General features: G+C 38.4%; 3 protein-coding genes across 3 annotated transcripts; 2 read left to right on the forward strand and 1 right to left on the reverse strand.

Moving 5' to 3' along the window:
• Nucleotides 1-9991: 9991 nt before the first annotated feature.
• Nucleotides 9992-10966, reverse strand: LOC117303981 (octopamine receptor 1-like). Its single transcript, XM_033788451.1, has one exon. It carries the CDS (start codon nt 10964-10966, stop codon nt 9992-9994), a length of 975 nt encoding a protein of 324 aa, XP_033644342.1.
• Nucleotides 10967-18357: 7391 nt separating this feature from the next.
• On the forward strand, nt 18358-28295 carry LOC117303826 (beta-1,3-galactosyltransferase 1-like). The gene is made up of 2 exons (XM_033788208.1): nt 18358-18434; nt 26558-28295. The coding sequence occupies exon 2, from the start codon at nt 26672-26674 to the stop codon at nt 27974-27976; it is 1305 nt and encodes a 434-aa protein (XP_033644099.1). The 5' UTR covers nt 18358-18434; nt 26558-26671; the 3' UTR covers nt 27977-28295.
• A 14271-nt stretch (nt 28296-42566) lies between these two features.
• On the forward strand, nt 42567-120036 carry LOC117303982 (proto-oncogene tyrosine-protein kinase receptor Ret-like). The gene is made up of 19 exons (XM_033788452.1): nt 42567-42633; nt 96256-96513; nt 97425-97670; nt 98213-98439; nt 99184-99340; nt 100639-100853; nt 102630-102873; nt 103541-103564; nt 104063-104281; nt 105240-105407; nt 107072-107445; nt 107557-107704; nt 110829-110936; nt 111973-112181; nt 113163-113356; nt 114787-114924; nt 116326-116425; nt 118247-118439; nt 118997-120036. The coding sequence occupies exons 1-19, from the start codon at nt 42567-42569 to the stop codon at nt 119143-119145; spliced, it is 3438 nt and encodes a 1145-aa protein (XP_033644343.1). The 3' UTR covers nt 119146-120036.
• The last annotated feature ends 24143 nt before the right edge of the window (nt 120037-144179 follow it).

Raw genomic sequence — 144179 nt, forward strand, 5'->3', positions numbered from 1 at the left:
TTTGGTGGAACAAATAAAAAGGTTACGCTCCGGAAGTGTCAGGTTCAGTTAATGGCACACACTGGCCCCTCCCTATTGCCATATAGAACCCTTCAGGACTTGCATCCGACCCAGAGCACACCCCCCCCTCCCTCCCCTGTCTCGAACCCAAGCCGCTGCGCGGGCCCTGTCCGTTTAGGGGAGAAAACAAGGCAGATCCCAATCACACTATCCCATCAGGGGCATCAAAAAGCGTTTAATCTATATTAGAGACAGACGGTATTCGAACCCGGACCGGATGATCCGAGTTGCTGAGACAGTCCCAGCACCTACGCACTGCGCTATTGTGTTGGTGCTCGAAAGCTGGTGTTTTCATGGTCATAATCAATAGACCGATTGCGCTCCGTGCCTCACGTGACATAAATAGTGGGTAAAGTGTAAACAAACACGGCGTACTGCATATAAACGTGCTATAAGAAGACACGATTACTGTTGCAATTTTTGACTCAATAAAGACTAAATTCTTGAATTGTTCAAATTTTGCACTTCTGAGTGCTTAGTGGTCAATGTGGAAAAACACCCTGTTTGGATTTGTGTGCTTTTAAATAGGAATAAAGAACTTCTAGCTAGAAGTCTTTTAAAGGGTCTATGTAACTTTTGTAGGACAAAAAACACAATGTCCACAGATTTACACTATACTTACACAGTTTGAAGATAATGATAGTAGAAAGCTTCCCTAAAAATATTACGTGCTGAGGTGCTAGTTTTGGGGGAAATTAGTAAAACAATGTCATGAAATTAATTTTCGTCTAATGAGACGAAAATTATTTTAATCATTTACAAACGTGTTTTCATGACATTGTTTTACTAATTTCTCAAAAAGTACAGCATCTCGGTAAGTACTATTTGAAGGTGAGCTTTGCACTATCATTATCTTCAAACCCTGTAAGTTTAATGTACATCTATGGACATTTTGAAAAGGTACCCAAGTCCTTTAATAGTTTAGTGAGAAATTACCTCTTGCTAAAAAACTACCTTACTTCAGAGGGATTCGTTTCCCACAATGTTTTATACTAACAACAGCTCTCCAAAGCTCGTTACCAAGTTAACATTTTGTGTTGAGTAATTACCAAACGTGTACCTTCCCTTTAATGACCTTTTGTCTGCGCCTTCTCCTATCCTTTCCCCAAAAGGTATCCCCCCTTTTTGAGAAACATTTCACTTCGAAGTAATGTAAACTGTAAAATAACAGTTGTTATTCCCAAAATATGAATCTGAGTAACACTTCTCTGATTGAGTATTCAGGGATTATTCTTCCTGGATGTGCGGACACAAAATATTTTCTCCGGATTTTTGGCGACATCTGAAAAACGCGATCAAATTTTTATATGAAATTTTCAGATGTTAGTTTGATTGTATACAAATCGACATTAAAGGCAGTGGACACTATAATAATTATGTAATTACTCAAAATAATTATTAGCATAAAACCTTTCTTGGTGACGAGTAATGGGGAGAGGTTGATGGTATAAAACATTGTGAGAAACGGCTCCCTCTGAAGTGACGTAGTTTTTGAGAAAGAATTTCTACGAATTTGACTTCGAGACCCTAGATTTAGAACTCGAGGTCTCGAAATCAACCATCCAAACGCACACAACTTCGTTTGACAAAGGCGTTTTTTGTTTCGTTCAATATTATCTCGCAACTTCGATGACAGATTGAGCTCAAATTTTCACAGTTTAGTTATTTAAAATAACTAACCTGTGAAAATTTGATAACTTATTTTATGCATATGTTCAGATACACCAACTGTAAAGGCTAGTCTTTGACAATTACCAATATTGTCCACTGCCTTTAATTTGTATAAACAATCAGCAAAAAGCTATACTTTGCCTTTCATAATTGAACCGTGTATAGAGACCATAGCAACGCCACAATGTTCGGTTCATGTGCCTCCTTATACGGAACCCACCATTTGCTAACACTCGAAACACCTTAGCAACACTATTGGAACTTAATGATGTAACTTCGTGTTTGTACGGGTTAGACATGGCATTCTACGAAACTTCTCAATCAATCTACACAGGTCAACAATCTCCCCTTAAGATCATCGCTCGAGTCCTTTTTATAAGCTTAAAGGCATAGATTGTTAGCATGAAAACAAAGTATTCAGTATTGAGCAAAGGAGAGCTGTCGATAGTATAAAACATTGTGAGAAACGGCTCCCTGAAGTCGCGTAGTTTTTGAGTAAGAGGTAATTTCTCACTCAAATAATCAAAGGCTATAGCTGAAAGCTATAGCTGGCAACTTCGATGACCAATTGAGCCCCCCCCCCAATAAAAAAATAAAATAAAAAAAATGTCAGGATACCAAGTGAAAACATTGGTCTTTGATAATTCCCAAAGGTGTCCAGTGCCTTTAAAACTAATGATATGAAAACCTTTTGAATGACAACTACGAAGCCGTTGATCAAGTCAACATTGTGTGGACAAATGAATTCTCGACGTGTATTTGGCGACTTCGTTAATGCACCCAATCGATCTTCCTTGTTATTATTTTCAAGACAACAGAGTCAACATCAGATGTTTGCTTGTGGACAGAGATCTTTTACGCTTCAGAAAAAAAAAAACCCCAAAACCCCAGCAGCATCACCACTACCAGTTTTTCGTCAGACACTGAAGTGGGAAACTTACTCTGCAAAGACATGGAGCCGATTTCACGAAACTTTACGCAACTGCGTAAAGTCCATTTTGCGCAACGTTTATGGCGTAAGTTGCGCCATAAACGTTGCGCAAGTGGACTTACGCAGTTGCGTAAAGTTTCGTGAAATCGGCTGCAGGGTTTTAAAATTTACACCAGGGTGTTGTGACATAATAGGCAGTCCTGAAAGAAGTACAATGCATAGGGCGTTATAATAACATTAATATAATTGTGTTAAAACTGTGTTAAAATAACATCAATTTAATTTTGTTGGTAGAATATATAGTGTTATTTCTAACTAACACTATTCTGACGAACAATTTGATTAGGCCATGTAGGCTATACTATAACAACAGGTATAACACAAACTAATGGGTCATATTATACACCATACATCAGCTGAAACCTTTTATTATACACAACGAGTAAAAGGAAAACAACGAAATTTCGAGTTATATTTGTGTGGATCATTGTATTCTACTTTTAAAACATCTTTCCAACCATATGCATTTAACAAACAAAAGACCAACTCGACCGGTCCAAGGCAACGTGTCCTTTAAGTGGGTCACTTTGATCTTCGTGCGTGCCGTGCATTGGCAACCAGTGTCAGCTAAACGAATAATTGTCTTTCGTGCAAAGGATTCCATAAAATTATCGTAAATTAAAAAGGTGCATCTCTTCATCATCATCATGCTCTATATCCGTCATGGGGGATCGTAGACTTGACTCAAGTCCCAATCCCGTGCCATCGCTAGAAAACTGCTCTGCACCCCCCCCCCCAACCTGTTTCTGGACCACTAAAAGCTATACATTGACTGCGGGTATGCTTAGGGACCTCTCGCACGGAAACGGGACTTGAATCAAGTCTAGTGGGATCGGGACCAGGCTGTGAGTAGACTTGATTCGAGTCCCGTTATCGTGCAGAAGGTCCCCCGAGCATATCCACCGCCGTCAATGTAGCTATTGTGCGGAACAGGTTGGGGGAATGCAGGGCACTCACAAAACAATCGTTTTCTGAGATTGGCACGGGATTGGGACTCGAGTCAAGTCCATGAGGCAGTGAAAATAGAGCCGCCCAAACCAACGCAATGTGATGGAGAGTGACATCGCTGCCGTGGCTGAGACTCGAGGTCTGCTCTCGAGTTAGGACGAGTTACTCATCCTAACTTAGGGCTAGCCTTAAGTTTGGAATATCTCCTACGGCTAGTCCTAACTCTTTGTGAAATCGACCACAGGGCAAATTTCATAGAGCCGCTTATAAAAGCACAAAAATTAGCAAAGCAAAACAAATTTATGCTAACCAGAATAAGGTTACCAGCCAAAATACCAAGTCACATAAAAAAATATACAAGTTGTGACTGCATGGACTGGTATCCTCATTTTTGCTAAGTGGGTAATTTTTGAGCTGTAATGTCTGCTTAAAGGCAGTGGACACTTTGTAATTACTCAAAATAACTATCAGCATAAAACCTCACTTGGTAACGAGTAATGGGGAGAGGTTGATAGTAATATATAAACATTGTGAGAAACGGCTCCCTCTGAAGTAACGTAGTTTTCAAGAAAGAAGTAATTTTCCACGATTTTGATTTCGAGACCACATAATTAGATTTTGAGGTATCGAAATCAAGCATCTGAAAGCACACACTTTCGTGTGACAACTGACAAGGGTGATTTTTCTTTTATTATTTTCTCGCAACTTCGAAAACCAATTGAGCTCAAATTCCCAAACCAAATAATATTGACGATAAACATGTACAAAACAATTTTGTGAAAGTGCCACTACCTGGAGTCATGGGTTGTTTACAGAACGACTCTGTACAGTTCACAGTTCAAATCTTGAATGAAGAAGAAATTATTTTAAATTCATTTCCGAAATTGTTTGAGCGATTCAACTTTTGATTGAACTTAAACACAGCATGGCTTATCAAATTACTTTTGCAACGTTTATTGCGCTTGTACTTTTATTCTTGACAATAATGAACTGCTTTCTGAGTTGTTTTTCTAAGAAGACAATTAAAAAAAATAATTACAAAGAGAGTTTCAAATTATTCAGAGTGCGCTCAACCGAACCGTCAGTACACAATTATTAAAATGTCATCATCCTATACAGGATATTACTTCGCCTGATTATTATAATATTTGTGTACTGTTCGATTGAGCGCATTCTGATAATTTGACAATCTCTTTGATTTTATTTTCTTTTTAGAAAAATTGAAAGAAGTCAATTATTGGACATGACCTCAAAGTTGGAAAAAAAAGAAAAAACTAAAAAAAGAGGTCTATATATACTTGTATATTATTCTTTAAAGACACTGGACACTAATTGGTAATTGTGAAAGACAGTCTTCTCTCTTGGTGTATTTCCACATAAGCACAAAATAACAAACCCTGTGAAAATTCGAACTCAATTGGTCGTCTAAGTTGCGAGATAACTATGAAAGAAAAAAACACCCTTGTCATACGAAGATGCTTGATTTCGCGACCTCTAAAATTTTGACGTCTCGAAAACGATGGGGAAAATTACCTTTTTCTCGAAAACTTCGTTAATTCAGAGGTAGAGCTGTTTCTCATGATGTTTTATACTTATCAACAGCTCTCTATCGTTAGCAAGTAAGTTTTCTTCCTAACAATTATTTTAAGAAATTACTAATAGTGTCCCAGTGCCTTTAAACAAAAAGAGTTCTTGAGGACTTTTCGTTGACAAGAATTTATCTAGAAATATTTTGTTCCAAGGAAAAGAGACAGCATTTCCTGATTCATAATCCGAAAAATATTAAAATAACTGCTAATCCATTTAATTCAAGTGACATTTTGTTCGTGAAAATGAAAGAAAACCAACATTCGAATTCCATTAACAATGTGTTCAACTTAGCATAACATTCAATTTAACAATCTGGTTGGACTGGAAAAGCTCCAGCAAATCTAAATACTGTTTTGTTGAATGTTTTAACATTCAAAAAAACTTTAAAAAGTTGGCTGTTAAATCGATTGACGCAACATTACATTTGCCTAGGCTTAAAACGAAATTGAATGACCACTTTAAGCAGCATTGAATTTCGCGCGAATTAGAATGGTTTGATGGTTTAATTGGCTTCCCATTAAATTGCCGAAATTGACTGAGAAAACCTATATATTATTCCTGCGCTAAATATTTTGTTTCACAATGCATCTTGAGAATTAAAAATTAGTTGCGTGTCGTAGTCGCCCTGGCCTACAATATATTAAATCAAAGTGGTTCTAAAACTGATTAAAACCCCCCAAACCGCACATGGTAACACTTAAATGAATTAGGAGCAAACCAATATGGGGCAATTTCAGAAGCTAATGTAAAAGGCGTGCACAAATCGTTAGAACCCCTGAAATAATTTTATATATCCTTTCTTTTATAGGTTGAACAAGAAACACATCTTGAAGAATTTTTGGGGGTTATAGGTTTGTTTTGTTCAGCATTGTTTAATTCCGTTTGAAGAGTAGTTTTCCCGAGAACTGATGGTGGATTTTTCTTTTGGGTGGTGAATGGCACGAACAGGTTGCCGAGTATTGTACAAAATACAGATCTTTATTGGATTTCACAAGCCATTCCTTTTCGTTTTGTTACATTTTATTTGTTCTGGTTCTTGAAGCCATGGACTCTCCGAGTCTACTAAGCCAAGAAACCAGAGGAGAGCAGACAATGAAATACAAGTTTTAGTTATAGGTGCGTGACTGTATCCAGCTTATTCTTGCTTAGCAGAAAGATGCTAAGCATAACATTCTGCTTAAAGGTACATTGACAGAACTTGTAAGAAGAAACCGTCCAAGATCACTGATTTACATAAAACTTATACACTGTCTAATGAAATGATAGTAGAAAACATTACTTTAAACCTGCTTGAACGAAAATGTCAAGTCGTGAACTTTGCTAAATTTCATTTAAATTGTTTTCAATCAATAAGAAAATCGATTCATATGACTACAAATAGATTTTAATAAACAAAACCCAGTCGTTTCGAATATCCTTACCAGCGCTTTTTCTGAAAGATTCGCGAGAAGCTGTGTTACGTCATCACTCATATTACGTCATAGTTGGGAGCTCCAATTTGCATAGCCACTTTGTTGCAGCGTGGAGGTATAACAAAGAAAACTCCCAACAATTACCTCCAAGCATTATCGTTTTGACGCGCGCCGTCAACGGCAGAAGTGTTTTTAGTTTTTTTCAAAACCTTGAGGTTGGGGCCTGATTTTTTAATCGATAATTACGAAAACAAATTCAGAAGTTTACACATATCAACACATATGTATTAAATTACATTTAATTGGTGAACAAACGCATTATAAATAAGTTAAAATAGCATTTTCGTTAAAAACATTCCGCTCGTCAAGTAGCTGTTTTAATATTTCTATCTGAAATGTCATATTTTGATGAGAAAACTTAAATTCCCGTTAGGCGTTTAGTAAGCGTTTATTCATTTCCTCCGTGAAATAGGCCAAACTGCACTACCAATGTGTGCAATGTTTTTTTTTAAATTTTATTAAATAAAATAATACAGTGCGTAATTGATAGTATAAAACTAAACAGTTTTAGTGCTTTATTGATAGTTTAATAATAAATAATTATTGTGCGTATAGTTAAAGTGCGTACTTGATAGTAGTGTTACATAATAAAATTAAGACCCTGTAGCAGAGTCTTTCTCCGAGAAAGCCTCTGGTGGGGTCGAGTAAAGGGCATTCTACGAGGAAAGTGTAAATTTCTACTGTGAGCATTTCTGTTCGGTGGCAACAAGGCAATAAGCCATTTTGAGGTATGGCGGACACTGTTAGTGTTATGTTTGGGTAAATGTAATCATATCCTCCAAACCCCATAGTGTCCACCATTTTTCCAAAAGGCTATTGACCAGGGGGCATGGAGGTCAGCGCCTTCATTGCCTCCATGAAGTGTCATGCCTGTCAGGCCACCAACTAATTTTCGAATCTTTGTCAGGGCACCAACTAATTTTTGAATCTACCATTTTCAGGGCACAGAACTAATTTTTGAATCTACCATTTTCAGGGCACCAACTAATTTTTGAATCTACCATTTTCAGGGCACCAACTAATTTTTGAATCTACCATTTTCAGCGCACCAACTAATTTTTGAATCTACCATTTTCAGGGCACCAACTAATTTTTGAATCTACCATTTTCAGGGCACCAACTAATTTTTGAATCGACCATTTTCAGGGCACCAACCAATTTTTGAATCTACCATTTTCAGGGCACCAACTAATATTTGAATCTACCATTTTCAGGGCACCAACTAATTTCTGCATTTGTATCATGAGTATTTTTTTTATGGTAAGCAGTTGTAACAGCTGCTTATTAGGCCTGGGCGAATTATTCGAATATCCGGTTAATGGCGAATAGGTTTTCCTATCCGTAACCGCGAATGCCCTTTTTTTTTCTTAACCGGATATCCGCATAGGGCGCGAATACCTATTTATAAACCGGATAGTTCTGTAATTACAACCAAGTAACCGGATATTCTTTTAATATCCGAATATCCGCGGACGTCGGGCGACAACTGATAGGAATGTTTTGTCTGAATCCTTATGAAACTTCTTTTAAGACAGCATAAAACAGCATAAATTATGTATTTAACTATGCTCACCTCCGTGAAGAGTTAAAACAATGACATTTCTGACATAATTTGTTCAAAGATTACGAAAGTTTTCCTTCACGTAGAGTCAATCACGATCAAAAGAAAAAGCAAATCGCCATCTTTAAATTAGATCCGGTTATTTTTATGAATGAACCGAGTGACACTGTCTAAAACTACTATCAATCCGCCCATACGATCTCATTCACGGCATCCGAATATCAAAATTTCACTATTCGCCCAGCACTACTGCTTATATATTTGCATAATAAATAAAATCTTGTAAAATACAGTTTTTTCTTTTTTTACAACAATGATTGCTCTCACAAATTTACCAAAAATGAGACAGAATAAAAACGTACCTTTGCCTTTCTTCACTGACAAAAAACTAGTTTCTGCCATGACTCAGATAGAAAACAAAGTCTTTTACACTTATCTAGAGGTAATGATTTACGGTTCGCCGTTAGTTACAATAATTATTAACTGAATTAACATTGTAGTGTCATGAAATTTTGAATGTATTGAAAAACACTATGGTAACTACTCAAAAAAATTGTTTGCATAAAAAGTGCTTGGCAACCACGAGCAATGGAGAGCTGTTGGTAGTATAAAACATTAAAGACTTTAGGCCTGATGCCTTTTATTAGGCATCTGAATAATATACACAAATTGTGCAATAAGAGTGTTTTTCGCTTGCAACGGCGATGACAAATTTTGTCAAAAATTTCACAGATTTCTTATTGTATGCATACATTGGGATATACCAAGTGCGAGTATAGGTTTTTTGACAATATTACCAAAGGTGTTCAATGCCTTTAATATTACATTACTATTGATCACTTAATTAACATCTAAGTGTTGTATGGAATTGAAATAAAGAAAAACATGTGTTCAAGTCATCATCAAAATGTTTGTCTCTTTATCTTATTAATTCATAACAAACAATTTAGCTTCCCCATTTTTTAAAATTGATTTTTGATTCCCATGAGTGAATTTTTCAACATATTATAGGCAATATAGATGAGAAATAAAACACACCATAATATACTGATCAGACTTGTTCTATTTAACTACATTTCGAATAAACAAAGACAATATAATATTCGTAGATTAAAAGAACAATTTCAAGTTCCGTGATTTTGTTTTGTACAATACTCTGTATACTTTCCTGAGTTCTGTGAAAACCAAACCCACAGGCAAATCACTCGGCCGGTATTCGAACCCCAGACATGTCCCACTAAACAAAAATCGAGCATGCCTGGTAGCTAAAGGCAGTTTGAATGAAAAGGTCGTGGGTTCAAATCGCAACCGTGTGGTTTGCCTAAGGTTTTTTTTCGGAACTCGGGAAAGTACGGATTGCTTGCTCTCTTAATGTAAAAGAGTGAAACTTTCCCTCTCCTGTCTGAGTGGCGTTAGTTTCGCTCTGTCGAGATTGAAAGTTAAAATAATTGTGTCAATCTTTTTAAGTGAAATTGGAACGAACTTCTCTAAGTTGAGTTGAAAGTAGATGTCTTTCACTCCAAAACATGTTGTCCGCCATAAAATGGGTCTTTGACAAGAGTGGTATGGCGGACAAAACGAGTGGTTTTTCACTCAAATTACTCCAAGAAAGTGATATACATGTCGGGTATAAAGGTTAAAAGAAAACTACATTACAGTCTTTATCCCCGATGCAAAAAATAAACATCTATTACATTTTCAAGTTCGTTCTCTTTGCCCGGTACGGCCAGACACAGTAGTGATGTCACCGTCAATGTCAACCCGGTTGTTTCGGCCCAACAGTTTATTCAAACCCTTCCTGAACTGTCTATATTTCAACGCATATATAATAGGATTCGCACACGAATTACAAACAACCAGAAATACTGAGATGATGTATAGAGCCCCATCAAGATCTATCTCGACCCCGAGTAGAAACAGGCTGAATATGATAGTGTTTGGGGCCCAGCAAATCATGTACACCACGAAGACAATGAAGAGCGTCTTGAAGGTGTTGCGTCTCGCGCGCAGGAGAGACCCATCTATCGTCGTTGCGTCCGTTGAGCTCGACGAAGCCCCTGTGGTGGGTGCTGCGCGTTTGGCCGTGCGTTTCAGGGTGATGGAGATATGGCTGTACGCGATGAACATGACAGTTGCGGGGACCATGAAGTTCAGTTGCAAGAGTAAGAAAGCGCTGACCACCGGTGGCTCGGGTAAGACATACGCCTTGCAGCTGCCGTCCTTCTCGACGTATTCCACCCACACCAGGTTGAACCCGGACGAGAGAAACCCGTACACCCATGTCAAAGTGATGAGACCCGCAGCAACACGGCGACCGAAGAAAACTTGATACTTGAACGGGAACACAATCGCAACGTACCTCTCGATGGTCAGCGACACCAAGCTCGTCGTGGACGTAAAGAACGACGACCATAAGAAGACACGAGTCACCCAGAGGTAGCACAGCAAGAGGCCGGCAACACCTTCAGGTACCTTCTCAGGGACCGGCACATTAATGCTGAGTATCAACATGAGAGACGAGAAGAAGTCGACCACAGCTTGGTTGAAGATGAAGACATTAGTCAGGGTGTGCATGATCCGAACGCGCCATATCACAACGCAGACGAGGCTGTTACCGAAGATACCAAGCAAGCCAACGATCGTCTGGAAAGCACGAACGTACGCCTCGGCCATGATGCTCAGCAGTCACAGACTAAACTCTATTCTGAAACGGCTCGGTCCTATATTTGTGTAACGTCTCCCCGACAATCGTCCAGTAAAAGAAACTCCTATCTCACCAGATTAGAAAAATACTAAAAGTTCATAAAGAAACTTCAATCTCACCAGATTATAAAATAATGTAATTCCCAATGGAGCAGTTTACATCCAGTTATGATATTTTGGTAGAACGCTTCTTATCGGCCTGAGGACCATGCAGCATTGTGATCTTTAATTTAATTGAGCGCGCTGTTGTATGCGTTTTTAAATCATCCAGGGGGGCGTTTCAACTCAGCCCCCTCCCCCACACACAAACAAAGACGCCGACAATAGTCAAGGAGAAACCAGAAATTAATGTTAGCTGTAGGGAGGATAGCCGTAACTCACGATACCTTCTGTAACTCATGAAATAATCTTCTACTCTTCTTTTGTTATTTTGCGAGTTGAGAAACGAGTGAAGATTAAAGTTTATGGACACAAAATTACTGTGTACATCGCGGAAACGTTGACTTATTTCTCATTCAAGATTGAGAGATAATTTTTTTAACAAAGGATACCTTTTAGTGCTACCTTTATGACTTGTATGTGCAAGTTCATGCTTATTGTTCGTTGTTGGATAATTCTATATAGGTTACTTTTGAGAGTGGTTTCAATTTGGCGCCAATTATAGTCCATCAAAATGTTTCCCACACGTCCTGATGACCAGGAATGACAATCTAAACCTTAATTATTGTAATACAAGAACTGTTAATCAGTTGTCTGCTTTATTTTTGGACGATGTTGTTCTTTTGGGTGTAATACTAAGAAGCACATTTCCATTCAATTGCTATGGCGTTATAATTTACATTGACGATACCAAATTTTGACGTGTGATTATGATACACTCTTTATATCTGATGTGTTCCAAATCACCGTGTGCCGTCTCTCTACTAAGTGAAGTTGTGTCCATGCATATCTTTTTATATCCAACCTTTACAAGTGATGATTATTTTTAAAAGTTAATGTTAGAAAGCTGGTGTTGACAAAGGTCACTTCGTGGCGCGAATCATCAATTAAAACTTCAAGTTCGTGCAGAACCGCCCGAGCTCGTGAAGAAGTTAAAAAACACAAACAAATGGAAGTTCTCAATTCGAATCGGAGAATGGTTGTAAGGTTTTCACTCAGGTCGCACTTCTTGAAGTCGTGTACATTGCCAGAGCCAGACTGTCTTTGACCGTGGTTGTATTATTGATGGCTGTCTTTGACCGTGGTTGTATCAGTTATGACCGTCTTTTACCGTAGTTAAATCATGCCTCTTTGTGATTTCTTTCCTTAAAAATGTGAAGGCAGATGTCAGTAATCATTAATTTTTCTTCAAGCAGTGATAACAACTATTTACCGTCTTATACAGTCACCCCTGGCGTCTTGACACCATGCAGAAATTCAGAAGTCGGTTCCTCGAAAGTCATCGAAAAAAATCAAGCAGAGATGATAACTTTTAATCACAGTATTTTTCAGTGGCTCTTTGTGTCTTGAATGTTGATCCCGTATATTTACTTTAAAGCTTGCAAGCTTTCCAACACCATGCAGAAATTCAGAAGTCGATTTCTTGAAAGTCATCAAAGAAGTTCATCAATGCATCGTTCAAAGCTGCCTTCTCCAGAAGACGATCAGAGCATACTGATCGAAACGTCGAGTTAAAACCTACGGTTCTTTTCAGAACCACTCAAACTCATTTTATAGAGATTATCATTACATGGTAGTCTGGCAGTCTGTATACCAACACGCAAAGTTTCAAATCCTACTCAACCAATTTTGGTATTGGTGCATGCAATGGTGATATCACAACATGCCGAGCTCCCCCGCAGAGAATGTCTGTCTCTAAGATCGACACTTCTTTCGAAATCGTTGATTTCCTAAAAATTAAATCCACTCGATTTCCACCAGCATATTCTTTATATCTTTTATAGCAAACAGTCTTCAGCAGAGACACGATTGATGATGACTGTTATTCCTTTCCTTGTGACAAGGATATTGAATAAAAACTCGCAGACCAAACATTGCCCATCAGCAGTGCTTCTACGATTGATGGTCCATGCTCTATGCGTGCATTGTCGCTTAGTGACAAATGAATTGAGAGAAGAAAAGCATAAAAAAAAGGAAAAAAAAAAAGAAAAAAAAAAAAAAAGCCAGCGGAGGACTTTTCTGTTCTTCATTAACTAAAGATCAAAATCCACTTGACGTTCATTCAAGCCTATTATTCGTGCGTGATTTGTGTTTGTGTTGTGTATTCTCGGATGGATGTCACTTTGATGTATAAACGGTAAAAAAATGCATTATTTGCATTGTAGTTATGCATTTAAGATGATTATTACGCATAAACCCCGCTTGCGACCATAAGAAGACGAAGTTAAACATTAAGCTTAGGTATGGTCCAACGAAGTCCTCAGAGAGACATGGATGAAACATAAGTAGTGAACTTAAAGAGGTAAGAGAACGAAAATCCGTTCAGGAGTACGGCTTCGAGCCTCAGGGAAATTAGAAGGAAAAAAATGGAAAGGTAAAGCAAACAATACAATAAGATGAAAGTACAAACCGGTGTGGCAGGAGGTTCAGTCCCCATGTGGGACACTATACAGGGAGCTTTCGATTCGGGACGGTAGGGCGGACAGTACGGAAAGTAACCGAACCATAGATATAGAATATAATTAGGCTGTGTCCGAAACGACGACTTCGGCTACAGCTACGTCTAGATCAGCGCGTCTACCAGTGTTGAAGAATAGGCAGACGCGCGCGATCTAGCCGTAGCTGTAGCCGAAGTCGCCGTTTCGGACACGGCCTAATACCGTTATTTATTAAAAGGAACACGTTGCCTTGGATCGGTCGAGTTGGTCTTGGAAAAGCGTTTTGTAACCGTTTGTTATAAATAATTGTATATGGTGAGAAAGATGTTGTAAAATTAGAATACAATGATCTACACATTAATACGCCTCGAAATTGCACGGTTGTCCTTTTACATCGTCGACAAACACGGCTGGCCATTTATGGGAGTCGATTTTTTTCACTCCCATAAATGGCTGTTTAAAACATCTTTCTAACCACATGCATTTTATAACAAACGGTTACAAATGCTTTTAATAGACCAACTCGTCCGATCCAAGGCAACGTGTTCATTTAAAAGAGGTAAGAAAAAAAATCCGTTCAGGAGTACGGCTTCGAGCCTCAAGGGAAATGAGACGAACAAAATGGAGAGGTAAAACTAAATAATACGGCGAGTGAACAAAAATAAAATAAGATGAAAGTACAACCGGTGTGGCAGGAGATTCTGATCCCATGTGGGAAACTAATACATGTACATTGAGCTTTCGATTCGGGACGGCAGAGCGCAAATTATGGAGACATGTTCAGATTCACGCATGGGCAGAACGCTCCCTTTCTTTTTCGCTCGGCCCCAGCGGCCAGTCTATCCAGGACCGCTGGGATATGCTAATCGCTCGCACAGATTCTTGTTCAGGAAGTACGTCACGTATGCAGTGCATAGAAATATGGCGCAGTGTGAGTGTGATGCATGATGGGACTGCGCATTATTAAACCAATGTGCATGATACGTTTGCCCATCCCAGCGCCTTTGGTTAAAGCAAGGCGCTGGGGACGAGCGAACCTTACTTTCCCCTTCCTGGATCAGGATGATTCAAAAGAGGGCGCTATCAGACGAATTTTGTACACAGTTCGCCATGTGTGTGTGTGTGGGGGTGGGGGGGGGGGGGGGGGGTTGGACACCTTCAGGGGCCCAGTCTACTGCCAAACTGGCTCCAATTGGAGAAAGTGGAATGGCAGGTGGCAGCAGACTTATACCAGGTAGATTTACAATGGGTGCGTTCGATTAGCTTCCATGGGTCGACCCCGTTGTGCTCATCCGGTGACGTATTTAAGTTTGACGACCAGGACGAACGTGGGCAGATAATTTGCACACGTTCTTCCTCGGGCCAGCGCCAAGTGCCCCGCTTGTGGATCGGGTCACTTGGGGCTGGCCCGAGGTGCACTGACGTCACCACGGGAAGGGTCACGTGATGATAACAATAATAACAATAATAATAATAGCCAGTTTTTATATGCGCTTTTCACAACCGGAGGGCGTCCCAAAGCGCTACACATTATTCCCCCTGGTCACTGGGCCTTAATTCACTCCTTAAACCATCTCAGCTCCCTGGTGGGGAGTATGCAGCCTGTGCACCATCAACAATGCGCTACTCGGCTAAATCAATCACAAGAACCATCTCTGCCCTCACAGGTACCCATTTACCCCTGGGTGGAGAGAAGCAATTACAGTTAAGTGTTTTACTCAGGGACACAAGTGTCACGACCGGGATTCAAACCCACACTCTGCTGAACAGAAGCACCAAAGCTTCGGTGTTCTTATCGACTCGGCCACGACACCCTATTGCGTATTCCTTTCCCAGGTGGAACGTGGGTACAAATCTGCACACGTTCGTCCTGGAAAAAAAACCGCCACTCGGATGAGCACACCGGGGTCGACCCGGGGAAGCTAATCGAACGCACCCATTGTTTATACTATTCTGAACATGTGTAAAATACTGAGAAGAATGGATTTACCTGGTAAGTCTGCTGCCACCTATTGTCCCCAAAAGTCTCACATTGGATCTCGACCAAGCGTACTGGTTTGATTGCAACAATCTTTTGACCGCCACATCAAGTTGTCTCCAGTTCGTTGTGGTTACTAATTTTCATGTTTATAATCATCGCATGTTGTGTGCAGTTAAAACAGCTGATTGGGGTAGTTGTTATTGTCACTGATGAACAACTATTTTAATGTTAGCGCCTAAGTTAATGGTATAATTCGGGTTTTATAACAAAACAAAATTGTTGTATTTTAATGTGATTGACCCCATTGTGAAAAAACTGAGCGCCGGGCTCGATAGTCATATGAATATGAACATGCACACTACAAAAGCTTGCAGCGCGTCTTTTTTTATTTTTTTTAACACAATAATTAGACGTATCAGTAAATATCTGTCAAGGAGTTGCACCGAAAAATCAATTCATGTCTTTATATTGAGTCGTTTGGACTATTATTGTAACAGCCTCCTGTTTTGCCAGACAGTCTCATCAATAACCTTCAACGGGTCCAAAACTCATGTGATAGGCTAATTGTCATGTCTCGTCTTTGTAAGTTGATTTACATTGGCTATCTGTCAGATTTAGGACCAATTTGAACATTTTGATGATTGTGTATAAAGCCCTATGGGCAAGCGCCTTCATGTTATTTTGTGTAATCTTTTGACTAAAAGGTGTTTTGTTTAAAGGCAGTGGATACTATGGTAATCACTCAAAAAAATTATTAACATATGAGTAATGGGGAGAGGTTGATAATATACAAAATTGTGAGAAACGGCTCCCTATATGAAGTAACATGTGAGAAAGAAGTAATTTTCCACGAATTTGATTTTGAGACCTCAGTTTAGTATTTGAGGTCTCGAAATCAAGTATCTGAAAGCACACAACTTCGTGTGACAAAGGTGTTTTTTTCTTTCATTATTATCTCGCAACTTCGATGACCGATTGAGCTCAAATTTCCACAGCTTTGTTTTTTTATGCATTATGTTGAGATACACTAACTGTGAAGAGTAGTCTTTGACAATTACCGATAGTGTCCAGTACTGTCATTCAAACTTCCAGTCTCAGTTACCAACTTTGTAAAACTGCAGGTAGGCCTGCTCTGGGAGATGCGCTTTTGAGTGTGTTGACCCTAAACTTTGGAATTCATCACCACACATGCCATCAACCAGATGTCCCTTCTACGACCTCCACTCTCTCACAATCTCATTTCAGATACACTTCATTTTCACTATTCATTATTCTCGAGAGACTATTGCTCCGCGCGAGACTATTTATACTGCTTACGACTTCCCAACGTAGTCGTCGGAGCAGCCCTCTCGCGAGATGGTTGCGAGAGAGACGTGTCACTATCACCTCAGACAGACGTTTTGCAGGACTTGTCGGCAAGTCTACCTCCATCTTCTCTGTGCAACGAAGCGTAGTGTCGACGCGTGTCGTTCCCCCCCCCCCCATGCATAAACCATGGAGTTAGGAATTAAACTACCCCATGCAAAAACTGCTACCACCCGTTCCGAATTAATTATTCATGACTATTGTTAATGAGCCTACCATTGTAAAGCTTTGGCTACGGTTTTTGCGGGCTGTTTATATTTTGGTCAAAAGAAATGTTGTTTCTTTGTGTTGGTGTGCAGTGCATTATTATAATTAATGCATTATTATAATGTATGCACAACATCGGATGTATGATTGCAGTCTTTGTTCCTTGTGTAGGCCTACGTGTATTTTGGAGTCCACGTAAATAATAATGTTTGAACTTGTGGAGTTGCTCTGTGTGGTTATAGCACTGCAGACTTGTCTGTAAATCCACTATTCTTGGACGTGTCCTCGCTAAGATTTTTTTTTTAAATTATCAATAACACAATAATATGGGAGAATGTGGCGTTCAAGAATAAATTAGAATATTGATGTGATCGTAGGATTTGAAGCGGGGGGGGGGGGGGGGCGTTCGTTTAGCTTCCCTGGGTCTACCCCGCAGTGCTCACTCGGGTGAGCCCCTGACAAGAGGTAATCGAACGATCACACTCGCCCCTTGTGGTGACGGCATGCACGCAAATCACCCCAAGTGTCCCTCTCCACACAGGGCACTGGGGGCTCTGACCTAGGTGAGCCCCGTCAAAGCTATTCGAACTTTACCGGGGCAGACCGGGGTCGACCCAGGGAAGCTAAACGAACGCACCCATTGCATCATGGTAGGCCTAAGTATAATTAGGTGAGGGTTTTGGTAACATAATTATCCCCGCAAACTTCACCTATTATAAATTCAGATTGTGTTGTTAATTCTAGCTAATTCTGAGGTCTCGAAATCAAATTCATGGACAATTTCTTCTTTCTCGAAAACTACTTTACTTCAGAGGGAGCCGTTTTTCACAATGTTTTATACTATATGTTTGAATGTTAAAGCCTTTATATACACTTTCGGTACAGTATTTACAAATAATTTGCAGGGCTTACAGAAGGTTCTGGTGAAAGATTTTCTCTTGAAATATATTGTTCCATGAAATGGTTAAGTTCGAGTCTATTGCCAGTTAGATTCCACTGGCCACGCTCAAATGGTAGTCTGAGTTTTTCATTCACACACCTGTATAGGCAGCAAGGTGCGGAAGGCCTTTAAGAAATATTTAACATGTCTCCTCGCAGCCACCATCTTTCTTGGTACTGCCCCAAGTATGCTCGCTGGTAATCGCACGATGACTTCTACACGAAGCGCATAGATAAGACACTGTGTATGTTACACGCATGTACAATGTATGGTGTATGGATGTACATTACACCGTACACAACCACGCATAATGCATTTTTTAGTCAACATCCGCCGAACGATGAGGAGGTGAGTTAAATACCGAATTTTTACCTAAAGTTTTTACAGATTTGCAAAGGATTGGTGTCAATATCAATAATACATTGTGTTCACTGAAAGGTTAAGACATATTTGTTGCTTGTGTGAGGTAGGGATGTACTTAAATAATGATTGACACACGATTTCATTTCTGTTTTTATAAACAGTGTACGGTCCATTGCGTAAACCCAATTGCTCTATTATTATATACACAGCCTACACTACAGTCATTTGACCAGTTCGGGATCATTGACCGGTTCGGGATCACTTCAACTTTGCAACAACCAAATAATTATATCACTTCTCATTATACCCATCATCAGCAAATGAATTATGGCCGTTTTCCTGAAGGTTGTCTGCGAAATTGAAAAATTGTGTGTTTAAAAATGTTGGTTGAAAAACACTGGTAAAACTTCTTACCTTTAGAATTGGAGTGCCGGGGCAAAAAATATTTATGTAAAATGATAAGAATGTGTAAAAATTAATTCCTGTAAATACTGTGCAGTCATCTTGTTTTTTTGAGGAGACGCAGGCCTGATACTTCACGGAGGCAACGGAGGCGATTGCCTCCGTTGCCCCTTGTCATTGCCTTGGTGCCCTTGAAATGCTCCAGTAGAAATTTCCTCATAGGGTGCCCTTTGCCAAAGAGAAAATGCCTTGGTGCCCTTGCCCTTTCAAAAACGAAGCATACAGCCCTGGAGACAAAGTTACAAAAATCTTCTTTGGGGTGGGCAACTTACCCTTGACCAGTTCTGGATCACTCAACATCTCATTGCGTCAAATGGTGCCGCACTAACTTACTAAATAAGGTAAAATCATACTACTGCAGTAGACGGTTTTTTTAGTCGATTTTGAGAAACATTACTTCAGCAAACTTTTGTGTGAGAAAATTAAACTTGGAGGGGTCAATAATGCTTTTTAGGTTCGCTTCACTTCTTTATTTGCCTTTGCTGTTGTTTTGTGGTTTTGTCGCTGGGTTTTTGCGCTGCTATTGAAGACACTTGCATGACATTCACTAAAGAAAGGAAGTCCAAGTCCATGCCAACACACCTCTGAAGTTTCGTGTCCTTGAGAGACAGTTTTATGAATGGGAGTATGGGTTTGCAATAAAGGGCACTCTACTGATTCAGAATAGATTCAACTGATCCTGAACTGGTCAAACAGGTGACGATACTTTTCTCAAAGCCCCTTCGAAAGGACTAATCTTTTTTTGTCAGTGAATACTTGGTGAGTTTTATGTCATGTTTAGGTAAACTGATAAACTTTTTTGTTTGAGATATCAAAGAGATTGCAACAAAAAACAATGTGAATTCAAAAAGTGATCCAGAACTGGTCAAACGACTACTACAGCTACAGGCATTGTGTTTGTGTAGAGCGGCATTTCTTCATCTGTCGGTTCTTCGGTTTTAGTGTTAAAATGGGGGTGGTTAGTGCCATATATAGCACACTGACATTTGACAGGGTTTATCCCAAATACCGCCTGGTTGATTTTACACAATGGTCGCCTAGCGCAGTATTGCTGTGGTCCCTGGCTTTTTCTTTGTCATGTTTGTTGAAAAATGAAAGACGCTTGTAAACAGTAAAGTTGTATTGTATTGGGTATTGGGTATAATGGGGACCCAGCATGACCATTCATGAACTAACTAGGGCCTGAATTTGACACTTGGCCACATGGCCACATATACCGGAGGCCAGTGATTTAGGGAAAAGTTTCCGTATAGCACCACCACTTTTTCACTTGATATGAAATAATATAGTTTCTTATTTATAATTTACCTCAATGAGATATCCCTTTTTGTAAAAAAGAGTGAAAAAGTGGTTCCTAAACTTTAATATAGCCTATAGGACTTGCCATACGTTTTTTATATCTCCTAGGACTAGTCTAGATGTTAGGACTTTTAGTCGTAAGTCTTTGTGATGGTGAAATCGACCCCTTGGCCATTAAACTTATGACCTGACATTGGCAAGTCTAGCACTGGCAGTCTTGTGTTTTTCCACTCCCTCTTCTACCCAATACCAATTGTCCACTCAAAGTGTTTATTATCGACAGTATATGTAGGCTACTACATGTACACTCGAAATGTTCAAATGAGTATTACGTCCATGGTATTATCTTCTTCCTCCATGGTTAGTTCCACACTGACAAGTGAGATAATCTTCTCTCTAGGTACTTGTTAAAGACCAACAAAAAGTGTAGGTTAAACTCAAGAGTGTAGAGGAAGCTCTTTCTTACGTAGCCCCATAAATAGTGCCAACACACTGGACTCTCCGCTTCTTTCTCCAACATGTCCAATGCCCAGTTACATTCAAGAGGTGAAATAATTTTTCAAAATGCACCATGCCGAGATTTTCCCCCCAGATGTAACACGCCCTAGCTCATTTGTAGAGAGCACATAAACTGTGTTACGTGCGCCTAGTCCATTACAATGTCAAAAAGGAACTAAAGCACGACAGAGACATTTGACAAGGAAGAGTGAAACCTAACCAGTGATTATATTCACGATGATAATTTATTTTACTCAAACAACAATATTTAAAGCAATAGAACAATTAATAATGTACATGGCAGATTTAATACAATTCAAATGAGAGACTCTAAGATTATAGCTACCGGAAGTTTGATGACTGGGTTTGATGTGCTGGTTACACGGTGTCTCTTCTAAATTGACGTCTGGCACTAGATTGGTACATCTGGGGAGAGCCTCAAACCTGGCATGGGTTTAGGCCATCTAGGAAGAGCCTCAAAACCGGGCGTGGGTTTTAGGCCATCTAGGAAGAGCCTCAAAACCGGGCGTGGGTTTTAGGCCATCGGAGCGCAAGAACCGGGTGGTTCAAGCCATCAACATGAAGGAGAAAGAGCACAGTTTTGACTGACTGTCTCTGTGCAAGAACCGGTTGGTTCAAGCCATCAACTTGAAGGAGAAAGAGCACAGTTGTGACTGACTGCCTCTATTACTGGAATATGGCTGAAACACCAACACTGGACAATGGTGTGGCCGACGGTTGGAGTGGTGACACCCATCAATGTATGGGTTGGGCAGAGCCCCTGGCTGACTCAGTGGTGGCGGAGTGATGGGTGTAACCCAGCAAGAGGCATACCCAGTATTTTATAGGCTAGAAACATCACACAATGCAGTGGGCAATTATACTAAACATTGCGTCCACTGCACATTAACAATAAGTTTGGAGTGTCAACACATTAAGGACACAATGTTACATTATGACCGTTGCATAACATCTAACAATACACATTGTGAAACAGACTGACCTGTTTTGCCAAATACCACAGATGTTCTTAAAGACCAACAAATATGTCATAACAAAAGGAACAGGATAAGGGGGAGAGAAAGCCCATCTGTAACAGTCTTCCCCCCTTGGGGAAAAGTTTTTTTTTTTTTTGAGAAAAACTTTCCAATTTTAAGTACACAAAATGCGTGAAATTTAGTACATAACACTAACAGTACCATAATATCTCATCATTCGCATTTATACATTAACGAATTACATTATAATAGCTCCATCTTGGAGGAATATAATCATCACAAATAAAACGCACTCTGATTAAAGCTAGAGCGCCTTTAGAGGCGTCTTGATAACGCATCAGCAATGATGTTATCCTTGCCCTTAACATGAATTACTTCAATGTCAAACTCTTGGAGGATTAAACTCCAACGGAGTAGTCTCTGATTCTGATTTTTCATCTTCTGAATGAAAACTAGTGGGTTGTGGTCAGTGTACACAGTGATGGTTTGGGCAGGAGTACTCAAATATACTTCAAAATGCTTTAAAGACAAAACTAAAGCGAGACACTCTTTCTCGATTGTTGAATAATTTACTTGCTGTTTGTTCAACTTCTTAGAAAAAAACAAACTGGATGATTAAAACTGTTATCATCTTCCTGCAATTTTACCCAAATCCCACATCACTTGCATCAACATACAACTTAAATGGATTGGTGAAGTCTGGAGCCTTCAAAACTGGTTCACTTGCCAGCATAATTTTTACATGCTCAAATGCTTGACTGCATGCGTCTGTCCAAATAAATTTGTTTTTCTTGCTGAGCAAATTTGTCAGCGGAGCAACAACATCTGAAAAGTTTTCGCAAAACTTTCGATAGTACCCAGCCATGCCGAGAAAACACATCAAGTCTCTTTTGTCGGCTGGCTGTGGAAAATTAAAAATTGCTTCAACTTTTGCTTTGACGGGCTGAACTTCACCTTGACCAATAACATGGCCCAAGAAAGTAACTTTAACTAACTGGCTTTTCGCAAGATTTACTGTTAACTTGGCCTCGGTTAATCGTGAAAAATTTCTGATAAACATCGTCGGCGCTATGATGTGCAAGCGCGACATAAACTCTTCAGTCAATGCGTTGTTCTTTACTAACAGTGCCACCACAGCGGAATGTCAATCAGCAGCAAGCAGCATGGAGTAAAACAGCTCGCTTTCTCAGCGACAAGAAAAAGACTAGCTGATTTTAAGTAATAGGGCCAAACAGCTGTTCAAGCAAACTGAATTGGCGCTCGTGATCATGTGCAATGTGACGGTACAAAATTTTAGAAATGTATTGAAAAAAAATGATCTGTATGCAAGAAAGGGTTTAGGCCGACCCTGTAAAAAAAAAAACCCTGATCAAACATACCCAATAATTTAACACCTGTGTACTTTATAATTGAGTTGGTAGAGCGCCGGCATGTTAATCCGGAGGTCATTGGTTCAAATCCCACTCTAGTCAATTCTTTGTTCAACTGACAAAATCATTACTTTATAATTTATAAATCCAGAAGGAATTTTGAAACAAGGGAATAGTTATAGTCCTTCGGAATTTACCCGTCATGCATTTGTGGCGTGGCATGTCCAAGCGGTCTAGTGTGAAATGGACCCTAGGCGCTGGTGTTGCCAGCATCTGAGTGTAGGCTTGAATCCTGGTACTTGAGCAAGGCACAATAATTGCTCCGAAAAGGTTTTGAAGGTAAAAAAAGTGCATTCTGCACTCTGCACTACCAACAAACCAGGCTTCTTTTTGTGGATGACACCCTTGCCTACATCCTTTGGACTGTGAAGTGGGTAACCCTGTTTCAGGCCAAGGTGGCAACGTGCCACTGGTGACAGTTGATGGGTCGACAGCCCAAATCAGGTAAATGTACATGTAGACCTCAACTTGAAGTGGCCGTTCGGCCTTGTGAGTTGGGTGATAAATAACAAATTAAAAATGCCCCGATCACGCCTATCAACAGTGTGCGCCCAGGCCTGGAATTACATACAGGACACGGAGGCAATGGCCATATTGTTGCCCCTGATCTTGGCCTTGGTGCCCCATCAAAAGTTTCCCATAGACTTTAATACTTTCCATTGGAAACGCAAAATGAAAATGGCCTTTTTCTTTCAAAGATGAAATTCCAGGCCTGGCGCCATCTGGTGCAAAGACCCATATAATTTGAGAATAGAAAGCCAGTGAAATGTAACACCAGCTGCTTCCTTACTACAGTATGCCTCCAAAATTGAATAACTACTATTGATAACAGAGGACTTTAACAAAAGGGATCCGGGACAAAGTCAAACCGGGGACAGTCCTCGGTAGATTTTGTGTACAAAACCAATGGGGACGTCTGACAAAAACTATGTTCAAACAATGGGAGAACAAAGAGAAGTCCTCGTCTGCACCATAGACATGCCTGGGTGTGTGTGTGTGTGTGTGTACACATCATCTTTGTCCGAGCGATATCTCAAGAAGGACTTGGCGTATCAATTTCAAACTTGGTTTGTGGATTGGTCATGGGAACCCCCAGAAGTCTATTGTTTTGGAACCCCTTCAGATAAATATTAAGCTAATTATGGCTAAACAAAAGAAATATTGTCCAAGCAATAACTAAAAAGGATTGGGGTATTACTTCCAAACTTGGTTTGTGGATTACTTTAGGGATCCCTCAGGTAAATATTAAGGTCATTCTGGCTTAAACAATAACTCAAAAAGGACTTGGTGTAGCAACTCCAACCTCAGCGGAGCATTTGTGTTGTCAACACACCATTCTTGTTTTACTATAGGCCTAAGCCTTGACTTCTATGCAAGTCACCATCTGGTACAATAAGGAGGGCTTTAAAAAACATTATGCAGTTCAAGTCCTCGATATTAATATTATACAGTTTTCAAGGTTTTCACCACGCACCAGCTAGCGAAGCAGGCTAAATTTCTTACAATACGCAAACAAAAATTTGAAATATTTATTTATTTATTTATTTATTATTATTTTTTTCCCCCACTTGAACAAGAGCGACCTTTCCATTCAAGGGCATTTCCCGGCAGGCCAGATACTGCACTGGTCACGTGAAAATTTCAGATTTTGTGTCATAGCTTCCACATAAACTCAAGAGTTATGAAAATAACAGTGGAACAAGTCTTGAAATGTGCCTCCTTCTTTTAAATATCAAATGATGATGAAGATGAGACAGTGCAACCTCCATTTAATTTGTTCTTCCATTTGGGCTGTGTTTGAATTTTGCCTGCCGGAAGTCCAGGTGCTGAATGTGTGATATGTACCATGCGTCATCGTTTATTACCTGGCAACATGTGTACGTGTACGTAAGGGAACAGAGTATGATGGCTTGGTAATACACCGTATTGATCCTGTTTTTTGCTACGAAAGTCGCCATCTTGTAGGGTAAACCGTATGCTCGTCCAAACGCGTACCCCATGTACATTAATGAAGCACACAGCACGCAACATTCCCAGTTTGATTTCTACGGCACATGCATGCACACAGACACCATGTTCTTTTTTTTGTACGTAGGTCAGATATTTGAACGGTGACGTCATATTCAATATGGTTTATACTCCAATCACATCAAACTCGTTCGCACTATATTCTGAAAAATGAGTGTTGCAAGATGATAGTTATATGCTCGACAAAGAGGGAGTGAGCGGGGGACACGGTTGTCGAGTGATAGTGTTAATAAGAATGTCTTGCACCAAGACTACATTTTTCATGATGGGGGTCGGTATTTATCTGTTTTAAATTGCTACATGTATGTGTGGATGGACTGCTTTGTAAACACTTCAAGTTTCTGCCAAATACCTTTTGGGATTATTGAGGCTAAGCTGCCTTCATGTCCCACAGTCCCATAAACCATTTTAACACACAATACACTGTACATGGTATTAGAATGAATTGACCTTTGGACTGTCTAGTGTTGTGGGTGTGTTGTGTTTACTATTTGACTTCCCAAAACAAATACGTCTGCAAACACAGCAGAAACCTGCAAATTGTACATCGTAGTTATTCCATTGACAGATATTTGAATTCATGTCAGTCCTTACCGAAACAATGCCTTATTAAAAATCATCAACAGCTGCAGTGCTTCTCACACTGTAAGTTTGTATGTTAAGAAATTTGTGTGCAGTACAATGTATATTACCAAATCCTACATCCGTTTTTCTTGACCCTTAGTAAAATCAGCAAAATTTTGTATGAGAAAGCCTAGCCCTGGCGGCCTTACACTTTCGTATTGTACTACAGTGACGTCCTGGATATCAGGGTCCATTTCTGGGGCATTTGTGAGGAATATATGACGACCAAAACCCACCGCAGAAAAATGTATTCGTATCAACCTTGGCTTTGGAATGATGCTGATGAGGACAGGCGGTAAAACAAAATAGGCAAAAGAGCATATGGTGATTTCACACAAATAGAAAAGTGCACCTGTCATTTTTGTCGGCTCAGGACTGTGGTTCGTTACTGCAGTTTGTATGGATTTCATAAAATTGATTACTGAGCTCCTGGTAAATTTAGTTTATGAATAACAGTGGATCAATTAGTGGTTTGAAAAGCTATTGTAGTCAAGAAGTAAACTTCAGTTTCTAGGAAAAATATCTATTTTTGGATGTTGATGTTTTTTGTCAAACAAGCATTTTTCCTATAGCACTGGGACCGATTTGTTGTTTCAGCAGCATTTGGTTGTTTCTGTTGGTCCTTCACGTTGAATATGTCACCGTCTCGTACCCTGTCCACCCTCCCATGAGGTTCTGCCTTCCTCCTTGATACACCTTGTGATTGTCAAAGAGGAATTCCAACGCTGAATTAAAGTGACAGTTTTGTATCTTTGTTCCCCATGTGCAGGTTAGTGCGGTGTCACATCCGATGATGTCAGTGAATCGTAGCAACTAGAAGACTTCAGTGGGTTACTGATGAGATAAGAAGCAACTCTTTCCACTGAAGACCCCGATCTTCGAGATGCATCTCTATCTAAGAAACCTTTTGATCTTAACCTTTGTAGGAACTTTAAACTTCTTCATCTTTATGCTCATCACAGGAAGGTCTGAATTTTTCTTGGGACGATCTCCCATGACTGCAAAACAGAACCACCATCATCATAGCGGACAGAGGGATCGTACATACAAAACAATAGACTCAAAGAATTTCAATTTAGATGATGTTCTAAGATTCAGAGGAAATAAACCCTTACAATCAACAGATGAGAAGAAACTAACCAAAAGTAAAGCTGTCGATGATGTTTTCATCTTCAAGAAGCCAACACGTGGAACTCGTCCTGAGACGACCAAGCTTGCTGAAAGCCGCCCGTCCGTTATAGCAGACTTTATAAACACATTAAAACAAGCTCCTACTATGGTGCATACCAGGACAAGGTATGAGGACTTGTACCCTCCCGCAAAAGTTGAAACACCGATAGCTGAGATAGATAAAGTAGCTCATATTAATCCCCATAATTATAAGCTGATTATTGACGAGCCGAATGCATGTTATGACGACCGTGGGAAACCGCAAGAGACTTTCTTAGTCATTCTAATCTCAACGATTCACAGAAACTTTGAGCAGCGTCACGCTATTCGAGAGACGTGGGGAAGCCCTAAAGAGATCAACGGTAAGAAGATAGTCACACTCTTTCTCCTAGCCTACACAAAAGACAGCCATCTTCAGAAACTGGTCATGGAAGAAAGTAAACAACATCATGATCTCCTCCAGGAAGATTTCGTCGACTCTTACAAGAACTTGACCTTGAAGACCATGATGGGAATGAAGTGGGTAGGTTCGCATTGCTCGCATGCATCGTACTTCATGAAGACTGACGATGATATGTACGTCAACTACGCCAATCTCGTTACTTACCTGTCGAGTTCTAGTACGCCAAAAACAGACCTTGCTTTTGGTTTCCTTATCAACGGGGGACCCATCAGAGACCCGAAGAGCAAGTGGTTCATGCCAAAGGAGACTTACCCTGGGAGCAGATACCCACCGTTCCTCTCTGGGACGGGTTACGTCATGTCCGCTGACGTGGCAGGAAAAGTCTACAAGAAGTCGTTGGATACTGGTTTCTTGTACCTTGAAGATGTCTTTGTGGCGGTCTGCTTTAAATCCCTAAATATCATCCCGAAAAAAAATAAAGACTTTAATAATTGGCGCACTCCCTACTCGTATTGTCGGTATCGGAAGTTGATTACTACTCACATGGTTCCGCCGACGGAAATGACTCGGATTTGGAAAGACCAGCAACGTAAACATATCTATAACTGCTATTAGAGTCAGAGATGGCCATCATTTTTATATGTTCAAGACATTGAATATTTGCAGAAGACAGTTTGTGCTATGATCATGTGCTAGGGAAAGTTAAAACAAGTTTTTACAACAATAATTATATTGAGACCTATAGTATATAATTATTTGGTTTGGGGTATAACACCATGTGAGTATCTACTTTCGTGAGTATGTACATGTTTCGTGTTAGCCATTGGGGTGTCTGGGTGGCTTTTGGTCACCCTGTTTTTCATTTGGACACCCTGTTTTATTTACTTTTTTAATACACATTGTAAGTGAACAATGTGGACACTTTGTTTTTAAGTTTTCTGCAAATTTCAATTCAATTCAATTCAATTCAATTGTTTGTTGTCACACATATAAATACATATACAGTGAAATTCAAGTGGCTTGCGAGTCTAAAAATATTAAAAATTACTGAAATTCCTTAAACCACAAAGGCATGCAATAGCGAACAAAATAAACAGTCTGCGCACATTATGCAGAGAGACAATAACAGGTACAAAATTGCAAACCCCCAAAAAATAAATTAAAAAGAAGTAAGTAACCTTAGCAAATTAAGTAACCGTAGCAAATTAAGTAACCTTAGCAAATTCTGGCTAAAACCTTGTTAAAGGGGGACACATTTCCTTGGATGCAAATGGTTAGATAGCCTAAATACTTTTAAAGTTGAATATAATGATCAACACAAACATGTCTCAAAATTCGACTAACACACAACGCAGAACAGATCAACCACATATTTGGATACTTTGAAGTCGCACTTCTTCCAGCAAGGCATGCTGGGATAAAATGGCGCGGCGAGATTGATCACCCCTGGGAGCGAGGTTGGGTACCCTGGTACAAATCCTGTAGAGTATGCTTTTAGACTGTGTCACCATTTTAGGGTTTTTGCAGAATTCATCTTGCCATTTTCAGTTTGTTTTTAAATAAGATTAAGCACCTGAAATCAGATTTGTACAATCACAATCACAATTGGTATGATATTAATTACTGAAATTATAATTAACTGAGTAAGTTTTAAGGAAGGAGACACGTTAACACTGTAAGTAAAGCTGCACTGCACGCGAAAACACCACGGGATGTTTTGTTAAGGTTTTTTAAAATTTTAATTTTATTCATTATAAAAAATCACCTATTTTTTAGAAATAAAGTGTAAAAATTGAAAGGGACCCGAACTCAGTTTCATAGCTTTGCTTACCGTGGAATTCTGCACTTTCATCGTATAGAATTATGTGCTTTATACGACTTGGTAAGGGCAGACTTCAGCGCTAAGCAACCTGTGAAACTGGAACCAGTTTTTGACCATGATAAAGCCTGGTTCATACTTCCTGCGAAGGGGGAGTCAAATTTTGATGTCACATGGCTGTTTTCGCAACGATTGTTCCGCAGGAAGTATGAACCGTTTTTTTTTCATTGGAATAAACAGAAAGTACATGAACTCGTACTGTCTTACAAAGGACAAGGCGGTTCGAGTTCCAACTTGACATGTAAAGCCCAATTCATACTTCCTGCGAATGCTCATGCGAAAGTTAACTTTGTCACATTTAGTTTGGCTGTTGCAAATTATTCTATTGATGCGAACTTGTGAAGTCAGAATTGGTATCGCATTCGCATTCGCAGTAAGCTTGAACCGGCTTAACTGGCAAAGTACTAAACACATTCCAAATGTTATCATCTGGAACACTGAACATGGTTGTTAATTTTTTTAATTTTTGTGTGCTTTGATCTTAAGTAGTGTGCTATACTTGGTTGACTACCAATTTATTCAAAGTTTTAATATTTGTTTATTTTTAGTTCTCTTTCACATGTTTATGTTTACATGAAAATGCATGTAAAGACGAGATGGAAATTGACCGCTATTTAAATGAATATATATTTTATGACTTTTATGTTAGTTATCGTGCTATCTTGTTTTGTTGTATACTGTATACACATTGTTTATTCTTGTACACTTTGAATTGCTAATTCATCAGTAAATCAGCATGCCACGTGGCTTCAAGTTCAATTCCTGCACTGGATGTATGTACTTGTATTAATTAGACAAGTGGTTAAATTCAATACAATCATGTATGTGGTATGCATCATTTTTGAAAGGGTAAGGGCACCAAGGCATTTTAGGTAAAGGGCACCTTTTATGAGGAAATTCTAAAATTCTACTGGAGTATTACAAGGGCACCTGTCAAGGCAAGCCTGCTACTTCACGGAGGCAACAAAGCCTTACCTCCATGCCCCCTTGTCGTTGCCTTAGTGCCCTTGAAATGCTCTGCAGTAGACATTTAAAGTTTCCTGATAGGGTGACCTTTACCAAGGAGAACATGCCTTGGTGCCAGTGCTCTTTCAAAATGAAACGTACAGGGCTGACAGTGCAATGACCAGGGGGCATGGAGGCAATCGCCTTTGTTGCACCCATGAAGTATCAGGCCTGCATTGAGTTGACCTTTGGACTTGTAAACTCTGACCTTGATACGATCATTGCTACCATAGGGTTCAAAGGTTCTCCGAAGGATTTTTTTTTTTAAACTAGGGGATTCTTGACAATTTTCAATTTTGTTTTTTGAACTTGTCCGAAGTGCAACAAATTGAAATGAGGTCCATGGTATCATTTTTCATGAAAATTGTATAATTGATATTAGAAATGCTCTATTGTGCAATCCTGGAGCATTGTGAATGTTTTTTTTTTCTTCGTATGAGTTTTGTCAATTAGGTGTTAAATCTTTTAAAAATGTTTAACAAACTAAGCAATTATTAGAAGTGCGAATCAACCCACAATTTTTGCAAACCACCAAAATGGGCTGGTATCGGCCTGATATTTTTATTGTGTGTATAAAGGGAGAACTATGTGGTCGTTAATTTTTGCCTTTAAAAATCACACAAAACCCACTGATATATTTTGATGGATGTTCCATTGATTTGTCCATTTTTTGTTCATTAGTGCTGAGTACACGAATTTGCCCACCAGCCAAATGTCACAGAGTTTATGCAAATGTGTATTAAAGACACTGGACACTTTAGGTAATTACTCAAACTAATTGTAAGCACAACAAACTTACTTGGTAACAATTAATGGAGAGTTGTTGATAGTCAACATTGTGAGAAACGGCTCCCTCTGAAGTAAAGTACTTTTTGAGAAAGTAACTTCTCACTCCAATTAATAAAATACTCGGGCCTGAAGCCTTTTATAATTATTAGGCATCTGAAAAGGCAAGTGTTTTTTTTTGGCTTTCATTATTCTTTTGCAACTTTGATGCCCAATTGAGTCAAAATGTTCATAGATTTGTTACTTGATGCATAGGTTGGGATACACTAAGTGAGATCACTGGTCTTTGACAATTACCAAAGGTGTCCAGTGAACATACGAACTTGAATATTAAATAAAACCACCCATAATCACGTTTTTTTCTTTCTTGTGTATGATATGTTATGATGAGACTGCAATATTTTTAAATTGCCAATCGGATGTTATTTAGAAAAGATTTAATTTTGTATATGATCCAAAATAATTTTAAGAGAATTAATGGTGTTATTCATGAATTAATGAAATTATTATTCATTATTTTAATGTGTGCTCATTTTTCATGTTTGTATTTTAGTACTTAGTCTTGTAGAAATATGATTATACTCAGTTCAGTTGCTAAACATTAACTTATATTAAACCGAGAATATTCTTATATGTTTATTGTTTACAAAATGAACTTACATGATGTCCGTTTCCCTCCAAATCTTAGGAATCCACTCAATAAATGAAGTATGTAAGTAAGAACGTTGAAGACCTAGCCCAGTTTCCTAAAGTAGTTATGTGTGTACATACATGGGGCCTGATCGATTAGTCTTCATTTAGCTACGCCAGTTGTTGTATTAGTCGCCGTTAGAGAGCGTAACATGGACTGGCTCAGAGCGACTGAGTGCAAGTCTACGTATCTGACTCAAACGTTTTGATGAGGACTTTTTTTAAAGGCATGATATTCTTTCCTATTTGGAGGACTTCTGAAACATCAGAAAAACTGTGATTAAAGACAGTGTACACTATTGGTAATTGTCAAAGACCAGTCTTCTCACTTGGTGTATCTCAACATTATACACAAAATAACCTGTGAAAATTTGAGCTCAATTGGTCGTCGAAGTTGCGAGATAATAATGAAAGAAAAAACACCCTTGTCACACGAAGTTGTGTGCGTTTAGATGGTTGATTTCGAGACCTCAAGTTCTAAATCTGAGGTCTCGAAATCAAATTCGTGGAAAATTAATTCTTTCTCGTAAACTATGGCACTTCAGAGGGAGCCGTTTCTCACAATGTTTTATACTATCAACCTCTCCCCATTACTTATCACCAAGAAAGGTTTTATGATAATAATTATTTTGAGTAATTACCAATAGTGTCCACTGCCTTTAAGGCATGATATTTATTCCTATATTTGGAGGACTTTCGAATTGTCAGAAAAACTGTGATTAAAAATACTGAAATGTCAAAAAAGAAAGAAAGCATACAGCATGTGTACATGAAGGTTAGCCTTCGTGCGCGATACAATTTTCCTCCTTTTTTTACCAAAGACCAAAAGTCGTGCCTGGGTTGTTTGTGACACAGTCTCTTCTCCAGTAATTATTGCGCTTTCGGCCACTGTAAAATTAACAAAACGAACGTCTCAAATGAAGACTAGTATAATTCATACATTAATTGTAGCTATCCACAATACAGCCAAGTGCCACGTACTCGTGTATATTCAGCTATTGTGCGCTTGAGCAGACAACGTAAACATAATATCTGAAGATCTGACCGACTGACAAAAGAAATTTCCCCGTGGGGCGCTGTCGATGGCGAATAAAAAAAAAAACTAGAGGTACATGTACAGTTTTTGTTTACGACAAAAACAAGGTGTTCGTGGTGAGTGAGTGAATGAATTGGTGACAACATTTTACCTCATCAATCCAATGACTGGTTAAGGAGTTATGATTTTTTTACAAATTAAACACCAACTTCCGGTTTGCATCGGATAAAAGGTCAAATAGGGGTTACTTTTTATGTAGCGCGTGATAAGTTTATTAAGACCTTTTAAATGATGGATGGGTTGTAAAAATCCAATTGGTTTAGAAGTTATGATTTTTTCAAATAATATAAAGTTTCAACTTCCGTTTTGAACCGGAAGGTATACTGTCAAATGAGGTCACACTTGGTAGCGTTGGTGATGTCTTTTGAGTTCTTTCTTTTGACGTATAGATGATAAAAATCAAATCATGTGGTTTAGGATTTTTTTATTTTTCAAACATTATAATATCAATTTCCAACTTTAACTGGAAGTCAAGGTCAAACAGGGTCGCATATTGTATAGCACGTGATAAGTCTATTAAGACCTTTCAGATGATGCATAGATTGAAAAAATCCAATGTATGGTTCAGATGTTATGATTTTTTTCAAATATAAAATTTAAACATCCGGTTTTAACCGGAAGAAAATTTTTTCAGGTCACAAATTATAGCGTTAGTAATGTTTTTCAAAGCCTTATCTGACCGACGTTCAGATAATAAACAACTAATTTCTGGTTCTGGAGTAATATTTTTTCAAATAATTAACTGCATCTTCCTGTTTAACTGGAGGTCAGGGTTTAATAGTCAATGTTGTGTATCGTTTCTTAAGTTGTTACATACCTACCCAATGACGTATAAATATATAAAAAATCAAATGTGTGGTTGTGAAATTATTTTTCTTTGACCAATTATTTTCAACCTCTGCTGGTTTGAACAAGAAGCCAAGTTTAAACTGATTTCATTTGTGTAGATCCTGACTAGTTCATTAAAACCTTTCAGCTGATGTATGACTTGTAAACATTTTATAATTATGAGATGGACTATCTGAAGGTGTATAATGTATCTTATAACATCAATGCAAATGTATTCCTACTTGTAGTTTTGGTGCGAGACGTGGTTCATTATTACTCAACTATTGCGATTCACCGCGATTCACATAGCGCTCGATGTTACTAAAAACGTTACAGCGCCCTCTTTCGCTGGACTAAAGAGAGCACTTTTGGGAATTCCCCCCAAAAATCGGCGCTTGCACTGCATAGCGTACATAGCGTGCGTTGCTGATCAAAATGGGGTAAACGCGTGGTCAACAGGTGCTTTGACGTCCCTTTTCGACTGATGTAAAGGTCTAAATTTTGTTATTTCTGTGCAAAAGATTGAGCGGGATTGCTGTTTTACAATCTGAAACAAAAATTACGTTGAAATGATCAGTAGTTTTAAAAACATGAATACGATAAGATTTTATGAAATTTTCAACTTTCGTTTTGCACTAGAAGTATTACAAATATTTTACGTGTTCTGTGAAGCATTTGTCCAACTTTTAATGATCTATCCGATGATGTGTAGATTGTCAAAATCCGAATCATAGTTTTTGGGTTATGATTTTTACAAATATTAAACTTTGATCTAACGTAATTCAATTCCCGATGACGTCATAGTGACGTAATTAAGTATGTGTTGTCTTGATACTGAGGTTCAACTATCTGTTGAGTTTCAACATTCCATTCAATCTCAATCTTGAGTTATTCCGTAGAAAAGCTCGAAAGTTGTTTTTTGACGAAAAAAAAAAACCGAAGGTGAACTTCGACCCAGGGTAACGACCCGGATGCTAAGGTCGTACGATTTTGGCGTTAACTTTTCAAATGTTGCCCCAGTCTTGGTCTATCAGATGCGAAAACTTTGAACATCATAGCTTTCATATTCGTTGAGATACAGCAAAACGAAAATGGTCCCTTTTCAACTTTAAAAACCTTGTAATTTGACACCTAATGACGTCATCATGACGTAATGAAAACTGTGCCGTCTTCGTATTGAGGTTCAAGGTTCAGTTTGGCTTGAATCTTGAGTTATGCTGTAGAGAAGAGTTGACGGTGAAGAAGAAGGAAGATGGAGAAGAAAAAAAACCAAAGCAATAACAATAGGTGTTCGTGCTGAAATGCACGAACACCTAAAAATGAGAACATCCAGCACCCCAGTTACTGGGTCTAACCCCGAGGCATTTTCACCTATTATGATCAGATGTTGCATCTGTCATTTTTCTCAAAGGTAGATGTATCATTAAAATACAGTTATGATAAACTTATAAATGGCAATCCTTTGTATTTTATTTTCAGCTCTACTCGTACCCCAACTATTAAAGATTTTTTTTAAAGGATTGGGTTGATGCTGATTGGTGCGCAATGGTGCGTAATAATTAACAGGGGCCATCTGTGTGTTTTTCAGTTTCACAGCCACGTTTTGCACTTTTCTATTCTTTTGCACCGAACTGCTTCGAATCAATCTTATTTATTTTAAGTTTTGACTTTTAAATTAGGTTTTGACCAATATATACATACACCGATGTGTGTAAGAACTGTATTCTCAATCTCTCCCGGGTCCTGTGAAACATTTTCACGTGCATATTACTCGAGTGGGATTCGAACCAACGACCCTTGCCATTCTAGATCAGTGTCTTACCAACTAGACATCAGGTCGCAATCAGAAGACGTTTTGTACGCAGTTTTCTATCTATTGGGGTGGGGTTGGGGGGGGGGGGGTGGGAGCGGATCCGAATCTCCGGGGCAGTTGAATCTCCTGACACACCGGACTGGGGTTTTGACGGGAGTGGGTTCGTATCCCAAACACGACATCTGTGTCCTCGAGCAACATTTTGTTTCCGATTTGTTTTCACAATACTACAAAGAAGACATTGTCTTTGCTTAAAAATAAATACCATTCACGAATTCTAACACTATAGGTTCGCGACTCTGTGTGCTGCCCTCACTCGCTAATGGCGCAGGGACAAGAATTATTAGACTGGTCCCATTCAATCCGCAACGTGGACTGGTTCCCTGTCTTTATCCGCAACAGGTACTTGCTTTTCAGAACCAGTGATTTCATTGGATAAACGTGCAGTGACGTAAGCATTCTGTATCTGTGTTTTGATTGGTCCAAGGTGACGTTTGACAGCTGCGCTTACAGTCGCACTGCATACAATTAAATATGAATGTAGGTGAACGGTGAATTTAGAGTAGGATTGACCTACACCTAGCCTAGAGGCCACTCTCCGATCTCTGGCGCTATTCAAGAGCCGCGAAGTGTGACGTCAGATGTTCAGGCTATCCGCAAGGATGATGCGTTCGTTTAGCTTCCCTGGGTCGACCCCGGTCTGCCCCCGTGCGTTAAAATAGCTTTGACATCATTCGAGGGGCTCACCCGGGTCAGCCCCCAGTGCCCTGCTTGTGGAGTGGGTCACTTGGGGTGACCATTATGTGCATGACTACACAACGAGAGGGCGAGGTGATCTTTCGATTAGCTCTTGTCAGGGGCTCACCCGAGTGAGCACCGCAGGGTCGACCCTGGGAAGCTAATCAAACGCACCCTATATCTGCGTTGTGATTGGTCCGAGGTGATGTAGTGTCAGCTTGCACTTCCGATAGTCTGCTTTCATTCATGGTGTTACAAGCCCAATGATTTCATTATTTTGTCGGTACAACGCTCATTGGATAAACGTGCTGTGACGTATTAAAAGCTTTCCATATCATTGTGTTCTAGCAGAAAATGTACAATAAAAAATAAAACATAAATATATGGGTGCGTTCGATTAGCTTCCCAGGGTCGACCCCGCGGTGCTCACTCGGGTGAGCTCCTGACAAGAGCTAACTTTAACGATCATCCACCCTCTTGTGGTGCCGGTGACGTCATGCACCTGGGGCCAGTCAGCCCCCTAGTATTCCACTACACAAACAGGGCACTTGGGGCTGACCCGGTGAGCCCCCGGAGTGACGCCAAAGCTATTTGAAAGTAACGGGGGCCGCGCAGACCGGGGTCGACCCAGGGAAGCTAATCGAACGCACCCTAGTTTTAGGCGCGGTAGAATTGTAAAATATTGGCTGCACTTATTATTCCCAGATCTGCCATAGGAATTAGAATCACTGTTTCTTTTCACTGGACACCTTTGGTTATGGTCAAAGATTCTCTCCCGGTGTAGCCCAACATTATGCATGATTAATAATAATAACAAATAGGATTTGAGGCATTGCATGGTGAGGTACCAATATATATTTTAGGTCTGCGGTAACACCATGTGTGTATCTACTTGCCAGGTCTTGGAGAACTGTCTTACTGCTACCGCAGAGTAGATTGTTCGGGTGTTCGGGAGACTTCTCAGTTCTGAAAAGAACTGTCCTGCTATTACCTGGGCGGATGGTAAAGAAATAGGCTGGGACTACTACTTTAGCTTACAGGATCGTAATAATAGCACATTTGTAAAAAAATTGGGTCAATTGGTCATGACAGTTGCAAGAGAATAATGAAAGAAAAAACATTCTTGTTGCACAATTTGTTGTACTTTCTGGTGATTACTCAAGCTTTTGTCTATAACGTGGAGGAGGCTTTGCAAGGATCAAGCCCAAACCCCTCCCCCCCCCAGCTAACCTGTGAAATACGCTTGACGTAAGTGCAGAATTCCCGGCTGGCGTAACCGCCGATTCTTTGCTGACGGTCATCATAAATATGATAAGCCGAAAATACCTGCTTGACAAACTTCTTTGCTCAGCAAAAATAGAGTGGGGCACCGGCCATAACAATGCAAACGTAATGTAAATTGGGCTGGTAACATGTTTCTGCTAATCAATACTATTCATGCGTAGCAAGTTTTTAATGTTTCAGGCTAGGCTTTATGAAATAAACTGGGCCCTGATTATAAGCAGGCTTTGCCATTTTCTCGTTAAGAAAAAAAAATATTCTAGAATAAATTCGAACTGCTTGGCGAGTGTACCCCCAACCACCACTACGCGATTGTTGATGATACAAGGGTTGCCAAAACATGTTGCGACAGTAGCTTAGCAAATTTAGATAGACGATGTCGGATGTTTGCTAGGGGACGTACGTTAACTACCGGGACAATCTGCTCGCATTTAATTGTATTTGTAGCCAAACTCTACTGTACATAAACTCACATGAGGCCATTAATTTTGTTTATTCACTCAACATCCCTATTTCCTATGTCTATCAGAGGTTAAGAAGAGCCATCTTTTTAAGTCTCTTGTTTTTTCTGTCTCCAACGACTTGTTTTCAAGAATATCGATCTCGTCGGAAAAAGAAGAAGTTGTGAGTGAGATTTTCTCTTAAAGGCACTGGACACTATTGGTATAAAAAAAAATGCTAGTATGAAAATATACCTGGTAGTGAGCAACGGAGAGAGCTGTTGATTGTGTTGTGAGAAACGGCTCCCTCTTAAGTAGTTACTCCAGGAATACATCACAGACAGAGGGCGCCCTCGTGCAGTTATGGTTGAGAATTCATAATTCACAGCCACACACTGTACAAATAAATCCGTAAAATTTACGGTGCTTCACCTGGCAGCTAGGGTGCCAGGTTAAAGTGCAGTAAATTTTAAAGTGGAAGTTTTGCAAACTACCCCTTTAAGTCAAGGCGCAATTTACGAAGGTTTGGTTATTAATAATGTATTGAGAGCCACCCCGCGTGTGATGTAACTTGGTTCAAAATTCCATGTTCATCCAGTGGCCTCCTTTTATCATGACGGTGCAACCCCTTTAAAACTCCATATTTCTCAAAAACTACTTGGCTTCAGAGGGAGCCGTTTCGTTCTCACAACACAATCATTTTGGCACATGTTGGTATACACCAAGTGGGAATACTGGTCTAAGACAATCACTAAAAGGGTGTATTTTTTCATGTACTTTTTCCTAAAAAAACCCACAATGTCCACAGATTTACATTAAACTTACACAGTTTGAAGATGATAAAAGAAAGCTTCCCTTGAAATTTTACTTACTGAGGTGCTGTAGTTTTTGAGAAATGAGTCAAAGTAATAATTTTCGTCTCAGTTTTAGCATGTAAAAACGTATTAACCAGTTATGCTATGGTTTTGGTATAATATCATAACTGGTTAAGGGGATTTTACATGCTAAAATAATTTTGGTCTCATGAGACGAAAATTATTTGGTGACTTGTTTTTCTAATTTCTCAAAAACTACACAACCTTATAGATAGTAATATTTTAAGGGAAGCTTTCCACTATCATTATCTTCAAACCCTGTAAGTTTAATGTAAATCTGTGGACAGTTTGAAAAAATTAATACCCGAATCCTTTAATGTGTCCAGTACCTTTAATTTTAAATACAAAGACAAGTGGCGGTGTAAATGATAGCCCTTAATAATGACATTAAAATTAGATACTATATTGAGACTTTAAAAATGTAATTAAAGGCACTGTACATGTTTAGTAATTTCTCAACATTTATACATGACACCACAAAACATTACTTGGTAACGAGCATGGGCGAGCTGTTGATAGTATGAAACATTGTGAGAAATGACTCCCCTGAAGTAACGTAGTTTTTGAAAAAGAGATAATTTATTACTAAAATATTAAAAGACTTCTGACAAGAAGCCTTCTATTCCTATCTGAAACCAGACTATTTGGAACAACAAGGTTTTTTTATGTCACCATTTTCTTGCAACTTCAATGACCAAGTGAGTCAAAATTTCACAGGCTTTTTATTTTATGCATAGTGTTGGGATACACCAAGTGAGAAGAGTGGTCTTTGACGATCACCAAACGTGTTCAGTGCCTTTAATAATGACCATATGAAACAATCTGGAAGCTTTGTTAAAATGAGATGCTATCTTTAGACTATAACATGTAATTAATGTTGTCCACACAAGCGGAGGTTTCCTGCGGTACACACTGCGTTGTCGTGTAGGCAAGTTAGCAATATCACCAGTAGCTGTAGATCAAACAAGACCTTACGTTCATATCCGTCAGCCTACGTCACGGCATAAATTAAAAGGGGAAGTCAATTGGGGGAAACATAGTTACGAAAGAACATATCTGCTTGTAAGAATAGTATTAAAGTCACCTGGAAATCGATTTTTTTTCTTTGAAACATAAGAGTATATGCTTACGAACAATAATTTTTTTTTGGGTAGTAATTGTTTGTCACGATTTATATGTTTAAAAAATATATAAAGTTATTGGGGGTGGGGGGGGGGGGCTGACTCCGCCTACCCCTTTTGTGACGTCAATCGAGGCAGACTTTGCCTGCAATGCGTATAGTAAACACACGTGCAAAGTACATGTACGTCCAAGTCGTGAGTTGGTACATTTCAAAAAGTGTTTTTCTGCATTCAGCAGCAATACACCTGGTCGGCATTGCCGGAAAAAAACAATTTTGTTTTGTTTTTTGAAACGTACAAACTCACGACTTGGTCCGTACATGTACTTTGCAATTGTGTTTACTCTACGCATTACCAGGCAAAGTCTGCCTCGATTGACGTCACGAACAGCGCCCTCTCGGATCGGGGCCTACTCTTAAATTTGTAATTGTAAATAACATAAGAACTGATTGTTTGAAACCTTAGTTAACTGTTTATTCACATTCCACTCATCAAAACACACATATATTAGTGACAAAAGCTTTATTTTGAAAAAATACCACTTCCAGGTGACTTTCAAGGGGGAAAACATGGATTCAAAACGTACTTGAAGTAGCCATACCACTAAAATAAATAAGTGCCAGAATGCTTTTGAGGATCGGTTATCGGCTTTTACTGTTATAATATCTAAAAGTAAACACAGACAGCGACGAAGCACATGTTACAGAGCTGTCTTTAAAGAATGAAATTATGGAAGCGCCCGAAACCCGACTTGCAGGGCGCTCGGTTCATTAAACCGAAACATGGAGGGCATGTTTTAAACGTTGTCACATTTACAGTATATATGGAACAAACGGACATTGATTTGAAGTGGTAAAGTTTTTTTCAGCATAGTGAAAAAACCCACACATTTCTCCATGAGATATTGGGTTCGTTCGTTTAGCTTCCCTGGGTAAACCCCGGTGTGTGGCGGGTCCCCCCCCCCAGGAAAACCGTGGGTAATTGTCTGCACACGTGCATCCTGAAACAAAAACCCCGCCACACACCGGGGTCGACCCGGGGAAGCTAAACGAACGCACCCAATATTATAGCATGATGTGTAGGACACCATTAGAGGGCGCCCTGTCCTCATTCGAACAAGTTCATTTTACATTTTCAATAGAGTCAGTATTTCATGCAAACTTATGCGTTTAATTTTTTTCTTCATTTAGTGAGGGTATGCCTAAATACCTTTTGTTCATTACTTTCAACATTAATGATTAGAAAAATTTACCTGGTGCAGCTTGATCACTCTTACCTCAAACATTGTTAAAAACAACTCCATTTCATGGTGTTACCGCAAACCTATCTATAATTATATAAACCCCCTTTAAAGTAATAATTGTTTTAGAGAATGAGGTAATTGTTTAAAACAAATTTGAATCGGAAAAAATGCACTGAGCTTTAATAATTTCAAAGCAATATTACGCATTAAGTGCGATTTTTCCTCTCTGTTGTTTTATTCTTGCAACTTCGATGACCACAATTCACAGGTTTGTTACGTTATGCATATTATGTTGGGATGCACCAAATGATGATACTTGTATTTGACAGTTACTAACCAAAATAGACACTGCTTTGAGGCTTTATATACGTTTCGTCAAAGTCATTGGACACTTTCGGTACAGAAACAAATTAAAAGTTCACAGATTTACAAATAACTTACAGGGTTTACAGAAGGTAATGGTGAAAGACTTCGTTTGAAGTATTATTCCATGAAATGCTGTACTTTTTGAGAAAACATTAAAACAATACCAATTCTCGATATCGAGAATTACGAATTTATTGTAAACACATGTCATGACACGGCGAAACGTGCGGAAACAAGGGTGGGTTTTCCTGTTATTTTCTCCCGACTCCGATGACCGTTATTGAGCCTAAATTTTCACAGGTTTGTTATTTTATATATAAGTTGTGATACACGAAGTGTGGGCCTTGGACAATACTGTTTACCGAAAGTGTCCAATGGCTTTAAACCTTCAATAACGACCATTTCAAGTTTCAAATTTCCTGAAGTGAACCTCAGAACTTTTTTAAAATTCCACACATTCTAAAAAGAAATCCCATTCTGTTTCGGTAATGCCCTTCTGAGTGCAAGCCGAGCATAGTCTTTTTTACGTCCCATTGTTCGTGGTAACTCTCAATCAACCCCCTTCCCTGTTTAGTATTCAGCATATACCATTGCTAAGTGGTTATCAAGGATGTAGAAACTTAAGATGTTCCGAAATTCATCTGCATTCGAGCGAACAGGGACAGTTAAAAAGCAAAAATATTAGAACCCTCCTCTCTAAACCCGCGCCACCTACGCACCCGGAAGTAAAGATGTGTTCCATAATTTGATATCGCTCTTGAATTTGATTTTTTTTGTTTTTCTTCAAATAAATGCGATTTTATCAGTCAGGGTTTATGTATCATAGAGATGTGTTAACTGCCGGGTGCCAGCGAATTATCCCTGTAGCAGTACCAGTTAACTGGTGGCGTGCGTTTAATCTCCACCGTGTTGCGGTTTGGTTCATTATCACACAGCACGCCGCGAGGATGCTACACGCGTAATATTGTGTATGATAGCTGATGACTAGAGTCGCCGAGACAAAACTCGCTCTGAGCTCCGAAGGAATTGTACTGAACACGGATCATGGGATACCTGACGGCCAACGTCTTAGGCTATTTTCTTCTGCTGCTTCTTGCCCCAAGGATGACAGGTGAGTTGTAGGAGGACATCTTATGATTTAAGGGGTTCTGTATGGGTGTTAAGGTGAGAGGGAATAATGCGTTTCAGAGCATGCTACAACCTCTCGTTATACCGTCAGTCAAAATTTAAAAGTTGAGTGCATGTAAACTTTGCCAACAATAATTGGCGCTCGGTATATATGTATCTATAACCGTATCTGTAGAATTACGCGGGAGGGCTTATTGTTGAGATTCTTGCGGTGAGGTTTCCCCTAAATTAACCTAGTGAACTAGTGATTTGCTATATCTCATCACTGTGTATTCATTGTGTTCTGGGAGTCTCGTGAACTTGGTGAACGTAAACTTTTACAAACAATAATTTTGTGCTCAGTATGTATCCATATATGATTTTGAAGGCGGACAAAAAAAGTGTGAAGACACATCACACCATCTTGTGCACAATAAGTTGATGGGAGGGCTTACTTTTGAAGATGCTTGGTGAGGTTTTCCTTAAATGTATCTAGTGATTTTCTATATAATGTAGACAGGTGTACACCCCTCCAATTGTGTTTTCATTGTGGTCTGGGAATCTAAGGAATTCATGAGAGGAGTTTAGGGAGGGGGGGGGGCACTTCCGTACAAAAGAAAAAGAGTTTGTCAAAAGGATATTTCTTGTTGTTAGTTTTGTTGTGGATGTGTAGATGGGAGGGCTTCATTTTTGAGAAACTTGGTAAGGTTTTCCATACATCTATCTTGTAATTTGCTTGGGTAGCAGGGTGTACCCCTTCCAATTGTTTCTTTGTTGTGTTCTGTGAATCTCGGGTTCTAGGGGGTAGGTCTACTTCTGTGCAAGAGAAAAAGTGTGTAAAAGGTGATGATGTTGTTGTTGCTGGTTTTGCATACTGATCGAAACGTCGAGTTGAAACCTTTATACGGTTCGTTTCAGAACCACCTTAACTCAATTAGAGTTTATCAGTGCATGGTGTTACCGGAAACCTTACTATATTGTTGTTGTTGTTGTTGTTATTGTTAAATTTGCATCGGGGATGAAGAATATCCATTTTTTGGTTTTTAACCATATTCACCAATATGTGTTAGCACTGTATTACTCAGTACTTAATTTTTTTCACAGGCATACTACTCGGGTGGGATTCGAACCCACGACCTTTTTGTTATTGTTATTTTTTTTCTTGGGGGGGGGGGGGGACACACACACACACCCCCTACCACACCTCGTGCATTGTATAAACTTAAAGGAGCAATCACTATGGGTAAGCAGATAGAGTGTCGTATAACTTTTGCCTGTGGGGGGAGGGGGGGGGGGATGGCGTCGAAAGACTCAAGGTTTTGCAAATCTTCTGTCCATTTAGGTGCGTCTGTACGTGTGATTTGCAAATCACGAACGAGGGAGGAGAGGTTACGCAAACACTACAAGCATACACACCCTCCCATGCCCTGGGCAGTACCACTCGACTTTTATTATACCATGTGAAATATTAAAAATTTTCGAAGGGCGAGATGTTCTCACTGTGTATTGATTTTCACGACACAGGATCGAAAGTTGGTTTTCTTAGCTGTTCGGTAGAAGGTAGCAAGCAAAATTAAAAACTCAATAAATTTCTAGGGAAAAAAGTGATGTACAGTGATTAATGAATCTGATACGGCACATTTAGACTGTAAAAACATTTGCAAAATCTCATTTTGGTTTGATAGTGTTAAAACACGAATATTGATTATACAGACCATTTTATGTGTAGGGACTGGACACTATTGGTTGTTGTCAAAGACCAGTCTTCCCACTTGGTGTATCTCAACATATGCATAAAATAACAAACCTGTGAAAATTTGAGCTCAACTGGTTGTCGAAGTGGCGAAATAACTATGAAACAAAAAACGCCCTTGTCACACGAAGTTGTGTGCTTTCAGGCGCTTGATTTCGAGACCTCAAAATCTACTTCTGAGGTCTCGAAATCAAATTTCTGAAAAATTACTTCTTTCCCAAAAACTCTGTCACTTCAGAGGGAGCCATTTCTCACAATGTTTTATATAATCAACCTCCCCCATTACTCGTTACCAAGTAAGGTTTTGTGCTAATAACTATTTTGAGTAATTACCAATAGTGTCCACTGCCTTTAAGACGGTTCTACCTTGTCGGGCCAAAGTTGATGTTGTTTGGAAATATCAAAGAGAGACTACAGGTGTAATGTATTTATGACCTTGATGCGGCTTATTCTTCTATTATTATGCATGAGTAGTTTCCTTGGTCAATTTTACGGCAGAGATGTCCCCAGATGTCCCACATGCCATCAAGTAGATATTTATCTGCTGTCACAAACACATGTTTCCCCTCCTTTGTTTGCAGTTCGTGATTTCTTTTGCGTAAAAATACCCAGTCAAAAAATATTATTATCCGCTTTTCTATAAAGTATCGCCCGAAACAGTAAAAACGTGTAAACAGTTTACAATACAAAATCAGCAATAAATAATAGCATTATTTCCCAATCGAAAGACTGGATAAGAGATATGAGAATGTGTTAAGCCTGTCGAAGAAAAAGTCGTAAACAAATATACTTTGTAAAATGAAACATTCAAATTAAAAAAAGTTTTTCTTAAAACATATTTTCGACGGTACTATTCCCGAATCTGCAAGATGCTCAAGTTTCACCTCCAGGCAAACTGTCGTTTCCCCGTTGGTCACTGAGAAATAATATATCATAGAAAACAACTAAGGAGTAAATTCCTTTCACCACGTAACCCTGGGTGTAGTTGAGTAATAATCGCACTCTAGATACACACTTTGATACAAGTGTCTTGAATATCTGTGTCTAATCACCACCAAATCAAACCCATTCCCGTCATACTTCATCTTCGGTACGGGTCAAACTTTAAAGCATTACAAAACTGTTTTGTTTGCTAATAAGACAGTTGCTGGCAGTTGAAACTCTACCCATATACGCACTTTATACACACATTAAAATGAAAACGATTAAAACGAACAAAACAGCATTCGCTTTGAGCTTACTATTGATTTTTGGTTATCTCTGAGACTACTCTCAGTAATATTATGTATTAAGGTCAAAGCACATGCTTCGTTTTGGGGATCCATTACTTCCAAGCTGTGTTTTTTTACGGGTTCCTCTAGAGTTTCACTCCCTGTTTACATAATACTGTATTGTATTGGACTGTTATACTTGTGAATACTGTGGATAAATAAATGAACTGAACTGAACAATACAATTAAAATCACCACAATTAAAAGAAGATTAAGACATTATAAAATGACAAATCACATATTATTGAAACAGAAAAACAACAAACCACAAAACAAGTCGCAAGGAACTTGGATTCGACGTTCTTGATAAAATACAGTGACAGTTTAGTTTATTTTTTACTCAACAGACACCAGACATCATGCTCCGCTGAAACTTTCACATGTGACTTTTATTGATACATATCTTCATAATTATGCCAATAAGTTAGCAATTACGTTGACAGAAACCAGACGATTGCCTATAGCTTTAAAGGCACACCATATCTTTTTATTTTAACCTTTCGATTGTTTTAGTTATAGCACAGACGTAAACAATGAAACCTCCTTTGAATATTTTATTTATAAAATGTGTTTGCGTTTTGAGATATCGCCGAAAATTCGGAGCGAATATTGTTTCCACTCAGGAAGTATAGTCCCTGGAGAACACAATCTGAGAAACGTTACTGACAGTATAGGTTCTCAAATACAAATTAAAGGCAGTGGACACTATTGGTACAAATTCAAAACAATTATTAGCATAAAACCTTTCTTGGTAACGAGTAATTGGGAGGGGTTGATGGTATAAAACATTGTGAGAAACGGCTCCCTCTGAATTAATGTAGTTTTTGAGAAAGAAGTAATTTTCAATGAATTTGATTTCGAGACCTCAGGTTTAGAATTGGAGGTCTCGAAATCAAGCATCTGAAAGCACACAACCACGTGTGACAAGGGTGTTTTTTCTTTCATAGTACAGCAACTTCGACGACCGATTGAGCTCAAATTTTCACAGGTTTGTTATTTTATGCCCATCGTGAGATACACCAAGTGAGAAGACTGGTCTTTAACAATTACCAAAAGTGTCCAGCGCCTTTAAGTGAAGCAGCCCAAAAAACTTCTTAATTTTTTTCTAACCTTTTTCTTCTTTTTCAAACTACATTACTACAGAGTTAAATGATTCTCAAAATGCATATACTATTGAAATCTGCTACAGGCTTCTAGCAAAAAGTTGTTTTTTATTAACTATCATTATTTTTATCATTAATTTTTCCAAACATATACATTCCCTTTAAAGCTGTATATCGGTGTCACCAACGTCACTGTAGATTACAGTCGTAATGTACTGGTCGATATATCCAGCTTCCAGTTCAAGCTATTTGAGTGTCAATTAATCACACTGTACGTTGATCAGATGTCGGGGTCGGTTACCAGACATTCTTATAATAATGACCAATGGAGATTTGATCAGAATAAAGATCTGGTCGCTTCAAAACAGTACTCAATGGTTTTAGTTACCAGTGACATTTGTTATTAAAGGCACTGGACACCTTTGGTATTATTGTCAAAGACCTGCAGCCGATTTCACGAAACGCTAGGATTAATCCTATCTCGAGTTAGGACGAGTAACTCGTCCCTACCCTATGGAAGGGTTCAATGCCTCTTAACGTATGGATACGGAACTTAACTCGCCTTAAGTCCTAAGATAAATCCTAAGTTATGAAGAGTTTGGTGAAGTCGACGGTAGCATTCTCACTTTAATGTATCCCAACATGTATAACATAACAAATCTGTGAAAATGTTGACTCATATTGGTCATCGAAGTTGTATAAGAGAAAAATGAAAGAGAAGACAGTGACCCGTGTTGCAAAAGTTTTGTGCTTTCAGATACCTAAAAAGGCCTCCGGCCTGAAGCCTTTACACATGAATTTAAGTGAGAAATTACTTCTTTCTCAAAAACTACTTTTCCCCAGAGAGAGCCTTTTCTCACATTGATTTTTTTATGAAACTATCAAAGCCATACATTGGTCTTTACCAAGTACGTTTTCTGCTCACATTTATTCTGAGTAATTACCAATGTGGCTAGTGCCTTTAAACATCGTTGTTTAATATTAGTATGAAATCGTACTCGTTATGACGACCATACTTTTTGCAATTACGATGACCGATTGAGCCAAATGGTTCACAGATGTGTTATTTTATTCATAATATGCAACGTATTATGTTGGGATACACCAATTGAGAACTGGTCTTTGACAATACCAAACGTGTAAAGTACCTTTGATTCGTTTTGTGAAAGATACCGTTTACAACTTTGAAAACAAAGAAACTAGTTACCTGTTGACTTCTAAAAGTTGCAGTAAGGTATTTTCTCACCTCCGAGAGTTATAATTAATGTATCTTCCAAAATATTTCACCGATTTTTTTATTTATGCGTAATATGCAACAAGTTATGTTGGAATACACCAAGTGAGAATATCTGGACTTTGACAATTACCACACATGTCCGGTGCCTTTAAGTCAACCTCTTACAGCTTTGTGAAGAAAGGAGCTAATTACTTATAGAAATGTATTTGAGTTGAATCTCTTCTCAAAGTTGCAGTGATGTCTTTTCTTACCTTTGAGAATTTGAATGAATGTATACTTTCCAGGAAACCAACCCGTTCACTCTCCTTGAACCAACGCATCCGCTTCCATCAAGCCACCTGTCCCACCACGGTCTGTCTTGCCAAAATGGAATGATTAATTTCTGACGATATTATTATGGATTTTATGTCCACTATTGTCCCTTCTATACACGTCTTGTTTTGTAATACTCCAAAAGAAGTTTGCCTGTGGGTATGAATTTATGACAATAAGTGAGAGTTTTGGGTAAAGTTATCCGCTTCGGTTTCAGAATTAATGAATATTACAAAAGTCTGGCAGCACTTTTCGAAACGGGACACAACGATACGATATGGGATTCAGTTATATTCAATTAAGGTTCGCAATTATGTCCATACTTTTAGGAAAATAATTAACGACCAAGGCCTTCATATAATTACGGAGTATAGAAAACATTAAATTAGCAATAAACAGATAATTTAAACAGGGCTTTAGGGAACATGAGGCCTATTCTTTCTTGCTGTGTTTTATAAAGTAAATCTTTGGACATGTTATTGTGTAAAAACCGTTCTAAGTTTCATAGTGTAAATACTGCTTACCTTATTTAGCATAATTTGTTATTCTGTACTGTTATTAGGGCATGTTCGACAAAGCACATTTCAATTTTACTGAATTGAAAAAACAGAGTTGGCGATCAACAAAATTCTATGATTACGATTACCCACGCAAACTATCCTGTGTCAACAACCGTAGCTCTGCAAAATAGCTCGTCCATATTCAATATATATAGTTAGTTGTTTTGAGCATTTGACTTTTCAGAAGAAAGATTCAATTCCAACATGGAACAACAATCAATTTGATCTCCCTAAAGTCTCGATATTGAATATCACATCGTAATCTTTTCATATTGACTATAGTTAATGGAACATTACAGAATTGGGTAATAAAACATGAACATATCGTGTTTTAAGATCACATTAAACTTACACGGTACAGTGATGATGGTGACATTCCTTGCAACATTTATATGTGAAACGTCATGAAATGAGATGATTTCCCGTTTGAATTTTATCGCTCAATGAACGTCTAATCAATTTTGTTGTCATGTAAAATGTGAGTAATCAGTTATTTTTCACTATCTTATCGTGACCCAGATGGCCGATTGATATCAAACTTATTCAGGTCTGTCTGTTTATGTCTGTACTGGATCACATAAACTGCTTACGCTCAAGTGCTTACACTGCCAGTAACTGTTTTGTTAGCAAAAAAACATTCTGAAATGTTCCTTTAAAAAGGTTTACTAATAATAATAGCGTAGGCATGAAGACATCCTAATAGTACCCCAATGAAAAAAAACAACAAAAAAACAACAAAAAAAACCAAAACAGAGCCGCACTTTTACTGCGGCAGTATTTTGTAACATCTGCGAAAACAGCTGATTCTACAAATTACAACAAATAATAATTGCAGTTTTTTCGATTCTTACTTATTGAGCAGATTCAAACAAGAATATCCATGTATTTCTGGAACCAAATGAGCAAGGGAGAACACATTTTTATTCTGTAGGTATTTCTCGCTGATTTTTAGGAAGCCACTGCTTCAAATACCATTTATCTTACTTTATTTTATATTTTATTAACTTCATTGCAAAAGAAAAAAAAATAAAATAAATGACTTTGGTGCAAAAGGGAAACCCCGAACAGGCACTTAGGCCCAGTAAATGGGACCCTTCTTTACATATAAAAAAAACCAAAAAAAAAACAAGGGACAAGCACAACTACAGGCAAACAACTAAAGAACACAAAGAAATATACTATAAAAAGTAAACAAAATCACAAAGAAGATGGACAAACTACAATTTAAAAATGGCAAAAATTTTATTACACAAGCATGATAAAATATATACAGGAGAACCGTACTATCCAGATTGATCATCACTGGCTTGTGAGTAGTGGCCAAAGAGGCCAGATTTCAAAAGAGAAATAATTGGGAGTTTCTAATTTTGTGTGGAATCTGGGAGAGAATTTTTTTCCCTAGAGCTCTCTTTTTGCTCTACTCTTCTTTTTCCCCCAGAGATTTTAGGGCTGATTGAACCACTGTGAACTTTAGCCCTTAAAGGCACTGGACACTATTTTTAATTACTCAAAATAATTGTTAGCGATAGAACTTGATCGGTAGCAGCAACGGAGAGCTGTTGATTGTAAAAAAATAAAAAATAAAATAAAAAATAAATGTCAGAAATGGCTCCCTCTGAAGTAGCGTATTTTTTGAGAAAGAGGTAATTTCTCACTAACATATGGCAGTGGACACTATTGGTTATTACTCAAAATAATTATTAGCATAAACCTTACTTGCTAGCGAGTAATGGGGAGAGGTTGATAGTATAAAACATTGTGAGAAACGGCTCCCTCTGAAAAGACGTAGTTTTCACAGGTTTGTTATTTTTTTGTATGTTGGGATACACCAACTGTGAAAACTAGTCTTTGAAAATTACCAAAAGTGTCCAGTGTCTTTAAAAGACTTGAGGCTTGATGCCCTTTTCAGGCATCTGAAAGCACACACGTTGTGCAACAAGTGTGTTTTTGTCTTTATTCTCTTGCAACTTTGATGACCAAATGAGTCTTTGCTCACATATTATCTGTTATTTTATGCATAGTAAGTGAGGATACTGCTCTTTGACAATTACCAAACGTGTCCAGTGCCTTTAAAGCTATTTGGTATTGTGCACTATTAATTAAAGGATTAAAGTCATAGCGTACAACATTATATTTTTGAAGTTTCATTATGGATTTTCCTTTTGGCAAACCATTCTAAATATAAAACTCAGCATATTGACTTCTAAAAAAGCAAAATTGTATAATCGTAAACACACTAGTTCGTAGACATATACGATCCCTTTCAAATGAAACGCATGATTGAAGTGTATACCCGCTTTTTTATAAATTGGCTTTATAATCGTTTTAAAAACTCCGGCCTTGAATCCTAAGTTTAATCCTAGAAAATACAAACGTGAATAATTGAGACATAGTGTACGTAAAGGCACTGGACACGTTTGGTAATTGTCAAAGACCAGTATTCTCAATTGATGCGTCCCATTAGTAAAACTATTTTTACAAAATGTTGTATGGAAATGATGAAAGAAAAAACAGCCCTGTTTGCACAATATTGTGTGCTTACAGATGACTGAGAAAGGCTTCAGGCCCTACGTCTTTTTCAGGTTCAAATATTTTGGTGAGAAGTTACCTTCTTTTTATCTTCTTCAAAAACTACGCTTCTTTAGAGAGAGTTGTTTCTCACAATGTTTTTAAAGGCAGTGGACACTATTGGTAATTACTCAAAATAATTGTTAGCTTAAAACTTCACTTGGTAACGAGTAATGGGGAGCTGTTGATGGTATCATTGTGAGAAACGGCTCCCTCTGAAGTGCAATAGTTTTCGAGAAAGAAGTATTTTTCATCGGATTTGATTTCGAGACCTCAGATTTAGAATTTGAGCAGGAAGTCTTCCTCAGGTTCCATAGTGAGAAATACAATCTTTCTTAAAATAATATGTTACTTTAGAGGAAGCCGTTTCTCACAATGTTTTTTAATGCTATTAACAGCTCTCCGTTGCTAAGTAAGTGTTGATATATTTTGAGGTTTGCAAAACGTGTCCAGTGCCTTTAATGTGACCATAACGATTAGGTGTACTGACACTGAGTGAACAACAATAAAACATACGTAAAATATAAATTTAACTGTCCACAATATCATGGTTCAAACCAAACATTATGTCAGAAAAGTGCAAGCAAAAATAAAAGAATAAATACAAAATATGTTAATATCGTTTTCAAAAGCAGTGGAAACTATGAATACGACTGAAAACCCCCACAAAAAACACACCCCAAAATTTATGTCAACCATAGAATATGTTTGTTGATGTTTTGTCTTGTACGTTTTTTAAAAGTTTATGTTTTATAACATAATTCAAGTATTTTTGTTTCCACCAAGGAGCGTTTAGAGAAAGTTTGTGCTTTTTCTGGAAAATAAAAAGGCGCATGATTTCCCAGTCTATCTCCCATAGGCTACCACGGTGTCATGTAACGACCTCCTTAATAACTCTAGCCGCTCGTTGACACTGAGTCTCCACCCCCAGGGTCATCTAGATAGTCCATCTGACACAATCCCTACCCCAGGGGAGATGTCTGGGGAGTGGCAGTGACGCATCAACACCTCAGGGCCCATCGGTGAGCAATACAGAGTAAAAACACAACTCGTCAATAGAGATCTTGTTTATTTTTAATATTGGTGTCAGACAAACGTGACATGTCCGTGGCCTAGGTGATCATAGTTTCCCGCCAAAAATATGAGAAGAGAAGTTATTAAAAGGCGTATATGAAAAGGCACTGGACACCTTTGGCAATTCTCACTTGGTGTGTCCAAACATTTTGGGCTCAATTTGTCATCGAGTTTGAAAGAAAAAACACTCTTGTTGCATTAATTTTTTATGATTTCGGATGCATAATCAAATAAAAGGCTCCAGCTTAAGTATATATATTTTTTTTTGGTGACAAAAAATAATTTGAGTTCTCAAAAGCTACATTACTTGAGAGGGAGCCGTTTCTCACAATGTTTTTTTATTTGTATTTTTTATTTTTTTGAATTTTAAATATCAGCAGCTCTCCGTTGCTCGTTACCAAGAACGTTTGTGATGCTAACAATAGTTTGGAGTATTTACCAATAGTGACCAGTGCCTTTAAATATGTATCAGACAAACGTGGCTTGTCCGACAATGAACAAACCTCACCCGCAGGCTGGATCATCATATAATCCCGCCAAAAATATGCGCATAGATTATTCATTATTTGGCGAGCCTATATCAACACCAAGGCCGTCAATTATAATTTAGACTACACTACTATCATTCTGCAGGTAGGGATTCATATCTGCAGTGATAATGCATTCATTGTTTTTAAGTAGGATTTGAAACTTTGCATGGTGGGAGTATAGTCAGGTGATGTTTGCGGTAGCACCATGTGTTAAAGACAGTGGGCACTACTGGTAATTGTCAAAGACCAGGCTTCTCACTTGGTGTATCTCAACATATGCATAAAACAACAAGCTTGTGAAAATTTGAGCTCGATTGGTCATCGGAGTTGCGAGATAACTAAAAAAGCAAAAGTTCCCCGCTAACTCGTAAAATACACTTGACCTAACAAATAATTCCCTGCTTCCATCTGTAAGCGCCGATTATTTGCTTACGGTAAGCAGAGCCATGACATTGGGCCCAATTCTTTCCAGAACCAAAATAAGAAGTTTAACACAAACCGCAAACATCAGCAAATCCATTTTTTTTATAATAATCCCAGGATTGATGGAGTGATCCTACCCTTGTGTATCAATCGATGCTGCCTTGTCGCTAAAATATACGTAAAAGTAACTTTTAACAGGTTGTTTTTTTACACATATTTGTATGAAGATTGTATTTGGCTTTGAGGCTTCTTTGATAGCGATCCTAACCCATTGGCAAGGCAACGCATCAACTAAGATTGCTTCGCGTGAACCTTTCAGACAAAAAACCCACTTACACAACAAACTCATCTTGCCCTTGGGTGGGTTGTATCAGACCCAACTCATGCCATCGTGATTGAAAGCAAACTCCTGTCGTAGACTAATCCTGGATTAGACTACTTCTGTGACGTCACTCTGTTGATGAAAGTGTAGCTTATTTTTACGAATTTGCACTTCAAGGCACTTGACGTTAAAGGCAGTGGACACTATTGGTAATTGTCAAAGACTAGCCTTCACAGTTGGTGTATCTCAACATATGCATAAAATAACAAACCTGTGAAAATTTGAGCTCAATCGGTCATCAAACTTGCGAGATAATAATGAAAGAAAAAATACCCTTGTCACACGAAGTTGTGTGCGTTTAGATAGTTGATTTCGAGACCTCAAGTTCTAAACTTGAGGTCTCGAAATCAAATTCGTGGAAAATTACTTCTTTCTCGAAAACTATGGCACTTCAGAGGAAGCCATTTCTCTCAATGTTTATACCATCAACCTCTCCCCATTACTCGTCACCAAGAAAGGTTTTACGCTAATAATTATTTTGAGAAATTACCATTAGTGTCCACTGCCTTTAAATATTGCAAAAGATCAGTTTTCTCCCGGGGTGAACCCCAACATAATGCACAAAACAACAAACCTGTGAAAACTCGGGCTAAATTTGTAGTTGAAGTTGCCAAAGATTAATGGAAGAAAATACACATCTTGATGCACAAATTTGTGTGCTTTCAGATGCATAAAATACCTCAGCTGAAGTACTTTATTATTTAAGTGAAACATAACCTCTTTCTCAAAAAGCATGTTTCTTTAGAAGGAGCCGTTTCTCACAATTAAATGTGTTACACTGTTGAACCTCTCCACATTGCTCGTTACCGAGTTACTTTGTTATGCTAACAATTGTTTTGAGAAATAACCATAGTGTACACAGTCTTCAACTGTAGACTCGTTATGTATCTACACCTAACTGCTTTACAAAGTGACTGTCTTTCCAAATTGAAAGGCTCTTAGATATGCAAAACATAGTTGTTATTTTTTCAATATCCAAAAACATTTTGCAGGTAAAACAAAAATTTACTTTCGTGAAATACATAATTGAAAACTGATCAAAATAATTTAACTCAATAATGTTACGAGCACTGTCAAATTATGTTTATCAATTTTTCGAAAAAGTTATAATATGACAGAACGTATTTTGACAAAGAACAACGTCTTGGGAAGAAAGACAAATTTAGATAGTGTAGATTCGTGACTACAATGTATTCGCCTTCGGCTCGTACATGCTATCCACGAATCTACACCTTATTATCCATTCATTCTCATGACTTAATCACGGATTAACCCACTACTATAATCTGTTTATTAATGCCATCTTAACGTCCTCGCGAGTAAAAGATCACACTTCAATAGTAAACTACATAATAACGGCGGTTCGTCATGTAAATTGCCAAGTGCACTTTCACTCGACGCATTAAACCTTGAGACAATTTCACAGAAGACTTGTTTCAAAATGAAAGGGAAATTATTCAGGTACCTTGGTTTTTGGAACCGTACGATTGGTTTAAAGACACTGGACACTATTGGTAATTGTCAAAGACCATTCCTCTCACTTAATGTATCTCAACATAGCTAGGCACACAATAACAAACCTGTGAAAATTTGAGCTCAATATTGGTCGTCGAAGTTGCGAGATAATAATGACAGAAAAACACCCTTGTCACGCGAAGTTGTGTGCTTTCAGATGCTTGACTTCGAGACATCAAAATCTAATTATGAGGTATCGAAATCATTTTTTTTTTAAATGACTTCTTTCTCGAAAACTACGTTTACTTCACAGGGAACCGTTTCTCACAATGTTTGGTATTACCAACAGCTCACCATTACTCGTTACCAAAGGTTTTATGCTAACAAGTATTTTGAGTAGTATTACCAATATACTGTCCATTGCTTTTAATCGAATACAAGTTTGTTATTTTATGCAAATGTTGAGATACACCAAGTGAGAAGACTGGATTTTGACAATTACCAATAGTGTCCACTGCCTTTTAAGGAAAAGGAAAGAAAGATATTCTGCTTAATTTCATGGGTCGTGTTCCCCGTATACCAAAGCAGTAGAGGATACTGATTCTTAAATGTACCGAAGTGGTACCAGACTATCTTGTCATTTCAGCATAGATTTGATTGAGTTGGTTGATAAAGGACAAGTTGCAAGATTGCTCTATTTTTTTTTAGATGATAACCTTGGGTCTGGGTTGAGTTCAGTTACTGCGTGTCGCAAACTAGACAATGTATCTTGAACTAAGTCTTCAAAAGATTCATACCTACCAACAATTTCACACATCGGCACCGAGAATACCGCGTGTTTAATTTTGCAATCTTTCCATACCTTCAATACCTTATTACGTTCGCCTGATTTCTGATTGTTTTTCAAGTCCAGCATTATATGACGTCACTGTTTTGTCGCAGGTGCAATGCAACAATGCGTTGTGTGCTCATTTTCGGTGGGGACCAATGACAAATCCCAAAAAGGGAACGTAAAAGGACCACACAGAGAAACTATAAAGAATATAGGGGTACACCACAAGAAAATGTATGTACACAGTTTAATATAGCCTTGCTCAATGCAGTCGAATTATTCACTCCGAAAAAGTCCGCCGCTGTTTTAAAACCCACCCGTATACACTGTGCGTAACATGTGTAACCCCATCGCACGACACGATGCCCCCGCACACTATCCGCATGCGTCGGCCGCCAGCTCCGCATGCGGGTCAGTGTTACGAGTGCGGATGACTTGTGCACAGTAGTCGTGCGGTGTGCGTTGAGCGATGTGACGATATGGTTGGATCGTGCGGTTTAAATACATACAGTAAGCGCAGTGTATGCTGGTGGGTTTACAGCGGCGTCTTTTCGGAGTGAATAATGCGACTGCCTTGAGCAAGGCTATGTTTAATAGTAAACTGTGCAGGAACAAAGGCAAAATGGGCCACAAGGATACATTTTTGAGAATGTGTGTGTGTTCTATAGTAATATTTGTCAGGCTATTATTGAACGTTGCATTTAACAGTGACCTGTTAGATGCCGATTAGATTACTCTAAGAAGGTTACCTCTATAACGGGGGATACATCTATCTCCAATCAGTGTAGATGCATTTCCTTCCGGAATGATCAGGGAAAAAGTTTAGGATGTGCCACCTTCTGTTCCTTATTCATTGTACTTGTAATAGTAATGTCTGTTCTATTTCAAGCGCTCATATCCATCACCCAGTGACGCTTAAGGGCAGTGGACACTATTGGTAATTACACAACATAATTATTGGCATTAAACCTTTCCTGATTACTAGTTATTGTGCCATAGTTTTCGAGAAAGAAGTAATTTTCCAAGAATTTGATTTCGAGACCTCAGATTTAGAATTTGAGGTCTCGAAATCAAGCATCTGAAAGCACACACCTTCGTGTGACAAGGGTGTTTTTTTTCTTTCTTTATTATCTCGCAACTTCGACGACCGATTGAGCTCAAATTGTCACAGGTTTGTTATTTTATGCACATGTTGAGATACAACAAGTGAGAAGACTAGTCTTTGACAATAACCAATAGTGTCCAGCGTCTTTAAGGCGCTTCAGCATTCTGTATGTTCTTGCAAGGTATTAAGAATGTTAAATTTTGCATCGGGGATAAAGAATACTTATTTTGGCAAGATATTGGAAGTATGAGAAGATTTGTCCCTTTGTGTGTGAACAAGGTGACGTGGCGCAATATGAAGCCAAACCAGTTACAGGAACACTTTCTCTTTTCGATAAGTGCACTGGGTTCTTTTACGTGTATTAGTAATACACAACACACGGGACCAACAGCTTTACGCCCCCATCCATCAACATAGCAATTATCGTTAAAGCAGTCGCACAACATCGGTAAACAGTATCACAACATATAGATAAAATAACAAACCTGTTAAAATTTAGGCTCAATCGTTCATCGGAGTTGGGAGATAACGGGAAAACCCATCTTGTTTCCGCACGTTTCGCCGTGTAATGGCATGTGTTTAAAATAAATCCGTTATTCTCGATATCGAGAATTGATAGTTGTTTTAATGCTTTCTCAAAAAGTAAAGCATTTCATGGAGTAATATTTCAAGGGAAGTCTTTCACCACTACCTTCTGTAAATCCTGAAAGCTGTTTGTATATCTGTGAGTTTTTAAATTTGTTCTGCTTAGAAAGTGTCCAATGGCTTTAAGTGTTACGACCGGGACTCGAACCCACACTCTGCTGAACTTGAAATTCCCCTTCGAATATGACATAAATTTGGTAAAATTCTTTATTCCTGCTTATTCCGAATAAGTGTGACGGGGGCTTAAATGACGCAAGTGTCACGTCCGGAACACGAACCCACACCCTGCTGAATAGAAACAACAGAGCTTGAGTCCGGTGCTCTTATCCAGCACAGCGAAGACACCACTTGTCACATGTCTCATTATATATTCACCGATGATTTAATTAAACTAGTTGTGGTTATTATAGCAGGTGACAGGCTCGATCACACATATCCATTGAATCAGCTGCTGCAAAAACCTTGTCTGTTGTCGCCCCTAAACTTTGGAATAGTCTTCCCGTCTCTGTGTTCTGCTGATTCACACTCCCAAACAGCATCTGCATGAAGTCACACCTATTCCCTAAAATGATTGTTTGTTTGTGTATTTCACTTTAAAAGGAAACTAGAATGACGCAAGACGGAAATGAAACTCATGTTGGGAAACTAATTTATAGTTTGAACTCATTTTAATAGAAAGGTAAATTAATTACCTCAGTAAATCATTGAACATGCGAAATAAACACAGTGGTGCGACCAATGCGCTTGAGTCAACTGCGCCAGTTCAACAGGCACAGGGTGTTTTAACTGGGGGTTAAACAATGAGGTCGTAGTGGGTTTCCCAAGCTACAGAAAGGGCCCACAACAATAATTTGCGTTTTGTTTTACTCATCGCCATGTGTTTTGCTGTGTTCCAGACCCGTGTGATACTTGTTGCAAGTACGCACAAACACTCTTTCAACAGCAACTTGTCTCGTTTAACTGTGCCAGATATCAGCGTGTATAGTCCCTCTGTAATCATTTTGGGTTAATTAAAAAACATTCAAATTTGGCAGCCAGAGGCTTAAATGCTTTTAAAACTACAGAGCATAAGAACATATATATACTATTTTAAACAATTACAGAAAACATTTTGAAAAATATGTTTTTTATTTTATTAAAGTACAATTTAACAAATACAAGATATCAAAGACTAAAATACAAGATACTGTCCTTGCACTGGGAAGACATAACATACTTCTCGCTGTATAAACTTTGATAAGTGTTCTGTAAATTAGCTAAGCTTCTCTAAAAGAACGGTGTATACTTAACACCTGTTCATACATGGTGCTAAGGATTGGGTCTCATAATTAAAACTTAGTCCCTCTCACCTTGCAGTAAAAAATACCTGGCGCTTTGTATCCTTTGGCAAAAGGCGCGTTATACATACGGCAGTGGACACTATTGGTCATTACTCAAAATGATTTTTAGCATAGAACCTTACTTGGTGACGAGTAATGGGGAGGGGTTGATGGTATAAAACATTTAGAGAAACGGCTCCCTCTGAAGTGCCATAGTTTTCGATAAAGAAATAATTTTCCACGAATTTGCTTTCGAGACCTCAGATTTAGAACTTGAGGTCTCGAAATCAACCATCTAAACGCACACAACTTCGTGTGACAGGGGTGTTTTTCTCTTTCATTATTATCTCGCAAGTTCAATGACCAATTGAGCTCAAGTTTTCTCAGGTTTGTTATTTTAAGCATATGTTGAGATACACCAAGTGAGAAGACTAGTCTTTGACACTTACCAATAACCTAGCGCAGAAACTCGGCGCTTGCACGTGAGCGGAGGATGACGTGATTATAAGCGCAGAATTCGGCGGTAAGCAGAGCCATTTACTATTCCCCAGTATGTGATCTAATAGCTAGATCATGATAAACGTTTCTGTTATTGTATAAAAACAACGCCATTGGACAGAATGTGTAGTTTTACACAGAGCGTCATTCGGGAGTGTGTGGGTTTCCTGCTGCAAATCGTCTGTTAATAAGTGGTGATATTTTATTGGATGCGTAACTGAAAGATTAATTAAAATTTATGGCTTTGTTTGTCACTGAAGAGTGAACAGGTTGTGTTCTTGAGTTGCTGCGGTTCCTTAAAGGGAAGGTTTAACTATTTGTTACCCTGTCATTGTTTTAATCCTATATACATATACATTATACGCAGCTGACTAAACGTCCAACAAAACTAACCTAAAAGGCCGCCTTTTTTATATCGCCAAAAATCCGGCGGAGCAATTACGTCCGTAGAAGGTTCCGTATTTGGAACATTTAATCCGAGAAACGTAACGCATCTAGTATTCAAAACTTGGGGGATAACAACTGGTATTATTTCCATACCACATAACTTTTGAAAGATGACGTGCACAGTTTACATTGCCATTAATTTCAAGATTTTTCTTCTTCAGCGTTATGATGCTTTTAAGAAAAATATTGGGGCTACGTGACATGCATGTGGGAGGTTCGGCTGAATACAGTGTCTATCTTGCTGAGAGAAAAAAAAAAAAAAACAAAAAAAAAAACGGCAAAAAGCTATCGTGGTATTTGTACAAAAATAACCTTGTTTTGAGAGGTGACAGCGGATACCAAACACATCTCTGGCCGCAGCATTCGAGAACAGGCACCAACCAACCAGAAATATGATAATCGATTAATTATTTCTCTTGGGGTGAAACATGTCAAAACCATTATTTATTCGAAGGGAATCCATTCTAAAAATAAATTACATTATAAACAGCTGCAGTGCGTCTCATCAAGTAAGTTTTCATTTGCAAATTGTTTTAGTATTAACTAGGACTCTACCTTTAAACTTCTATCGAAGGACTGCATTTTAATTAAAATATCGCAAGGAAATGACGTCAACTGATTTGTATTTGAGGAGTGAAATAACATCTGATATTCACAAAAAGAAAAATAGTTTTCTTTTTCGTTTTCTCGTAATGATTTGTTTTTACTGATGGTGTTGTTTCAAAACGTAAAGCTTGTAATATTTTTTCAAAACCCACACAATTTATGACAATTAAAACCTACTTAAAGGATTGTGGTACTTTTCGTAACACAAAACACTATGTCCACAGATTTACATTAAACTTGCACCGTTTGAAGATAATGATAGTAGAAAGCGTACCTTAAAATATTAGTTGCTGAGGTGCTGTAGTTTTTGAGAAAAGAGTAAAACAATGTCATGAAAATACGTTTTTAAAAGCTAAAATAATGTTCGTCTCATGATCAGTGAAAATTAATTTTAACGACAATGTTTTACTCATTTCTCGAAAACTACAGCACCTCTGGAAGCAGTATTTTCAGGGAAGCTTTCTACTATCATTATCTTCAAACTGTGTAAGTTTAGTGTAAATCTGTGGACATTGTGTTTTTTGTCCTACAAAGTACATCCTTTAATGTGAAGTACTGAAGCCGTTGATAATAAAACAGATTTTGAGAAACGATTCCCTTAAAATGAAAGTGGTTTTTAGATTTAGGGATGAAACACAGAATTCGAACCGGGCAATCTCGGTGGTCTAGCTGGTATGACACTGCTCTAGAATTGCAAAGGACGTGGGTTCGAATCCCACCCGAGTAAAAATGCCTGTGATTTCAATCTGAGAAACATTTTCAGCAAGATTGTGTAATTTGTTTGTTCAGTTTACCGATTATTCTTCCTCCGTGGACATAACCGCCCCAGATATCTTAAAAACGCTACCACCTGAAATGAAATGTTAACAGGTTGTTTTGTATAGCCTATACATTTAAAGGGTCTTTGTTCTTTTTGTAAAACACAATATCCACAGACTTACATTAAACTTATACAGTTTGAAGATAATGATAGTATAAAGCTTCCCTGAAAATATTGCTGAGGTGCTGTAGTTTTCGAGAAATGAGTTAAACAATGTCATGAAAATAATTTTGTGATCAGTGATCATGAAACGAACATTATTCTAGCATGTAAAAACGTATCTTCATGACATTGTTTTACTCTTTTCTCAAAAACTACAGCACCTCAGTAAGTAATATTTAATGGATACGCTTTCTACTATTATCTTCAAACGGTGTAAGTTTAATGTAAATCTGTGGACATTGTATTTTGTGTTACGAAAAGTACCCAAATCCTATGACAGGATTTAAATAGTCGAACGGCCCCCAAAACAAAAGATATAGCCCACTTGAAAGAGTTTTGCTATCTTTTGAAGATCACGTATTTGTCAAAACCATGAATGTGAATGAAGATCTATGTAATTAAGTTCAAACTTTACCACCTTCTGAAATGAAATTTTAACATATTAATTGTTGTTGTTTATAATCCACATTATAGGGGTGAAACAGTAGAACGGTTTCAAAAAAACAAAAGTATACTTTTAAATAATTTTTTTTTTATCTTTACCAATCCTGTATACAAACTTTTCAAACACACGTCCATTAAAATGTTTAAAATGTACTTTATTTTGCCTTTAAAGGCGATGGGCACTATTGGTAATTGTCAAAGACTAGCCTTCACAGTTGGTGTATCTCAACACATGCATAAAATAACAAATTTGTGAAAATTTGAGCTCAATCGGTCATCAAATTTGCAAGATAATAATGAAAGAAAAAAAAACGCCCCTGTCACACGAAGTTGTGTGCGTTTAGATGGTTGATTTTGAGACCTCAAGTTCTAAATCTGAGGTCTCGAAATCAAATTCGTTGAAAATGACTTCTTTCTCAAAAACTATGGCACTTCAGAGGGAGCCGTTTCCAATGTTTTTTTTTACTATCAACCTCTCTCCATTTTTTGTCACCAAGTAAGGTTTTATGCTAATAATTATTTTGAGTAATTACCAATAGTGTCCATCGCCTTTAAATACAACTAACTGGTTTTATTATAATGATTTGATTGAGAAACACCCCAAGCTGTATAAAACCCATCATATCGAACCCCTGATTGCTGCATGTTGTACAGCATGACATTCTCTTAAAATTAAGAAACAAACAGCTTTGTAAAAAAAAAATAAAAAAAATCACAAGGGGATGATCATTAAAAGGGAATCAATTGACATCTGCTGCATTTAAAGGTTAATTAGATTCATTTGCCTTTTTCATATTGTCTTTACAACACGTTGATGACTATGTATTTGTACGGAGTACCATCTGTAGTGACAGACATGTAGTGCGATGTTCAACACTCAATTAGCTTTCCTGTAACACACTCAGCAATGTTTGTCATTCTGTTTAAAGGCACTGGATACGTCTGGTAATAATATTGTCAAAGACCAGGGCCCAACTTCATAGAGTTGCTTAAAGGCAGTGGACACTATTGGTAATTACTCAAAGTAATGATCAGCATAAAACCTTACTTGGTAACGACTAATGGAGAGAGGTTGATAGTATAAAACATTGTAAGAAACGGCTCCCTTTGAAGTGACATAGTTTTCGACGACCAATTGAGCTCAAATTTTCACAGGTTTTTAATTTTAAATGTTGAGAAGTGAGAAGACTGGTCTTTGACAATTACCAATAGTGTCCACTGTATTTAAGCACAAGTAAGGTTACCAGCCAAACTACCATGTCACATGCAACATGTGTGACTGGTATGCTTCCCATTTCTGCTTAGCAGACGGTAAGCAATATGTTGTGCTTAAGCAGCTCTATTAAATTGGGCTGAGTATTCTCTCAATATAATAAATGCATTAAATAACAAATTTGTGTGACAATTTTAGCCCAATTTCAGATTTCTTTTTGAGTGAGTGATTACCTCTTTCTAAAAAACCTACGTTACTTTAGAGGGAGCCGTTTCTCACAGTGTTTCATACTGTCAACAGTTCTCCGTGGCTTGTTACCAAATAAGTTATTATGCAAATAGATTATTTTGAGTAATAACTAAAATTGCCCAGTGCCCTTAATTGTGGTGGACTATTGTACACTGAAGTCATGACATTGTCAGTTGGGTGGGGAGAGCTGGACAAAGAAACACAAAATGAACAATGCTGTCCTCATTTGAATCCATTTTTATGTCCTCGCATTTAAATGCCCTCATTCCATGGGGAGTGTTTTAGGGAAGGAACGCATTTGGTAATCACTCTTGAAGTTAATTGGATAGAAGCCTACATCATCTTTCGATAGTAATCATGTTGGTATACATTATTTTAGCTTTGAAGTATAGAGGTAATGTATAAAAAACACCAGTTTGTATTGGCTACCCCCACATTTGAGTCTGGGTACTTTTATTACAGTTTGATAATCCTGTTAGGGATTCTTCCTAATAAATAATAATTGTATTGTATTGTACTATGTTTATTCCAAACTGGAACACAGCTCATAACCCTGGGGAGGGTAACAGTATTATAAAAACAAAATACAGTTAATGAATAAGTCATACGGAAAGGAATTTAACTCAGAACAAAAACAATTAATCACACAGTTTGATTTTCTTTTAAAACAGTAAATAAAAAGACGTACTTGGCAACGCAAATAATAATAGCTTCATCGGGAGTGTCCATTAAAAACTTAAACCTGTCTTCCCCGCCAAGAGTTTCAAAGCCTCTGTGATGATCAATAATATAACAGTAATAATAAGACTTGTATTGAGCACGTATCCACCCTGCTGGGTGTTGAAGTAATGAGGTTATGTAAAAACTGCGTGAACTCGCTGCAGATTTCGGCGATATTTCAAAAACTGTCATCTTTTTTGGAAATGCCAAACGTCTACAATCCCTTAAAAGGCAGAGGGGTAAAGGAAAACGTTCTCACATTGGTATCAATGAATTGACGCGAACATACTTGCGTACATAGGTAACACTTATGGGCTTTTGTTGGTGCACTTTTTTTAAATTGCATTAAAGACACTGGACACTATTGGTATAATGTCAAAGACCATGACGTCTCATTTGGTGTATCTCGACATAAACAAAACACGACGTATCTAAACAAAACACCCTTGTCACATGAAGTTTTGTGCTTTCAAATGCTTGTTTTCGAGACCCCAAAGCTCATTCTGATGTCTCGAAATCAAATTCTACAATACTTTAGAGGGAGCCCTTTCTCAATGTTGTATACTACCAACAGCTCCCCATAACTCGTTACCAAGTGAGGTTTTATGCTTAAGAAAGAGAACAACAGATCCCCATAACTCGTTACCAAGTACGGTTTTATGCTAAAGAAAGAGAAAAGGTGAAAATATGACATAACAATAGCATGCTATATATAGGAAAAGACACACGGACATTTCGTACACGCATAAATAACACGCATAATTATCGTATCGGAATTGCAAAATGTCATTAATGCTTGGCTAGTAACAGTGTTATATAGCAGCTGGGCCGACCACAAACAAACATCACTCTGTTTGCCAAGATCGAAAGAGTAAATATAGATAGAGTAAATTGCCAGATGAAACCTGTTATTCACATCTATCGAAACTGTAATTAAGAAAGACTTAATGAATGTAGCGGGTCGGCAGGGCACATCACTCCAGTAATTGAGGAAGTGTTTTGGTTTCGCTGTAAAGTGGAAGGCTAAACGATAATTTTGAGCGGTGTTTTAAAAAAGACAAACATCCCATCAGATCAGATCACATCATGTCCATGTTTAATGATGGCTTTTAGTCACGTTAAACCCTTCCTATATGCACTTCAAGTGTTGGTACACAAACCTTTTTTAATTTTGAAATGATCCAATAAATATTACGCAACTTATTTCATTATGATGCTGTTGAAAATCCATCCAGGGGGGGTAGTAAACACGGTTTAATGATTGAGGGGGGGGGGGGGGCAGGTTTGTTTAACTAAACAGACAAATCGTCTTTAAAGACACTGGACACTATTGGTTATTGTCAAAGACTAGTCTTCTCACTTGGTGTATCTCAACATATACATAAAATAACAAACCTGTGAAAATTTGAGCTCAATCGGTCGTCGAAGTTGCGTGATAATAAGGAAAGAAAAAACACCCTTGTCACAAGAAGTTGTCTGCTCTCAGATGCTTGATTTCGAGAACTCAATTTCTAAACTTGAGGTCTCGAAATCAAATTCGTTAAAATTACTTCTTTCTTGAAAACTACGTCACTTCGTGAGGGAGCCGTTTCTCACAATGTTTTATACTATCAACCTCTCCCCATTACTCGTAAGCAAGAAAGGTTTTATGATAACAATTATTTTGAGTAATTGCCAATAGTGTCCACTGCCTTTATAAGTAGTCCAAAGAATGTACGTGGGTGCGACTGTACCATCAGCTTTGAAACTCTACACAAATAAAGACTCCATTCTTCAAAAGAAAGAACATACATTAATATCAGATGTTGTCTCGTGATATACCACAATGCATGTTTCGCAAGACAATCAAAATAATGGACATAGACGGACACAAAATCGTTAACAACAGACGACGTATTGCTTTCACTCCGAGTTTTCTCATTTCCCTCCTTCCCAAGGGAGATGGATCTCTGTATAAGACATCGAGAAGGTGAAATAAGTGAGAAATAAATCACATCAGTCGATCAAATCAAAGATGACTATGCAAAACAAGAGCCATATATTCCAAGGCAAGTCAGACTGAAAGAGGAACACAGACAGAGTGAGATACACAGAGAGGGGGGAAACATGCCCCCGCAGTATTGTGAAATCAGCTCGGCGCCTGGGGACGTATAGAGAGAAATGATCTTGGCTAGTTTGATGTTTTCTCTGTGACAGAAGTCAATAAAAAAAAAAAAATCAATTTGACCGAATTGAGGCTGGGGGAAGTTGCAGTATGGTACATCGAAGGCCTACATGTATTTAGAATTAAAACTGTGTTCAAATGCGGTGGTACAGACCAATATGGCCGTTGTGTGTTCTTTACAATGTTAGGGATACAAGGAACAAGACCTTTATAACCCCTGCTTGCTCTCTTTAAAGGACTTTGTTTTGAACCAACCTTTTTAAAACACAGAGTTTAAATGTTTGATCTTTGGAATAAATCTTTTAGCCTACTCATTCAATAGACCCTTCCCATGAAATATGTAAATTGCACATAGCGCGTGCTCACTAACGTTTTGGTTGGCAAAATGATAGTCTGGTTCCCTGACCAAAGATTCCTTGACGTCTCTTGTTAAAAATCTTAGGTCAGGTATCACCCACGGTTAAAAATAGAGCATGACGCAACTTGTCAGGGTCGGGGGTCATCTCCAGGGAAACCATGTCTGCACGTACTACTAGTTGCGATAACGTAACCCTCCTCCCAACGGCCGCCAGGCAGGCCGGAGGGTTACGAGATTATTTTGATCGTCAATTAATTACAATCTGGTTCAACACGTATAATTTCGACAGCTAGTCACCAGATTTTGCCCCATTTTTACCACTTTTAAAAATCATGAAACTTAATCCTCAATCAATGTCTAATGAACACTCACAAGTCAAAACACCTTCGGAAAAATATTTTTGAAGAAAAAGGACAAAAACTTACCAGATCCCGGAGCGATTTCCCAGATTTATATATTTTGAACTTGTCGCATCGCTTTGCAAACGCTTTATTTAGGCACAACGCCTGCATTGGCAATAACTGGCATAAAAACTCCTGGATCTACGGCCGACAGGACTGACATTACGAGTCCGTACCGAACATCAACGATACTGTCCGAATGTTAACGACAACACGTTCGGAACATTTCGGATAACTTCGAAAGAGGAGGAATTCCTCCTTTTTGGTCACGTGATTTTTGGTGATACCGGACCCTAAATTCGACAGAGCCTAGTCGGAGATTTTGGGGTCTGGGAACCAGACTAGCAAAATGAGGGAACATCGCGCTGTTTTGTACACGGCTAATGGGTGCGTGACGCAGACGCGATTGCGCGTCTGCTTAGTGCACAACTCTATGGTGTTTGCCAACCAACAGGGTCCGTACGCATGCGTGAATGTAATTAGCATATTTCATGGGAAGGGTCCATTATTTAACAATTATATAACAAAACACGAAAATACAGACGGAAGTATATCTTTGATATTTTTTTTTAAGACATAAGAAACTTTGTTATTCTCGAAAGGAAAATAAATTACATTAAGGCTGTTTTTCAATAATTGTTGGTGGATATATTCGATTATGCCACGTGAATTTGCCACATCGACTCTATGTAAGGATCTTTTCGAAAACACGCGTTTGGGCTGTTAGGCTCCGTCCTTCATTTTAGAAAGCGTTTGATTTCCTTACGGGCTTCAATCAGGCGGACTGCGCTCAAGCTGAAGCCCGCAAGCTCAAGCATTAGTTTCGAAAAGGACAAAGTCTGTCATAGAGGAATACTCTTACAAAACAATGTGGGGCAAGACAAACATTGTTATCCCCTGCTCTTTGAAAAGTTTGAATAACAAAATGTCAAGCAATATGTATACATTCATAAAACCCGTCATTTACAATTCCATGTTGATCTCCTAAAGTCCCTTTTAATGGAGTTCAAATGTTATGTGTAATTCCTACTGTGTATTCATAGGTGCAACGACACAAAAACAGGGAAGACAAATGTTATTTTAGGAAAGGTTTACGTGTTGTAATCACCCCTTAAATAAATGGCAATTAAATATGACTAGGTTAGAAGCCTACAGCAGCTACAAAATAGTATAGGCCTAGAGCTGAGAATCCTTTTACTTTGAAAACATAATGGTTATTGAAAAAATATCCGTTGTGATCCACCCAAAGCATTTGAGTTTGAGAAACATAAAAAAAAAGAGTAATATTTGTCAGATAGCGTGAGAAGATGCTTCACCCCTTTGGGGATTGCAGTAAGGTCAAACTTTGTTGGGACATTATAATCATCTGGCTTAATTCAACATCTGACAATCCAGTGACTCTTAGCTGTACAGATATTTGTTTTGGTTTATTACCAGGGAAAGAGCTTATCTCCTTTATCATTATCTTGGCGAAAAATTACATTTTTAACAATAAGTGTAAAGAAGTGCCTCTTCTTTCAATCACTGCGTTTAAAGAGTTCGTTTATTCTTATTTTAAAACAGAAAAAGCCATAGCAACGAGAAATGGATCACTCGATGACCATAACAAAAAATGGGTTAATATGTTTTAACTTGGATTTTCTGCCCGGTTTATATTTGTTTATCTGGTGTGTAGATGTCTAGTTGGTACTGTCTAGTCCTTGGTCTTTTTGTTGTCCATTCTCGTTTGTCTTCTGTCCGTGGTTTTCTTGTTTACTGCCTTTTAGGCATTTGTGTTTAATTCTGTTGGTTGCTTTTTTTGTGATTTTTTTTTTGTATTTGTATGTTTTTTGTTGCATAATGGAACAAAAAATAAAACATTCTCAGATTGCGTATTCCAAACATTGCGGACAAATCCGCGCAGGATGAATAATGTCTTAAAACAATATCTCAAAACTCAACCACATTTTGAAATGGTCAGTTTTATTGTAAATTTCTACATTAATGTAGAATTGAAACAATTAAAGGGTGTATGTACTTTTTGTAGGACAAACAATACAATGTCCACAGATTTACACTCAACTTACAAAGTTTGAAGATAATGATAGTAGAAAGCTTCCCTGAAAATATTACGTGCTGAGGTGCTGTAGCTTTTGGGTTATGAGTAAAACAATGTCATGAAAATAATTTTGTTCTCATGAGACCAACATTATTTTAAGCATGCACAAACGAATTTGCATTACATTGTTTTACTCATTTCTCAAAAACTACAGCACCTCAGTAAGTAATATTTGAAGGGAAGCTTTCCACTATCATTATCTTCAAACCCTGTAAGTTTAATGTAAATTTATGGACATTTTGAAAAAGTACCCAAATCCTTTAAAATGTTAAAACAAAACCGAAGGTATACTTTGCCATTTATGTGGCACTATAATGTTTTCACATTTGTAAGAAAAAAGGAAAACTACAAAATTAATGTTAACGTATTATTTTGAAGAGTGCCGTTGCCTTTCCCAATAAGGACACTCTCGTTGACTTTTAAAGGATAATTACATAATTGGTTAAGACAAAAAAAAACGTCTGAGATGACAGGTTTATAGAAAACTTACACGGTCTAATGACTTAAATGTCATATTTGATGAGAAATAACTAAAACTAGTCTCCCATTTGCAGTTAATCGCCCAGTGTGCGTTTTATTCATTATTTAATCGATGTCATGCATAATGTGTTATCGGTTTTCACTATTTTCTCATGATCCAGATTGCCGATTGACCTCAAACTGTTTGTCAGTTTATGTATATAGTGGATTACATGAAGTGCTTACACTGCCAGCAATTGTTTTGTTAGCACACACCAATTCTGTAATGTTCCTTTAAAGCAATCGCAAACAGTGAATACCTAAATACATAAGAAGAAAGTGGGACAGTCTCTTCGACATGCAGACTTTAAAAAAACAAGTGGTAGAACTTAAGGCCGAACAAACAAAATTATTCAGCTTTTTAATTTAAATTAAAAAGGACACCATGATTTATAATCGGGGGTTTGACTTGATTTGTGGACAAGTCGTTAAATGTCTGTGGCGGTGATAGCGTTCCGACTCTTCCCGCGATTCCCACGGTACTCTGCTACTGCTCGCCATAGCACCGCCACAACTCGACTATCTCACCGCGTGGGACCATAAACGACTTGTCCACAAGTCTAGGGTTTGACTTCCTGCTTTATGATATTTCATTCCCTGAGGCTTTTGAGCTGGAAAGAATAATCAAGTTTAATTTCTTGATAATCAATACCCAGCTTGCGTCGAGCTCATTATTAGGTGTAGTACAGGAGTGCTGACGAAGTATAGTCGCAGACAGTGTTCATGTTTTGTGGGATTAAAGGCACTGGACACTATTGGTGATTACTCAAAATAACTGTTGACATAAAAACTTACTTGGTAAAAAGTAATGGGGAGCTGTTGATGGTGTAAAACATTGAGAGAAACGGCTCCCTCTGAAGAAACGTAGTTTTTTTTAGAAAGAAGTAATTTCTCACTGAAATAATATTTCAATCGAAATCAAGCATCTAAAAGCACACAACTTGTGCGACAAGGGTGTTTTTTTCTTCCGTTTATCTCTTGCAACTTCGACGACCAGTTGAGTTCAACATTCGACAGGTTTGTTATTTTATGCATATGTTGAGATACACCAAGTGAGAAGACTGGACTTTGACAATCACCAAAAGTGTCCTATACCTTTAAGTTTAGCCTATACATTTAATAACAAATCTGTGAAAATTTTGGTACATCAGTTGTTTGAGTCAAGAGGAAAAAAACACAGTGAAAACGTACGCATAAATTTACAGCAGGTAAGCATCCTCCTTATTTTTGATTTTTAAATCAGCTGTTGATTTGTTCTTTTTTAGGTTGTTTCAAATACAGTTTTCTCGAATATATCTTCATTTTGGAGGAAAATGTTTAACAAAAACAAAAAACGGTTCTAGTATGAACTTCAGAATCAGTCAGCCCCAGACTAAAATTCAACAGTGGTGTTTTTATCCTTACCACCCTGTGTAGCACCTCTAACGCGCACTTAAATTAATGTGCATACAAATTAAAAAGCGCTATGCACATTAATTATATTTTACAAGCAATGAGTACACGATAAAGTTCTCGTGCTGGACGATACCATTTTGAAGATCCTTATATTTGAAGGTTTTCGGCCATTACATGAATCCATACTCACTGTGAATGACGATGCATGTAGTATAACTTACCTGTAAAAGTTTCAGCTTCATTAGTTGTCAAGTTTTTGAGAACAAAGTGAACATCACAGAGCAATGCTTTTAGGAGAGTCGGGTAATAAAAACTATAGCACATCAGCAATTTGTTTTTTGTAGGGAAGCTTTTTACCAACATTGTCATTGAATTGATATCATTTGCCAAGTGTAAACTCGGATGTTTTCCCGTCAGTAATCGCATCGACTGTCTGATCGTTTGTATGAAACCGGAACATAATTATACTCTCTGTTGTACTTACATTAAAAAACAATCTCCGCGTGCTACTTTGTCGACCAAAACATACTTAAAATATAGAAGTGTCTCTCATGTTTCTGTCTCAATGTTGTTATCACGAATATCTGGGACGCAAAATCAGGGATTGTTGACTAGCCTGGGGTATTTGGAACGCACCGAGGGGGCTCAGTTTTTCGTTAGCCTCTTTAAAAACTAGAACATCTGATTTGAGTATACTCTTGTGTATATGTAGCAGAGATGATAGAGCGGCATGTCTTGTACATTATAAAAGACACTGGACACTTTTGGTAAATTGTCAAAGACCAGCCTTCTCACTTGGTGTTTCTCAACATATGCATAAAAGAAGAAACCTGTTAAAACTTGAGCTTGATTGGTCGCCGAAGTTGCGAGATAACTATAAATAAATTAAAAAACACTTGTCACACGAAGTTGTGTGCTTTCAGATGCTTGATTTCGAGACCTCAAATTCTAAACTTGAGTTCTCGAAATCAAATTGGTGGAAAATTACTTCTGTCTCGAAAGCTATGTTACTTCAGAGGGAGCCATTTCTCACATTGTATTATACTACCAACAGCTCCCCATTATTCGTTATCAATTAAGGTTTTCTGTTAATTACCAATAGTGTACACTGCCTTAAAGCCATTGGACACTTTCCGAACAGAACACAAATTAAAAGTTCACAGTTTTACAAATAACTTACAGGGTTTACAGAAGGTAATGTCGAAAGACTTCTCTTGAAATGTTATTCCATGAAATGCTTTACTTTTTGAGGAAAACATTGAAACAAATTGTCAATTCTCGACAACTCGCGGAAACAAGGGTGGGTTTTCCCGTTATTTTCTCCCGACTCCGATGACCGATTGAGCCTTAATTTTCACATGTTTGTTATTTTACATAATAGTTGCGATACACGAAGTGTAGGCGTCTGTACAATACTGTTTACCGATGCTGTGCGATTGCTTTAAAAGACTAAAACATGAAAATAAGGTTTGCGTCATAAAACATTTTTTTAAATACAAATATTAGTTGTCAGCAAGATATTGAATGAGAAAGTAATATAAGTTGTTGCAAACTCCTCACCAACCAAAAGGTCATACCCTATCGATGCAAAAAGTAACTGGCCGGACGCTCCAACTCTATCAGAGTCTTTCTCGAAGGCTGTTATAAGGTCGAAACGTTCTGCCATAAACTTTTATTTTGGCAAGATGTTAAATATTTCAGCATCATTTTATAACGAGCTTGTTGAGTGTTTGACACGACTGGCCAAGTTTCTTGGCCGTGCTTTTTTTCTTACTAGATAATTTGGCGACTATACAGGGCCGATGATTCTGTGACAATATGGGACGAACGCACCGAGCTGGAACACACTGAACAGGTTTATTCTCTGCGAGTAAGGTCGGCCTATAATGAGTAAAAAAAACCAGACTCTGGCATGACGCCATTATATTGAAATCGAATACTGAGGTTTATCACCTGACGATGTCGGTTAATCGGTTCCGTGAAACGGGAGTCTCTCTCTCTCGATTTCTTTATCTCCCCTCCCCCCGATCTCTCTTTTTATCTTGCTTGATCCGTGTCATCAGCTTAAAAAAATATCGGCAATAATCTCAGAATCATAGGAAGGGTGTATGTGGTGATGCGCAGTGGCGTTATCAGAGGTTGCAACCCACTCACCCATTGCCCCACGGAATTTATATCATGGCCAAAAACTTGATCTACTTTAAGGTAGCACAACCCTTTTAACAAGAAATCCATGCGTGTAGAATATAAAATAGCACATAGATTTGGCCCCAAGGCAGGAAACTACTGAAGTTCCACTGGTATGTTTCATTTATTTTTGTTTTGTTGGTACATGCTGCATTTGATTTTGTGTCTAGATCACTTACTTGTAATATAATTCTTTTTTTTCTTCTTTTTTCTTTTTGCCGTTCCTAAAACTTAGTCTCATGTTTTGTGTCATGAAGATAATTAAAGAGCAAAGGACAAAATACAAGTCTCTCACCTCAAACACCTTAAACTTGGTAGTCGGAACTTGGTACTCCCCGCCAGCCGCTCAGATCGTTATGACAATTCTTCATACTTTGTCAAGATGGTCTGGTTCGTTCATGGGTAACTTATTGTAAATACTATTTAGCTTTATCTCCTCCATCCATATTTTGAGGTTTTGTTGAAGTAAATAAAAACACAAATTAAAAAATATATAAATAAAATAAAAACATCTTATGCCATAAAATGAAAACAATGTGGATCTGCAATTTTTGTTTTACCGGGATGGATTGATTCGTTACTGGCTTTCATCGATATTCAATCAAATGTGTTATTGGATACAATATCCCCCGGGCACATTTTTGTCTACACCCAAAACATCCGATAACATGATACTGAAGAAAAAACGCGTTCGGTTCGTTCATGACTTTTCAGAGCGAAACTTGAAACATTGTGTAAATTGATTTCAACAACTAATGTGTCTTTACATTCTCCAAATTGTCTGATAAAATGTCAAAATCAAGGCTTGAGTATAGTTTTGTTTTACCAAACATACAATTAAGTAGTTCTCTGAATGATGTAGTCGGATATTTTAAGATTTTTTTCGCTCCGAACGGAAGGGTATTGTATGCGTCTCTTTACACAATGTTTAAGTGAGGTTGTAATTTCCCTCTACTCACTAGGAGTCGATTAATGGGAGACTTTGGGACGCTAGGTGGCAACAGACTTGGCGCAAATGACCGAGAACAATGGACTTTACCTTGAAAGTCTGCTGCCACCAAGCGTCCAAAAAGTCAACAAAATGCATATGATATTTCCTTCCTTTTTAACAGTTATACATGATTACGTAATTACCAAAGGATTTTGATTTAAAAATGAAACTCTGTTATGCAATGACACTTAGTGATTGGAACAGGCACATGGCAATTTGTTGCGTGGACAACAATTGAAAGGTTTCATCCACGGTTTACTTGGCAATAGACCGATCCATTAAACTCCGCCCCATTGCGTATTGACCAATCACAACGCAACGACGGTCCGACAAATAACGTCCGACATAACGTGCGCGTATACTTGGTGCGCGCGGCAGAGTTGTGCAGAAAGGCATTTGGAGAGGCTCACGTGTTCTTGCTCGCACGTGCGTCGTGGGCGGAGCCTACTGGATCGGTGTATTGAGAATAATAGAAGGAAACAACTTGGTATGTGACTGTCTGAAGCTCATGGCATTTTGATTTTACAAAGAGGCCGTATATTTCAGCCCATGCTTACAGGCTAAGTATAATTTATTGGTGTTTGAGCCGTTCAATTGTTTCAATCCACTTGATTTCAGAAGATGGTGGCCTTTTTGAGATTTCGACAAAAATCTTGAGAGTTTTTTTTCACACAGGAAGAGTAATCCATAATTGGAAAACAGAATCTGAAAAACGTTTCTGCATGAAACTTTTTTTCAGATTGAATTTTTTTAGAATCACTTCCTCCTAAACCACATTCATTAGTCGGGAATCGTGTCTCAAAATGTTTTACAATATCAGCAGCTGCATTGCTTCTTAAAAAGTCAATTCTTTGTTCCAGCCCCAAAAATCAAGTGAGATTTTGTTTATGACCATTCACTTTTGTAGTAATTACCAAATGTATACCCTCCCTTTAAATGCACTGGACACTATTGGCATTTACTAAAAGTAACTGTTAGCATAAAAATTTACTTGGGAACGAGCAATGGAGAGCTGTTGATAGTATAACACATTTTGAGACACGGCTCCCTCTGACGGAACATAGTTTTTGAGAAAGAGGTAATTTCTCACTCAAACATTTAAAGACTTTTGGCCTGAAACCTTTCATTATGCAATTGAAGGCCCACACATTTTTGCAATAACGATGTTTTTTCTTGACATATTCTCTCGTAATTTCGATGACCAAATGAGTCAACGTTTTAACAGAATTGTTATTTAATTCATATGTTGGGGTACATCAAGTGAGAAGACTGGTCTCCGACAATAACCAAATGCGTGTAGTGCCTTTAAAGGCAGTAGACAATACTGGAAACTGTCAAAGATTAGCCTTCACAGTTGGTGTATCTCAACATATGCATAAAATAACAAACCTGTGAAAATTTGAGCTCAATCGGTTGTCGAAGTTGCGAGATAATAATGGAAGAAAAATAACCCTTGTCACACCAATAGTGTGCACTGCCTTTAAGAGAGACACAAGGAGAGGTTGTCCACAAGGGTAAAAGACCTCCGTAACAGCACTCAAAAGAAGTGACCGTTGAAGTATCCCATTAGAAGGCGAGAATTCTTAGCGACCCGGTTGAGCACCCAGCACTTTACCGGTCACTTACTTAATATAATGAAATTAAAGGCATAGGACACGTTTGGTAATTCTCAATGACCAGTCTTCTCACTTGGTGTATTCCAATGTATGCATTAGATAACAAATACGTGAAAATTTGAACTCAATCGGTCGTCGAAGTTGCGAGATAATAATGAAAGAAAAAACACCCTTGTCACACGAAGTTGTGTGCTTTCAGATGCTTGATTTCGAGACCTCAAATTCTCGTCGAAGTTGCAAGAGAGTGGAGACAGAAGAAACACCCTTGTTGCACTTAATTGTGTGTGCTTTTAGATGCATTATGATAAGCTTCAGGCCTAAAGGCATGTATACGTTTGGTAATGACTCTTAAACTTATGAGTATTTTTACAAACTTACTAATGGTTAGAAATACACAAATTCTCGATAGCATAAAGCAATTTGAGAATCATTTCAACTTGCAGTAACGGGATTATGGAAAAATAAACACTGAGTTTTTTTTATCCCCAAGTTTGATTCTGAGAAGCATAACTGACAGTAACATCTCTAAGATTTCCAATAAAATTGTAAAATAAAATGTCCACAGACTATAATGTAATTGTATATAACTATACTTAGCACCCTTGCTGCACACATTTGTGTGCTTTCAGATGCCTTAAAATAGTTTCAGTCCTGAAGTCTCTATGATTAAAACAATCAAATTGTTCGCAAAAACCAAATCTGTACTTTCCCTTTAAAGAAAACAGACTTTCTGATGTGTCGCTATAGTTTATCAGGACTGCGATGAGTGCTATGTACACACACTAAGATGTCGCACTGTTTAAGCTGCATGGTCTCTCTGTCAACAACATTGCCTGAACTCGGGTATTGTTGTTACATATTGTTGTTAATCCATCGTAACAAGAATGCATTTATTTCAATTTGAAGGAACACGTTGCCTTGGTTCGGACGAGTTGGTCCAAGAAAGGTGTTTTTCAAATCGTTTTGTGAAATGCATATGCTCAGACAGATGTTTTACAAGTATAATATAACGGCCCACACAAAATATGCCTCTATAAATGTGCCTCTAAAATGCGTGGTTATCCCTTTACTTTGAGAACTAACAAGTCCGGCCATTATTTTGTGGAATCAGAAATTTACGAGTTAAAGGAACACTTTACCGTGGATCGGTCGAGTTAGTCTTTGAAAAGCGTTTGTAACCGTTTGTTTATAAAATGCATGTGATTAGAAAGATTTTCAAAAGTAGAATATAATGATCCACACAAAAGTATCACTCAAAATTGCGTGGTTTTCTTTTTACATCGCCGACTAACACGGTCGGCCATTTATGGGAGTCACAATTTTGACTCCCATAAACGGCCGACCGTGTTAGTTCGCAAAGTAAAAGGAAAACCACGCAATTTCGAGGCAAATATGTGTGGATCATTGTATTCTACTTTTAAAACATCTTTCCAACCATATGCATTTTATAACAAACGGTTAAAAACGCTTTCTTTTAAAGACCAACTCGCCCAATCCAAGGCATCTTACCCCCTTTAATAGCATGCCTGTTCAAAGTGTTTGTTTTTTCAAACGGGACCTGGAGATTTGTTTTTTTCTCAACGCACAAAATTACCATAATTTTCCTTTTTTGAAAAGCCCATTTAACTATTGAAAATCGATTTTATACGACCCTTTGTTTAGCCGTTTTAGTTCCTTTAACAACCTCGATCCCTAGCCTGGGATGATGTCTACATCACTTAGTCATTTGACCCCTGTCGTATTGGAGAGCACTACGTATCGACCCACTGGCCATCGACTATCTCTTGAATGACCGCCATTCAAGTCGTCCGATACTCGTACTTAAAGGCATCGGACACTTTTGTTGTCCAAGACCAGTATTCTCATTTGGTGTATCCCAACATAATGCATGCAATAACAAACCTGCTTTTTTTATTACTCAATTGGACATCTAAGTGTGCAAAGAGTAGTGGAAGTAAAAAACACCTAGTTGAACAAGTTGTGTTCTTTTACATGCCTTAACAAGGCTTCTGGCCTGATTAATTGTTTTTTTTTGTTAAAAGTTTGAGTGAAAATTAACTCCTTCTCAAAATCTACGTTACTGGAGAGGAAGCCGTTTCACACAATAGTTTAAACTTTCAACAGCGTTCCATTCCTCGTTACCAAATATTGTTTTGATGTTATTTTTTTTGATAGTAATTACCAACAGTGTCCTTTAAAAACGGCTTTTCCACGCCGTAAGTTTTCAACAGTTTCAGCAATATTTTTTTGTTAATTAACTTGGTGATGACCTAAACTACACTTATATACATTCTAGCGATATTCGTCTCGAAGTCTCAACTTCTTCGAAATTCAGAGCCTAAGTAATTTTCTTTAAACCTTTTTTGACCCACTGCACAAAAAGTATACACGTACAATTTCTTAGCTTTCGGCATAATTTTTTGTTCGTGGTTGATGTCTGAAAAATAACCGAAAAGTACTTAAGAAAGCCATGGAAAAGAGGGAAAAAAAATATCTCCGACAACTCCAAATTTCATTTCTTCACTTTGAGTTCATATTGGAGAGGACAAGTGACTTGCTTTTATGATTTGCAAAATGCAAGTTGCTTTGTGCCTGCTTTAAAGGTGTTACAGGATCGGAAAAGATATTTAAACTCAAATTCGTTGTTTACATGATGAAACCATTATGCATTATTTTCTCTATTTCTCCTAACCCACATAAAGGGTTCATTCCGAATGTTCCAGTTATTTTCTTCATGTTTTTGGCTTACCCCACAAAACGCGATCACTGTCTGACTATTTTCGTCAGCTCTACCAATCCCGTATAACTCCTTTAACGACACTGCATACATTTGGTAATTGTCAAAGACCAGTATTCCCACTAGCTTTATCTCAACATATACATAAATAACAAATCTGTGAAAATTTTGACTCAATTGGTCAATGAAATTGCAAAAGAATAATGTAAGAAAAAACACCCTTGTTGCACAAACTCTTTTATTACAAAAACTTCGTTACTTCAGAGGGAGCCGTTTCTCACAATGTTTCATACTATCAACAGCTCTCTACTGCTAACATTAATTTCGAGAGAGTACCACTAGCGCCCATTGCCTTTAACTCAGTCATCCAATCTCTGAATGATTAACGAGCCAGTGTAGTATAGGAGGGGTGCATTGGGACTCGTTATGCGATGTGGAGTCAACTGATAAGAGCATATCACAGACTACGGAGAGTGTGGTGCCCTGGCCTTTAACATGTTCGGCGAATAGTGACACAGATGTTGTGAACATCGAGTTTAAATATTTGTCAAGGCAACGTCTAGTATGAATGAGTAGGTACACTGAGACTTCATCAATTAACATAGGAGCAAGCACTTCAAGATAGCTTAAAGGGAAGGTACAGGTTTGGTAATTGTCAAAGACCAGTCTTCTCTCTTGACGAATCCCAACATAAGCATAAAATAACAAACCTTGAAAATTTGAGCTCAATCGGTTCGAAGTTGCGAGAAAATGATGAAAGAAAAAACACACTTGTTGGACGAATTTGTGTGCTTTCAGATAGGAATAAGGAATAATAGGCTTCTAGCTAGAAGTCTTTTATTATTTCAGTGAGAAATTACCTCTTTCTCAAAAACTACATTACTCCAGAGGGAGTCGTTTCCCACAATGTTTTATACTATCAACAGCTCTCCAATGCTCATTACCAAGTCAGTTTTTAAGTAATATTTGTTTTGAGTAATTACCAAACGTGTAACTTCCCTTTAGGTGAGATCGTTAGGTACTTGCTCTATGCCATGGTGATGTTCATCACGTTTTTTTTTATGCGTAAACGTCACCTGACAGTTGGAGACTTGTTTACTTAATGAGCAATGCACTGGACACTATTTATAGTTACTCAAAGTAATTGTTAGCATACAAACTTAATTGGTAACGAGCAATGGAGAGCTGTTGATGGTATAAAACAGAAATGGCTCCCTTTGAAGTAAAGTCGTTTTTTTTTGAGCAAGGTAATTTCTCATTCAAATAATTAAAGACTTCAGGCCTGAGCTCTGTTGTTTTGCATCTGAAAGCACAACGAGTTTGTCAACTGTGTCCTTTGCCTTTAATCTGTGTTAATAAAGGCGTCGAAGAACATACCTTATTGATTATTGGAACTGGGGCGATTTCACAAAGTCCTTAATGCCTCGTTATAGTTATTAAAAACTTAAGGCCAAGTCATATAAGTTTGGACGAGCTTGTACGAGCGTTTTCCAATGTCAGCCAATCGCGCTTCAAAAACAGTTAATGAATATTCATAATGCAGTTTTTACGTCAATGATCATACTGATCGCCAAAGGGGATAGAGCTAATTTATTATTATTTGTACGTGAGCTAATAAAAAGTAAGTTGGCGATCCATACCTACATAGGAAATCAAAATCCGATGTTATGATCTGTGGTTAAAAATACACGACTATGGCGGTAAATCCTTATGATTTTGGTAGTCACGAGAAGTAGTTTTTAGCATAATATTGATGTAGGTCCTCCCGGAGGTAAATTTGTGAGTATAAGCGCCAAGTCATTTTTAGCCAATGTCTGTTGGGAATACATATTTTTTACATCATGTCCTGTGTTTTCCAGCCTGTCTCGCCTCTCTTGGGAGGTGATTAACGGGGTACAACAACCTTAGACATTGTCAAGTGTTTATTTTAAGGTTTTTACAAAAGATATGTTAGAAGACTACACTATTGTGAATGTTGTCTTATTTGTCTTCAGACGCCAAAGAGAAAGTGGTGTTTGTATAACATCTTCTTTCCGATCATGCACTTAATATAAAAATGTCTCGAATCTAATTACTAAAATTGTTATAAAGCAAAACTTAAGTGACTGATGATAAATCTTTCCAAGAACTGGCGTAAGGCTTGAGTGAAATGACACAAGAGAAATCTTTGAGAAAGGTATTTTTTTAAACATAATATTATGTGCTATATTTCTTGCACGTGGTTTTATTAAAGCAAGCTACAGGCGTCCTGCGACTTGCCCTCCCCTCCCCCAAAAGGGAGGGAAAGAAACAAGAAAGACAAGTGTACTGTTATCCCGGAACGAGTCATTACGGCAGATGTTTTTGCATGCTGTGTCTTGTATTGGTGGTTTGTTTCTGAAACAAAGTCTTAAGAGCCTGAAGGAGGCTGATTGTTTTGTTTTTGTTTTTTAAAGAAAATTTAAAAATGTAAACAATAAACAAATAAGGACAACAGGCAGACAGTGAAAGCATATTTGTTTAAGGGCAACCCAGACATGAACCTTAACGACAACATCTCATACATGGCAACAATGATATCTTCTTAGACGATGGAAAACGATTAAAGCAACTCATACATTGACAACAATGACAGCAACTCAGACATTGACAATATGACAGCAACTCAGACATTGACAACAATGACGGCAACTTAGACAATTGACAACAGTACACAGCAACTCAGACATAGGCAACAATGAAAGCAACTCAGACAATGGAAAACAATGACAGCAACTCAGATATGCTGAGACATGCCTTTTGCCGTTGGTATATTATTTTTATGGAAATTACATTCATTTTCAGTTTTATGACTGATTAGTTTAAGTTATAAAAGGAACTATGTCTGTAACCCACATCCCTTGTCAGTTGACGAGCTGTGGTAACTTATTTGAATCACTAATTCATGAATATTTAAACAAGGGAATGAAAGGGTAGCGATGAGTTGTTTAACGACCGTTTAAAACAGGCAGGGTCGTTGCCGTGTGATAAAGACCCGAGTCGAAGGCCGTTTAAGAGAGAGTCACTACTCTTTTATTCCCATTCATGAATGCCTGTTTGGTTAAAAGGCGTGATAAAAATAAGAAATTGTGTAAAACTTTTCCGTTTCCGACGTGCTTGAGCTGTGTACGTCTGTGTGTTGCACTGATTTGACTTAGACGCCTATTTCCGACAGTTTCAGGATTCGTTCATGCGCGTATTAGTCTTGGTGCAAGACTATCTCGTTTGCCTTTCACATTTCACTTTCACCTTTCACATTCAGAAACGTCTTGCACTAAAACTTACCGGTTATAATCAGAGTCCAGCTGGTCATTATCAACCGTTTATACACCTCTACGTGACGCGCCCTCCATCAATAGGAATAGCGAAAATGTCTGAGGTATTTATGAATGGAGTTTTTAACGACGTAGGATTCGATTTAGTCACGACGTTAAATAATAGCGAAATAGAAGTAGGCCAACAATATTGACTTCAAAATGACAGTAACAAATCAAAGAGACAGCTAGTTCTCGACTCTTCATACTCTTAGCTTGTCTGTCTCCAAATTGTGATTATTGTTGCAAAACATCCGTCTCCAATTCTGAAACATCCTCTTGAAACAAGTTGATTACCTTGCATATTTTTTTAGAGGTAGCTAATAAAATGATATTAAGATGCAAGAGCACACAGTCAAGTGTTTTTACTTTGTGGAAACGTCTGGCATTTCCAGCCCTGTGGCTGTTGTGTCGTTTCTCGAGGACTTTAAAGGGTCTTCCGAAGTTGCGTTAATTAGGTTTGCTTTTAAAAGGGAAAGATTGTTGGTTATTTTTGACTGGTGAGATGGCACCATGTTGCGTTAAAGCGACGCCTACGTAAAGGTGTGTGTGTACCATGTACCCTGTCAAAATGCAAGCTTTTAGTCGCTTGCTTGAGAAGGGCTTTGGAAATACACTGGCATTGACTAAGGTTAGGCTGAGGTTATACTTCGCAAATTAGAGGCAGTGGACACTATTGGTAACTACTCAAAATAATTAGTAGCATAAAACCTTACTTGGTGACGAGTAATGGGGAGAGGTTGATAGTATAAAACATTTTGAGAAACGGCTCCCTCTGAAGTGACATGGTATTCGAGAAAGAAGTAATTTTCCACGAACTTGATTTCGAGACCTCAGATTTAGAACTTATGAGGTCTCGAAATCAAGCATCTGAAAGCACAAAACTTCGTGTGTCAAGGGTGTTTTTTCTTTCACTATTATCGCGCAACTTCGACGACCAATATTGAGCTCAAATTTTCACAGGTGTGTTATTTCATTAATATGTTGAGATACACCAAGTGAGAAAACTGGTCTTTAACAATTACCAAAAGTGTCCAGTGTCTTTAAAGGGTCTATATACTTTTTCCTAACAAAAACACAATGTTCACAGATTTACATTAAACTTACACAGGTTGAAGATTATGATAATATAAAGCTTCCCTTGGAATTTTACTTACTGAGGCGCTGTTGTTTTTGAGAAATGAGTAAAAGTAATAATTTTCGTCTCAGTTTTAGCATGTAAAGACGTATTAACCAGTTACGCTATGGTTTTGGTATAATATAATAACTGGTTAAGGGGATTTTACATGCTAAAATAATGTTGGTCTCATGAGACCAAAATTATTTTGTGACTTGTTTTACTCATTTCTCAAAAACTACACAACCTTAGTTACTAATATTTGAAGGAAAACTTTCAACTATCATTATCTTCAAACCCTGTAAGTTTAATGTAAATCTGTGGACATTTTGAAAAAGTACCCGAATCCTTTAACAGTAGAAATCACACATGAAAACAACGAGATGACTGATAAAAGGCCTTTGCATATTGCTTTTTTATTACACAATTTGTGGCTACTAGTGTTGAAATTGGTTGTCGCAACAATGGTAGCTTTCATTTTTATACATCAGATTTCTTACTTACAGGCACTGGACACATTTGGAAATATTGTCAAAGACCACTTAGTCTCATTTGGTGTATCCCAACAAATGCACGTAGAAAGGTTTGCGGTAACACCATGTAATTACTATCTCTAAATGAGTTGTGGCGGTTCTGAAAACTCATTTATTTTAGAGATAGTCATTACAAGGTGTTACCGCAAAACTTTCCACATCGTGTTTCCACCATGCAAAGTTTAAAATCATACTTAACATGCGTAATAACAAATCTGTGAAAAATGTGCCCATTAGGTCATCGAAGATGCATGAGAATGATGACGAAACAAAAGTCACCCTTGTTGCACATAATTGTGTGTGTGTGCTTTTAGTTGCCTTACACAAGGAGTCGGGAATGAAGTCTTTTGGGTCAAAGGTTGGTAAATACTAAAACAATTAACGACAATAAAAATTACTTTTCAAGAAGCACTACAGCTGTTGATTTAGTTCAAACTATCTTTAGAAAGGATCCCCTTAATAGATAATACGGTTTGGATAATTTATCACCCCGACACGTTTGAATTAGTGAGACACGAAGCGTGCAAAATCGTTTCTCTGATTCCTTAAGGTCGGGGGTGTCCGTTCGCGAATGATGCGGCCAAAAAAAGCGGTTGGTACCCGCTGTCACCTCGCTCATCAAAGTGAATGGATTAATTTGACATTCTGTAAAAAAAACAGTATGAAAGTGTTCTTGCTGTTTTCTAACTAAGTAACTATTGTACGCAGCTGGAACTGTCACATATTAAAGGCAGTGGACACTATTGGTAATTACTCAAAATAATTATTAGCATACAACCTCACTTGGTAAAGAGTAATGGGGAGAGGTTCATAGTATAAAACATTATGAGAAACGGCTCCCTCTGGAAGTGACGCAGTTTTTGAGAAAGAAGTAATTTCCCACGATTTTGATTTCGTGATCTCATAATTTAGAATTTGAGGTCACGAAATCAAGCATCTGAAAGCACACAACTTCGTGTGACAATGGTGTTTATTCTTTTATTATCATCTCGCAACTTCGGGTTTGCTATTTTATGAATATGTTGAGATGCACCAAGTGGGAAGACTGGTCTTTGAAAATTACCAAATAGTGTTAACAAACGGTAACAAACCGTGACGTTTGATTGGTCGAAAACCAATCACGTGACGTGCAACAAAAACGCATGTTACATGGCTTGGGGTCGGGTAACATGAAAAGTGATGTACACCGGTGTACATCACCTTGACCGTTCCCAGTGTTGGTCGATTTCCGGCGCTGTGTACGAAACACCCGCGGGTTCGAGGGAATTGTTTCTTGTTCGTCTGCTTATTTGAAGATAACAACGGAATTTCGAGAAGAGGAATATTAATGTTACCAAGGTATAACAAATCAATTGTTGCACGCTGTGATTGAGGTCCATGGGTTTTGTACACCCTCGGAGGAAAATGGCACCCCCTCGGCTTCGCCTCGTTTGCCATTTTCCCCCTCGGGTGTACAAAACGCCATGGACCCCGTCACATCGTGCAACAAATGTATACTGTTTCATATAAATCAACATCCAGGCACAACATAATTTTGTCCATCGACTCTGGAAAGAGCTCCCATAGCACAATCACTGCCCCCTTCATTTGATGCTTTTAAGACGGCTCTGAAAACTCATTATTTTTAAACAATGACAGGTATACATGTTAAATTGTATTGTTTGGTTAGGTTTCTGGACTCTGTTCAGCGCTTTGTAACATTATCCGATGAGTGTATTTGTTTGTCTTGTATTGTTAAAATTGCGCTGACAAAAAACAACGTTTTCAAACAAAGCACCCAGACTCTGGAACTCACTTCCGGAATACAGCATACAATAAGGCCGTGTCCGAAACGGCGACTTCGGCTACAGCTACGTCTAGATCAGCGCGTCTACCAGTGTTGAAGAATAGGCAGACGCGCGCGATCTAGCCGTAGCTGTAGCCGAAGTCGCCGTTTCGGACACGGCCTAAGTACACAACATCACCGTCTTCCAGCAGAAACTTAAAAAAACTTGTTCACGTTTGCTTTCCAACAATCTTGACAAATCTTTTAATCGTTGCCTTCTCTATCTTGCTATTTTCTTGTTGCAGTTGGGGATGATAACATGTATTGAACACAAAACTGGATTATACAAAATTAGTAACAGACAAGGGCCCAATTTCATGGCTCTGCTAACCGTAAGCACAGAATCGGCGCTTACGGAAGCAGGGAATTATGTGCTTACGGCAAGCGTATTTGACGGGTTAGCGGCAGATTCTGGCTTCTGCGCGTGCGTACTCAACGTTACTAGGCATTCATACGCTTACAAGGCTAGCGCAGATCGAAATTCGGACCTAGCACCGCAGCGGGGAATCATGATTGTAAGCGCGGAATTCGGCGGTAAGCAGAGCCATGAAATTGGGCCCTGATGAACATGGAGCCAACACGGTCGGAAAAAAACATCAAGGTACCATGATAACAAACCTTTAACAGTGAGATTATCTCTACCTCAGTTCATATCTTTCTAACCAAATAATCACTGTATTCAGTTGAAACTGCCATTGTACCTTTCTTTATAATTTTGCCAATAAATCACCATTGCACTGACAATAACCAATATATGACCCTAAACTCAAACTTACAGGACCTTGCAATGCTAGTGGCATTTGGGGAAGAACTTCAGTTGTTTCTTCACGGAGGCGAAACCCCCTAAAAAAAAAACCACAAAAAACCCACAGTAACAGTGGGATTCTGCATCAGTAACTTTCTCACCAAATTTTTACCCCTTTTCAGAGGAAACTGCTATTTATTGTACCTTTCTTTGAATTTTGTTTTTGCCGATAAATCAGAATTGCGCCGACGCTAACAAATCTATGACCGTAACTTCACCTTATAAAAAAAAATGTCTGTTTCATTGTGCAGTTTAAGGAAAGACTTGTGCATTTGTTTTACGGGGGCGAGCATAACATCCATGCACCTTGATAAAAACCATTAGCAGAAGGATTACCTCTGTCTCAGCAACTCCTTAGGGAAACCAATGATGCGCTATTGGACATGACAGAGCGCCATCAAAATTCTATCACAAGAACAGAAATGATCTGGAAGATAAATCGAAGATGCAAATCAAAATGTCACAAGACGTTTGGCACTGTATGCAAGTTAAATGTTGTAATGATGGGATTTAAAGCTTAGGATATGATGCAGGTAACAAAACATAATGACGTTAGTGGTTCTATTAATAAGTTAGATACCCCATTTTTGAATTTATTTTGTGATATTGAGAACATTAACATATTTTTTAAGTACACACACGAATAAACTTTTGACAATCATGTGGTATAGTATGATGATTTGTCCTACATATATCCTAGGTATGTTGATGTTCGCCGAACATCAATTAATGGATTTTGATTGATGGTGCTGTCTTGAAATGAAAAACATAAATATCCAATACCATGCACGGACAACGCACGGAATACATAACTTAATTAATGCCTCCCCTCTTATATATATGGAACAGTCTAGTCTAGGATATCAAGGTCTTTGATTTCCCCATCGGGGTTACAATTTTTAGGAAACAGTGGAAATAAATAACTTGTCACATGTTACCAACGCTAACCCCCTTTGTTTTAATTGTTGTTATGCATGTTCTGCTCAAACAAGGCTATATAAATGGTATTATTATTATGATTATTATTATTATTATTATTATTATTATTATTATTATTAAAACCACTCTTGGTATAGGGCTACAAAGAGGAAATATATTTAATGTATACAGAACTCAGGGGAGCTGAAGGTAGGATTTAATTTTCCTCTTAAACCAGTCTAGATGTAGGATGGAGGAAAACGTGGAACAGGCAGGGAGTTCCAAAGAGATGCAGTATGTGGAATAAACCTATAGGAATAGCTCTCTTTTTTTCTACATCTAAGCAATTTTAAGAGTGTATGTGATATGGAGAAGCAGTTGGTTTTTAGAGATACCACAGTAAAAAGGTTAACGAACACAAAACGCAAACCGCCAGGTAAGAATGTTTCATACAAAAGGTGTATTTGTACCATTTCCGTACAAATTTATGTGAGTTTCTCAAGAATTATCTCTTACATTTTGCATTTTCATGAAATTGTTCATCAAACATTGAACTTCAGATCATCTAACCAGCAGGACAAATTACGTAGAGAAGGGGAAAATAGAAGAAGAAAACGGGCTGTGAAAACAAGACTCTTGATGTTGACGTAATTAGTCACTACATTCGTTTAAACTAATATACACAGGCAAATTGAGGGTGGGAAGCGTTTAAGCGTAAAGCAACAATTTTGATTAGTTCTTGGGACCCCGATGCATCTTGTCACGTCTTTACCCGACCCAACGATTGTTTGAACTCTTCAGGGAGTTCACTATGGAAGGGTTTTAACCCCCGTGCTTATATCCGTCGTTGGAAGTTCTCCAAACGCGATAAAAGTGATTTACAGCGTGATCAAGCAGAGTGTGAGAGACGAACAGACCTCGTCATCCGATCCGAAGAAAGAAGGCTACGTTTGCTCTTCAACGTATTTTATGATGCTATATTTAGGATAGCTGATGCGTGTTGACTTGACTAAGATTAGGATTTTTGTGGGTCAAAGCCCATCCGTTACCATGGCAAAGCCTTAAGATTTGCGTTTATCTTAAATTCTGAGACACAGTTCTGTCTCCCGTTATTAGAAGTGCATTAAGTTGGTTTTAGAATTGGAACAGAATCAACTTTGACTGACCTATAACTATCACTCCCACAATATTAGATACATGGATTTTGATAGCAACTCAAGTCGGGATTTTCTGTGCTAAATTTTCTGTGGACCAATTTCATAGAGCTGCTTAAACACTATAAACAAATAGTTAAGTACAACAAAATCACGGTTACCAGAATAAGGTTACCATACCTACTGTATCACATCCACAAATTGTGACTGGTATTCTGCTCATTTCTGCTAATCAAACAATCGTTAAGCAATAGGGTTACCAGCCAAGTTACATTGTCTCATGTACAAATCGTGACTGATATCCTGCTCATTTCTGCTTAGCAGACAATTGCTAGGCAATTTTTGTCTGCGTAGGCAGCCTTTTAAAACTGAACTGACCGTGGCTCTGTGTCTAAAGCTTTTTGAAAAAGTAGCCAAACTACTATATATTCAAAACGTTGTAACCATCTTCGGAGTTCAAAATCTGATCAGGAAAATACCTGATGTACAATCGGCGTCTATTCAAACACAATTATCTCAAGGAATTGCTTTTGTTGTCAAACGTCGTGGCATGATGTGCAAATCAAATAGTTTCCTAAGCCCATGTCAATATTTGTTATAGGCTGTGATTTGTTCCTCAAACTTTAGCGCCACTTTTGATTTTATTTCTACAAATTAGTTCTCGATTGTTTGTTTTTTATTGGAAACTGTGGCTATGTAAATTCCTTGAGTGTGTGCCACTATAGCCATCGTGCTTGCAACACGATTTGTTCTTCAAACTTTAGCGCCATCTTCGATTTTATTTCACGAAGATTTTTTTTGAATAAAAAATAGAAAACTGTGTCTATGTGCTGCACATTTTTTTATGAGTGTGTATCACACCAACCACCATGCTTACAAATACCAGATGTGGATAATTTGTTAAAGTCTGTGATTAGTTCTTAAAACTTTAGCGCCCATTGTGATTCTATTTCCACAAGTTATTTTACGGACTTTATTTTGTTTTTCAAACTGTGTCTCATCTGCTGGGATTACATTCCTTGAGTGTTTGCCAACTGCGTGGTTGCAAACACCAGGTGTAGATTAACAGACAACCCTCCTAGCCAAATATGTTCTTTTTAGAAAAACCTCCTCTTGTGTATAAAAGGAATTGTTCTTTCCACTTTAGTTGATTAATTTGCTGGAGGATAGGGAGTACTAATGCGAAGATTTTGTGTCTAGAGTTTTTCCCCGCCTTGAGGCAATGTTTCTTTGAAGTTTTAAAGGAACGTGTACAGAATTGTTTTTTTGCTGGCAAAATAGTTGATGGCAGTGTAAGCAATTTGTACATAAATTAACAAATCTGAAGGAGTTTCAGATCAATCGGCCCTCTGGGTCACGAAAACATGTTGAAAACCGGTAACACATTTTGCATGAGATCGATTAAAAAAAGAAGAAACTAATGAAACGCTCACTGAGCAATAAACTCAAAATGGGAAATTAGTTTAACTTATTTCTCACCAAATAATATGACATTTCAGACAAAAGTATTTCTGTTATCATCATCAATAAATCGTGTAAGTTTTATGTGTAGCTTTGACAACATCAAAGGTCGTGAATTCGAATCCCACACGAGTAATATGCCTGTGTTTTTTCCCACAAGACTTGGGAAAATTATTGAGTAAACGGTGCTAACACACACCGGTGTGGGTAAAACCTAAAATGGTACTCGTTAATCAACGACGCAAATTTAACATCTATTAGATTAGAGAAGAGTTTTTGTCTTACCAATTCTATTGGTCCTATTATGTTCCTTTAATGTTATAATGGCGGTTTTAATTTCTGGGTAAATTACATTCCCGATAATGCCAGCCACGTCAAATTAGTATTATTGCAAATGTCTTTGCAAACACACTCGGAGTCACATACGGAGTGCCGGAAGAGCCACCGACTTGTCATCATCCCGGGATAACTCTCACATGCATATAAACTAGTTCATTGGCACCTCGGGAAATCCGTAGTACTCAGCTAACAAATCATAACTATGACGAACTATTCAATGGAACGAATGAGTCCATAGAGATTATTCCAATACATCACTGTTGCTTAACTTGAAGACACGCCACACTAAAACAAATACTGAGCGGTGCATCTGTTAGACACATCAAGACTGTGTGTGTCTTAAATAAGATGAGGTTTATTCTTGGAACCGTACTTCTTTATTTGAAGCATGTGTTTAAACCACTAACCTTGGTCTGCATTTCGAAACTTTCTACGAATATTAGTCTTCAGTTCTTGTTAGAACCCTTCTCCTTTGTTATACATTGCTAAGTATTTTGTACTATATACTTTTGTTCTTGTATGAACTACAATTCTTAATTCTTAGCTCTATCAAGCAGATACTTTCATGAAAATTCTTCCAAAACTAAACTTGCTATAGTTTGATAATACCCACGTAGTAATCAACAAACAAGGTATTCAATGCGCTTAGTATATATATTTTTAGGTAGATAGGTTATTGATAGGTTATTGAGGTAATGACTTCTGAGAGCCAGTTGTTTAGCATCTTATACAAGGTGCTTCATTGCATTCATCAGCCACACCAGGAACAGCTGGGCGAACCCCTTCTCTTATAGCGAAAAGTGTTACTGAAATCCCTTACGTGCATTACACAACGCACGGGACCAGCGGGTTTACGTTCCATTCGAAGGACGAGGAATACATCATTGCATGTGGTTTTTTTTCCCCCAAAATGGATAAGGGTTTCATATACTGAGGAATATATGAGCAGTTTAATGTGACTGTCTTGGCTGAATTGGGAAACACTATACTACATTCTGAATGAGCATCACTCATTAACATAGTCAATCAAGACGCAGTCATGGAATCGATAGCGAATGTTTAAAGTAAATCAATTATAAGCAAACACAATTTCTATACAAATAAACTGGATGGAGATTGTTTTTCATGGCTTTGATTATTCCATTGTTTGGATAGGTTGATTGATGGCAAATATCTCAATTCTAACAGCAATAATGCCTATTGTACCGGGCTCACAGCAGTACGTATTTCATCCCCTGTGTAGGAATCGACGTACAACTATAACTTACATCGAAAAATGTACAAGCAATAATACTATTTACACTTATACGCAGAGTTTTGGCGCGCACAAAAAGACCACTAGAATACGTGACTCGGTTCTGTTTTAAAACTCGCGTGGTTTGTCTTCCTGACACAGAGTCTCAAATTTCATAGAAAATGTGTTTGCTCTTGGAAATTGCTCTTCGACGCCGGCTTTCCCAACGGCGTTCCCATGGGAACGTTTCATGCATTGCGTTTGGGAACGAGGGAAGAAACAAAACAAAACAATGATTTGCTCTTCCTCCACACAACATCACATGTTGGTATTTGCCGGCAGTACACCTACTTAATAACTGGGGCAGGGTTCGTGGGGGTCTTAGGAAAGTGCAATTGCCGGGGCTATCCCTGAAATAGGCTGAGGATGGTCAAGCATCAAAAGCAAAACAAACTTTAGTTGACCCAAGCTTTTACTTTCCACTTCATTCAGGGGGAATTACGAGACAGGAAGAAGGCGATGGGGGTGGATTGGAAACTGTTCGCATGACTTACTCATATTTGTTAACATTTATTTCGGGACTTTTTAGACGTCATATCCTCCTAAAACTAAAATTAAAAATAAAAATAATTAATAAAAGGCAAAGTAGACCAATTTTAATAGTAAATTTCGGGACCTTTCTTTGTGTGACGTCATATCCGTTAAGGTTGTAAGCTTTTTTAATTACATTTGCAAACAAGAAATATTATGAATTGTTAAAGTTTAGTCGTGCTTGTTGTGCAAATTGCAAAATCGTAACATAAATTGAGGAACTGGAAAGTTTTAGTTTTGTAGTGTATTGCTAGTTTGGTTTATTTTTGAACTTTTGCGTCCGAACTGCTTTCCACCAAAAATCAAACAACATTGGCTTAACATCCTCACTTAGTAATCCTGTCGAGTTACCAACGTAAACATACACGTAAACGTAAACGTAAACGTAAACGTAAACGTGGTCTGTTTTCACTCAAAGTGTAAACATGAACTCAACGATTCATTAACTGTACACTTAAAATGATGCGAGACTGAGCAGTGTGTAGCTCAACTCTTTATCAACACTGTTTCGTAATATGAAAAAGTCATAATTTTATTTTCCCCCAAATAAACCGATGTGTGTTAGCACCGTATACTCAATACTTACCCGAGTTCAGACATTGGACATTCACGTTTGAACAGCGAATGTCTTCTTTACTATTTTGATGTTTCAAGTTTACAAATGTTTTTCACACCCAATGTTTATTTTCTACTATCGATATTGAACATTCACATTCACATTCGGATTACAAACCTATGCCATAAATGTCCTAATGTCCAATGTTAAACCAACTTTCCTCTCATATAGAACTACTATAACATCAGACCTCTTTAATAAGAGGTTGGTTTACAATGAAGTTTCAACACTTCATCTATGCCCGTTGTGTTCAGAGTATACGGCTCATGCTACCCCATGATATACTATGGTGATTCTCTTTGTCATAAATCAAATCTGACCCGAGAATTCCGGAAATCTCTAGTCTTGTTCCCTCTCAAGCTTGCCTCCATCCCTTCATCAGAATAAGACATACTTATACTAACCCTTGCTCTATGATGCTTATACTAATTACCTCACTATCGCCGCCTGAGGGCGCCCGTTGAATCCACTTTTAATCAATCGATCTTTTTCAATGAGTCGTTTCATAGTTTATCAACCTTCGGTCCAATCATTAGTCTTCGTTTCAAGACCTTCGCATTATTTACAAGCCTCGCTACCATGCATGGGCAGCGCGCCGTTTCGGCGGCTAGCTTTGCGCAAGTCTAGTCTCGCTACCATAATTATGGGCAGCGCGCTGTTTCGCCCCCTAGCTTTGCGTAAGTCAATTCTCGACACCATGGGCAGCGCGCCGTATCGGCAGCTAGCTTTGCGCAAGTCTATTCTCGCTATGGGCAACGCGCCGTATCGTCCGTTAGCTTTGCGCAAGTCTATTCTCGCTACCGTGGGCAGCGCACCATATCGCCTGCAAGCTTTGCATTAATTAGTCTATTCTCGTTACCATTGGCAGCGCGCCGTTACGTTACGTTGCGTTACGTTACGCTACGTAACAATACGTGTTTGAGTGATGTCTTGGACCAAGACGCTAAGCATAAGAGCGAGGAGCCAGGACAGAAATAATGGTGATGATGCCAGTTATACTGAGTTATACAATGGTAAACACTTTCCACTTACAGGCATTGTCGCCCTCTTGCGTCCTTTTTTTCTGAGAAAGGTCTCTTCAAAATACACAACCACTGTATCGGTCTGTGTCAGTAGTAAAGGAGCGTTGAACTTGCTTCCAAAGAACAGGGTTGAGGTTGAATAAAATCCAAAGTGTTTTGGCTGATTTGAGCAAACAGGATTCTGCCACGGTCGTTAGGAGAAATCAAACAGCTACATCCTGGATGCGGATGACATTTTTGGACTCTTATAAAATTGCCTTTTTATAACGTCAGCCTTAAAAGGCACCTGGCACTATTGGTAGTTACTCAAAATAAGTGTAAGCGTAAAACGTATTTTGTAAAAAAAACAAAAAAAAAACGTAGTTACGTAGTTTTTAGGAAAGAGGTAATTGCTCACTGTAATTAAAAGACTTCAGGTCTGAGGCCTGTTTTAGTTAAATGACAGCACACAAATTAGTTGTGAAACAATGGAATTTTTTTCTTTCATCTTATCCAACTATACGATGAGTCAAAAGTTTCACAGGTTTGTTATTTTGTGCATTATGTTGGGATACACCAATTGAGAATACTCTACTGGTCTTTGACAAATACCAAAGGTGTCCAGCGCCTTTAAGATTTGATTTTCACACAATAACCAATCTCAAAGCGAGGCTCAGCATCCGGGGAGACAAAATCCATCCTCAGGCAAAACTGGGATTACATTAGATTGAAAGTCGTTAGTGTAGATTTAAAATTAAGAAGCTTGCGCTACGTGTTGAGCATGGCGGAGTGGTTTAAAGCAATTGTCTCTAAGGTTTCTGATCAGGGGCCAATTTCATAGAGCTGCTTAAGCCAAAAATTTGCTTAAGCACGGAAATAGCTCGCTTATTTAACGCATGTTACTGGCCAATACTTCATGCCATAAACATTGCTTGTGACTGGTATTTAGCGGTTGTTTACTTAGCATAACAATTGAGTGGAGTCTTGGCCGGTAATCTGATTTTACTAAGCAAAGATTTCTTTGCTTAAGCAAAATTTTGTGCTTAAGCAGCTCTATGAAATTGGGCCCAGCGGAGTGTCGAGTCCTACGTGGAGAGCAAAGAGAAAATCAACAGTGTATAACAGTGAGTCATTTCAATAGCTATATTATTAACTGACTGTATCTCTTTGGAACTCCTTGCCTGGTGCATGTTTCCCTGCATCCTACAATCTAGACGGTTTTAAGAGGAAATTCAATTTCACCTTCAGCTCCCTTGAGTTATTTACTTGCTTAAAGAAAACCTTAGCCATTGCTTTGTCCTTCGTATGGGACGTTAATCAGTTGTAGGTTCAATGTAGGCCGACGTATACAGGGATTGGTAGTACACATAGAATACCCCCCCCCTTAACAAATAACTAATCTCATAGCGGTCTCAACATTTAGGGGGTACGGAATCAATCTTTCCTTAGGCAAAACTGGAATTAAAAATCATGCCTATATTATTTTTTTTTTTAAATAATCAGCAGCGTGTTGAGTCTCCGCGGCAGAAGGAATAAAGCAAAAATAGAACAAACTCTACCAGCAAGTACACACACACGGTGTTACCGCAAACCAAAATATACATTGATACCTCACCATGCAATGCCTCAAATCCTATACACTGGCCATTATTGGTAATTGTCAAAAATCAGTCTTTTCATTTGGTGTGTCTGAACATATGCATAAAATAACAAACCTGTGAAAATATGAGCTCAAATGGTCATTGAGTTTGCGAGATAACTGTGAAAGAAAAAACACCCTTTTCACGCGAAGTTTTGTGCCTTCAGATGCTTGATTTTGAGACATCAAAATTCTGAATCTGAGGTCTCGAAATCAAATTCGTGGAAAATACTCCTTTCTTGAAAACTACTTCATTTCAGAGAGAGCCGTTTCTCACAATGTTTTATACTACCAACCTCTCCCCATTACTCGTTAACAAGTAAGGTTTTATGCTAATAATTATTTTGAGTAATTACCAATAGTGTCCACTGCCTTTAATTAATGCTAAGTATAGTGTGATGTCAAATTTCAAATCACTATGGTAATATTGACAAATCTTGTTAAGATGAATCTTAGAGCTATATGAAATCGACACCAGAACACATTCCTTGGAAGAGTAGAACTTAACCAATTATTTTCATTTGTGGTTCACAAATCACACACCCCTGTTACTGGTTTCCACAGGCCCGCGAGAATATGAAGTTCACATAAGGACCACCCTTGGTTTCCGTTATCAGAAAAAACCCAGTACAGAATTGCCGGATGTCTTTACCCACAACTATTTAACATTACTCTAAAGACGAGCAGTGTATACTCGAGACCACCGGTCGAAACTCCGAGACCACCGGTTCTTTTTAGAGCCAACACTGTAACAAAAGAGGTTTACACGTGGTTGTACCCGCAAGTTTACATTTTATTTATAGTTTCTTCCTATCTTGGTTTGTATGAATTATCAAGCATTTTCTTGATTGTGTTTATTTTTTTCAGGTTCTGAAGGGTCAAGTTTTTACTTCACCATGGATTCTTACTCAATAAAAATACCATCCGACCTACGAGTTAACGAACCAATCGCACAGATCTATACACGACCATTCACAAATACAAACTCTTCTTATGTACTTCGAGTGGCTGTGGATGACCAATCAATTGCTCTGAGTAGGGAGGCCGAAGAGTTGTTCGCCATTGACCAGGAAACGGGACAGATTTACCTTCAACAGCAGGTCGATTCCAAAGGAAATTTAACAGGTTGTTTCTAAATATTTATAGTTTTTATTCGTATCGCGTTTCACAATAACGTCTCAATAAGCTTCAAATTAGTGCCCTGGTCATTAAATCTTGTTCATCTTCCTGGAAAGTATACAGCCCTGAGCTGCCGTATGGCGCTAGTGGTTTTTTTTTCAAACACAAAATCAACTACTCAACTTGTACCCATTCATATCTCTTAGTGAAGAGAAGCAATTAGTGGTAAAGCATTTTGGCCAAGGACACCATTATTGTCGATTACTCCGATTACCACAATAAACTGAATTCGATGCTCTAAACCACCCGGCCATGACACCCTACAAAATGATGGCATAGGAGACTCTGCCCCCCCACCCCGGATATTCTGCCCCCCCCCCCATACGCAACTCTTAGGGTGGCGGTTTTTTTTCCCAGGACGAACGTGGGTTTTTATCTGCACACGTTCGCCCTGGAAAAAAACTCGCCACACACCGGGGTCGACCCGGGGAGCTAATCGAACGAACCCAATATCTCCCAAAATTGGGGAAAGTATCTCAGGCGGGCGGACTTCCCTGGGACACCCGCCCTCATTGAAGTGTACATAGAGGGAGTAAGTTCACACTAATTGGCAACGAGTTCCTTAAGATGGTTTCCTGCAGAGGTCTTAGACAACACCTCAAACTTGTTTTTGTCTTTTTCTGAGATGTTTTTTTTTCCTAAAAATGTATTGGAGGTAAACAAACCCCAATAGGAGACGAAAAAAAAAATCCAAACACATCGGGAGAGATTGTTTGCTGAGAATGTTAGAGTTAACAGAAACATAATCTTGAGGCCTTGTGTTTCAAGAACGAAGATCAAACATTTCGGGTATAATTTTAGAGTCTCTAGAGAACGTGCACTATTCGGAATTAACTTTAAATGTTTTACTATTTCAGGGTGGAATTTCACGCTGCAGATCTCGGCGTGGAGTCAACGGGAACGACCGCGTGGAGTAGCTGCGGGCGAGGCTAGGATGACGGTGGGGGTTACAGACGGTTTGCCTCGGTGTACCTGTTTCGATTCTACCCGCTATGTGTTCCGGTTGAGACCGGACTCCGAACTTGGTGCCTTTGGAACATTACGATCCTTATCGAGCTGCTTGAATGCCAATAGTGCCTCATTCACATACGCTTTTTTAACTGGTACGTTCACTGAGAGAGGTTTTTGGTAAACACCATGTGGATACCATTGTTTGAGTAATGCTGGTCCTGAAAAGAACCGTTAGTTAACGACTCAACGTTTCGATAAGTATGCTCTTGTTGTCTTCAGTCTTCATTTCTCCTGAAGACGATCAGAGCATACTGTCCGAACGTTTAGTCGTAAACCACCGGTTCTTTTCGGAACCAACATTACTCAAAAAGAGATATTAACAAGGTGTTACCGCAAACCTCTCTTAATAGTTATACCTCCACCATGCAAAGTTTCAAATCAAAGTTTTTGCAGTGTACGGTATGGTCACCCGTTTCAACCTTGCCAAATGTTAGTGTCAATGGTGTTTAGCGAAACTCTGGGTCCCCAGTAACGTTACGGCCTGTGAAATTAATTGTCATCAGAAACGCATGACATTATTTCAAGTTGTAAAATGTTTTGATCATTTAGGCTAAACGCATCATCCTTTTCTTAAGTTTTGCTAAAGCACCAATAAATTAATAGATTAAACCACATTCCAATTCAAAACTTTCAGAAAACTTTGGAGATTGGCTCTACATCGACAACCACACTTCAGAATTATTTTTAATACGTCATCCTACGTCATCACAAGATGGGAGGAATACTATAAACGTTGTGTGCACTATGGAAAACGCAGAAGGAGGAGGCAGCAACCAGACTCTTTCACAAACAGCCGAGGTATTGCTGAACCTAGAGGCGGTTCCAGACTATGACGTCAACATTAGAGAAAACCGATCACGGGTTGGTATTTTTTTTTTTTTTTTTTTTTTTTTGGGGGGGGGGGAGGGGGAACAGAACAAGATGAGTCTTACAAAGAATTATTCTGAAAGGCAGGGGTAATCCTTTTGGGAATTGTCAAAGACAAGTAACTTGCTTGGTGTATTCCAACATAAAACATTTTGGCTCAATCAGTCATGTTAAGTTGCACAAATAAACCTCACCGATCACGGGTTGGTATTTTTTTTTTTTTTTTTTCGGGGGGGGGGGGAGGGGGAACAGAAATAGATGAGTCTTACAAAGAATTATTCTGAAAGGCAGGGGTAATCCTTTTGGGAATTGTCAAAGACAAGTAACTTGCTTGGTGTATTCCAACATAAAACATTTTGGCTCAATTGGTCATGTTAAGTTGCACAAATAAACCTCACCATTGTTGCATAGAATTGAGTAACTTTAGATAGATACTCAATCTAAAAATGGCACAATGACTTGTTTTGTGTGTATTTTTCAATCAAAGGTATGGAGCTTAATCGTAATCCAAGTGGTTAACTGTGGGTGCGTTCGTTTAGCTTCCCTGGGTCGACCCCGGTGTATGGCGTTTTTTTTCCAGGACGAACGTGTGCAGATAACTACCCATGTTCGTCCTGGACAAAAAAACCGCCACACACCGGGGTCGACCAGGGAAGCTAAACGAACGCACTCTATAATATAGCAATGTGTGTACTGTGTACTACTATTCACCGTTTACGTATACATTTCTCTTCTCAGGGCGACCATGTCGCGTGGATCCGCTCGAATAATTCAGACGCAATCAGGTGGCAGACGATCGCTGTCACGATGGCGGGAAAACACAATGATACCTACGGTGTCAACACGGTGTCGCCCATGGCAACCACAGTCTCATCAGGCGGGAGAGTAATCGGCGGTGAGTAAGTTGTTGATTTCCTTGTCACCAGAGAATAGGAGGATTTGTGGGACGCAGAATATCTCGTTAAAGACACTGGACACTATTGGTAATTACTAAAAACAGAACAACTTACGTGTAGAGAAACGAGCAACGGGAGCTGTTGATAGTATAGCACATTGTGAGAACGGCTTCGTCCGAAGTAACATTAGTCTTTGAGAAAGATGTGATTTCCCACTCACAAATTCGGAGACTTCAGGCCTGAACCCTGTGAAAGGCATCTGTAAGCACTCAAATATGTGCAACAAGGATGTTATTTCACTTGGGAGACACCCCGTGATGAGAATACTGGTCTTTGACAATTACCAAGTTGTTCAGTGCATTAATGTTCAAAGTCAAACTTGTTATTATTATGATAACCTCAATATTAACAAGTGCGTCTGTGATGTTGTTGTCGACAACGAAATATTATTGTACTTGATTACTGTATAATGTACTCTTAAAGGGGCAGTCTCGTCATAATCAAAGCCTAAAACTTTCGTATTTTTATGACAGTGTCTGTGTACAAATTGAATAGTCCAATATAGGGCTATTCTGCTCTATACCTATGAACTATATTCCTTCTTATAATAGCGCTCATGTCCGTTACCCAGTGACGCTCAACGTGCTTTAACATTCCCAGAATACTCAGAGTTCATAACACTATCTTCAGTCGCACGCCAGCTTTGATCATGACGACACAGCCCCTTTAAGATGTAGGTCGTATTCACACTGAACTTCAAAACGCTCTTTTTGTATGAAAACAGAATGGCAGTGTTGCTGCAAAACAGGGCTAGTCCTTGGACTAGACCTAGGTATTGACCCCTTGCAGGTTTTTCTTTTATATTTGATAAAGGGAAGGTACACGTTTGGTTATTACTCAAAACAAAATATTAACTTAAAAACTGACTTGGTAACTAGCATTGGAGAGCTGTTGATAATATAAAAACATTGTGGGAAACGACTCTCTCTGAAGTAACGTAGTTTTTGAAAAAAGAGGTAATTTCTCACTAAAATATTAAAAGACTTCTAGCTAGAAGTCTTGTATTCCTATCTGAAAGCATACAAATTCGTCCAACAAGGTTTTTTTTTCTTTCATCATTTTCTCCCAACTCCGATTACCAATTTAGCTCAAATTTTTACTGGTTTGTTATTTTATGCATATGTTGAGATACACCGGTTGAGAACAGTGGTCTTTGACAATTACCAATAGTGTACCTTCCCTGTAAATGAGTAAATTAACATTTCTAACTTTTTTCTTCGTGTGTGTCAACTCTCAGAGATCATCCTCCTCCGCATGCTGCCATGTAACATGGTGGATAAGCATACAATCACACTACAGCTTAAAGAGGGGAACGATACGACGAGCAAGGGTGACTCAACACGAGAGAAGGAGGTTGTCACAGTAATAATTGATGTAGACATACATGCATCGTTGGAGCATCGTGTCGTCATCAACACAAGCTTACACCGTGGTGCTGCGCAGTATACCAGAGTAAGAATTGTGTTTGCCCGAATGATGTTACAAGGAAATAATGAGTTTACTTTTTATTACGAACTCATCAATACCTCAGACAGTTTCGCTATTCCTGTTGGTGGAGAGCGCGTCACGTGGGTGTGTATAAACATTTGTTCATGACCAGTAAAAAGTGTTAACAACATGGGCGTGACAAGCGAGCTTGCACCTGTGTATATAATACAGCATTCCCTTATAAGGAGTTGTTTACCCGAGGGCGGCGGAGGGCTTTACCATTTCATAGCTGGAGGGGTGTTCTGTAGAAAGAAATCATTGAACAATTATAGTTTTTGCATTTAATTTACGTTTTGACCACGAGTGTTGATGTTTTTTGACCGAAAAGGTATTTATGAATGGGAATCAAAGTGTGTTGAATCGGTTTTCAACTAGTGGTTTAAACCCGACGAGGCCTGGTTCTTGATAATTTACCTCGACTTCGTCTCGGTAAAATTATCAAGAACCAGGACTCGTTGGGGTTAAACCAGTAGTTGAAAACCTCTTCACCGTACATTGATCCCTTATTTAAAGACACTGGACACTATTGCTAACTGTCACAGACCAGTCTTCTCACTTGCTTGATCTCAACATATGCATAAAATAACAAACCTGTGAAAATTTGAACTCAATCGGTCATCGAAGTTGGGAGATAATATTGGATGAAAAAACACCCTTGTCACACGAAGTTTGGCGCTTTCAGATGCTTGATTTCGAGACCTCAATTTGTTAATCTGAGGTCTCGAAATCAAATTCGATGGAAATTACTTCTTCTCGAAAACTACGTCATTTCAGAGGGAGCCGTTTCTCACAATGTGTTATAGTATCAACCTTTCCCCAATACTCGTTACCAAGTAATGTTTTGTGCTAACAATTATTTTGAGTAATTATCAATAGTGTCCACTGCCTTTAAACGGGAAATATTGTATCAATTGGGTGAATCTCGCATGCATGTGACGTCAGGTACTTCTTGTTTACGCAGTTCTGAGTGAGCTCACACGACAGGTGCTACTGCCAATATAGTACCTATCAACCCTGCCTAAAATGCATGGGCCACAAATTCGCAACGTGACTGTAAACAATCCCCCAACCCGCTCGATGTTGGTGGGAGCGCAGACTGCGCAATGAGAGTCAACATGAAAAGGGGGCACGGGGCCTTGGTGCGGGGCCCCAACGAGCTATGTCCGGAATTGCAGGCCCCCAAAGTCCCCCATTGAGTGGGGCCAATGTTCAGAGTTAAATCCACGTTTTCAAGATGATTCTTGAAGAAGATATCGTCTCGTCTGTGGGATCTCAACAGGTCCCAATTTCATAGAGCTGCTAAACACGAAACGTTGCTTAAACATTACATTTCTTTCTTGATAAAAACAGCATTACCAACCACATTTCCATTTGTTGCATATTGCTTGTTATTGGTATTCAGCTGTTGTTTGCTTTCGTGAATGGCAAAAATGTCATTCAAAGCAAACTTTTGTGCTTAGCAGCTCTATTAAATTGGGACCTGTAGACAAGTGCAGTTCCGCCTGAAATAAAAACACCTCGTGACATGTGTACGTACATAATAACTATTATGTAAGCACACGAAAACTTGTACTTCATGATTTAACGACAAGTCTAGATAATAATTATGTATTGTATACAGTTTGACCCTGTTTGACCTTTACTGCCTGGCAAAGCCGAACACCATGGATTTGCCAAAAACAAACTCTTCTTTTCTAGTTCCCATCTATTTCTGTTTTTATTTGTTTTCCCAATCACCAGATTACAACGTTACAACTTCCACCGTGCATCTCGTTGAGTACCTCACTGAGCGAATTTATAAACGGACAGAATTCGCTTCCCAAGTTTCTTCAGGTGGACAAAACATCCGGGATAGTTTACCTTAATGACGTCACACCCCTCAAAAACCTCAGCCTCACGTCTTACATAAAAGAAATAAAAAAGTTTGCCAACATCGAGGAGGATTTGTTTATAACTGAATGGGAAATCAATATCGAGATAATTGGTGAGTTGAAGGGAACACGTTGCCTTGTATCGGTCGAGTTGGTCTTTGAAAAGCGCTTGTAACCGTTTGTTATAATCTGCATATGAGTAGAAAGATGTTGTGCAAGTAGAATACAATGATCCACACAAACTTGCCTCGAAATTGCACGGTTTCCTTTTACATCGTCGACTAACAGGGTCGGCCATTTTTGGGAGTCAACACCTGGGTGGACACCCTGGAATAGGAAACTTTCGGGACGCTTGGTGGCAGCAGACTTACCAGGTAAAATTCATTGTTCTCGGTAACATGCGCATACTCAGAACTACGTAAACAATGGACATTTACCTGGTAAGTCTGCTGCCACCTAGCCTTCAAAAGTCTCCTATTAAAACAGAGGCCTGACAGGCCAAGACCTCCGATACCATGGTCTTGGCCTTGGTGCCTCGTGCCTTGTTTATGGTGCCCCGTTCCCTGTGAAGCTTTAGTGCCGTTAAAGAAAAAACAAAACAAAAAACTGTTAGTCCTCTCAAAGGTGAAATTCCGGTCGTGAAGATTGCCAAAAGTAGCTTTCAAATAAAGTGTTAATTGGTTTTCAACATTTTACTTTTAGTCTTTGTTAGTAATGACATCTTTCATAAAAGATAGCGATAGACTAAAGAGTTTGTGTTCGTTTTATTTTATTTTTCAGGAGGGCTGGCGAACTGCACACTCGGTGAGTAATACAAAATAACATGGTATTTGTAAAACGATGTTCTTTTTTAATTTCGGAGTGGAACAAAGGAAAAATTACCAGAGTGGGAATTGAACCAACGACCCCCTGTTAAAAGGCACTGGACACTTTTGGTAATTACTTAAAGATTATTTTTAGCATACAAACTTGGGCCTTCTTGGTAACGAGCAATAGAGAGTTGAAGATAATTATTATAACACATTGAGTAACGGCTCCCTCTGAAGTAACGTAGTTTTTGAGAAAGAGGTCAGAACAACGTAACATCTCGGATGCGGTAAGGCTTTTTACCCATCACCGTTGTGCGTTAGCACATTATTCCCAGTACTATCAATATTAAATAAACGATATAAGAGATGTTAAACGTGCATCAGGGATAAACAACACTCTTTTTCCTCGATTCCAATTTAAAATTTTTCTCTCTGTGATTATTAATAAATATCACATTATGTCTAGTTATTATCATTTCATCATTACTTCAAGATTACAACGGTTGCTCAAGTCATATGTCCGAGGAGGGATGTACAAGTCATTGCGGTTACGGCTCCCCGGACGGCGTCTGTAAATGGAGGCAACAGGAATCTCCTTTCCTCCGCAGCTATGATTTCTCCACATGTTCGCCGGACTTTGGGACTTGCCCCAATCGGGAATGTGATGGCCTGGAACGGTCGTTTCCTCTACTCTGTCCGCAGGATTGTATCGGTAATTATAAACACCCCTTACATAAATTCTGCCCTTTCATTGGTTTAGAGCATGTCACATGATATGTCTTAGTTTTACAAGATACCCGGCAGCAGGCCGTGTGATAGTAGTTTGCCATGCAATAGTATGTAACGAATATGGTGCGCGCGGTACCCAGAAGTATTTTTTACCCACATCGAACCCAATGAATTGTGCATCTGTGTATTTACAATGCGCGTACGAACTTTACGTGTACGAGGTTATCAATAGGGTGCTATATAGACACAAATATTGACTGATTTTACTCTTGCTATGGTTAAAACTCAGAATCCCTCGGTGGTCCCCGGACGCGTATTTTTCCAGGATAAACAGGCAGATAATTACACACATTCTTCCTGAAAGAAATACGCATCTGGTTGAGCAGGACGAAAGTGGGGTATCTGCCCACGTTCGTCCTGGGAAAAAACGCTCCCCGGACCGTTCTATGCGCTTCGGGAAAACAGAACGCTCCGGGTATCACCTCGGGAATCGTAGTTTTAAACACAACACTCGAAGCAGTCAATATTTGTATAGGCCTACTATCAACCAGTAAACTTCCAAGGCAGTGTATACTTTTGGTGACTGCCAAAGACCAGTATCCTCACTTAGTGTATCCAAACATATGCATAAGATAAAAAGTAAAAACAAAATTGAGTTCAATTTTGATCATCGAAGCTGCAAGAAAATAATCAAAGAAAACAAAACACCTTGTTGCACATAGTAAGTGCGTGCTTTCACATGTCTGTGACGAAGGCTTAATGGTCTGATGTTTTTTTTTCAGATTGAAATTTTGGGGTGAAAATTTAGCTCCTTTTCCCAAAATACTACTTCAAAGTGTGCCGTTCCTAAGACATAAAACAGTTTATTCATAATGTTCAACCGAAATGATACATCCATTGTGATTTTTTTTTATTTTGGCTTTATACTTATCTTTATTTAGAGACCGTAGACGGCGGGAATCTTCTGTTCATGGTGACATTGAACCACAATGGACTTGGCATAGCTCAAGCGATAGGCCCTTGCTGGTGTGATTTGTATCCAGACTGCTATTGTGTGGGCATATATAATGAGTCTCCAACTTCACGGGTTGAAAATGTCACTGATCAAGGTAAACACATCGTTACAAAGGCTATTTATAAAGTAAAACACAGAGCTGTCAACCATTGTCAGATAAATAAAGTTAATATGTTAATGGTCGAGGCTTGCGGTAAACGACATGTTAAAATCTTTTTTGAGAAGTGTTGGAACCGGTCATTTCAGAACCAACACTACTCAACAGAGATTTTCACATCGTGTTCCCGCACACCTCTCTTATTTTACTTTCACCGTGCAAATATTTCACATTATACATAACCCTTTAAAGACCACAAGCGGCCTGTACAAAACAATGCCCATGTAGCAGCCTCAACAGGCCGTATGGATTAACCTTCTCCTAAAGAGGTCAAAGGTCATGTACAAATATTTTCTAAAGATTTTATACATATTTATATTTGATATAGTATTTGATGTGCTATTTTCCAAATGTTTAGGACGTTTTTGTCTTTGTACCCTTTTGTGCCTTTGTTATTTTTATTGTCTGGATCGCCTTTAGATAGTGATTGTTTTCGCTTTTTGGTTATCCGCAGGCTTGTTCTCTGCGTAGTCATATTGTTAATGCCTATTCTTTGCATGTACTGTTTGCCTGGAAATAAATAAACAAATAAATAAATAAATATGGAATTTACCAACGTAGCATGTCAGAATCAGGCCTTTTCACACTGTCCAAAATCTCAGGGTCGGAACCGGTCCCGAACCGGAGATTTAGTTCAACCCGGTTCACACTGTAACAATTTCAATCCGCCTCCGATCCGGGTAGCATGCTCTAGCCGGATTGAAATCAACCCTGGCAGGGACCAGGGTTGGAAATTTCAATCCGGATCGAAATTGCATTTTCGGCGTTAACCGTTATACGGCTCACGCATTAGCCGGTGTGGCGGTTTCAACTTTCCGCCGTGTAGTTTTCCGAATGACCAAATACGGTAACATTACGTCATGCAATGTCTGCGCACAGCAAGCGAAACTAGTCCATTTTTAATGCCGTATTGAGTCATCCGGTAGCTGTCATGGCGGCGTCCACGAGTACAACGAGCGGCGAACGCGTGGTTCGTATGAGAGAATTTGGTGTGAAGACCAAGCAAATTATCCTGTATTTAACCAGTGGTACATATACCGAAGGACCGTCAGAGAATCAGAAGAATGTATGTTCCATTCTGGTTTATAGTTTATTAAATTTATTTATTACCGTTTTTTATTTTAGTTATTTAGTTATTTAGTTAATTTTATTTCACTGAACTGCAGTACTCGATCGGCAGGGTACTCGTGGCGGTATTTATTGTCTGGCTATGTCACCCGAAAAACTGAACGCGCCGGAAAGCTAAAACCGTTCGAACAACGTGCTGAAATGTCCGGCTACGTCACCCGGAAAACTGAACACGGCGGAAGACTGAAACCGCCACACCGGTTCACGTAAAGACCAGTGTGAATATTGCTTATCTCTGATCCGTGTCGAAAAGAAGCGAGGTTGAACCGGAGAGGAGCCGGGTAGGTTTCAACGCGGTTCGGATTGGAGGTAGTGTGAAGAGGCCTATAGTATCCATCTCTGCATATTTACAGACTCTATGAAATGAACAATGTTAGCAATATTGTCTGTGCATTTTGTGTGGTGATAGTACAGAATGGTCTGTAAAGCGTTAAAGATAATAATGACATTGCTTGTTATTTCACATCTTTCAGTGCAGTCTATTGATACATCTAACACTGTACACCGGGCAACGACCACAGAAACAGCTCGAACGACTAGACAAGTCTTTTACAACTACAAACCCGACAGGTCATCCGTATTAAATATTGATGAAGACCAATGCACGAACTGTGTGTTTATTATAATGTTCTGCATCTTGGTTCTCTTCATGGTTGTCGTGGTTGTTATCATCTATACGTGGCGGGGTCGGGCTTCTCCGTTACGGCGAATTCTATCGGGACGAAACTACAAACCGCCGGTTATTATCGACGGTTCGGACTCTCGGCTAACCTCGGTGCTTTCCGAGTGCTCAGATGACGGTGTACACCATGTCAATAAATGTTCAGTGATCCGATTAAAAACAGAGGTAAACATTTTGTTCTCCCACCGAAGCATCATGTTGAGTTTTACAGTGAACATTCGACTTTGACATTATTTGCATTACTATTTTATAATTCTGATTTCCTCCCTACAACAGTTCGATCCCAAGTGGGAGTTTTCCAGGCGGAATCTCATACTTGATAAAGTGCTCGGAGAGGGTGAATTCGGGAGAGTGGTACGGGCGCAGGCACTCAGCCTACGGGGCCACACGGGCTATACAACGGTAGCTGTTAAGATGCTCAAAGGTAGTTCACGCCATCAGTCGCGTTTGCTTTTCCTTGATGATATCTCCAAGTGTGTAATTTTCCCGAATTTTTGAAGTTTTCATTGATGTGATTGTCTTTATTTTTTAAAGGCGTTGCACACGTTTGGTAATTGTCAATGACCAGTATTCTCAATTGTTGCATCCCAACATATGCTTAAAGGCAGTGGACACTATTGTTAATTACTCAAAATAATTATTGGCATAAAACCTTACTTGGTGTAGAGTAATGGGGAGAGGTTGATAGTACAAAACATTGTGAGAAACGGCTCCCTCTGAAGTGACATAGTTTTTGAGAAAGAAGTAATTTTCCACGAATTTGATTTCGAGACCTCAGATTAAGAACTTGAGGTCTCGAAATCAACCATCTGAACACACACAACTTCGTGTGACAAGGGTTGTTCTTCTTTCATTATCATCTTGCAACTTCGACGACCAATTGTGCTCAAATTTTCACAGGTATGTTATTTTAAGCATATGTTGAGATTGACTAAGTGAGAACACTGGTCTTTGACAATTACCAATAGTGTCCAGTGTCTTTAAAAAAACAAGTCTGCGACAATTTTGACCCGACTGGTCATCGATGTTGCAAAAGAACAATACAAAAAGACATCCTTGTTGCACTTAATTTCTGTGCGTTCAGATGCATAATAAAACTTAAAAGGCATCAGGTCTGAAGTCTTGAAATATTAGAGTGAGAAATTACTCTTTTTCAAAAACGACGTTACTCACAGGAATCCGTTTCTCAAAATGTTGTGTACTATCAGCAGCTCTCCATTGCTCGTTACAATTTAAGTTTTTATGCTAACAATTAATTCGAGTAATTACCAATATTGTCAAGTGTCTTTAATAAAAGTGGTGTCTTGGTGCCTGTTCCGTTATTATTTTGGTCACAATAATTCATGATCGGAAACTTGTTGATCAGTTTTCTCATCGAAAATGTTTACGAAGATACAATTACTGGCTAATCTTGAGCGCCTTCGATCAAACATTTTTCTCTCCCAAGTTTCGAATCACTCATCTAGCAAATAATTCCGGTCTATAAATCAAGCACTAGGAAGTCTTCAACATCTCTGCCGCCATTCTGTTTAACTATCCGTTTAATATTTAGGCAAACAAACAAAAGATCGTCCCCTACCTCATCCTTTTTTGAGTTAGTGTTTTGTCTTTTATTTTTTATTTTACATTTTTTGCTTAAAAAAAAGAAGAAGAAAAAAAGGAAGAAGATTGTTGTGTATTTGTCATTTAATCTTGTAGGAGTTTGTAACAACACTAAGTAGTTGGTGACTTTAAACCGGTGTGTAGTTTGAATTAAAATGCTTGGCGGCCATCTTTGAAATAAAAAAAGGCCCTCATCATACTCTTAAAAAAAAGTCGATCAACTGCTTTTTACTTGGCCTTATCGAATAGCAAAGTTGAATGCCCGTGAATAGAGAGACACAACAAGTTGATAGGTGATAATAATAGAGCCCTTGATTTACGACCGATCATTTGAATGTAGCGGTTATTTCTTCGACTTTAATGGCAGCAATCAAGAAGTTATTTTTCATCACAGTGATGACGAGCGAATACGTCATTCCGATGACGCAACCCAACTGCGCGAACACTGTGCTCCTTATAGTCAGGGAATGATGCGCAGTGGAACCTAATATGAATAATAATTCATCGAGAGGTTTGGATTTTCTAAAAAAGAGGCACCTGGGCATCATTGATACTTCTTGAAAATAATTGTTAGCATACAATACTCGGTAACGAGCAATGGAGAACTGTCGATAGTATAAAACATTGTGAGAAACTGCTCCCTCTGAAATAAAAAAGTTTTTAAGAAAGAGGTAATCTCTCACCCAAATATTAAAATACTTCAGGCCATATTGGGAACATTTTGATACAGATTCCGGGTCAATAATGAGTCAGTGCCCCAGGTACGGAACCGGGTTATACTCAAACCCGGAACTTTTTAGATTGTATCCATCTACTTACTAATTCTTTTTTGCATATCGAGTAATTACCATAATATTATGATTAATTTACGTTGCTTCACTTGAATGTATGGTCTATCCTTAGTATCTTATTTGCATATTGAACATCATGATGTATTTACATTTTTTTCGGATGGGACGTAAAGCCTTTGGTCCCATGTGTTGTGTAACGCATGTAAAAGAACCCAGTGCACTAATCGAACAGAGAAGGGCTTTGCCCAGGTGTGGCGGTTTCAACTTTCCGCTGTGTTCAGTTTTCCGAATGACCAAATACGGTAGCATTACGTCATGCGATGCCTGCGCACAGTAAGCGAAAGTAGTCCATTTTTAGTGCCGTATTGAGTCATCCGTTACCCTCCGGTAGCTGTCATGGCGGCGTCCACGAGTCGAGTACAACTAGCGGCAAACGCGTGGATCGTATGAGTTGTTTTTTATGCAAGCAGAGTGTGACCTGCCTAAAGTTGTACCCATGAATACATGTAAAGATGGGGCAAGAGATTATGTGACTACACAGAAAAGAATCGTAATTATAAACAATTTGGGGTCACTGCTAAAAGAGAACTACAGTACTCTCAAGGGTACTCGCGGCGGTATCTGACAGGTCACACCCGGAAAACTGAACACGCCGGAAAGCTAAAACCGTTCGAACAAAGTGCTGATATGTCCGACTACGTCACCCGGAAAACTGAACACGGCGGAAGACTGAAACCGCAACACCTGTGTTCCTGGCTGTGGCTGCTGTATGCGCCGTAGCACATTGTAAACCCCGATAAGGTGCTACATATTTAAGTCTCAGTATTCATCACGGCAATAACTTTCCCTTCTGTTAGTTTGTATATACTCAGATCCTTGAGAACCTTGTTTGGTAGATATTATTAGTATTATTTATTATGAATTCCTGGTCGTGTACTTTCTAACTGACTTGCATATTGAATATTATTCAGTATGAATTTGTTTCGCTCCACATGAATTTACGGTCATAATCAATGTCCTTAGAATCTCATTTGAATACTGATTTTTCATAATTAATTTATAATTATTCGTCGATATGAATTCGGGGATCATGTTCTTTCTAACTGATTTGCATAATTGAATATTCATGATTTATTTTGTGTCACATGAATTCAGGGTCATATACTTCTGATGACCTCCAGGATTTAATAACCGAGATGAATCTTTTGAAGGAGTTGAATCACCCTAACGTTGTCAAACTTCTTGGCGCTTCGACGCAGAAAGGTAAATCATTAATGTAGAGGTACATAGAAATCACAAGGCACCGCCTCCCCATCCCATAAATTAATGGCATCACTTAATTGGAGCACTAGGTGGCAGCAGACTTACCAGGGCCCAATTTCATAGAGCTGCTTAGCACAGAAATTTGCTTAGTATGAAATCAGGATTACCAACCTAACTTCCATTTAATGGATACTGCTTGTTACTTGTATTCGGCTGTTGTTCGCTTATCCTGAAAATCACGAAGAAATTTGGTTGGTAATCAAAATGCACAAATTTCATGCTAAGCGAATGTTCGTGCTTAGCAGCTCTATGAAAGTGGGCCCAAGTAAATTTCAACTTTTTTTTCACGTAGTTCTGAGCACGCGCACATTACCAAAAACAATGTATTTACCTGGTGAGTCTGCTGCCACTTTGTCCCCTAAATATCTCCCTTTGCAACCAGTGCTTTGTATGCCGTTTCCATCTCCAACATTTTAATGAAGCCAACGACTGAAAAGGACACATAGCTTTCAGATTGGGTGCTGTTTAGGCTTTACCTCGTTAACTAACACGGTCAACCTATTTGTAGGACCACATTATGACTCTACAAATATACACAGACCGTGTTAGTCAATGACGTTTAAGGAAAACCACACACTTTCTAGTGATATTTACAAACATTTAAAAAAAAAATGTATAGCCGGCCTAAAGCGCAAAAACCTAAAGCAATATGAAAGCTCGAGCAAGGGACTATAGGTGACCATTGTCGACCATTGGGGATTTTTCCTGGTACCCAGGATGTATTGCATGTATAGGTAACCATGGAACATTGACTAGTGGTTGACAATCGGTCGCTGCTCAAACTTGGCCAGTTATTTGTGTCCCTTGAAACAACGCTAAAGCACGATTGGTTTCGGGTGAAGCGATGAAAACTCAATGAGATGATTGTTGACTGGGATTCGAACCATGGTCCATGGGATTTGAAGAGAAGTTCTGCTGCTGGCTATCTGCATAATTTCTTTTTTAATAATGACGTCATCATTTACTACGTCATCAGGTCCACTGTACGTCATTGTCGAATACTGCCAATATGGTTGCCTCCGTGACTTCCTACGTCAGAACCGCCCGAATCCTACCTACCAAGACGACGACTGTTCGCTGAATTATTGCAAAGAGGACGGCAATGACGTAGTGCTGAACAATCGGGATTTACTTTCATTTGCCTGGCAGATCTGTAAAGGAATGCAATATCTCGCAATGTTAAAGGTCAGAGTCATAAGTGCAATGGCCTGGAGAAGTCGAAGCCCTTGATACCCTTGACTGGACCATTCCACGTTACCAAGAGGCGATCAGGTCCTAGGGTTATGTCATTTTTCTCTCTCTCTCATTAATACTTTGAGTACAGACATACACAGATTTAACCCTCTGATAAAATATAGCAATCTGTCCTTTCAGGCTTTCAGATGTCTTGCCGACTGCCTGTGCAGATTTTGAGGTTTCTTACCCCCTCCCTAACACCCCCCAACCCCCCCCCCCCCCCAAAAAAAAAAAAAACACTTATTGGTTCCCAGGGGAGCCAGTAATGGAAACTTTACTCATTAATTATGAAGTATTGTTGGGTTACCAACTCATGTTTTAAATAAGGGAATCAATGTACTCATTAATTATGAAGTATTGTTGGGTTACCAACTCATGTTTTAAATAAGGGAATCAATGTGTGGTGAAGAGGTTTTCAACTAGTGGTTTAATCCTAACGAGGCCTGGTTCTTGATAATTTTACCGAGACGAAGTCGAGGTAAATTATCAATTATCAAAACCGATTCAACACATTTTGATTCCCATTCATAAATACCTTTTCGGTCAGAAAACATCGACACTTTTGGTCAATAATTATAATTTGGCAATAATTATAATTGTTCAATGATTTCTTTCAACACAACACCCCTCCAGCTATGAAATGGTAAGGCCCTCCGCTGTCATCGGGTAAAAACTCCTTAAAAGGGAATGCTGTGCGCGTCGCGCGTATCGCGTGATGTGGCACAACAGCCCTGGTCGTTGCTCTCGACCAATAGGAATGAAGAAACTGTTTTATAAGCACATGTGCAAGCTCGCGTGTCACGCCCATGTTTCAACACTTTTTACTGGTCATAAACAAAGGTTTATACACACCCACGTGACGCGCTCTCCACCAATAGGAATAGCGAAACTGTCTGAGGTACTTATGAATGTTGATTTTTCACCCTTTAGCTGGTACACAGAGATCTGGCCGCTCGGAATATTCTGGTCACGGATGGTCTGGTCATCAAGGTGTCTGATTTCGGACTCGCAAGAGACACATATGAAAATGGTGCTTACATCAAGACAAGTAAGAGTCGCATTCCAATGAAGTGGATGGCACCAGAATCGTTATTTGATAACATATACACCTCGAAGACCGATATGTAAGTCCATGATTGTAATTGAGTTAACATTTCCTGTTCAAATACCATTTTTTTCTTTCTTTTTTCTTCATACTTTGCACATTGTACATTTTAAAGTCACAACAGATCCAGCGTAAAAAAACACCTTGCACATAAACTCTTAAACTAATCAGTAAGAAGTCACCGCCGGATGACATCCACGACACCGTGGTCCAGTTGTTAGACTGAATGACTTTTAATAACAAGGTTGTGGGTTCGAATCCTACCATGCTTACCGCATGATTCACACAGACTCGAACAAGTATCGTCTGAAAAACAACTTTGTTGATAATTCGTAATCACAGACGTGCAACTAATGTTTGTAGAACACGCTTGACGTTTACATCACCTGATTAGAGTTTCCGAGACCCTATTGGTAATTGTCAAAGACCAGTCTTCTCACTTGGTGTATCATAACATTATATGCATAAAATAACAAACCTGTGAAAATTTGAGTTAAATTGGTCGTCGAAGTTGCGAGATAATAATGAAAGAAAAAACACACTTGTCACACGAAGTTGTGTGCTTTCAGATGCTTGATTTCGAGACCTCACATTCTAATTCTGAGGTCTCGAAATCAAGTTCGTGGAAAATTACTTCCTTCTTGAAAACTACGTTACTTCAGAGGGAGCTGTTTCTCGCAACGTGTTAAACTATCAACCTCTTCCCATTACTCATTACCAAGTAAGGTTGTATGCCAATAATTATTGAGTAATTACCACTGCCTTTAAACAGCACACGTAACCGTATAGTTAGCACACGGCGGGCATGGTAACCTTCCGGTGCTTACTGCACGAAAAGTAATGACGTATGTCCGCCTAATTTTCTTGATAACCTGTGAAATACGTTTCCACCATAGCAATTGTTCTGCTACAGTAAGCACGGACATTACCTCACCCTCTGCGCTTTGAAAGGTGGCCCTGTACGGTGAGATCATGTAAACAATCTAAAAGTCCCCAATGGTGATAAGTTGTCAACCGTGTTCGGTAAAGCACGCCCTCAATGTATTGAAATGTTGTTTAATATTTCCATCATGGTCTTTCGGTAGACTTGGGCCCCTGTCTTTATCCACAAGGATAAAGACAAGTCGCTGCCGCTAGATCCAGTGATTCCATTGGATACAATGATATCATTGATACGTGCAGCAGTGACATATAGATGCCCAATCACTCAGCTCTCAAGTCCGCAATGGAATTTGACTGCGTATCTATAATTATGTGAAATGACCGAGGTCAGAGGTCAAAATACTACCGGTTTTGCAATTTTGTTAAGGCCGGTCTCTGGCGTTATTCACGAGCCTCGAAGAATGGCGTCAGACGTTCAGGCTAGTTTTTCGGCATCTTGTGCAACCGTGTTCAGTAAAGGACGCCCTTAATTTATTGAAATGTTGTTTCTTTTTTTCCCCCTCCCAGATGGTCTTTCGGCGTCTTGTTTTGGGAGATTGTGACGATGGGGGCCATGCCTTATCCCGGTATGATGTCACATAAATTATGTCAGATGCTCAGGGAAGGATATCGACTCGAACGCCCAGACGGATGCGCAGATGAATTGTGAGCATGTCATTTGCATGTTTTGCGTTTGTAAAGCAATGTATAGCTTCTCTTTGTATGTACTTTTGTTAAATGAACATTACATAATTGGTTTTTGCCAGCAAAACAGTTTATTTATTTATTTATTTATTTCCTTTATTTACCCTGGGTAAGCCAAATCAGTAAAAAAAAATAACTGGTTTCAATTTGGGCCCTGCTAACAAACTAACATATAAAAGTAAACATAAAATTATACGATAAAATTACGATATAAACATTACGTAAATATTTAAGAATGTTACGGAAAATGAACAGCAATATAAAAAACAAAAATTAAAGAGTAAAAAAATATTACAAGAGTAAATTTTATAAACTGTCAAAGTAAGAGGAGGTTAAAAATTAAAATAACCGGTCCCTATATTATAGATATTCAGGAACTTAAATAAAATTTGATTTATATGAGTTGTTGGTAGTGTTAGCATAAAGAAGTCTTGTCCAAGTCTCCCGATTTCCGAAAATCTACTCTACGGTGGTAGAATATTACAGGCTCAATACAAGTTATCATAAGAACATAATCTACCAATCAAGTTGATGAGGATATCCGAAATGGTGTTTAAATGGCAAACCATGATACCTCATCATGCAATTCCTCAAATCCAATTAAAGATGCTATGTCAGATTTTTGGCCGATTTGACCCCAACATTTTAATTTCAAATTCAATAGGTATTTTGATGGCGGTCGAGAAAGTTACAAGCTTTCATTTGATCCATTGCTCGAAAAAGTCCGCCAATTATTCTTAGCAGTGTAATAAAGTGCTCAAAATTAGTTTTGTCGGGATCCCGACAATATATCACGTGACCAATTCTTATGTGTTTTATGAGAAACGTTTTAAATTTGTGTCATGGTTCCTGACCATTAAAAGTAAAAGTTAAACTTTTTTTCGTTAGAGCGGGTGATACTCTTTGAAATACCATTCATAAAATAAAATAAAATCAATTTTGTAATGTTTGGGGAAAAAAAATCTGACATAGCATCTTTAAAAGTCTTTTCCTTAATTCAAGCACATCTTACCTCAATGTCATAAATTGTTCTCTTCGAGGTTGGTAACACTATATCATGATGCTTTAATTTGATAACACTTAAGTTACACTGCTTTTCTGCTTGATGTCATGTTTTATCATGATGTTTCATAAATTTGAAACCACGTTAGTTACACTGCTTTTCTGGTCGATGCAATGTTTTATCATGATGTTTTGATACCACTAAATAATGATACTTCATCAATATGATAACACTTTAGTTACACTGCTTGTCTGCGTTGATGTAATTTTGTTCTGACTCATGATGTTTGATAAACTTGATAACACTTTAGTTACACTATTTGGCTAATTGACGTGATGTTTCTTGTGATTGGTTTTCAGATATACGATCATGCAAAAGTGTTGGCAGAGCGATCCGAACAACCGGCCAGACTTCGATACAGTGGGCGTCATGTTAGAGAGCATTATGGAGATCAATGCGGTGAGTTTAATCCCTGTGATTATCATATGCTCTTAAATGTGTTTTGTTTTCATTCCTTAAATTTTGATATTTCCCATAACAAAGTCATACTATTTTTATTCCCCTATTTTGATAATAATAACAATAAAACAAATACCGAAGTTTTATATAGCACACGTATCTACCTATAAACAAAGTACTCAAGCGCAAACTTTCAGAAAGATAGGTTATTGAAGTGATGAATTCTGAGACCTAATTATGTTGCACCTTATAAGGGTTTACAAGGTGCTACGGCGTATACAGCAGCCACAGCCAGGAACACCGGGGCGAACCCCTTCTCTTTTCGATAAATGTACTGGGTTCTTTTACATGCGTTATACAGCACATGGGACCAACGGCTTTACGTCCCATCCTAAGGACGAAGCAATGGTTAAGTGTCTTGCTTAAAGGCAGTGGACACTATTGGTAATTACTCCAAATAATTATTGGCATAAAACCTTACTTGGTGACGAGTAGTGGGGAGAGGTTGATAGTATAAAACATTGTGAGAAACGGCTCCCTCTGAAGTGCCATAGTTTTAGAGAAAGACGTAATTTTCCATGAATTTGATTTCGAGACCTCAGATTTAGAACTTGAGGTCTTGAAATCAACCATCTAAACGCACACAACTTCGTGTGACAAGGGTGTTTTTTTCTTTCATTATTATCTCGCAAGTTCGATGACCGATTGAGCTCAAATTTTCACAGGTTTGTTATTTTATCCATATGTTGAGATACACCAAATGTGAAGACTAGTCTTTGACAATTACCAATAGTGTCCACTGCCTTTAAGGACACACGTGTCACGGCTGGAGATTCGAACCCACACTCTGCTGATCAGAAACACCAGAGTTTGAATTCGGTGCTCTTCTTAACCGCTCGGCCACGACACTTCCACTTATTTGCTAACTCTCTATGACGAGTTCTTACTATTGTATTTCTCTCATTGGATATTTCCTTAAATGTGTTCCTATCATTGTATTTCACCATTTGCCATTTTTCTCTATAACGAGCTTGCACCATTGTATTGTGTTATTTGATATTTCTCAATACGCGGAGTTAATGCCATTGTCCTTTCATATTGACATTTTTGTATTACGAGTTCTCGCCAGTACTTTAACCTATTTAAACATTTCCTTTAACGCGTTCATGCAATTGTATTTCCTTATTTGATATTTCCCAATACGAGTTCATGTATTTGTACTTATATGTTTGATATTTCATTATCAAGAGTTCATACCAGTGTATTTCCCTATTCGATATTAATTTATAATTAGTTCACACTAATGTATTTTGCCTATTTAATATTTCCCTCTAACGAGTTCATACCATTTTATTTCCCCGTTTGATATTTCCCCATGATGAGTTTACAAAATATATTTTCATTGATATTTCCCTCTAACGAGATTATACCATCGTATTTTCTCGTTTGATATTTTCCTAAGACTAAAATTTTGGTTTGAAGCATTTTTGACCTCAGTTGTGAGAGGAGAAAATTCCGCGCTGGAGACTATCAGTAAATAACGTTTTTTCACTCTTTAAATAATTTTATTAGAATGAAGTAGAATTCAGTTTCTTTCGACTTGTCCTAAACATTTGCCATATCATATTATTATCTTCTGTCTTGATCTGTCATGACGTCATTATCTAATCTCTTGAAATCCTTGTTCTTGTTACTAGAAGTATCTCGATCTGTCATGACGTCATTATCTAATCTCTTCAATTCCCTTTTTGTTACCAGGACTATCTCGATCTGTCATGACGTCATTATCTAATCTCTTCAAATCCTTTTTCTTGTTACCAGGACTATCTCGATCTGTCGTGCGAACCTTTTGGCGATTGCTTAGACAAGGAGTTGGCAAAGGGCGCCCCCAATGATGACAAGACGTCCAGCGCAGTACCCTTACTCCAGATACCTACTCCAGAGTCTACGGAGCTTATGCCTCTCATGAAAGAGCGTCTTGAGAAACCGTACGAGAAAGAACTCAAGGAAATAAGTAAGTCAACAATATGGAACGTATTTGTTAACTCAAGAGTGCGCTTTTAAAGGCACTGGACACATTTAGACCAGTGTTCTCACTACAGTGTTTCCGAACATAATGCATCAATGACAAATCTGTAACGCAAATTTTGACTCAATTGACATCGAAGTTGTAGGAGGAAAGAAAAAACAACGTTGTTGCACAAACTGGTGTGCTTTCAGATGCTTTAACAAGTGTCAGGCCTGAAGTATCTTAATATTTGAGTAAGAAATTACCTTTTTCTCAAAAACTACGTTGCTTCAGAGGGACCCGTTTATCTTTACTGTTTTGTACTAATCAACAGCTCTCCATTGCTAACAATGACCTGTAATCTTCTGAACAATACCATAATTTATTCAAAGACGTTTTAAAAGTTTAGTTAATCTGGTCACGATTAAGAGTTTTTAGTTATTGGATTCCTTTTTCTTTAATAGGTTCATAGATGATGAGGAAATATAACTCGGACTATGTCTACAAAGATAGGAAGAAATAAGCCAATAATTGGTAATAAATATCTTCCTTTTTATCTCCAGTTGTTGAAGAGACTGATGTGGACTCTGGACCCCTCTATGGAGACATTGATTCTTGTCAACTCTACAATAACCTGAATTTCCTCACCGATCATCTGTGTAAAACAGTCAGCGAGCCCAATTTAGGGCCCACCCGGACGTTCCAGGAGTAAATTGCTACACAGCGCCCTCTGTGAGTAATATTCATGATGGAATTGACCAGGAGTTATTATTCCCCGCATGAATACAGGGTGTCTCAAAAAACATATTATACTTGTGAAATGGCTCCCGAAAAAATATGATTCTTGGTGAAAAGGTTTATATGTTTGGACTCAACTTTAGAAGACATAAGGATTTTGGTAAACTAATTAATGATTCGCGGCGAGACAAAATATATGCATAGAAACAGGAAACATTTTATCTTAATGACATGTTGCAGAAAAACAGCCAGCTGTAACAAGCTAGCCGAGGAATCGTTTGACCCCCCCCCCCCCCCCAACAAACAACGCACAACTTAACACCACAGAGACACAGACCTAACCTTGCGGATCTGGTTTGTGGGGTCCAGCTTCTGTTGTTCTAATACTCACTTTTTAAAAGAATTCCTCTATGGGGTCCAAATTGGCCAAAGATCAATTTTGTGGGGTCCATTTTTGTCCGTTGTGTGAAAGACCCACCAGGGCCTTCATAAGCTAACACATGCTAACACCTGCAATCAGGGACCTCATAGAGTCCCATCTTTCGCTTGTACTGTATTAGCAAAAGCTCACTTTTTGATTTGTACACATCGAGCAGTTACAAAAAAAAACTATTACAATTTTTTAGATGATATTAAATACTTCGACTGTTGGGTGCTGTGTTTTGATAAGATCAAGATTTTGATTGTAAATTTTGTTTAATTACAGGGTATTAGATGTTTTCATACTCTTTGAAGAAACGTACACTTGTCAAATTAATTAGTGAAGAAGTCTGCTGGCAGGCCGAAATGCTGAACTAACTGATGATTATGTAGATAAAAGGGATAGGGATTTGTAGTGGAAAAAAATGAAAACAAAACTTGATAGTACAATATAAAACAAGTGCGATATCATAACTGCGAAAATCGAGCTGGTAAAATATTGACATCGGTGTTTCAACGGCACATAATATAGTGACCTCAAACACGAAACAAAATTGAGACTAAGGATGAAGGATGTTAAAATGACACTTAATATTCCAGGCCAAACCAATACCCTAATTTTGACATCTTGGGTCAGATGGGGGCTCACGACATGTTCAAATGACATCTATTGCATACTGTAGATAAAAAGTCTTTTCACGTCTGTACACATTTTTAGGTATTCTCAAAACATCGTATTATATAATCTTGCTTATCCGCAGCCATGACACTTGTGTCCTTAAGCAAGACACTTAGCCATTGCTTCGTCCTTCGGGCGGGACGTAAAGCCGTTTGGCCTTGGTAGTATATTGCACCAGAGCACCTTGCAAACCTTTACATAGTGCTAATGATTATGTATCATAGTTAAAACTTCGTCCCACTCACCTTGCAGTAAAAAATACCTGCCCCTCGGTATCCTTTGGAAAAGGCGCGTTTTAAATGCGGTAATCATTATTGAACAGCGAAAACGGGACACACATGACTACATATAGACCTTTTCGCAAATATCCATTGCACAAGCGCTAACTGTTGTTGAATCTTCAAACTTGATCGCTAGCTTGACCAGCAGGCACCCCATTCCATGCCAAACGCACGCGTTACGAGTATTATTGCGATAAGGTTTATGTTAAATTTCCACAGCGCCCTCTGTCGACAATCCGTTACACTGGGAATGATTTTTTGGGGGTAATATCTTTGTATTCACACTTATTAACGCTTTGAAAACTTTAGTTTATATGGTAAAGTATATTGGTTCGGGATGAATAAGAATTTGGTATCTGAATCTAGTATAGTCCTAAGTTAAAAATAATCATGTTTACCTTTGCTGTTGAATTCTACCGAGAGGTGATAGAACAAAATCAGGACTGGCGATGGATGTGTTGAAATTAGGGGCGTGCCAAGGGAATGGAAAGTCCAACAAAAGCCCAAACGAAAGGCTTTGGACACCTTTGGTCATTACTCAACATAATTGTTAGTATAACAACTTAGTAACTTAGCAATGGAGAGATGTTGTGAGAAACGGTTCCCTGTTAAATAACGTAGTTATTGAAAAAAGGATAATTGCACACTCAAATATTAAAATACTTCAGGTCTGAAGCTTTTTGTTATAGGCATCTGATTTTTTTTCTTTATTCTCTTGCAACATCGATGACTAATTGAGTCAAAATTTCCACAAAGTTTTTGTTTTGTGTAAACATTTGGATACACCAAGTGAGAATACTGGCTGTTGACAATTACAAACGGTGTCTAGTGCACAGAGTTGGTTGTTATTTAGATGTTCAGCCAACTTTGCCAACATTCAAAACCCGCGTGATTTAATGGTTAATAAATTTCTCTTTTATGAAAAACGTTTTATATTTAATTCAAATCTGTATTACAAATTATTGATTAACTTTGAGGCATCATTATATAATGATAATACAATAAACTAATATCTAAGTGCACAAACTTGGTACACTTTTTGTTACAAAGCTACCAAATAAACAGTAGATCAATATTGACGAAACTCTTTGCAGATCTTGTATTCGAAGATGCTCAACCATTGAGTCAGTTATTGTGAATTGATAAAAAAAACATTGAGATATCGGCTACATCAGAGGTTTTAAACTTTGTTTACCAAAACATAATGAAAAACAAACAAAATTGTACCCATGCTTGTGGCTGATAACCTTCTTTTAAATGTTTTTTTCCCCATTATTCCTCAAAACCACTGTGAAAAAAATAATTTGGTGGAGAAAATTAATAGTGATATTTACCGCCGTTTATTTTGCCATACGTTAGCTATACATACAGAGAAAATTGTGCATTTTAAATTTTATGTTTTAGATTGGTGGTTCTGATGGAGGTGAAGGCTATGTATAGCTTTGTATTATTATTATAAAAAATAAGCAACTGACTGTGAACTATGATTCAGGAAGATTAAAAACAAAAAAATATATATTTTGCTAATCAGCTTTTATTTCTACATTATTATATACTATTGTTAATACTATTGTTATAATGTAACTTTCCATATTCAAAAATATTCATCTAATAAACTTGATTTTCTTCATGTTTCTGGTATTGTTTAGTCAAATTTCATTTAGTTTGTGCCTGTATTTCAGCTCGATCTACCAAGAACATTGTCTACAATTGCTAAAATCTCTTTGCATCCCTAGTCTGCAAATTTATGGAGATTTAAAGGCAGTAGAGACTATTGATAATTACTCATAATAATTATTGGCATACAACCTTTTGGTCACGTGAAAACGGCTCTCTGAAGTGATGTTGTTTGCGAGAAAGAAGTAATTTTCCACGAATTTGATTTCGAGACCTCATATTTAGAATTTGAGATCTCGAAATCAAGCATAAATGTAAAAGTTCGTGTGACGGGTGTTTTTTTCTTTCATTATTATCTCGCAACTTCGAGGACCGATCAAATGTTCAGAGGTTTGTTACTCTGTGCATATGTTGAGATACATCAAGTAAGAAGACTGGTTTTTGACAATTACCAACAGTGTTCAGTGTCTTTAAATGGAAATTTTCATTGGGGATAAATAATATATATATATATTTCGTTTACCCTTACAACCCAATCGGTGTTATAATCAGTACCTTCCCGAGTTTTGTGACAAATGATCGACAAAATAAAAAGGTTCAAACCCATGACCCTTGCTATTCTAGAGCAGTGTATTGCCACTTTAGACCACCGAGATTGCCCATAAGCTGGAGGCACTTTGATAAATCATACAGCCCGAAAAAAATATGGAGATATAAGCTAGACCGGGTAGTTAAATGAACAACCAAAAAGGTTACTCTGCCAATAATTAAACCAAATCCAGACATTCAAGGGGAGTAAAATGAACAACCAAAAAGGTTACTCTGCCAATAGTTAAACCAAATTCAGACATTCAAAATTACACGAAAACATTTACAAAAGATAAAAACAAAAATTACACAATTATTTTAATTCTCCAGATGCAAAACGAGTCAAAAGTGGATTTCCTGCTGATAAAAATAGCATACTTAAAAATTAGTGAAGTTCCCGGTAACATAATTCTTATTTTCCCCGCTTTTATACCTGGTGACCTTTTCCTCTGAAAACCCTGGTTGTTTGAGAATTAACACGACAGTCTTTCATTGTGCGACCCAATTCTCCCCGGAGATTTTAACTCATGCCTACCTTTCACTATAAGATGACGTTCCTATACGATGTGCTCCTTGTGCCCACATTTTCTAAGGTTTGATCTGATAATCCAATGAACCAGGCTTCTCTATTATTAATGAAGTAGTAATGGCTGCAGTAGTGAACCTATAACACGATGTTTATTCTGACATCTGTGGAAACAATTCCTCACACATAGGGTGCGTTCGTTTAGCTTTCCTAGGTCGACCCCGGTGTGTGGCGTTTTTTTTTTCCAGGACGAATGTGGGTAATTATCTGCACACGTTCGTCCTGGAAAAAGAAAACGCCACACACTGGGGTCGACCCGGGGAAGCTAATCGAACGCACCCTACGTCCCTTTTTATAAGATGTTTGTAGTATAATTATTTGAGGCATTGCATGGTGAGCTACGTTAAAACTGTTGTTATGTTTTCTTTCAGGTATTTTTAAAATATGTTTGTATATATTTGTTTTTCAATTAAAGGCACTGAACACTATTGGAAATTGCTCAAAACGATTGTTATCATACCATGGAGGAATAAATTGATCATACAAACTTGGTAACGAGCAACGGAGAGCTGTTGATAGTATAACACGTTGTGAAAAACGGCTGCCTCTGAGCATGGAGGAAGGAAGAGAAGGAGCTCAAACGACCCGCAGACAAGAAATACGATTGCGTTGTTTTTTCCGGTTCTTTTGTTTTGTTACACATGAAAATCGGAGTTGTAGATGAGTTGTGGTTGACTTCTTCATTTACCGTGTGTGGTGTTTTCATGGAAACATCATAGCATATTTTTTCATTTTTTGCGACTTTCCGGTCACTAGCGGTGAACAAAAATTTGGGTATAAGCACACGAGGGTGGTTAGAATTCAATATTGTGTTTTTCGTTTTGGTGGGCAATAGTGTACACAAATTTTATCAGGTCTCAATTTTTTTTTTCTTTTTTTCTATACTATATCCATACGATATACGACACCATAGTTGAGTGAAGAACCAAGTGCGCACGCGCCAACCCACATACGCCAGGTCGCCCATTGTTTGTGTAAGGTATGTGGGTGATTACGAGGTGTTGTTAAACGACCGCGGTACCAGAGGTTCGACTTTTGAAGTCCCTTCGTTCGAGCTCCTTCTCTTCCTTCCTCCATGCTCTGAGGTATAAGGTATCTTCAGGTTTGAAAGTATATACATTTGTGCAACGATGGTGTTTTTAATTTCATTGTTCTCTTGCAACATCAATGATCAATTGGGTCAGCATTTTCACAGATTTGTTATTTTATTCATAATTTATATGTTGATACACCAAGTGAGAATACCGGTCTTTGACAATAATACCGAGGGTGTCCAGTGCCTCTAAATTTGTGAGGGGTTTACGGTGTCATGAGCATCCTTTGACGGATAGGCCCACCGGCGCATTATACAAATTTAATAATTATTATAAATAATTTGGTATATACCTTTTTTTGGAGCGACATCGCATACGACATATAGGATGAAATATTCAAGCGAAATGCAACATAATGGAAACGCAATGGTAAAAGTGTATAAATAATTACATAATGTCAGTTCACCTTTCACATTAACTTTAAACCATCAGCAAATCTTTGCGGTACCTGCTACTTCTAGCCCATATGTGATTCAAAGTGCCCTTTAGCCACCGGGTTATAGCTGTGTTGTCTAATGACAAGACATCTGCCCTAGCGATACGAAGGTCGTGGGATCAATCCCACCTGAGTGAGTTGCCGGTGGATGTTTTTCAAAAACTTCCAGGAAAGTATACCCAGAGTACACACTGCCTAATGCACATCGGTGTAAGGCTAAAAACTGTAAAGTAAACTGGAAGCCTTACAATGATTTATTCCTGGTGGCGATGCAGTTGAAGACCATTAGTCGAAACGTCGGGTTCAGTGCAAATGTTCTAACTAGAATAGGTTCCTCCGGTACACATTGTCGTTCTGAGTTTGCATTCTGCCTGTTTTAACTGGCTATTATTACCTAGCATTTATTTATTGTCGGTGACGATGCAGTTTTTTCCCTTGAAGACATTTAGTCGAAACGTCGGTTTCAATGTCATTGGTTCATCTCAAATGGTTCTAACAAGAATTGAATACTCATGTACACGTTGTCGTTCTAAATTTGCATTCTGTCTGTTATTGTTACTGTTTAATTTATCCTTCTGGCATTAAACTAATCCGTTTAGGAGAAAAACATGACACTATTGTAAATCTTGAGTGAACGAATAGCTGTGTACCTTTCGAAACCCAACCTGATGGCAATCAAACAAATTAAAATACAGCCACAATTGTCTCTTTGCTGCAAGAAGCAGATTTCTCAAAATACCTTTCTTTACGATCATTCAGCCACGTCAACTGTTACGTTGTTTCACAAGCGACGAATTTCATCGCATTGGGCTTAAAAGTTCCGAAATCAGAAGTGGTGACATACAAGACAATGTAAAGGTCGTGGTCTCGAATCCTATCCGGGTGATTTGCCTGTGGGTTTGTTTTTACGCAGATACTTAGGGAAGTACTGAGTCTGTCTGTCTGTCTGTCTGTCTATCTGTCTGTCTCTCCTGCCTATTTCACTCAACTGCAGGAGAAAAGCCTTTTTACGAATTATCCACTCACACTATCCTGCGCTGTATGTTGCCAACCAAGCAAGTACGTTATTATAAAGTGCTTAATACAGTTTGGTGTAAGGGTACAAACACATAGTAACTTTCGAAGTAAACTGGAAACTGGAAGCCTGAACATTACTTAATTCTCGGTGACCATGCAGTTGGTACGCCTATAGTGTATATTACAATTAGTCGAAACGTCGGGTTCACTGTATTGGTTCTAACATAGTTGATTCATCCTGTCCACAATGTCGTTCTGAATTTGCATTCTGCCTGTTGTAACTGTTTATTTTTTCCCTCTGGCATTAAACAAATCCACCTCCAGACCATGACATATCCGTTTTGGAGAAACACACGACACTGTTGGTAAATCTTAAGTAAACGACTAGCTGTGTACCTTTCGGAACCCAACCCAACCTAGAGCAAGTTCGAGTGAGGCACTTTAGTCGACTATAGTCGACCATTGGTTGATTTTGCCTGGTACCCAGCATGTATTTAATGCATAGGTAACCATGGAACATTGACCAGTGGTTGACAAATGGTCGCCACCCGAACTTGCTCCGAGTGGCAATCAACCAAATTAAAACACAGCTACAATTGTCTCTTTGCTGCAAGAAGTCGATCTTTCTAACGTTGTACAGCCACCTGCCACTGGAAGCAACGTCATCATTCAGTTTGCATCGTCTCACATGAGATAAATCGTATCAAGCTTCAAAGTTCCGAAATCAGAAATGGTGGTATAAGACATCTACTCTAGCAGTGCAAAGGTCACGGTTTCGATTCCCACCAAGTGATTTGCCTGTGGATTATTTTCACAGTTACTTAGGGAAGTACTGTCCGACTTGTTGTCTGTCTGATTGTCTGTCTGTCTATAGCCTATTTTACTTCACTGGAGGGGAAAAACCTCTTCACACATTCTCCATTTCACTCCATCATTGGCTGTCTGTTGCCAAGTATGACTATAAGTATGAGTATAAAGTGCTTAATACACAACTTACAAACTTCAAAGCAAACTGGAACCCATAAAGACATTACTTTGTTCTCAGTGACCACGCAGTTGGTAGTCCTACGTTTTAAAGACAACTCGTCAAAACGTCGAGTTCAATCTCACTGGTTATAAAACTAGAATTGATTCCTCTTCTACACGTTGTCGTTCTGAATTTGCATTCTGTCTGTTGTAACTGTTTGTTTTATCCATCTGGCATTAAACAAATCCACCTCAAGACCATGGAATATCCGTTTTGAGGAAACACATGACACTGTTGGTAAATCTTAAGTGAACGAATAGCTGTGTACCTTTCGAAACCCAACCTTATAGCAATCAAACAAATTAAAATACAGCTTTAATTGTCTCTTTTCTGCTACAAGTCAATTTTATTAAGACCTTTTTTCAGGGAATTTATTTATATTTCACAGGTTAGTTTCATTGTACGATCGATTTTTTGTATAGGTTTTAAACCATCGAACGGTTTCGAAAACTAAAATGTATACTTTTCCTTAAAGGCTTGGTGCCCTATGTGAAAAGGTCTGAAGTTGTATAATTTTGTTGATGTTGTTATTTCCCCTCAAGATTTGTAGAAAAAATCCGTCAACTATGATCGCAACCCTCATGAGAAATCTTACATTTAACACAAAACAAATTTCTTACTGAATCGTATTGGTCTGGAATTCAAATTCGCAACATTGGAATTGTATATATATATATATATATATATATATTTTTTTCGGTAGCAGTGCTGAAATGTCCCTTGATATTGCTTCAATAATTGCCTTGCCCATTGTTGTGATACACAAACTGTTTACTGCGGTACTGTATTGGTGCCTGCTCACTGAAGTTGAATCTATTACCAAGTCTATAATGGGAAGCTTATGAATGGGAAAGATGCATGAAATATTGATATGCTCTGTTACATAGTAATGCATTATTGATGATAGAGAAGGAATGGTGAGGATGAAAGTAATTCAACATGCACACTATCCTGGTAGGCCGTGTCCGAATAAGCGGATACGACTACGGCTACGGCTAGATCACCAGGTCATTATGCGTTACAGTATAGGACGTCCTTAGCAACACACTGAGCAAAAGTCATAGCCGTATAGCCACTATTGGATACAGCCTTATAGGCCGTTTCAAAATTGACATCTATAACAGCTACGGCTAAAGCTGTTGCTAAGAGTGTTGTCAATTCGAACACAGCATAACGATGGACTGGTTGCGTTTTAATACCACAACGACGCCATATTGTCTTCACACCACACGAACCAACCCAACGAAGCCGAGGCTGTATGGAATAAAGATCAGGCCCTTTAGACTGCATGTCAGTATTAATGAAAGCTAATGTGTAATGAATGCAACAAGCAGGGAACGCGACGTCAATATTGGCTGTGGGTATTAAGTGGCGTACCATCATTACAGACCTGTACACGGACAGGCCACCCTACCCACATATACATACTGTCGTGATCCCTTATTGGAGATGTGTGGTGTCATAATGATGACCAAGAAACCTTTATTTCTTCTTTTTCTTTCTATACGAGTACAAGACTCACATGTGAGTATATCGTACTAAGAAGTGCAAAAGTAAGCAAGCCGCGGGGACATATCAGCAAAAAGCTCACAGAAATACATGAAATAGGATGTACATTAAATATCGCCCAGCTGAACTCTTTGTCAGCTTCCCAAAAAAACCAAAATGGTAAAAAACGTTTCGATTCTCATTTCAACGAAGGGTGCCAGACTACCTTTCTCTCCAACCTCGTTTTTGGTTATAATGCCTTTGGATGGGAGATTGTATTGACACGAAATGCTTGCAAAGTAAAACTGTTAATAAAGTCAGTATTCACGAATGTTTAATAAGCCATTTGCATGTTAGATTTGAATGATATTGTCTGGTACAAGGACGTGCTTGGTCACAAGTTACAACTTAAATTTGAATTCACCTGACTATATCGAGACAGCTGCTACGTCACAAGCCTCGGGGTAAGCTTGTCTACCGTCTCTAACGTAACTAGGCAAAAGCTTTCCGCGAATTCATGTGACAACGCATGCAACTGTCTCTATTGTAAGTGCGTTCGAACCCGATCTGCCCCGGTACGTTTGAATAGCTTCGACGTCATTCCAGGGGCTCACCCGGATCAGCTTCCCTTCTAGGGCTGACCCCAGGTGAATGACGTCAGCCAAGAGAGGTTGAGTGATCGTTCGATTAGCTCTTGTCAGGGGCTCACCCGAATGAGCTCCGCGGGTTCGACACAGGGAAGCTAATCGAACGCTCCCATAATCTGGCGAATTCAAACTTAAGTGGTAACGTGATCAAGCACGTCATTGTACCAGACGACATTCAAATCTAACACCCAAGTGTGCTTATTGGCTGTACTAGCTCAATTGGTATTACTAGACGCACGCTGCGAGTGGCATGCAATCATAGAGACCTAAAGGGCACCATACAGACAGTGCTCTTCTGTCTGCACCTTGCTTAACGATGCAGACTAAATTTAACAGGTGCCAGAATAACGGATTTCATTGCACGTATCTTCTTCGGTGGTACTGTCGATGTAGCATTCGTGTCGTCTCAATGTCAATGGCCAATCATAATGAGTGCGTTCATTTAGCTTCCCTGGGTCGACCCCGGTGTGTGGCGTGTTTTTTTTCCAGGACGAACGTGTGCAGATAATTACCCACGTTCGTCCTGGAAAAAAAAACCCGCCACACACAGGGGATGACCCAGGGAAGCTAAACGAACGCACCCTATGATTGGCGCATGGTAGAGCACAGGCTGTACTCCAATTAAGGGTGCGTTCGTTTAGCTTCCCTGGGTCGACCCCGGTGTGTGGCGTTTTTTTTCTTCTTCTAGGACGTACGTGTAATGACAATTGGAGTTTTTGGAATGTTTTTTTGGGGAAACGGCGGCCATTTTGTTTTTTGACAACAAAACGCACTTTCGCCGGGTAAAATATTTATACAGCATCTTGACTCATGATTAACATGCCTTAACGCACATTTTTATGTAAAAATATTAGAAAGTTTATTTTTCACCACATTACACTGTTGAACCAAAACTATGTTTAGTTTTGATCCTGACCAAATTTGCATTAAAATTTTCACAAAAAATTGTCTTTTTCCCTACTTTTTATGCAAAATGGCGGCCATATTAAATTTTGAAACATTTTAAATGTAAAATGTGCAATTCTATAACTTTGGGCCAAATTTGGGCTGAATCGGTCTCTTAATTGTCTAATTATGTCAATGGGAGTTGTTTTATACGGTTTCAGGGGGAACACGGCGGCCATTTTGTTTTTTGACCCCAAAATGCACTTTTGCCGGGTCAAACTTGTATACACCACCCTGAATCATGATCAGCATGTCCTACTACACATTTTCATATACAAATACTGAGGGGGGCAAATAGCGTAAGGTAAAAATGTTTTAAAGCTTTTTTGGGCACTGTGGAGCTTAGACTAACACGCTCATGGCTTCAGACGAGCGGACGGAGTCTCAAGCCGAATCCAAAGCGAGAGCCTTGATTTCGTAAAGGGTCTATATCTGAGCATAGAGCAAGGGTCTGAGCATTTTTAATAGCCTGGTAAGTCTGCTGCCACCTTGAGTTCCTAAAAGTCTCCCCATATCGATCTTTCACCATCAGGCGTGAAGGCCCTAAGTTGAAACCTCTTTCTCTGATTGCTCCAAACTCCTTTCTCTATTGGTCCCAAACAGCAATACTTTTGTTTGTTTTAAGAAAACCATTTAAGTGCTTACATTTACAGGTGGGCTGGGCTTAATACCGTAATTGTGGTTTTGTCATTTATACAATGATACTGTCCACATTAGATTCGGTGATTCACAAACCCACTCTCTCCTCAGCAGAGGTTTCCGGGAGTAATCTGATAAATTGATAAAGGCAACCAGCCTTAGTTACAGTGCTCCTAGGTTTAAAAGTGTGGGCATTCATATATAAGAACACAGTTACACTAACGAATGTGGTTTTGAAGGTCGCTTTGAGCAATGGTAAAAGGGTATCATTGGAGAATGTTAAAATAAAGTATTACTCAAATTATTGGCAGTTAATTTGTGACATGATGGGCCTAGATTATTATATTTATACAATCTATTTATTGCATGACCCCCAAAACGTTACAATCAAAACTAACTTGTGGGTTTACAAATTAGCTTGGCGCATGAACTTGGGCATAATTATAGGGGGTGCACCTTTTTGGGCTTTCTCAATTAATAATATTTCTCAATGGGGGTTGTGCCATTGGTATAACAGTGTAAATAAAAGAATGGGTTGTTTTTCCTTCCTTTTTTTCAAATCTGGACTGCTTTATTTATTTGTTTGTGCTAAAATTTAATTTAATCCGGCAGTTTATTTTAGCAAGACCACTACTTGCTTGGGCCTTATTATACTTTAATCATTATGTTTTCACATTAATGGTAAGAGTACTTTGAATGACAGGTTTTTTGTTCTTCGAAATATTTAACTCAGAATAACTTGCATGGTTGTTTTAATAAATAATCAGAACAATTGATGATTATACTAAGTTCAATGTAGGTTATAGATCTTGTAATACTACCGTGAGTTCCGCGGGTCCAAAACGCCATTTACAGGGGGAGTGGTCGATCGATGTCACGTCTCTGCTTCTCGGTGTTTGATCAAAACATGAGCAATGTTCGTCTTTTTCTGCTGTTATTTTCTCACATAATTAAAAGTCCCATGAATCACTGAAGTAGGTGGCCATCTCAGCGAGACTTCGCTTTCAATTCCACATTGACCACAAAGCCATCAGAATGGCAAAATTTGAACAATTTCAAGAATTGAGTCTTTATTGAGCCAAAAATTGCAACAGAAATCGTGTCTTCTTATAGCACGTTTATATGCAGTACGCCGTGTTTGTTTACATTTTACCCAGTATGTCACGTGAGGCACGGAGCGCAATCGGTATATATTGATTATGACCATGAAAACACCAGTTTTTAAGTACCAACACTGTAGCGCAGTGCGTAAGGTGCTGGGACTGTTTCAGCAACTCGGATCACCCGGTCCGGGTTCGAATACCGTCTGTCTCTAATATAGATTCAAGGCTTTTTGCTGCCCCTGATGGGACAGTGTGATTGGGATCTGCCTTGTTTTCTCCCCTAAAGGGACAGGGCCCGCGCAGTGGCTAGGATTCGAGGCAGGGGGGATGTGCTCTGGGTCGGATGCAAGTCCTGAAGGGTTCTATATGGCAATGGGGAGGGGCCAGTGTGTGCCATTAACTGAACCGGCGCCTGAATGCCTGACACTTCCGGAGCGTAACCTTTTATATTTTTCCACCAGATTAAATAATTTGTACGATTAAATTTCTTGATTTAGTCTTTTCCAAATATCTCTTATATCGTTGCGGTAAGCGCTACTAACAAACCATAGGATTCGAACTGCATCCAGCTACCGGGCAACCTCGGTAGTCTAGTTGGTAAGACACTGGTCTACAGTTGCCAGGGTCCTGGGTTCGAATCCCCCCGAGTACCAGGCTTACTATATTTTTTTCAAAGGACTTGGGAAAGGATGAGTACACAGTGCTAACACACATCGGTGTATGGGTTAAAACCTAAATTTATTTTCTTTATACATTTATTTATTTATTTATTATTGTTGTTATTATTTATCATTCATATTGTCATACTGGTATGACTGGTATCTGATCTAAACTGGGTGTTCCAACATTTGTTGTGTTTCACCTAAGGCATTTGTTTAATGAAGACGGGAATAAAAATTGAGATTGGGAAAATCAAATTCTATCTGTCTCTTTCGCAAGACGCGCTACAATTCTAGATGTGGTTTTCACTTCGATACACACACTCCCCCACAATTAGTTCTGAATTTGCATTGCGCCGTTTTTGTTGACATCCAATACCCACTATAGGTCACGTGACGCACGGAGCACAATCGGCCTATTATTTTCTGCTCGAGCAGATTTATATGAAGTTGGGCCCAGTTTGCTGTAATCATTTGGGAAATAATTCAATGTCTTCATAGTATCATCAACTGGAATTGTGATCAATCTTTGACAGACACAAAACCACAACGTCAGACAGAAACATTGTACAGTAAACAAGTTTCCACTTATACAATCAATTTAAATGTACAATCATTTTGGCACAGTGTAAGTTTTACCCATTATAACACAATTGTTGACAGCATTGCAAAGTTTGTAGATAACAGTGTTTTGGCACAAAGGAAATTAGTATAGGCATATAGGTGTTAGAATCTTCGGAGAAAGGTGATGGGATTAATTTTGGATTTAAAAAAGGATTGATATTTTAGAGAAGGTATACTTTTGGCAGTAACAACCTGTGTTTAAAAGTGCAGCAGCTTTCAATAGTAGAAATCATTTTGAGACACATTTCACTTCGAAGTAAGGTGGTTCTGTAACAAGATATCAGTTCGTATGCCCCAAACAATTAAAGGATTTTGTATAAAAAGGGTGAATCACAAAAACAATGATAAAACCAAATTCCCTCAATGCATAGTTTTGTAAAAAAAAAAAACATGATTTTTTAATCCTGGAATGAAGTGTTATTTTTACGCGTTCAATCCTGAGTCAAGCTAGGCTTACATTTCAAGATTTGCAGCTACGCTTACGTTTCAAAATACATTCCCACAAGGACGCTTTTGAATCCCTCAAGATTCCCTTCCCCCTGAGAAAAAAAAGAAAAATTTCACTGTGAATAACAGGGCCCATTGATCAGTTTCATCTGTATAGCAGAAAATACTGCTTACAAAATTTCTTTACTATTTAAAAATTTAGTTGGGCACCAGCCACAAGTTACAAGAATTTGAATTTCATTAAAATTTGGCTGGTAATCAGTTTCTGTTATGCAATACTATTTTGTGCTAAGCAAATTGTTGTGCCACTGTACAGGCATTATGAAATTGGGTCCTGGCACGTCGGGAGCATGTAACGCCACGATCGCAAACCAAACTGCATCATGGCTATGCGGTAGTAGGCTTAGTTTCTTGGTGACAGGGATGCTTTATTTATTTGTCACTGTCCCTTCATATTCTGGGTTAGTTTCTTTGTGTTCTTTGTGACGATCTTTGGAGTACCGTCGTCGAAGCACGAAGGTCTACCTCCATCGTCGAAGGACTTGCCTGATCCGTATTATTATGCTGGTTGTTTATAATACATGGATAGACTGGATCCTTATGCTGCATCATAGTAAAACGTTGCTATAAACAAAGCACCAGTCTACTTACAACATTATAAGACAATGTCACGAAGATTTGAAAACGGCTGGAAACACGTATACGCTGGCCTTTTACCGCGTTTGTTTGTTTGTATCATTACCTGACATTAATTGGATGTTTTTTTTTTCAGTAACCATTTGTAATAACATTATTTATGATTCTACACCCCTAAATGCGTAAACGGTGAGCCGGTGTGCCCCTTTAAGCAAGACAGTTAAGAACAAACTGTACCTGGCAAGTATATACACACATGTTGTTACCGCAAACCAAATATATAATTATTAGCTAGTTAAAAAATTATTATCTATTCAGGTTTTTTTTTTCTTTTTTTTTTGGGGGGGGGGCGGGGCGGATATTTAATCGCCATATTATTCTCGACTTTGATGCAACTCCCCAGAAAAAAAAAAATGTAAGGTAATTTTGTGATCGTTATAAGTTTGCTTTGCGATTACACCATGTGTGTATCTACTTGCCAGGTAGATTATATTATTTTGCGAACTTGTCTCGCTTTATATTAATAATAAACCGTTCTTATATTGTACTACCGCGTGAGGTTAGGTGAACTTTATTATCGATTGCGCTTCATACTAACTGGCCAATTTATTCACCAATCCGCTATATGACCGCTCTTTAATATGTTTTTCATTTTGAAGATTTCAAGCTTGGTTTACATTGATCTTCATCTCCCGACACCTTAAGTTAATATCGAGCAAATATTACCTCGATTAACATTGACTTATGAGATCGAGCAGATATTGCTTGTTTATTGAGAACAAAACAGAGTCCCCCATTGCCGGTTTAAATCTATTCATGAACCTAAAGCGAGCTGGATGTGTAAGGGGCATAATATTCAAATTGGATCAGCCCAGTTTCAAAATGCTTGCCATGTCAGCCCTCATTAAGTGCCCCAATAACATCAGAGGCCTGCTGATCACCTCGGCATTAACACACGTAATAAGATTGAAGGAATAGATTACTGCAATTAGGTTTCCTTCCACCCCCTCATCGCCGCAGAGTCCCGCGGTGTGAACGCAGCGCGTGGCTACCCTGAGCTTGGCGTGTGTCGGTGATCAATCAAGTACGTAGGGGGAAAGGAGTTGAATGTCATCACACGCTGTTGCAGTTACATGGCTATTTATTGTATTTCAAGGCAAATACATGGTTGAGTTTCTTCTCCTACCGAGTGTAAAGAAAAAATGATATGTACTTATCTAATAGCTGACCTCGTTAATAACATCTTGATGCTCGTGAGCTTGGGATACTGTTTTGCTTAGAAGCTCAGTGTCAAATTTGTTTTTCAGAAAATATTGTGAAAACACAACTTATTGCTACATTTACAAACAAAGCAAACACTTTAATTATTTCCGTTGTTTGTCGCAATAATTAGGTTGATGGACATTACATAAACAAGTCCATTATTGTACACCAGGTTGTGAAGTTATTTTCTGAATCAACGTCATTTATTATTGTATTTTACTAGTAAAATTACTCTTTATATTTTTGTTGTTGTTTGTGTTCAATGACGTGACATTTCCGATTTCGCTCTGAAAGAGTCAGATAAAGCTTACATTTAACGCCGTAAATAATAGTAATTATATTTGTCTTGAATTCCTAAACAAAAAAAAATCTACACTCTAAAAATACTTCCAGCATCGGAATTGAGTCGGTTCCGTGTCCCGTGGGGCCTGACCTATTATTTCTTGGTCAGTAGTGACCAGGGCCCAATTTGATAGAGCTGCTTAAGCACAAATTATGCTTAAGCAAAAAAATACCTTGCTTAGTAAAATCAGGTTACCGGCCAAGACCCCACTCAATTGTTATGCTAAGTAAACAACAGCTAAATACCAGTCACAAGCAATGTACATGGCATGACATTTTTGGCAGTAACATGTGAAAAATAAGTGAGCTATTTTCGTGCTTAAGCAAATTTTTTGCAAATCTTTTGCTTAAGCAGCTCTATGAAATTGGCCCCAGGGCCCAATTTGATTAGAGCTGCTTAAGCACAAAGAATAGCTAAGCACAACATTATTACGCTTACCATAATCAGGTTACCAGTTAGAACACCACCTCACATGTACAATATTTGACTGGTATCCTGGTTGTATTTACTTAGCAGAATACTGTTAAGTATCATTCTTTGCTTTTTAAGCAGATCTACTAAATTTGGCACATGGGCCCATTGCTAAAGCATACATTATTGCTTCATAATATTGTTTGCTTAGAAAAAAAACCAAACAGATTACCAGTCAATATTTGTACATACGACAAGGTATTATGGCTGGTAACCTTATTCTAGTAAGCATAATTGTGTTGTGCTTAGCTACTCTTTGTGCTTAAAGCCATTGGACACTTTCGGTAAACAGTATTGTCCAAGGCCCGCACTTCGTGTACCACAACTTTTATATAAAATAACAAACCTGTGAAAATTTAGGCGTGTCATGACATGTGTTGACAACAATATCCGTAATTCTCGCTACCGAGAATTGATATTGTTAGTAAAGCATTTTATGGAATAATATTTCAAGAGAAGTCTTTCACCATTACCTTCTGATGTAAACCCTGTCAATTATTTGTAAATCTGTGAACTTTTATTTTTTTTCTGTACCGAAAGTGTATAATGGCTTAAAAGCAGTTCTATGAAATGGACAAAAAATTGGTCAAAGTGGCGCAGAATTTGAGTTAAAATCCCAATAATTTGTTAAAGATGCTATGTCAGATTTTTGGCCGATTTGACCCAAACATTTTGAGAAAGTTACAAACTTTCATTTGAGCCATTGCTCGAAAAAGTCCGCCAGTTATTAGTAGCATCGGAATCCCGACAATATATCACGTGACCAATTATTATGTGTTTTACAACCTGCACATGTTGGGACACACCAGCATCTTAACACATCTTTAAGAATGTTGACTTAATTGGTCATCGAAATTCAAGAGAGCAATAAATGAAAAAAAGACACACTTATTGCATACACTTGTGTGCTTTGAGATGCCAAACAACAGGCTTCAGGCCTGAAGCCTTTTAATATTTTTGAGAACTAACCTCTTTCTCGTTAACTTCTCTCCGAATGTAAAGGAGTGGAAAGAAAATAAAGCACTCTTTGAAGAGCCATATAAAGGACAACTCTTTTTCGAGTGGTCTTCCACTCTTTGAGATTGAAGTTTGCATCTTTTTGAGTGATTTTTTACTCTGTCCTGGAGTGAAACCCCTCTCAAAGAGTGAAATAACCACCACTCTTTTTTTAACAGTTTTAATGCTAGACAATTATTTTGAGTAATTACCTATATAGTGTCATGTGCCTTTAGGATAGACTGCACGAAATAAATACCAAGAATGACATTTACAGCAAATGCTATGGTCACATTATTTCGCTGTCCTTTGCTATTTTTAACAACATTGGATAGGTATCGACGCTGAGGCAGCGGATTATCCCGTCCAAAGACCTATAGTTGTAGCAGGATACCAACTGCTCTCCCTTGTGAAAACTCAGATTTTAAAACCTGATTATGTATTCTTCCTCAACTCTCACAAGACGAGATACGCAATGCTAGTCAAATAAAATTCACTGGGAGCTCACAGCTTGTGTTGTTACGGCAACGGTTAAGTGGTGTCCAGATTTGATGCGTGTGTTGACATGGTTTAAATGGTACGTGGTTGGCGCCATTTTGAAGTGGCCAATAATGTCACCGAGATGATATTGATATAAGTTAACAACGTGCGATCATTCCGGAGCCGTTTGTAAAAAAAAGGTTACTAGGTTTAAATATATATCATCTACAGAAATATAAACTGAATTCTCAGTGGCATGTTTGCCTGTCGGAGAGCATTTTGATTGTTGGATTTCGCAAACGTGCCGTATTGCGGAAACAATAAACTACATTATGTCTCAAGTTATATGCGTCACTCTGCTTTTGTTCGTTGTTGAAAGGCCTTAGGCAAGCATCCGTCTCCGTCTCCAAAACAAAATGTCAACCTAGTAAAGCATTCAATTTGACACATCATAAATAATAGCCATATCGACATAGTTACATATCTCAAATTGGAGACAGGAGTAAATGCACAGAAATACGAAAGAAAACTGGAGTAAGAGACACCATAAGGACGATAAAACAATCTAAAAGATTAGCTGGACTCTCTGCCCGAAGAAACGACAATAGATGGACGAACGTGTGCAGATAATTACCCACATTTGTCCTGGAAAAAACCCCGCCACACACACCGGGGTAGACCCAGTGGAGCTAAACGAACGCACCCAATAATGGATTGGCAACCAATGATAGGGGAAAGGGAAAAGAGGTAAACAGAGAAGAACACGAAGAGACGACATCGGGGTACATGCAGGAACATCATGGACCATAACTGCACGAAATAGAAATGAATGGCATTTATATGAGGAGGCCTACTTACATGTACACGTGAATACAAAAGATCATCGTAGCTAAACGTCTCATGAAGCGTGCGGTCAAAGCGTGCGGTCAAAGCATAGCCTTATCCAAGAAACAAAGCGATTTCATGCCCCCCGCCCCCCCCCAAAAAAAAAAAAGTAACAAAAAACACAAAAAGAGTAGACAATTTTCACAAGCATGCTAACACACCACACTATCGACTTAACCTCATCAAATCTTTATGAAAACGGAGTTAACGCTATTTCATAGTTGAGGGAACAATTGTTCGCTGATATTTTAAGAAGCTTTCAGAGTTAATCAAGCAAGGAATATTATTTTACGGCCAATTAGGAATCATTGACCTCGATGGTGCAATAATTGATTGGAATTCTTATGTATCTGGTTGGATTGGGTATTATGTCCTCCAAGTATTTTCATGGCTCTTTTTTATTTTAAGATATATACATCATCCTTACCATGATTGCGCGTGCTTACTGAATGGCACTTGCGGGATCCATGGCAACAACATAACAATGCAACCAAACGAGACAAGGGACTAATGGACCCCACAAGGAAGTTTATTTCTAGAAAAGGGGTAACAAGTTAGTTTGATATTGAACATTGGACATTCGCATAGGTTTGCACAGCGAATACATGTGATTGTCCAATGTCCTTATCAAACTAACTTTTTACTGTCATCAAACTACCTCCGTTGTCAGTTTGTGACAATGGGTAGAGTAAATTAACTTAAAAACTCCATTCCAAGCTAACGCATATACCGGGTTCCTTCATCACGATCAATTACCGTCACTGAAAATGGTTCCATAGACTAATCATCAGATGTGTCCATCATACGACTCAATCAAACACCTCAATCAACACTTACATCACTCGAGAGCTTTTTAATTTCCGATCACCAACTGGTTCCTAGTTCCTAGTTCAGCCAAACCTGTGATGCACGGCACCTGTACTGACACCACCCGCGATGGTTCATTTAATACTACAATTAGGAAACAGTACATAAGTGACAGATTACCGGGAGCCACAACGGCATGCCGACTCGGCTATTCCCACTTTAATTTAAACCGGAGTATAATGTGAACAGGCACTTCAAATAGCAACACATTCTCCGATATGCGTCTCCTATTTGAGAGGATAATTAATTAATTTTGGCCCAACAGGCGCGATAGCTAGGTCAATGTTCTCTTTGTTGGCTGTAACTACGGTCATGTTTCCTAACCATTCTAACTTTGTTTTCCTTCAAATATTGTCTCTGGTTGTGAAAAATGGGTCAGCGTCATGTACAAAAGAGTAACTGATAAATACAGCTGTGGAGGACATACAAACTAAACCAACAAGCAACCGCGTTATTGAGGGCTTCTTATTTCACTGCATTGGGTAAACACACGACACTGCATTCTGCCATGCAGTTTATTGCTGTGTGGTTAAAGGCATTGGGCAGTATTGGTAAATTTCTAAAATGATTGTAAACCTTAAAAGTGTAGTTGGTAAACGAGCAATGGATAGCTGTTGATAATTATAAAACAATAAATGTGAGAAGCGGCTCTATCTGATGTTACGTAGTTTTTTTAGAAAGAGAATTCTAACTAAGATATTAAACGACTTCAAGCCTGAAGCCTTTTCTGAAAACACACACATTTTGTGAAAAGAATTGTCATTAGTCTCTTGTTAATTCGATGAGCAATTGAGCCCAAACTTTTACAGGCTTTTGATTTTACGCATGTTGGGATACACCAAGTGAGGATACTGGTCTTTGAAAATAATTACCAAAGGTGTCCAGTGCCTTTAAAGAGGCGAGTATACTTAAAGACCTGCTTGAACGAAATTGTCAAGTCGTGAACTTTGCTGAATTCCACTCAAAATGTTTTCGATGAATAAGGAAATCGAGTCATATGATTATAAATAGGTTTCAATTGTGTAAAAAAACAATCATTTTGTATGCCCTTGTCCAGAGCTTTTCTGCGAGATTTGCGAAAAGCCCCGTTACGTAATCACTCTCAAAACGTCATAAGTAGATAAAGCCGCTTTGTTGCAGCGTGGATGTATAACAAAGCAAACTTCCACAAATGACGTCAGCGGCATTGTCCTTTGACGCCCGCTCTCAACGGCAGAAGAGTTTTTAGTTTTTCAAAAAACCTTTAGGTAGGGGCCTGATTTTTTACTCGATAATTATGAAAAGTTCAGAAGTGTACACATATCAAAATTACGTTAAAATGGTGAACAAGTGCATTATAAACAAGTAAAAATACAATTTCTATTGAAAACATTCCGCTCAGGTAGCTGTTTAATTTCCCCCGGTGCAAAATCACCATCAAACCGTATCAAGTTACAGCTCCATGATGTCGAGTTGGTACAATTACTATTAAGCATGAGCATTAGCTTGCAGTTTTGTGGAAGTTGAAATATCAAGTCCTGTTCCATATAAGTTCAACGTGTTGGTCTCATTTTAATGAATTTGTGACTAAAATGGCGAATAAGTAGGTATACTACACAATATGTCACAATGCTACTACTCTCCACAGATTTTCTGCAATATCTAAAAAAAAAAATAAAAAAAACACGCTGCCACCTTTTTACAGGTTAGTTATAATGCATACATCTGCATTTATTCAGGATAAATACAACCGAACGGGTCCAATAAACCAAAGGTAAACTTTCCCCTTTAATGCATTCAAAATTATTGTCAATTGATAAATCAGTTCATAACCATCTGGTCGATTTTTAATGTAAAACTAGCACTTGGTGTGAAACTAATGATGCCATATGTTTCGAACCTTAAACTTTCAGATCACAAGTTGAGCTAAAGCGAACATTGAACTAATATTTTGGATGGTCGTTAAACTACATTGCGTATGTACTCCCTCAAGAGCCTAAATTGTCTGTCATATGGCATGTCTGTGCCCCTACTTCACCTCGCAGCCATTAAATATTTAATGACCATGACATAAATAATGCTGAAATGAGTGATATGTTGAGTAAAAGAAAGGAAGGAAGTGGAGCAATAAATCTGTGACACACTCGTAATGCTCTTCTTTTAGTAATGCCAGTCGACGTCAAAAAATGTGGTGCGCTCATTTATCTTCACTAAAGTCAGGATGCAGCACACTTAAAAGATGTCCTATTATTACATTTCAAAGGCAATGGACACTACTGGTAATTGTCAAAGACCAGTCTTCTGACCTGGCGTATCTCAACATATGCATAAAATAACAAACCTGTGAAACTGTTAGCTCAATTGGTCGCCGAAGTGGAATATTTACGTCTTTCTCGAATCTGTGACACACTCGTAATGCTCTTCTTTTAGTAATGCCAGTCGACGTCAAAAAATGTGGTGCGCTCATTTATCTTCACTAAAGTCAGGATGCAGCACACTTAAAAGATGTCCTATTATTACATTTCAAAGGCAATGGACACTACTGGTAATTGTCAAAGACCAGTCTTCTGACCTGGCGTATCTCAACATATGCATAAAATAACAAACCTGTGAAAATGTTAGCTCAATTGGTCACCGAAGTGGAATATTTACGTCTTTCTCGAAAACTACGTCACTTTTAGAGGGAGCCGTTTCTCACATTGTGTTATACTATCAACCCCCTCCCCATTAAACGTTACCAAGTACTATTGTATGTCAATACTTCTTTTGAACAGTTACCAATGGTGTCCACTGCCTTTAAATGCTAAATATTAAAAACAAAATCAGAAAACATTAACATTCTCTCAGCCTCTTGAAAATCATTCAAACAAATTTGCAGACAATTGAACTCCAAACTTCTTTTCAATTGTTTGCAAACCAACCTTTAATTTTTTTTGCCAACATCCCCAGCCCCCCCCCGACCCCGAACGTTTCGTTTGAAAATAGCCAATACATCATTTTTTTCTGAAAAACGAATTACAAGTAAAGTGATGTTTTAAACTACCATTTCGCGCAAAAGGATACAAATTATACATAAGTATGATCACACAATTGTTGTATTCATAGCTTTATTGCCTAAAAGTAAGTTTTCTAAAGGTTAACTATGCAAATATATAGATCTTAAAAAGTAAAAAAAAAAAAAAAAGATGATCAAACCTAGGTTTGCCCTTTAATTATCCCTTTTGTTTTTACTTGCCAGCGGGACCTATTGCTTGTCATCTTATTATAACATAATCTTATAATATGGTAAAACAGAAAAAGAAAACAAAGTTAACAACTTTCAAATATTCACAAAGTTAAGAATTGCACCAGTCCCACATCATTTTCACTTTAATATATAAATAGACAAGACTTTGAATACTGAGCCAGCCAGACGACTTAAGATAATTTTGAAAAAAAAATTGTTTAAAAAAGCTCTAATGGCCAGAGGACCACTGTGAAGGGAAGATGCTGCTACCATGACAAAACTGATTAGAGGATCAGTTGGAGAATAACCTATAGGTGAACATGGATGAGCAAACATTGTGGAGGTTAAAGTTAAGTGACATCAGGTAGATTTTCCTTAGCACTCCTTTCTAAGCCGGCTCTAATAAGCCTGTAATTACACAAGTAACCTTGATGATTTAAACAATTATACTGTACCGGTGTGTTCAAAGGTATTGGACACAATCGGTAATTGTCAACGACCAGTATTCGCACTTGGTGTATCCAAACACACAACAAATTTGAGAACACTATGACTGAGTTGCTCTTCAAAGTTGCAAGAGATAAATGAAATAAAAGTCACCACTGTTGTATTTCATGTGTGCTTTCAGATTGTATGCTTTCAGATGCATATAATACAAGGCTAAAGGCTTCCGTGGAAGCATTTTCTCCAGCTCTACATTTCTCGTAAGTAAGTAATAGTGTCCAGTGCCTTAAAAGTTGAGTGAAATTGGTTAGATTTCCCCCTAATATTCCAGTAATTACCAAAGTAACCTTGAGGGGCTGATGATTAGACAAAATAAAATATATATATATATATATTTCGCCACAGTGTGTTAAATACGCGGAACGACCTTGATTATTACCGGTCTCATTATTTTCCAAGTTAAAAAGCAGGATTATCAACGTGTGTCCACCTGGAGTACACCATCGAAACATCTGTTTAAAGTCTTGGAGATGAATTATTGACCATGGCTGTACTTTATGACGTCCATATTACACACCCTGCCTAATCTTAAGGTCTGTCATTGCAGCTTTAAGTTTGAGGCAGCTGCTATTATTAGCCCCTCTCTTCTTCCTCTGTGCTGTAGTACACCCCAAAACCGTAGTCATGGTAAGACAGCCTAAAAGGCACTCTACACTATTGGTAATTACTCAACATGTTTAGCATATAAACTGGTTTGTTAAAGAGAAATGGAGAGTTGTTGATAGTATAAAACATAACTAAAGTAATATGAACAAATGTCAGGTCTGGAGCATTTTATCAGGCATCTGAAAGCACACAAATTTGTGCAACAAGCGGCTGACTTTGTCTTTCATTATTCCCTTGAAACTTCGTTGACCAATATGAGTAAAATTGTTTTACAGCTTTGTTACTCTATGCATTTGTTAGGATACACCAAGTTGGAAAACTGCTCTTTACACTTGTCTAATGCCTTTTAGGGATTTCAGACTTGTATAAGTCTTTTAATTTTTGTTTGATAGGCATCTGAAAGCACACACAATGTGTCAAACAATGGTGTTTTTAATTCTCTTGCAACTTCGATG

Source organism: Asterias rubens, chromosome 20, assembly GCF_902459465.1.
Source record: "Asterias rubens chromosome 20, eAstRub1.3, whole genome shotgun sequence".
Lineage (NCBI taxonomy): Eukaryota > Metazoa > Echinodermata > Asteroidea > Forcipulatida > Asteriidae > Asterias > Asterias rubens.

What these genes read in the sequence shown, in the direction of transcription:
- LOC117303826 (XM_033788208.1), top strand. Translation starts at nt 26,672, where the DNA reads ATGCATCTCTATCTAAGAAACCTTTTGATCTTAACCTTTGTAGGAACT.
- LOC117303981 (XM_033788451.1), bottom strand. Translation starts at nt 10,966, where the DNA reads ATGGCCGAGGCGTACGTTCGTGCTTTCCAGACGATCGTTGGCTTGCTT.
- LOC117303982 (XM_033788452.1), top strand. Translation starts at nt 42,567, where the DNA reads ATGGGATACCTGACGGCCAACGTCTTAGGCTATTTTCTTCTGCTGCTT. An exon ending in AGGCGGGAGAGTAATCGGCG is followed by an intron (nt 99,341 to 100,638) that starts GTGAGTAAGTTG and finishes GTCAACTCTCAG; the next exon opens with AGATCATCCTCCTCCGCATG. An exon ending in GACGGATGCGCAGATGAATT is followed by an intron (nt 114,925 to 116,325) that starts GTGAGCATGTCA and finishes ATTGGTTTTCAG; the next exon opens with ATATACGATCATGCAAAAGT.